We start from the raw sequence: 105,479 nt of genomic DNA, 5'->3' as shown, positions 1-105,479 counted from the left end.
GTTTCCACTCTCAGCACCCCAGTTTTGACTCAGGCCCCTGACACTTTACCTCAGTTGGAATGTGGCCCTCAGAGGAAAACGTCCCCCTTCCCTGGTGTTAAAAGGGCCACTGGTTCTGGCAGGAGGAAGGCACCTCAAACCAATTTGCACGAGTCAAATTCCCCCCAACCCATAACTGACTCTGTGAGTTTGTCCGACCCCACAAGTCTGTGGCGTTATAAAATATTACTAGAAATGGAGGGTCAAGAAGATCAATTAAAAGGGGTGTGGGGAAAGCAGATGGATAGTCACAGCTGGGGGAAATTATGGGAGAAACGTACGTTGAAAATGTTGCCTGTAAGAATAAAAGAACAGTATTATAATTTAGTTTGAAGATTGTATTTAACACCAGTCAGATTAAATCAAATAAACAAGGAATATTCGGCGGTATGTTGGAGGGGATGCCAGGAAACAGGGAATTATGTTCACGTGTGTTGGGGGTGTAAATACGTACAATTTTTCTGGCAAAGGGTGTTTAAGGGGATAACAGAAATCACCGGGTTAAAGCTGACCGAAAGTTCAGAGGTAGCCTTATTATTGATTTACGATGGGGTGGATAGTTCACGGCTAGGACGGACTTGCTCACAAATTGAAATTAAAAAAAATCCTTCCAGTAGCACCTTAGAGACCAACTAAGTTAGTCATAGGTATGAGCTTTCGTGTCATACCTATGACAAACTTAGTTGGTATATCTTGTCATACCTATGACAAACTTAGTTGGTCTCTAAGGTGCTACTGGAAGGATTTTTTAATTTTGTTTTGACTACGTCAGACCAACACGGCTACCTACCTGTAACTTGCTCACAAATTGATTGACAGCTGCATGAATTATGATAGCTAGGAAGGGGAATGCACAAGCAGAATATAAAATGGAAGAATGTGGGTGTGTGATTTGGCTATTAACGATAAATAAATTAATATGTGCCATTAAGGCAAGACAGAGAATATGCAGAAGAAATGATTCTGAGGAAAGGGGTCGTCAAACCACCGCAAGAGGTGTTGAAATTTTGGGAGGCTGGAAAGTTACAATGGAATGGTCTTGGTGGGGGGTGCACATTTTTATTCTTATTTATTTATCATTATAACTTTGTCGGGGACGCAGGTGGCGCTGTGGGTTAAACCACAGAGCCTAGGGCTTGCTGATCTGAAGGTCGCCGGTTCGAATCCCTGCAACGGGGTGAGCTCCCGTTGCTCGGTCCCAGCTCCTGCCAACCTAGCAGTTCGAAAGCATGTCAAAGTGCAAGTGGATAAATAGGGACCGCTACAGCGGGAAGGTAAACAGCGTTTCTGTGTGCTGCTCTGGTTCGCCAAAAAAGCAGCTTTGTCATGGTGGCCACATGACCTGGAAGCTGTACGCCAGCTCCCTCGGCCAATAATGCGAGATGAGCGCGCAACCCCAGAGTCGGTCACGAGTGGACCTAATGGTCAGGGGTCCCTTTACCTTACCTATTACTTTGTCAAACAAACAAACCAAAAAAAACAACAAAACAAGTCTGTAGCCACAACAGGAGTGGATTCCGTGCTCTTAATTGTGGGCCATTAGCTAATCTCCTGCCCCTCAGCTCCATGGAGGCAACCCAAGTTCTAGTCTTACGAAAGTCGGAGAAAATTGCTCTCTCCTGTTTATCCACCCCAAGCAGCATTTTATAAACCTCTTCCCAAAGTCATATTTCTCCTAACCTCCCTGGGCTCTTCCATGTAGGGCAGCTGCAACAAACCATCGATCATATTGGCTGCCCCACCTCCTGTGCAATTTTCCACCTCCTTCACCCCTTCTTCTCCCCAAAGTGTCTTCCACGAGCCAGACTCTCCAGACATCGCCTTCCAAGATGGCCATTGCCAATCTCTAGCTTCCCTCCCCCTCCCCCCCCCCCGCCCACCAAAAGCCCCTCTTGTTGTTAATGCTGTGGCCGACCTGGCGGCACTTTCCTGTTTTAAGAAAATAAGATTTATGAGACTCCGAAGATGCTTAATAAAATATTTACAGAGTGTGGCTTTGGATGTGGGAGAGAGGGCCTGGCTCCCCTTCTGCTCCTGCCGCTGTCAGAAATCTGGGTGGCACAAGGCGCGGTAATATAAACGGAACATTTTTCCATTCCCCTAAACTCTATAAATCTTCAGGGCTGTCTAAAGGCACTTTGTTTTCTGGAGAGGGGGAGGGAGGGAGGGAGGGAGGGAGGGAGGGAGGGAGGGAGGGAGGGAGGGAGGGAGGAAGGAAGGAAGGAAGGAAGGAAGGAAGGAAGGAAGGAAGGAAGGAAGGAAGGAAGGAAGGAAGGAAGGAAGGAAGGAAGGAAGGAAGGAAGGAAAAACACCTTCACATCTTTTCCAGGGGGTCCACTTCCCTGGCCCTCTGACATGCACAATTAATATTGGAAGCCAAGCGTCTAGTCCTTAAGGTTTGAAAATCTTTGCGGTTTTGTAGCTCACTGAGTGACTTGAGCTGTTGCCAGTTCTGAATGCTGCCTGCAGTTCATGCAGTTTGCCTGAATGAAGTTCCCCGAATTAGTTCAAAAAAAACCCTCTGAACTACACCTGGAAGTAATTCCCAGGACTGACCGAATTGAGTTTGTTTGGGGGCAGAAGTTCGAACCATTTCTACTTAATCCAGATCAAGGGAAGTCATAGTCCCGCTCTATTCTGCCTTGGTCAGGCCACACCTGGAATACTGTGTCCAGTCCTGGGCCCCACAATTTAAGAAGGATGTTGACAAGCTGGAAGGTGTGCAGAGGAGGGCAACCGAGATGATCAAGGGTCTGGAAAGCAAGCCTGATGAGGAACGGTTGAAGGAGCTGGGGATGTTTAGCCTGGAAAAAGGGACTTATAGGAGGTGTGAGAACCATCTGAAGGGTGCTCACCTGGGGGATGGAGCAAGCTTGATTCCTCTTACTCTGGAGGGTAGAACTCGAACCCATGGCTTCGAGTTACAAGGGATTCCGACCATAGCTGCCAAGTTTTCCCTTTTCTCGCGAGGAAGCCCATTCAGCATAAGGGAAAATCCCTGTAAAAAAGGGATAACTTGGCAGCTATGATTCCGACTCAATACCAGGAAAAACTTTCTGACAGTAAGAGCTGTTCGACTGTGAAACAGTCTACCTCAGGAGGCTGTGGACTCACCATCCTTTTTTATGCAGAGGCTGGATGGCCATCTGTCATGGATGCTTTAGCTGGGATTCCTGCATTGCAGGGGTTGGACTAGATGACCGCTGGGGGTCCCTTCCACCTCTACGATTGTGTAATTCTATGATCCCACCCTCTTTTGGTCTCTTTGGATCTTAAAGATCATAATTGTTTGGGGGGGATTAATTAAGCTATTTGCATTCTGCTATCCCTGTGTGTGTGTGTGTGCAGATGTTTTCTTAGTCTTCTTTAAGCTTTTCTCATCCTTCAGCACATAACTTGGAAAATTCTGAACGCTGAAACAGCCGAGGATGTTTTGTACGAACTTGAACCAAACTAGGAGCTGAACGCAGGGCTGGATTTTGGTTTGATGAGGCCCTCAGCTCCTGGAGGTAATGGGGCCCTTCATAATGTCCAGCTGTCCTTTGTCAACAACAAGTTGTCGCTGTTTTTTGTGTTGAATATATGCTATATGGTCATTTATGGACCTAATAGGTATCCAAAGCCATTGGCACATGCAGAATGTAGGCACCCTGCATTTAGAAAGGAGCAAACCAGTGATGTTTTAGGGAGCAGGCTAGCAGGCAGGGCCCATGACTTACATCACAGGAGCCTTCACAACACAAAACACTGTTGCTGTATGTGGGTTTTATTTTATTCATTTTTTAATCTTATTTTTGGAAATGTACATCCAGTTTTTTCCTTTATTTTTGGGGGGACCCCAAGAGAGTGGGGCCGTAAGCCATAGCTTGTTTAGCTTGCACGTAAATCCGGCACTGGCCAAACATGAGCTGGAATTAGTTCCTTTGCAGGCATGTTGAACTGGAACCAGTTCTTCTTAAAAGGGTTCCCCCCCCCCAAGCTCTCCATTTGTGCACCTAACCAATGGGAGGGGTGGAGTCTTACCTTAGCAGCAGGCAAATTGCCCCAGAGAAGGCTGATGGGCTCCGGCATCTCACCCTCTTTAGTTGTTGAGCTCCAATTCTGGCTCACGTTTCGTAAGCAGGAAAGGGGAAAGCAATGTGATGGAGGGAAAGGATGAGTTGATTTCGGGAAAGGGTCCTTGAGCTTGCTGGGTGTAGTCGACATCACTCTGAGTGGCGCAGCAATGAAACTGCAGCCACATTGGCAGAGCTAAGCAGGGTCCGGTATGGTTTCGAATTGGATGGGGTACCACATGTTGAGATTCCTGCATTGCAGGGCGTTGGACTAGTTGACTATGATTCTATGCCCTTTGGGGTCCTTTCCAAATCTACAATTGTCTGTCCCTGGAGTCTGGTGTTTCCATTGTCCTGCTTGGAAGCAGCAGGGAGAGAAAAGTGTTGTTTTTTTCCCCCTTCACTAGGTTGGCATGCAAAAGGAAGCTTTGGAGATCGTGGGGCTCCCTCCGTTGGATCTGCTCTGGCAGGCCAGCTCCATCGGGTGTCCTCGCCCCACAATTGTCACCTGGGGGTGGGCCATTCCCTGTGTGGGAAACATGGGAAGCAGCAGAGCTCACACTCCACCAGCTTTGCTGGACGTCCAGCTCCTGCCCCTGAATCTCTGGGTCGTGGGTTCGAGCCCCAGCTTGGGCACAAACAACAACAATACTGTATTGCATGGGGTTGGACTAGAAGACTCAAACGGTCCTTTCCAACTCTACCATTCTATGGTTCTATAACTGTGCCACCTGGTCAACTGTTGAGAAATTGAGTTTGATGCTCCTCATCCCTCCCTGTCCCTTTTTCCTTGTGTGTTGTGTGATGATCATACCTGCCAAGTTGCTGTCAGAGAAATAAGGGACCGGGCCGGAAATAGCAGACCGGAAGTAGTGCTGCCGCCATTTTGGAACTGGGCGCAGCATGCTCAGAAGTGACTTTTGATGCTGCTCTGCCCAGTTCCAAAATGGCTGCCGCATCAGAAGTCGCACTGCAGCCATTTTGGAACTGGGCAGAGCAGCATCAAAAGTCGCTTCTGAGCATGCTCCGCCCAGTTCCAAAATGGCCACCGCGCCAGAATAAACCGGGGAAAAACAAAAACATCTGTTTTTTCAGCTAGGAACAGCTGGAAAAACGGGGATTTCCCGGGGAAAACGGGAGACTTGGCAGCTATGGTGATGATGATGGTGATTTGAATTTTTCCCCAGACTGTAAGCCTATGGGTAGACTGTCTTGTTTTGTATGTAAGCGACTCTGGGAGCCTTTTGGAGAGCAGGGGTACAAATGCTCTAAATAAATAGATAGATAAATGTGTGTCAAAGGAAGGGTGGGGATGAGAAGTCCTCTTCTGCATGATGCATTTACTCTCTCGCTCCAGGAACACTTAATATTTGGATGGGGCAAACAGTTGCTGCATCGTCATTGAGGACAGGACTTTAGGACAGTTATTAGCTGGCTGATCAGAGCCACACACCCCAAAAACACTGGGGCTCACTCTCCACGTTTTAAAGTAAGTGAAGCCGAGCACATTACTGGCTAAATTAAATCCTTAGTCTTTACTGAATAATCCCTGCAGATGACTTTCCTCACACCTTGTTTAAATGGCGTTTCCTCTGCAATCTCACCGGTTGCGTTTCTTTTCCTAAACTGCATAAGAAATTTCAAAGCGGGAGGAATAAATGCAGTACTTGGCAGAAACCGAATTGCAGTGGGAGGGAAACAGCGCTGATTGCGATGAAGCCAGATCGGGAGGGAAATCGCCGCATTCCTTCATCCCTAGCTGCAACTCATACATCTTTAACTATGTGCTGAAAGGAGCATGACTGGGTTATGGTCAACTATGCCCTACTCAAAGTAGACCCACTGAAATTAACGAACCTCAGTTCTTATCTATGAACTTCAATGACTCTACCCTTATAGAATGCCACCCATTGTATCTCCATCCTGATGCAGAATCAACACACCACACCAATTGCTTTTGTTCAGTTATTCATCTCTTTTTTAATCATTTCCCCCCATGCCAACATCGCGTTCAGTTTTTAAGGCGTTTGCTTCTTCCTGCAAGAACTCGTATGCTTTCCGCTGAGAAATAAATGGTAAAAGAAAAACTGTACCTGAAAGGCAAGCAAAGGTTGGCATCGTTTTGCACAATAAATTAGGAGAGGGAGGGGAATAAGATGCCCTCAGCGCAATAGGTAGAATATATTTTAGGGTACCTAAATAAATATCATAAGTTACTTTGAATAAATAGAGCTCAGCATAATATACAATGGAATTGCATCAAATTCTCAAGATAAATCAATGGGCGGTGTTGACACCAGGTTTGGGAGACCCTCAAAGCTCCCCAGGAACCCAGACTGTTGGCTTACTGTTGGTCCATCTAGCTCAATATTGTCTACACTGGCCGGCAGCAGCTCTCCAGAGTTTCGCTTTTCCCAACACTAAGTGGAGACCACGTGCTCTACCACTGAACCCTGGTCCTTCCCCCAGCACATCTTTAGATCGCAGGGAAATAATACATTGCGACAGCAGCCCTTTCTTTCTTAATGAGCACAAGTAGTCATCGATGGCTTTTGATGGCTGGTGGCGGCTAGCTATGACACAGTTGAAGTCTGGGTCTGAAAGGAAATGTTTTGGGAGTTGGAATGTCACCGGCAGGGCTGCCAAGCTGAACAATATATATATATATATATATAAAAGGGAAGATAGGGTGCAGCAATAATATTGTCTAAAAAAAAAACCACGGAAAATGGAATGAGAAGATGATAGAACAAACAAAAATAAATTATTATGGATTGAAATTTATGTGAAATTTGTGGGAATTTAATAAAACTTGAATGGCAATGCCCATCAACTGAGGGGCTCAAGTATTTTATGGCAGACAGGAAGAAATCATCATCATCATCATCATCATCATCATTTATACCCCACCCATCAGGCTGAGTTTCCCCAGCCACTCTGGGTGGCTCCCAACAGAATATTAAGAACCACAATAAAACATCAAACATTAAAAGTTTCCCTAAACAGGGCTGCCTTCTAAAAGATGTCTTCTAAAAGTCAGATAGTTGTTTATTTCCTTAACATCTGATGGGAGGGCATTCCATAGGGCAGGCGCCACCACCGAGAAGGCCCTCTGCCTGGTTCCCTGTAACCACACTTCTCACAGGGAGGGAACCGCCAGAAGGCCCTCGCCGCTGGACCTCAGTGTCCGGACAGAATGATGGGGTTGGAGACGCTCCTTCAGCTATACTGGACCAAGGCTGTTTAGGGCTTTAAAGGTCAGCACCAACACTTTGAATTGTGCTCGGAAACGTACTGGGAGCCAATGTAGGTCTTTCAGGACCGATGTTATATCGTCCCAGCGGCCGCTCCCAGTCACCAGTCTAGCTGCTGCATTCTGGATTAGTTGCGGTTTCGGGTCACCTTTGAAGGTAGCCCCACGTAGAACACATTGCAGTAGTCCAAGAGGGAGATAACTAGTGGTGTAATCCCCAAGATAAGGGGATCCAGAGGGGAGAAGAATCTTTGATAGTGCTTTGATACCATCTCCAGAACCAGGTGGGGAAGGGATGGATGGGGAAAGAAGCTGTTGGGGAAGTGGAGAGGCAAAACATTCCATTCCCCCCCCCCCAAAAAAAATTTTCTCCAAATATTGGCCCTTCTCAGGAACATTTTTCTGGAGAGTCAGCCCATTCATGGACGCAATCCTGGCCTGTGGTTTGGACCTCTTGTTGCCCAACAATGGAAGTGCTCTGTGTGTTGATGTCATCTGGACGCCTCTGGGGCAGCCGAGCCAAGGAAAAGACAGGAACCTGGAAAGGGGCCTTTATGACACGGCTACTCTCTCCCAAACATCCGTGCCGGGGCTCTTATTGAATGAAGGCCTTTCCTGGACGATGATTAGCAAAACAAAGCAGGATAGAATGGAAAGAAAGACGGCAAGAATAAAGGGGAGCGTTTTCACATACAAATGTTTTTTTTTTCTACCTGCCTCGCATCTCCCTCCCGCCAACGCTTTGGAAATTTTACACGGTGGGAAACGGTCCGTTTTCACGTTGAAGCAAGGTCCTGGGAAAGGAAGATATTGCGAGAAAGGAGCATCTTTAAGAAAAACTGCTGTCGACCGGGAAATGTCCTCCTGGCAGGCTGAATGGAGAGACGGATGCAGAGGAACTCAGGGAGAGGGAGAGAGAAAGAAAGAGAGGCCCCTGGGCTAAGCTGGTGCAGAAAGAATGGAGGAGGAGGAGGAGGAGGAGGAGGAGGAGGAGGAGGAGGAGGAGGAGGAGGAGTTGCCTAGAAAACAGCTACAGGGAGGGTCGAAGCACACTGGGCGAGCAATTGCAAAAACTCCCAGATTCACGACCCAACAACCACGGACAGAATCTGAGCTAGATGAACTGGTTATTTGGTTTGGTAGCTATGTCTTTTAGGGGAAAGACTGCAGCCCAGTGAGTTTGCATGCAAAAGGTCCCAGGATCAATCGCCAGCACTTGCAGGAAGGGCGGAGAGCAACCCCTTTTTGAAATCTTGCACAGCTGCTGCCTGTACCAACACTGTGCAGGTTTGCATCAGAATGCGCCAGTGCTCAGGGATAACATTCCACCTTGCATTTGATGGCTGTTCAGCAGCGGACACCGTGCATAGGGTTGCCAGACTCAATAGAGGACAGGACTTCTGTGCCTTTAATTGCCCTGCTCTCTTTTGAGTCTGGAAACCTTAAAGAGAAACCAGCATGCAGACCCTTTGTTTAATTTCCAAGCAAAGGGTCTGCTGGTTTCTCTTTAAGGTTTCCAGACTCAAAAGAGAGCAGGGCAATTAAAGGCACAGAACTCCTGTCCTCTATTGAGTCTGGAAACCCCAATCGTGCAAAGCTTTTCAATGCACGCGACATGTTCTCATGCAGGGCCGTCTTAAGCATATCCAGCGCCGTGGTGCAAAGCTCCCTCCAGCGCCCCGCCCCATTTCCCAGAGTTGTCCACCTTTTTTTAGGGAGGGTGGCGCTGCCGGCGGGGCTGGAGGAGGCGGGCAGCAGCTGGAGGGTGGCTCCTCCGGCGGGCAAGAGGTGGAGGTTGGACGCGGCGCCTCCCGGCTCAGCTGGCCGCTTCGTGCCGCGGTGGCCACGGCAGACAGAGGCTCTGGGCGCGGTGCTGCTTTGGTGAGACATGGCAGAGGCGGGCGAGGGCAGCGAGCTGATGCCGGGAGGTGCCGCGTCCAGCCTCCGCCTCTTCCCTGGTGCCCTCCAGAACTTGGTGCCCTGGCGCCCTGCGCCATTAACCTCTGTGGGTAAGACGCCCCTGTTCTCGTGTGCTCTTTGCACTTATATGCGCTTTTGCATGCCTATGCATTGGCACACGCATTGCTTGTGTCCCGGAGAGCTGCGCTGCAAAACCGTGGGAAGTGCAAATGTCAAAAGGGCGGCTGTGTTTCAGTTCTCGTGAAAGTGCAAATTGGCTAAAGGGTGCTTTCAAAATGCAGACCTAATCAAATCTCTCCCCTGCCCCCCAGACTGAGGAAGTTTCCACCACCCGGCCACCGCATCCACAGATGCCATGAGATTCGGCTGCAATTCACGGACCTCATAGCTTTGAGGAAGGACTCTCTTATTTCCAAACTGGTTTTCAGAGCAGCAATGTCACCGTTGTTTACTCTGGAAGGAGATAAATGAGCCCTCGGACTTCTGCCTTGGCCAAGCCAACTTCATTTATCTCCCGAAAGAGCATTTCTCTCTCCCCCCCACCCCTCTCTTTCTTGGCCGCCTTCCCGGGCCAAGGAAATGCTAAACAGAAGGACTGGCCGTAAAGTTCTGTTGCCCTTCGCAGGCATGAGCAAAGAACGTGGAATGCAAGCAAACCCTACGGATCAGGACAGCTGCCCGTCGTCCAGCCAGGGCGGACAACTAGGGCAAAACACACGCCATGAAGCAGAACAATGGTTCCCATTTGTGACGAGAGGGGCACTGCCTTGCACACAAGCAACAATTCCTCACTGACCTGCATATGAATCTGGCCCAAGTGTCTAGGGCAGGAGTAGGCAACCTAAGGTCTGGGGGCTGGATGCGGCCCAATCGCCTTCTCAATCCAGCCCGCGGACAGTCTGGGAATCAGCATGTTTTTACATGAGTAGAATGTGTCCTTTTAATTAAAATGCATCTCTGGGTTATTTGTGGGGCCTGCCTGGTGTTTTTACATGAGTAGAATGTGTCCTTCTATTTAAAATGCATCTCTGGGTTATTTGTGGGGCCTGCCTGGTGTTTTTACATGAGTGGTATGTGTGCCTTTATTTAAAATGCATCTCTGGGTTCTTTGTGGGGCATAGGAATCCTATATAATAAAGTGCAAGTGTCTCTGCATCCAGATTCCCTGTGTCCCGTTTTCCGCGCTACTGAGCATGTGCCCCAGGGACACAGGGATTGGACGCAGAGACTGCACGTGCACACACACACGCTCTCCTCACCCCGCCCCCCACCCCTCTGCCCTGCACTGGCTCACTAAGCAGTTAAAACAGAGGCCACCAGGTGGAAGGCAGGAGCAGGCAGCAAGGCCCCTAAGCAGGACAGGCCCTCTCTCAACGTGCCCAAGGGCCTGAGGAGGAAGCCGGGACGACCAAAAAATCAAGGCCCCGGCTTCTCCTCACTAACAGGCCCGAAATTGAGGCCCAAACAGCGCAAGCAACCGGGAGACCCCCGCTGGGCCGGAACAGCCAGTAAAGGCGCGGGGAGGCCACCGAATGCTCAGCGCCAACCGCAGGACCCTCAGAAAGCACTGGGGCAGGCGCAAGCCCCCCGGACGGCAAAGCTCCCTCCCGGACGCAGCAGGCAACTGAAAAACAGCCGCGGAGGCCAACAAAAGTAGCGGGAGCCACCCCCACCCCCCGAAAAACTGGGCGTACACCCCGGAGCAGCCGCCCGGGCCGTCCAGGAGCCAGAATTCGGCCACTGGGCCCTGGCAGCAGCAGCGCTATTGATGGGGAAAAATTAGGAACCAAACGGCAGGCGCAAAAAGCGCGCGAAAACAGGGTGGGGAGGGATCCGCACTCCAAACACAATCTTTGGAGGGGGTAAAGGAAGAAATACCCCCCCACACACCCCAGCCGAGCCCGGGCTGTAAAGGTAAAAAAGGGGGGGGACTTTGGCTTGGGGTTTGGGAACGTGGGGGAGAAAATTAGGGATAAATTAAGGATCAAAGGGAGGGGAGAGGAACAATAAATTAGACAAGGAATAAAAAAACCCCACGCGCCGCTGCCACCGAAAAAGGCCGAATGTTCTAGCGCCCATTTATTAAATGGGCTGAATGGCACTAGTTCATTCATATTTCCCCCCAAATTATAGTCCGGCCCCCCACAAGGTCTGAGGGACAGTGGAGCAGCCCACAGCTGAAAAAGGTTGCTGACTCCTGGTCTAGTGCTAATGAAACAACCCCCGTGTTGCAGACTTGAGTCAAAATACCAAAAAAAGAGGCAACACGTTGACCAATTCCAACGGGTGAAATGTATCTGTTTTTATCTTTATAAACTATAACGACATGCGAGACAGTGATCCAAGGCTTACCTTCCAAGTCCCGGACTGCAGAATCCGGGACCGGCAGCCGTGTGACACTGGAAGTTGCATCGACGTAACTTCCGGTGTCGCTTTGCCCTTCTATGGGCACCAAAAATGACCACCGCCGGCTTCAAAAGTCGCATCTGCGCATGTCCGGAAGTGCGTAGATGCAACTTCCGGTGTCGCTCCGCCCATCTATGGGCACCAAAAATGGCCTCCGCCGACACCGGAAGTCGCGTCTACGCACTTCCGGACATGCGTAGATTCGACCTTTGAAGCCGCCGCCGGCCATTTTTGGTGCCCATAGAAGGGCAAATCAGAAAGAAAAAAATGGCCGCTGGCAGGAGAAAATAACGGAGAAAAACGGGAGACGAAGTGATACGGGGGACCACCGGGAAAAGGTAAGTAAAAACGGGGGTTTCCCGGGGAAAACAGGGTACTTGGCAGCTATGATCCAAGGTAATCATACTGTTTTGGTTTGGTCTTCTTCAGTTTTTTAACTTAGTGTTTGTATACAATCTGTGGAACAGGGGTCATACACATATGTGAGCAGGGGTTACCAAACCAAAACAGTATGATTACCTTGGATCACTGTCTCGCATGTCGTTATAGTTTATAAAGATAAAAACAGATACATTTCACCCGTTGGAATTGGTCGACGAGTTGCCTCTTTTTTTGGTATTTTGACTCCTGGTCTAGGGCTGCTGCAAGTGGCTCAATCCCAGCCTTGCCAGCAAAGGTGAGGCTGGGATCAAAGGGTGCATGGCTGCTGTATCCTTCTCATGCCACCCTCCGCGGGCGGCTTTGCAAATTTGGGATCTGATCTTCTCCCCTACGCTATGCCCCTTTCCCGAAGCGTTGCAGCCTCCAGCTGCAGAGGTAGCGCCATGCTTAGCAGCTACTGAGAGTCCCCTTCCCCCGTGATTTTGTCTTATCTTCTTTTAAAGCCATCCAAGCTGGTGCTGGAGGGGGCAATTAGCAGGTGTCGCAGATACGGGGAGCTGTTTTCCTGCCATACCTGCCAAGTTGCTGTCAGAGAAATAAGGGACTGGGCCGGAAATAGCAGACCGGAAGTAGCGCTGCCGCCATTTTGGAACTGGGCGGAGCATGCTCAGAAGTGACTTTTGATGCTGCTGTGCCCAGTTCCAAAATGGCCGCCGCGCCAGAAGTTGCACTGCAGCCATTTTGGAGCTGGGCAGAGCAGCACCAAAAGTCGCTTCTGAGCATGCTCCGCCCAGTTCCAAAATGGCCGCCACGCCAGAATAAACCGGGGAAAAACAAAAAAAATCCGTTTTTTCAGCTAGGAACAGCTGGAAAAACGGGGATTTCCTGGGGAAAACGGGAGACTTGGCAGCTATGTTTCCTGCCTCTTGGCCCCCCAAACCCTCTTCTCCCTGCAGCCACTCCCCCCCCCTTATTGGGTTTGAATCTGGTCTTTGAGACAACACTGGAGGGGAATGTAGCCAGAGAAAGAATGGGGGGGAAGTACTCTCACGAAAAGGTTTTGGGTGCAAGAGGGTTATGCTCCTCCCACCTGCCAATTTGGTTCCCGCTGTGCCAGAAGTATGGATGGGCATCTATGTCCCGGTTTCTGATCATCCCCCCCCCCCCCAATCTTATGTTTGGTTCCATCACATTTCCGCATTAGTTTGCAATTTTTCTTCGGGAAAAGTCCTCATGAAAATTCATGAGCATTTGATTGCGAATTTGATGCTCCCCCACCCCCAATATATGCACCTCGTGTAATGGATTTTTGTACGTCATATGCATTTGTATGCACATTTAACCCTAGGATATGTATATTCATTTTCAGTTTACTTGGCTGGAGAATTGCATTGCAAAATTCGGAAAAGTGCAAATGTCAAAGGACAGCTGCCTTGGCTCCCATATTGTTTCGGGGACGTGTGAATCCAGTATACCAGAAGGAGCGTCTCCACCCCCATCATCCAGCTCTGAGGGCCTTCTGGTGATTCCCTCCCTACGAGAAGGGAGGTTGCAGGGAACCAGGCAGAGGGCCTTCTCGGTGGTGGCGCCCGCCCTGTGGAACACCCTCCCATCAGATATCAAGGAAATAAACAACTATCTGACTTTTAGAAGGCATCTGAAGGCAGCCCTGTTTAGGGAAGTTTTTAATGTTTGATGTTTTATCATGTTTTTAATATTCTGTTGGGTGCCACCTAGAATGGCTGGGGGAACCCAGCCAGATGGGTGGGGTATAAATAATAAGCTGTTGTTGTTGTTGTTGTTGTTGTTGTTGTTGTTGTTGTTGTTGTTGTTAATTTGCCATTAAATGGTAACTGAATCAAATTTATCTCCCTCCTCACTGGTCAGAAGCAAAGGCCTCTTGCGCCTGAATATCTAGTTCCTTCTTACGTAGAGAAGCCATCAGCCTCGCTTTGGGAAGCACAGCAACTTGTTTTGACTGTCACAATTTCCATTATTTGACAGAACAGAGAGAGTTGCCTAAATGCCAAGTCAGGTCATTGATTCATCGAATGCAGGCATCCCCAAACTTCGGCCCTCCAGATGTTTTGGACTACAATTCCTATCCTCCCTGACCACTGGTCCTGTTAGCTAGGGATGATGGGAGTTGTAGTCCCAAAACATCTGGAGGGCCACCGTTTGGGGGTGCCTGGTCTAATGGGTTATTGTGTACTGTAACCTTCTCCAGATGTTACAGGACTGCAAAGCCCATCATCCCAGACCCCTGGCTAAGCTGGCGGGGACAGATGGGAGTTGTAGTTCTGTGATATCTGGAGGGCACCAGTTTGGGGAAGGCTGCTCTCCTCTGATTGGCTGTGGCTTCTGCAGTTCTCAAGCAAAGATGGAACCTGGAAGCTGATTCCTTTGGAAAGAAGGCAATTCCAGAGATTTGAACTCAGGACGTTCTGCTTCCAAAATTATGGTCCCTCACAAAGTGTATACCAGTCTGGAGACAACTAGGAAGTTACCTTGGCCAGAGCTTTAGGAGCTCACACATTGCCTCGTCCAGGATTTCCCAAACTTGGGTCTCTTTCCAGCTGTTTTTGGACTACAGTTCCCATCATACCTGACCACTGGTTCTGCTAGCTAGGGATGATGGGAGTTGTAGTCCAAAAGCAGCTGGAGGGCCAAGTTTGGGAAACACTGGCCTGCTCCATTTCTCAGGAGTAGGAAGATCTGAGGATTGCGTCCTAATAAAACAGCTAGCACAGGGTCCTTTCCTGTGCTTTCAAACGGGATGGGGGGGACTGCGTGTTGAGGTTCCTGCATTGCAGGGGGTTGGACTAGATGACCCCTGGGATCCCTTCCAACTCAACCATTCTATTATTCTCTCTACACTAAACCATCAACAGTTCTCCACAGGCAGGGGCGCCCTTCCCTGAATTACCTCGAAATGCCAGAGATTGAACTTTGGCCCGCCTGCATGCAACTATGCCTCTTTCCCATAAAATTAATTTTAGCACCTAGTCCTCATGGTTCTGAGCAGATTTAAACAACCGTGCAGGCGCCTTAAACTGAGTCGGGTCCACAGAGCTCCATGTTGGCCCAACCGGCTGGCAGAGGCTCTCCAGGATTTCAGACATAACTGGAGGTGCCAGGAATTGAAACCTGCAAAACTCTGCCACCAAACTGTAGTCTTCTCCAATGTCCCTCCAATGTTTAATGTGGAAACATTTGAGCTCTTCGATTTCAGAAGCCCCCGACAACGCCGATTCCAATCGACTCCGTTAAGAATTTGATGCAATTCCTGGAAAGGAATGGCAGCCTTTTTGTACACATTTGTTGATACTTTAAACCTATGTCTACATGTATATATACAAACATACATTTCACACAGCACTGTTATAACTGTGTGTGTACTTTAAGATGGTGGCACGGTGGCACTCCTGTAGTATAGGAGGAGCACACCTCAATCTCTTGACCCTCCTTCGCCCGCAGGATTCAGAAGGCGCAGCATGGGCAGCAACGGCCCCTGGCATCCGGGCCCCACGTGGAACCATTCCTGTAAAGATCTCCAGCTTGGGCAAAGTGGGCATCGCCCATGGGGCTGCTCCAAGGCGCGGTGGCCCCTGCAGAAGACCACCAAGCAAGAGTTCTCTCTTGTTTTTGATTCGCTGCGAAGCTTGGAACGACGTTCCTCCAGCCGGCTGCGTTGAGAGTGCACCGGCTTCTCCATCATGGCAGCGCGACGGGCTGTTCCGGTGAGGCCTTTGACAGGATTCCTTGTGCTGCCGCACCAAGAGGCCAAGGCCACAGGGGCTCCCTGACTCCCCCACCCGTTGAGGAGCCCCCCAACCAGACGCTGGTTTCCCTTGGCCTCCATTGACAGCCCTGAGGTAGACTTAAAATCCAGTTGTCTCCTTGGCTGCTCCAGGCGGGGATGCCCTGGCGGTCTTCTCCTCGCGTCCTCTTCCACCTTTGGACAACCACCCACACGCCAGCAGCCTCTGGGCACTTCTGGGTGCGCAGCCGGGCTCCCCCTCCTCCTCCTCCTTCCTTTGCTCCATCACACGCAGCCGCACTCTTTGGCCGACACCTCGTTCACCGTGTAGTAGCGGTTCCCCGCGTCCAAGAAGGAGACGTCGTCGTCATACGACAGGGGGCGGCAGCACGGGCGGGCTCTCACCTTCTCCTTCTTTATCTTCCGCATGCTCCTCACGTTCTTCAGGGACAGGTCGTAGTTGCGCACAGCCGAGTCGCAGGTGCCGCTGCAATAGCGGAAGAGGACAGTCTCGTCCGACTTGTAGCCGAGGCCTAGCTCGCTGACAGTCACCTCCAGCTCCTTGAGGGAGCAGGGCTTGTGGCGGGCCTTGGCGCGCTTCATCCGGTTGCCGGCTTTGGCGAAGAGCGGCAGTTCGTGGCCCCCCGAGTTCATGGACTGGCTGTACCTCTCGATCAGCGTGGAGATAAGGTGGCGGATTTCTCCCTCCGTGTAGCTCTCGAACAACGTGCTGTCTGGAAATTTTAAAGAAACGACAGAAAATTAGAATAATGATAGAAAGTTTTGGCTGAGTGGGCATAGCTGCCAAGTCTCCCGTATTCCCCGGGAAATTCCCGTTTTTCCAGCCATTCCCAGCTGGAAAAACGGATTTTTTTGTTTTCCCCCGGTTTACTTACCGGCCGGGGGAGGCTCCTTCTGCGCATGTCTGGAGTCTCTGGACATGCGCAGAAGCGATTTCTGGCGCGGCGGCCATTTTGGAACTGGGCGGAGCATGCTCAGAAGCGACTTCCGATGCTGCTCTACCCAGCTCCAAAATGGCGGCAGCGCTACTTCCGGTCTGCCGATCCCTTATTTTTCCGGATGGAACTTGGCAGGTATGCAAGTGGGGCATGTGGCGTGAGGAGCAGGAAGCTTACTAGGGCTGGGGATGTTTGTCCTCAGAAAGAGGAGACTGAGAGGAAGGATGTTGATGAGCTGAAAGGTGTGCAGAGGATTAAGACCAAGATTATCAAGGGTCTAGAAGCCATGCCTTATGAGGGATGGTTGAAGGAGCTGGGGATGGTTATCCTGGAGAAGAGGAGAGGAGATAGGATAGCCATCTTCAAGTATCTACAGGGCTCTCACATGGAAGGTGGGGGCAAGCTTGTTTCCTCCTGCTCTGGAAGAAGAAGAGGAGGAGTTTGGATTTGATATCCCGCTTTATCACTACCCGAAGGAGTCTCAAAGCGGCTAACATGCTCCTTTCCCTTCCTCCGCCACAACAAACACTCTGTGAGGTGGGTGGGGCTGAGAGACTTCAGAGAAGTGTGACTAAGGTCATCCAGCAGCTGCATGTGGAGGAGCGGAGACGCGAACCCGGTTCCCCAGATTAGGAGTCTACCGCTCTCAACCACTACACCACACTGGCTCTCTGGAGGGTAGGGCTCAAACCCATGGCTTCAAGTGACGAGAAAGGAGATTCTGACTCAACATTGGTAAGACGGTTATGACAGTAAGAGCTGTTTGACAGAAGATGGGGGACTCCTCCTTCACTGGAGGTTTTTAAGCAGGGAATTGCTTTTGTTGTTGTTTACAATATAAAAACGTTTGTTTTGTTTGTTTTGTTTACAATATAAAAACATAAAAATACATATCATAGTATCAAACACACACCAATTTAAAATGCTATATATTGCTTAATTAGCCAAAGAGAACTGTTTACACCTGATGCCTAAAGGTGTGTAATGAAGGTGCCAGGCAAGCCTCCCTGGGGAGAGCATCCCACAAGCAGGGAGCCACTGCAGAAAAGGCCCCGTTTTCACATTGCCACCCTCCAGACCTCTTGTGGAGGAAGCACACAAAGAAAGGACCCAGGGAATGATGTGAGGGTCTGGGTAGGTTCATTTGGAGAGAAAGTAGTCCTGTGCCGGTTATGACTTCATAGGTCAAAACCAGTACTTGGGTCCAGAAACTGACTGGCAGCCAGCGCAGTTGGGTCAGGATCGGTGCAATATGCTCAAACCGTCCTGACCCGTTGATCAAGCTGGACGCTGTGAAAATGCTGTGTTAGATTCTTCTGTTTCGCAACATTAAAACTCTTCCATTTACTATTTCCAGTTGCCTCTGTACTAGCAGGCAGAGAACCCATGGCTTTGCATCTAAGCCATGCTTGGGAAAAGCTGAACTCGAACCCATTGATTTCAGTGGAGCTACTCTGAGCATGGCAGGGGCAACGCATCCTGTTTTGCAGCTCAGGTGAAACAGGAAACAGGAGACCACGACGATTCCTGGCAAGATCTCACCGAAATCACGCACGATCTCACACCCTCCGCAAAGACGTCACGCGATCTCGGCCAGATCTTGACGGAAATGGGCACAATCTCACCGAGAACTGGCACCCATCCCAGCGCCATTTCACTGCCCATGGGGTGGGTGTGAGCATTTTCACCCCTCCCATTCTGAAAATCTGGTGATATCTGCTGTTGGGAGGGAACAGTTAGGAATTGTTACTTTGTTGTTTTTCATTCCTGACTCTGCTCTCTGCAGTGTGCTGTGTGCAGTTTAATATCTTCTGTAGATAAGATGGCTAAGTGAGAGGCTGTAACACTCACAAAGCCAGATCTGTAAATATGCAGTAGTTAATAGAAATAAATTAGGAATGTTTTGAAACCTCTACAAATGCTTCTGCTGTTTACTGCTGATTTGGTGCTCATAAAGCCCAGTTATGAGTCCATGATTCCCGGGTGTATGCTGAAGGTGTTCCAGACGTCCTGCCCAGGCATAGGGGCCTAAGAAGACCTGGACAGATCCACATCCTGTTTTGCAGCTCAGGTGAAACAGGAAACAGGAGACCACGACGATTCCTGGCAAGATCTCACCGAAATCACGCACGATCTCACACCCTCCGCAAAGACGTCATGCAATCTCGGCCAGATCTTGCCGGAAATGGGCACAATCTCACCGAGAACTGGCACCCATCCCAGCGCCATTTCACTGCCCATGGGGTGGGTACCCACCAAGCAACCACTTCATGGCCTTCTGCCACCTCACCCACCCAAATGGCTGAAACTTGCATCCTGAAGAAAAAGCAGCCACAGGCCGTATTCTGACATGGCTTCTGTTGCATTCGATTTCTCCGTTGCATTCAAACTCTCCTGTCCGCCACTATATACAAATGGCAGATTGGGAGAGGCTATGGAGAACAGATTTGAAATTCACAGCATGTTGTACGCTGAAAGAAAATTGCATGAAAATGATATACCGGTGGTATCTGACTCCTACTAAGTTATCCAAAAGGTATAGAACAAGCTCAAGTATTTGTTGGAAGTATAAATAAAAGGAGGGTGCTTTTTATCATATGTGGTGGTCATGGAAGATAACAAAGTCTTTTTGGGAATTAATATACCGTATTTTTCCGTGTATCACATGACCCCGTGTATAAGATGACCCCTATTTTTGGGGTCCGCGCATCCAGGGTTTTTCCACGAAGGGAGCTTGGCCTCCGCTCGCAACCTGGATTTAACAGCCTCCATGAAGCCTCCGAGGGCCTTTAAAGGAACCAGCGGCTGGAGGCTTCTATTCCGTTCCCAGCCCAGGGAGGAAAGAACAAAAGAACAGGGAGGGTAGCAAGCATCTGATTCCAATGACCATTCGCCGCCAGTAATTCGCTGGCGCCAATTTGAGAATGGGCCCAGAAGGCTCAGTTTGAAATAGTCGGGGTTTGCTTGCTTGGCGCGTTGTCCTGTTTGTTCGTTGGGGTCTCGTTAGGGAAGGCAAAGTTAGCACTGCCCCTCCAAGTTCAGCCAGCCAGCCCCCCCCCACCTGCTCACCTTCTTACTTACAAGCAGCCCCTCTCCTGTCAGCTTCCTTCTCCTCCTTACATACCCTCCAACACTCCTCAGATAAAAATAGGGACATTTCTCACTCGCCAACTGACCCTCCTTGACCTCCCTTTTTTTCCCCTACCCCCGCCCCCTGAAGCTCATGCAGCCAATCGGAAGCCGCATCGGACATTCGGGTTCCAAAAGTAGTTCGCAAACCGGAACACTCACTTCTGGGTTTGCGGCATTTAGGAGCCAAAACATTCGACCCGCAATGCGTTCGGGATCTAAGGCACAACTGTATTATTATTATTATTATTATTATTATTATTATTATTATTATTATTCCCCACCCATCTGACTGGGTTGCCTCAGTGACTCTGGGCAGCTTCCAACACATATAAAAATTCCTGAAGGGTGATGGGGATGGAGGGGGGAGCACTTCACTCGTGTCCCGGTGTGTGCATTCAGTAGCTTTCAGGAATGCCTAGAATAAAGGTAAAGGTAAAGGGACCCCTGACCATTGGGTCCAGTTGTGGATGACTCTGGGGTTGTGGCGCTCATCTCGCTTTACTGACCGAGGGAGCCGGCGTACAGCATGTGGCCAGCATAACTAAGCCGCTTCTGGCAAACCAGAGCAGCACACGGAAAAGCCGTTTACCTTCCCGCCGGAGTGGTACCTATTTATCTACTTGCACTTTGACGTGCTTTCGAACTGCTAGGTTGGCAGGAGCTGGGACCGAGCAACAGGAGCTCACCCCGTCGCGGGGATTCAAACTGCCGACCTTCTGATCGGCAAGCTCTATGGTTTAACCCACAGCTCCACCCGCGCCCCGAAATGCCTAGAATAGAGCTAGATCAATCCCCTTTTCACCCATCCCTAAGCAGGAGTGCCTTGCAGCCTGAAATTTGGTTTCTTCCTCCCACATGCCCATGCCCTTCTTAAAAGGAGGCACCCAGAACTGGGCTGCCAGAACTCCATCTCGCCTTACTATCGTGCTTCTGATGGAAATTGGCCTAGTGCCCCCCATCAAAGTGGCCCTCTTTCCTTTGCTCCCCAGCAACTGGAATTTGGAGGCACCCGATAACCGCAAAAAGCCTGATCTAATCGTATACACAAATCCACCCCAATCAACGGCCTTTGAAAGAATTCTCATCCATAGACAAACATGCAATTAAATCCATTTTTTCAGTGGGGGTGGGGAGCCAAATGTAACCAATCTCAGAAGCAACCATTTCCCCATCAAACAGTCCCCAAATTAATCTAATCTCCCCATCCCATCCCAGCTGGGTAGGAACGGGTCTGGCTTTAATTGTATGCTGTCACAGGAAATCTCATGCTACCATATACTGTACAGTTTTCTAAGCGGGGATTTGCAGATGCAATTACATAAATTTTGAGTGCATGGGTGCAATTACATAAATTTTGTGTGCATGTGTGATTAGTTGATTTAGTATCTCTGTTCGGGAGAATTTTACACCAGGATATGCTGCTTGGAAGCCCAAGTTTATAATGATCAAGAGTGGCTGCTAATTCTATCCATTCTGAACTTCTCTAATATCCCCTGTTCAACAGCGGCACAGATTCCCACAAGAGGTGGTGGACTCTCCTTCCTTGGAGGTTTCAAAGCAGAGGTTGGATGGCCACCTGTCATGGATGCTCTAGCTGAGATTCCCCCATTGCAGGGGTCTGTTCCATTGTCAAACAGCTCTTACTGTCAGAAACTTCAGTCGGAATCGCCTTTTTTGTAACTTGAAGCCATTGGTTCGAGTCCGACGCAGGAGAAAACTTGCTCGCTCCATCCTCCGTAGAACAGCACTTTGGACCTTGGGAGACGGCTATCACATCGCTTCTTTTTCAGGCCAAACATCCTCAACTCCCTCGACCGTTCCTCATAGGGCTTGGTTTTCCAGAACCTTGGCCTCCTCTGCGAATGTTCCAGCTTGTCAATATCCTTCTTAAATTGTGGCGAACCAGAACTGGACGCAGTACTCCAGGTGGGGTCTGACCAAGGTGGGGCTATGACCTACTCCCTTTGATCAATACACTACAGTGGTACCTCTACTTACGAATAACTCTACTTACGAATGTTTCTACTTACGAATGGAGCTCCGTCCGCCATCTTGGATGCGGTTTAGATAGGATTTTTTCTACTTACGAATTTTTAGATAGGGTTGCTTCTACTTACGAATTTTTTCTCCCAATGCATTCCTATGGGATTCGACTTACACATTTTTTCGACTTACGAATGTGCGTTCGGAACGCATTAAATTCGTAAGTAGAGGTACCACTGGAGGCAGGACATAGCTGAACATGGAAGGTTTGTTTAGCTATAACACCTAACAGCCACAGATGATAACTTGTCCGTGAATCTCTCTTTCAGAAAGAGTCCATCTAGCCTAGCACCTGTTTCCAGCCATCAGTAGATAGATGCTTCCAATGTGAGAGCCAGTGTGGTGTAGTGGTTAAGAGTGGCAGACTTGTAATCTGGGGAACCGGGTTCGCTTCCCTGCTCCTCCACATGCAGCTGCTGGGTGACCTTGGGCTAGTCACACTTCTCTGAAGTCTCTTAGTCCCACCCACCTCACAGAGTGTTTGTTGTGGGGGAGGAAGGGAAAGGAGATTGTTAGCCGCTTTGAGACTCCTTCGGGTAGAGATAAAGCGGGATATCAAATCCAAACTCTTCTTCTTCTTCCAGGAAACTTGAAACCTCTAAACTATTGCTGCTTAAGTTGTTGAGTTTGAGGCTCAATTGTGGCCAGTAGACTGGCTTCCCATCAGCTGTCGCCACATATTGTGGCAGGCAGTTCCGTAAGTCGACACTTATTATTATTATTATTATTATTTATATTATTATTATTATATTATTATTGGAATTTATATACCACCCTATACATGGGGGTCTCAATATAAAATCAAGATATAAAACCACAAAATACATAATAAAAATGACAACAACAACCCAATAGAGACCCCCCCCCAAAAAACCACACATTTTAAAAGGGCATAGGATGTCAATCAGATAAACCAAAGCTTTGGTTAAAAAGGAACGTTTTTGCCTGGCGACTAAATGTGTGTAATGAAGGTGCCAGGTGAACTTCCCTGGGGAGCCACTGCAGAAAAGGCCCCGTTCTTGTGCTGCCACCCTCCGGACCTCTCAAGGAGGAGGCACACGAAGGAGGGCCTCAGAATATGATCTCAGGGTCCAGGTAGGTTTAAGGCTTTATAGGTCAGAACCAAAACGTTGAATTGGGCCCGGAAACCAATTGGTAGCCAATGCAGCTGGACCAGGATCGGGGTAATATGCTCAAACCGTCTTGTTCCGGTGAGCAACCTGGCCGCTGAATTCTGCGCTGGCTGAAGTTTCCGAACCGTCTTCAGAGGAAGCCCTATGTATAATGCATTGCAGTAATCTAACCTTGAGGAACCACTTAAAGAGGCCTGGGTGGGGCCACTTTGAGACCACCTTAGGTTCACACCCAGCTCTATCTCATAGGCACTAGCGCACCCTCCCAAACTAGCCTACTCATTTCCCATCAGGAGAAGGAAGGGCTGAGCACGCAAGCTTACACTGGGAGATCAGCGACCCGCGGCGTCCCAGAGCCCTTGGGTGCCTCCTGTGGCCTTCGGCAAGCGAGGAAGACGGCGAGCTTCTCGAAAACAGCGGCGAGGAGAAGAGGGTGTGCTCCTGGCTCCTGGTGAACAAGTCTCTACAAACCAAAACGGACAACATGGAACTGAAGAGCATCGAGGCTATAGCTGCAAGCTTCCATACCTTCATCTTAGACCAAGTCAGAACATTGAAACTCTGCAAAACAGGCAAAAACGACAGTCTTTATTACACCGGCCTGGGCCCTGGTATCCCTGCCCCACCCAGACCCCCTGCTATAGCATTCGAAAGAGGGGCTTCTCCTCCTCCGAAAAAAATGCACCTCCCCTCCCAATCCATTGGTCAAGGCGGGGTGGGTTACAACCAATCAGGGAGCCTGGGGACCGGGGCTTCCCCGGGACATTTGGCCATTCCAGAAGAAACTAGAAAGGTCATTCTCTGCACCTCTTCCACCTTCCCCACCCAGGTGGGCCCATAGCCAAACTCTGGAACTCTCTAGCCCATGAGTGATGGCCACCGACTTGGATGGTTTTAAAGGAGGGTTAGACAAATTCATGGAGAAGAGGACTATCCATGGCTACTAGCCAGGGTGGCTATGCCCTGCCTCCACAGTCTTTAATCTTCTCACCCATTTGTGTTTTGCATTACTTCTGAATCTCATTTTAAAAGAACCACAGACAGTCAGCCAAGTGCTGGCATAGGCAAACTCGGCCCTCCAGGTGTTTTGGGACTACAACTCCCATCATCCCTGACCACTTGTCCTGTTAGCTAGGGATGATGGGAGTTGTAGTCCCAAAACAGCTGGAGGACCGAGTTTGCCTATGCCTGATCAAGTGTCTTGCTCTTTTTCTCTGATCTGCGAATGACCGGCTCTGCTTGTCGACTCTCTGACAGCTCCCTGGTTTCCCACGGGCCTCCGGTTGACCGCTGCGAGAACAGGATGCTCGGCTAGATGGGACATTGGCCGGATCCAGCAGGCTCTTCTGATGTCCTAAGGCAGGGGTCGGCAACCTTTTCCAGCAGGGGGCCAGTCCACCGTCCCTCAGACCATGTGGGGGCCCCGAACTATATATTTGGGGGGGGGATGAACGAATTCCTATGGCCAACAAATAACCCAGAGATGCATTTTAAATAAAATGACATATTCTACTCATGTAAAAACACCAGGCAGGCCCCACAAATAACCCAGAGATGCATTTGAAATAAAATGACACATTCTACTCATGTAAAAACATGCTGATTCCTGGACTGTCTGCGGGGCGGATTGAGAAGGCGATTGGGCCTGATCCGGCCCCCCGGGCCTTAGGTTGCCTACCCCAGCACTTCATGGCTGGGGACTCAAGCCTGCCAAGTAGCTTATGAAGGCTGCCAGCTATTGTGGGAAAGGTCTTATTAAAGGCGCCCAGAGCTGGGAAAGTTCACTCTTGCTCTTTTTTAAAGTTTTTATTCATACTTTTCAAATTTATACATTTCATTAATTTTACAATCATTTTAACATTTCAAGGTTGAACTACCTTCCCTCTCTTTCTGCCGTTCCCTAAATTTATTTTTATAACAGCTTTTGCATATCCAAATTCATTTAATTTGCTCATTTTAATTATCTACTTTAAATATAAACTCTTATGAAACTGCGGGTTATTACAATAATCCTGCCAGTGTTTTTATCTGTTTGCAATTTATCTGTAAATATTCAATAAAGCTACTTAAAGCTATAGTTAAAGATATGGTTTTACCAGTCGTGGTGTATGGAAGTGAGAGTTGGACCATAAAGAAGGCTGGTCGCTGAAGAATTGCTGCTTTTGAATTATGGTGCTGGAGGAGACTCTTGAGAGTCCCATGGACTGCAAGAAGATCAAACCTATCCATTCTGAAGGAAATCAGCCCTAAGTGCTCACTGGAAGGGCAGATCCTGAAGCTGAGGCTCCAATATTTTGGCCACCTCAAGAGAAGAGAAGACTCCCTGGAAAAGTCCCTGATGTTGGGAAAGATGGATGACACAAGGAGAAGCAGACAAAAGAGGACGAGATGGTTGGACAGTGTTCTCGAATCTACAAACATGAGTCTGACCAAACTGCGGGAGGCAGTGGAAGACAGGAGTGCCTGGTGTGCTATGGTCCATGGGGTCACGAAGAGTCGGACACGACTAAACGACTAAACAACAACAACATTCAATAAACAATTTCCATTCTTTTATATAAAGTTTATCTTGATTTCTTATTCTTCTGGTGAGTTTTGCCATTTCTGCAATTTCCATCCTTCTTTTGCTGGGACTTCTTCTTCCTGTTAGTATCCAACACCGAGTAAACTGGCAAAAATGTATAAATCTAAATCAAGCAAGTGTTGGAAATGTAAAGAGAAATAAGGTTCTTTTTATCCTATGTGATGGTCTTGTATTAAAGCTTACTGGGAGATATGTAATGAATTGAAAAGGATGTTCAAAATAACCTTTGTAAAAAAAACAACAACCAGAAGCTTTTTCTGTTGAGAATTATAGGATGGAACTACCTAAATTGTATTGAAATTGATTTATGTATGTTATTACAGCAGTGAGAATGCCACTCGCCCAAAACTGGAAACAAGCAGAAGTCCCAGCAAATGAAGAATGGGAAAATTCACTCTCAGCACAAACCTGTTCAGGTTTGACATGTCCAGAAAGTTCAAATACGTCCCTCTACATAACGTTTGCTTCCCCTTCAGTTGCCAAGTTCAGATCAAGCACATCCAAAATCATAGAATCATAGAGCTGGAAGAGACCACAAGGGCCATCCAGTCCAACCCCCTGCCAAGCAGGAAACACCATCAAAGAATTCTTGACATATGCCTCTCTGCTTAAAGACCTCCTAAGAAGGAGACTCCACCACACTCCTTGGCAGCAAATTCCACTGCCGAACAGCTCTTACTGTCAGGAAGTTCTTCCTAATGTTTAGGTGGAATCTTCTTTCTTGTAGTTTGAATCCATTGCTCCATGTCCGCTTCTCTGGAGCAGCAGAAAACAACCTTTCTCCCTCCTCTATATGACATCCTTTCATATATTTGAGCATGGCTATCATATCATCCCTTAACCTTCTCTTAACCTGAGTGCTCACTGGAAGGACAGATCGTGAAGCTGAGGCTCCAATACTTTGGCCACCTCATGAGAAGAGAAGACTCCCTGGAAAAGACCCTGATGTTGGGAAAGATGGAGGGCACTAGGAGAAGGGGACGACAGAGGACGAGATGATTGGACAGTGTTCTCGAAGCTACGAACATGAGTTTGACCAAACTGCGGGAGGCAGTGGAAGACAGGAGTGCCTGGCATGCTCTGGTCCATGGGGTCACGAAGAGTCGGACACGACTAAACGACTAAACAACAACAACAACAACCTTCTCTTCTCCAGGCTAAACATACCCAGCTCCCTAAGCTGTTCCTCATAAGGCATCATTTCCAGGCCTTTGACCATTTTGATCCCCAGAAATTCCACCCCACCCATCATTGGAAATGTCACAAACTGCTGTGCTGAAGTCTAAAATGTATTTAAGGAGACGAAGAAAAGGTCAAAACACATGCACAGGGGTCTGTGTGAATGGTTTGCTTATTTTCCAGAGCCAATGATGATATTTAAGCCTCAGGGGCTTGAGAGCCAAAAACTGCATGTGAGGGAATGGACCCAAAGATGGAGCTGAAATCATTGACCATTCCTGCCACAAACTAACTTAATTCATGTTCGTTTCACCTAGCAATTCTGGGAATTACTTAAACTGAGCTATCTCACCGGATAGCTCCGTTGGTTAGAGCAGTGTTTCCCAACCTTGTGCCTCCAGATGTTTTGGGACTACAACTCCCATCATCCCTAGCTAGCAAGACCAGTGGTCAGGTATGATGGGAATTGTAGTCTGAAAACAGCTGGAGGCACAAGGTTGGGAAACACTGGGTTAGAGCATGGTGCTGATAATGCCAGGGTTGCAGGTTCGATCCACGTATGGGACAGCTGCACATTCCTGCAGGATGTGGAGGGTGGGAGCACTGTGGTCTAAACCGCTGAGCCTCTTGGGCTTGCCAATCAGAAGGTCAGCGGTTCGAATCCCCGCTAGGGGCGAGCTCCAGTTGCTCTGTCCCAGCTCCTGCCAACCTAGCAGTTCGAAAGCACGCCAGGGCAAGTAATAGGTACCGTTCCGGTGGGAAGGTAAACAGTGTCTCCGTGTGCTCTGGTTTCCATCACAGTGTCCCGTTGCGCCAGAAGCGGTTTAGTCCTGCTGGCCACATGACCCGGAAAGCTGTCTGCGGACAAACGCCGGCTCCCTCAGCCTGAAAGCGAGATGAGCGCCACAACCCCATAGTCGCCTTTGACTGGACTGAACCATTCAGGGGTCCTCTACCTTTATTGTTTTTTACATTCCTGCAGTGCAGGGAGTTGGATGAGATGATCCTCAGAGTCCCTTCCAACTTGATTCTATGTTTTATCAGCGACTGACGGACTTCTATTATACTTTATTGGTTTCTATTGAGCATTGTAGAAATGTTGTAAATAACACAACAAGGAAGGACAGATGAAACAGCCTTTCTCCGTAACTGCTGAACCTTAATGTAACAAATTTGGCCACAACGTTCCATGCCCATCATGGAGGGATCTGGCATATTTCCCCCCCCCCCAAAAAAACACCTTTCACACCTAAAATAATGATTAAACACAAAAAGTGGTGCCCAAATTAGACGTCACCACCACTGGAAGGACAGATCATGAAGCTGAGGCTCCAAGACTTTGGCCACCTCATGAGAAGAGAAGACTCCCTGGAAAAGACCCTGATGTTGGGAAAGATTGAGGGCACTAGGAGAAGGGGATGACAGAGGACAAGATGGTTGGACAGTGTTCTCGAAGCTACGAACATGAGTTTGACCAAACTGCGGGAATCAGTGCAAGACAGGAGTGCCTGGCGTGCTATGGTCCATGGGGTCACGAAGAGTCGGACACGACTAAACGACTAAACAACAACAACACAACAAATATGTCAGAATTGAGGGGCAGATGTTGTTGGATTCCAGATCCCAGCATCCCCAAGCATTAAGATGGCCAAGTCTCAGGGATGATGTGATCTGTAGTCCCGCAACATCTGGAATTTTAAGTAAATTTTCTGTTTTACCATTTAAAATACTCATTTAAACATCCTATAAAATATCAATGACTCCCCTTCTTCCCTTCCCATGGTTCATTTTGCATATCATAAATCGCTACATATTTTACAAAAACTAAACCATTCAGTATTCCAGCACGTCCAACTCACAGTATAAAAAGACCGGCTGCGATCTACCCATTGTCATTGCCAGGAGTTGTGAGCTTTTCTTTTGGGAGGGGTGGCTAAAGTTGTTGAGTTTTTGTAGGGGGGAGGGTTGGCCAAAGGCGATCACTAAACTTCATACCGCGATCTACCTGGGACACCCCCCATGATCACCAGTAGATCGTGATCTACCTGTTGGACATGCCTACATTATTGCATCCATCAAAACTTGTTAACACCGTTGACTTTATCTTAATGTTGCCAATGTTTTCAGGTGTGCACAATTCCCCCCCCCATATATTCAATAAACATTTTCCAATCTTCTCCAAACGTATGTTCTTCTTGTTCTCTTCTACATATATAAAAATGTAGGCATTGCACACGCAGATGAAACAGCCTTTCTCCGTAACTGCTGAACCTTAATGTAACAAATTTGGCCACAACGTTCCATGCCCATCAAGGAGGGATCTGGCATAATTTCCCCCCCAAAAAACCCACACCTTTCACACCTAAAATTATGATTAAACACAAAAAGTGGCGCCCAAATTAGACGTCACCACCAGAAGCTCTGAAGACTCCAGCAGTTGCGCTGCCGGATGACATCACAAAATTCCACAGCAACCAACTGAAAACAGTTTTGCAGCAACAAGGCCCAACTTTTTCAATAGGCCGCAGCATTGCCAAGCAGGGAAAAACAAACAGAATAGGGCCTTTCACAACGGGGGGGGGGGCACAGGGATGAGGCACAACAAAGGGAGGGGGAAACACATAGCCATGGGGGGGGAGGACCCTGAGTCAGCCAAAGCAGGGGGGTGGGTGGGTTGGGACAGGGGAAACTGAGTAGGCCAACCGCCAAAACGGCCATTCCACCTCCAATGCCAAAGCCCAAAGCCTCTCCCGGCGGCTGCATTAATGAATGCCTGGCAGCATTAGGCAGTCGTTTATCATTTCCCCTAACACACACTTGGGGGCACAGCGAGGGGTTTTTGCTTTTTAATTTAGTGGGTGCTGTGTCACATGCGAGGCTATGGCGGCCATTTTAAGTAAGGGCAGTCGTGCCCCTTTTAACCTAGGCTTTATACTATGACTGATTGCCAGCCTCTGTGTCTTTAAAACAACAACAACAACCATGCACTTTCTCTCCCCAGTATAAGTCCCCAAACCAACACCACATCCTACATTCAAAACAACTACTGTACTCCAAAATTAAAAAATCCAAATAACCAAAGCAAACAAACAAACAAACCACAAAACACACAACACCCAAATCATACCGGTACAATACCCACCAAAATAAATGACAACCCCAAAAATAAAATTAAACAATACTAACTTCTGCTTCTCATGTTCTTATTTTTTTAAAAAAAATAATCTGTATATATATAAATGTTCACGATGCTTGCGCAGTAGTCAATGTATGGTGATACAGGGGGGAGGGGATAACACTCCCCGGGGACAACAGAGGGCTCAGACAAAAGTAAATACTGGGAAATAGAACCCAGAAACTGACAGTTCCTTCTCCAATGGTGGGGGCCAAGGTATGGAGAAAGGGGGAGGGGCCAATACTCCCCGGAGACAACAGAGGGCTCAGACAGGGGGTGGGGGAAGGAGGGGGCCAGTCACAAGAATGTGCCAGAGGGGTGGGGGGAGGAGGGGACCTGATAGCTCATGGGTCGGGACAGAGTGGGGCCAGTCACATGGATGTGCCGTGGGGGTGGGGGAGGGGGCTCGATAGCTCATGGGTCAGGACAGGGTGGGGGCAGTCACAGGGATGAACCAGGGGATGGTGGGAGGAGGGGGCAGGATAAGTGGGGGGAATCACAGGAAAGAAGCACAGCAACGCGTGGCCGGGCCTGCTAGTATTCTATATGTTAAGTCTATTCCATCAGTTTAAGTTGCCATTCTTCTTTCATTGGGACCTCTCTCGTTTTCCATTTGGGGGCTAACAAAACCAGGGCCGCAGATGTAGCATACATAAATAACCTTCTTTTTTTGACACCTGGGAATTTCAGTCTGAATTATCACCAACAGAAATGACTCTGTTTTTTTGGGGGGGGGTTAATATGTTTTTGTTCTTATTGATCTTACATAAGCAACTCTGGGAGTCTCATCTGCTGGCGAACAAGGTAAGAAAAACGCATAAAATCGACAAAATGTAATAGATACTTTCCAAAACCGCAAGTAGGGAGTGTGTGATCTAAATCCCCAGCTAACTCTCCATTTCACCAGCTAGTAAGTAACCACCGAAGAGTCGACAGGAAGTTTCTCCCCAGAGTGGGCAGCTGTTAGTCCGTTGTAACAAAAACATCCCAAAATCCTCCAGCACCTGAACAGTCTGAAAACACTTGTGATGACATAAGGTTTCATGAAGCTACGTCCACTTTCTCAGATCAGATCAGGTTTCGCTCATCCTGAGATGCTATTTCAAATTTCTTTTCCTCAGGCATAGATTTTCTCAGGGCCCTTGTTGAAGCTCTCGACCTCTGTCTTCCTCATCTGTATAATGGGTTGTGTGATGAACTGCCGCACAGGCTTGCCACACACATAAAAAGGAATGGGGATGAGATGCGTAAAGCACATTGCAAAACTGAACATCGAAAACCGCTCCCTGTCAAAAAGCCACTACCCAGACTTCCACACATACAGTGGTACCTTGGTTCTCAAACGCCTTGGTACTCAAATGCCTTGGTTCCCAAATGCCGAAAACACGGAAGTAAGTGTTCCGGTTTTCGAATGATTTTCGGAAAACGAATGTCGGATGCAGTTGTCGGCTATTGTTTCCGGAGCGCCTGCACCAATCAGAAGCTGCGCCTTGGTTTCCGAACATTTCAGAAGTCAAACGGACTTCTGGAACAGATTAAATTTGGCGCTTTTGGTTTTGCTATTTATTTTGTGTTTTTGTTTTTGAGGCTTTTTCGGTTCATTTGTTTTTGTGACCGTGTGGAACCCAGTTCAGCTACTGATTGATTGTGTGACTGCGGAAATGGATAAAAAAAAACCCATCAAAACAATGACTATCATCAATGCAGGTAAGAATTTTTTTTAAAAAAATCATCTACAATACTGTCTTATTTATTTTATAGTACAGTACATTGGTACCTCCAGTTGAGAACAGGATCCGTTCCGGAGGCCTGGCCGTATCCCGAAAACTTTGTAACCAGAGGCGCCCTTCTGTGCATGCGCGCACGGTGAAATCCGGAAGTATACACCTCCGGGTTTGCTGCGCCCGTAACCTGAAGATTCCGTAACCCAGAGGTTACGACCACTGTACATTGATTATTGCTTTCCTTTTATGGATCAATGGTCTTGTTAGATAGTAAAATTAATGTTAAATTGCTGTTTTAGGGGTTGTTTTTAAAAGTCTGGAACGGATTAATCTGTTTTGCATTATTTTCTATGGGAAAGCACGCCTTGGTTTTGGAACGGACTCCCAGAACGGATTAAGTTTGAGAACCAAGGCACCACTGTAGTGACACAAACAAGACAAAGTACCACATGTTTAACACACATTTAAAGCAACGAACTATTCATAATTACCTTCCCTCCACTCTTTCCAGACACGGTACGCACTTTAAACCTCCGTTTCCAAGCTCCACCCCACCCCACCCCGTTTTTTTTGTTTCGTAGCTTTCCCTGCAAAAACCCACTCCTTAAAGCTGAATCAGAGTAAACATCAATCCACTGAAAACCCAGGTTGCCATTTGCTCTGATGGAGCACTAAAGCCCAGAATTGCATTGGCTGTTTTAGCTGCTGCATCGCACTGTTGACTCATGTCAAGTTTGTGGTCTACCAAGACTCCTAGATCCTTTTCACATGTACTGCTCTCAAGCCAGGTGTCTCCCATCCTGTATTTGTGCCTTTCTTTTTTTTCTTTTTTGCCCAAGTGTAGTACTTTACATTTCTCCTTGTTAAAATTCATCTTGTTTGCTTTGGCCCAGTTCTCTAATCTGTTAAGGTCATTTTGAAGTGTGATCCTGTCCTCTGGGGTATTAGCCACCCCTCCCAATTTGGTGTCATCTGCAAACTTGCTCAGGATGCCCTCAAGCCCATCATCCAAATCATTTATAAAGATGTTGAATAAGACTGGGCCCAAGACAGTCTTGCTTCTCAATATTTTCTGGTTGGCCGCTGTTATTTTCTCCTACAAATAGAAAACCTACATAATGACTCTATACGGGCTCTTGGGTAACCCCATAAGGGAAAAGAGCAGTTTTTTCTTATAACAAGCCCCATCCCCAGTTTTGCACAGTCTTGCAAGGGTCTTTGCTTTTCATCTGACAACTCGGTTCTCGCAAGGCTTCTTTCGATTTGATTTCATACTTCTACAGTATTCCACTTTTGCAACAGCAAACACTGAGCTCACAATAAGCACAAAAGTATTAGAAGCAAACAAACGTTGCAATCGCTATAACTATCAAACGCAGGAACGTTGTAAATAGAGAAAGCAACAAAAAATTAGCTGATCCTAGCAGCCAACCCATCAATGCTGCAGAAATTTCTGAAAACGGTAGCTGCCCAAATGGTGTCCCACAATAAACTAGTCAGTTAAAAACAATGAATGGATCTTGTGTGAGCTCTAAGCTACGGAGAATGCTGACCGTTGTTTCTCTGTGTGATTCACTGTCTTAGGCTTGCTGCCAGGCTCCAGATCAGTAACTCATAACCATGCTTGCTCTCGGTTAAAATTCGCTAATAAAAATGTCAACACAACAGATCCCTCGTTACATTCGCTTGGACTCGAAAAGCAACTCCTGATGTTAAGCAGAGACTCTGAGACCAAAAGTTTCAAAAATGGTTCGTTTTGGCAAGCAGAGTTTGCTTACCACCAAATATCACCACCTAAAGCCGGTTGTCACCCTACCAGGAAACTACATAACATTAATCATTCCTCATTTAAGAAAGGGGCAAAAATTATTTCCAGTTCGCATTTAAAGGTGTTTCTACCTAATTCACACTTCCTGGATCCAAATGCAGCCCTCCATCAAAACACAAACTTCTTCAAATTTTCCAGTGTGCTTTGTGTGGCAATACCCGAGTCCTCCCCGCAAGAATAAAGACACAAGACACATGGTATAGGGTTAATGGGCATAAAAGGCCACAACTTTATTGATTACGGATGAAGAGAGGTATTGGCATAGGCATTGGATCTAACCGACTATATCTGACTCCAGCCCGCTCTGCTGGCAGTCTGTGAAGGGTTAACCACCAATGGATGAGTCCTGCGATGCACATCAACTAGGACCCATCCTGGGGCCACCATTAAGTGCGTGCCCACTGGCCCTCACCTTCCACGGTTTCGGACTTGGCAACGCCCCGGACTCCTTAAGGGAGTACCCTTCCGCATATGGGGGAGGTGATGGCAGCAACCTCCCCCCCCCGCACCTGTACCTTCAAGAGAATCCAATGCCTACCGCCAAAACCCCAAGTTGTGACGATTTGCATACGCGGCAGGCAAAAAACCCCCAAGGCCAGAGCCAATTTGCCAAGTGGGGAAAAATCCTACCAGGCCACAGCTGGTGACCAATAAATGTGCGCAGCAACGTCAAGAGAAAACCTGCCTGAAAAGAGGGTGGGTGGGTGGGAGAAGCAGGAGCCGGGTCGACGAAAGAGGATGATTCCCCGCCGTGGGCCTGCTTAAATGCACAGGCCGCGCCCCCGCAAGGATCAGGATTGGATGCCCAGGGGCGCGTCACGGCGGGGAGGCAGCCAATGGGCAAGGGGGAATGCTAGCCATTCCCCCTCCACGGAGAGTCCTCGCGTGCCCACAACATCTCCTCCCCCCGAGCGGGAAGAGATTTTGTGTGGCAATACCCGAGTCCTCCCCGCAAGAATAAAGACACAAGACACATGGTATAGGGTTAATGGGCATAAAAGGCCACAACTTTATTGATTACGGATGAAGAGAGGTATTGGCATAGGCATTGGATCTAACCGACTATATCTGACTCCAGCCCGCTCTGCTGGCAGTCTGTGAAGGGTTAACCACCAATGGATGAGTCCTGCGATGCACATCAACTAGGACCCATCCTGGGGCCACCATTAAGTGCGTGCCCACTGGCCCTCACCTTCCACGGTTTCGGACTTGGCAACGCCCCGGACTCCTTAAGGGAGTACCCTTCCGCATATGGGGGAGGTGATGGCAGCAACCTCCCCCCCCGCACCTGTACCTTCAAGAGAATCCAATGCCTACCGCCAAAACCCCAAGTTGTGACGATTTGCATACGCGGCAGGCAAAAAAACCCCAAGGCCAGAGCCAATTTGCCAAGTGGGGAAAAATCCTACCAGGCCACAGCTGGTGACCAATAAATGTGCGCAGCAACGTCAAGAGAAAACCTGCCTGAAAAGAGGGTGGGTGGGTGGGAGAAGCAGGAGCCGGGTCGACGAAAGAGGATGATTCCCCGCCGTGGGCCTGCTTAAATGCACAGGCCGCGCCCCCGCAAGGATCAGGATTGGATGCCCAGGGGCGCGTCACGGCGGGGAGGCAGCCAATGGGCAAGGGGGAATGCTAGCCATTCCCCCTCCACGGAGAGTCCTCGCGTGCCCACAACATCTCCTCCCCCCGAGCGGGAAGAGATTTTGTGTGGCAATACCCGAGTCCTCCCCGCAAGAATAAAGACACAAGACACATGGTATAGGGTTAATGGGCATAAAAGGCCACAACTTTATTGATTACGGATGAAGAGAGGTATTGGCATAGGCATTGGATCTAACCGACTATATCTGACTCCAGCCCGCTCTGCTGGCAGTCTGTGAAGGGTTAACCACCAATGGATGAGTCCTGCGATGCACATCAACTAGGACCCATCCTGGGGCCACCATTAAGTGCGTGCCCACTGGCCCTCACCTTCCACGGTTTCGGACTTGGCAACGCCCCGGACTCCTTAAGGGAGTACCCTTCCGCATATGGGGGAGGTGATGGCAGCAACCTCCCCCCCCGCACCTGTACCTTCAAGAGAATCCAATGCCTACCGCCAATCGAGCCCCCGAGGGGGGCTCGCCGCCAATACCCTCACAGCCGTAACCAATACCTAAGAGCGCCTAGGATGTCAGAAAGCCACACGTCATTTCCAGCCTTCGAAAGATGCACGCCATCATCACGGTATAAGGTTGCTTCGGTAAACTTAATGGCAGGGTGCGGTATAACATGTCCATTCAGGGCCAGGACCTTCTTGGCCACTGAAATATCCAGAAACTTCCTTGCTTTGTTCACAGCGGCCGGCGAAAAGCAGTCGCGCCACACACGTCTTTCCAGTAGCGAGGACCAAAAGATGGTCATTCTGGGAAAGGCGGCCAATAGGTCATCAAAGTCCTTGAATATAGTCCATTTCAAGTCCTGGCCGTTTCGATAAGCCAAATCATTCTCGCCAAGCTGCACCACCAAAACATCTGGAGGGCCTTGCAAGGCTGCCCTAGCCTTCACCGCTGCCGGGAATTCGCTCCAACGCATTCCCCTCCTCGTAATCCAAGACACTCTGACCCAATCTGGCAACCCCAAGTGGGGGCCCAACTTCTGTTCATAGGCGCGCGCCCTGGCCCAGTGCACGATGCTGTGTCCAACCAACCAGATGTTAACAAGTTTTCCTGGAATCAAAGCAGAAGGAAACATAAGATGACAGTGACCAAGTGTGTGGGGGGGTGCTATTTCGAGGAGCGGAGGTATCCCATGTAAGCTTTGGACTTCCAACGGCCTAAGTTTTTTATTCTCTCCGCTGACAAACCCAAGTGTGCTGCGGTTGTAGCGGCTCCAATGCGAAACGAATGAGCTGCGAAATCTGAAGGGGGGAGACCGCATGCGTCAAGCGCTTTACGCATGACACGTGTGAATTGATGTCGGGCTAAACAAGACCCGTCTTGGTGAATGAGGAGTGGGCCCGGTGATGGGGGTCTCAATTGCAAGAAGCGCCTAGTGTCTTTTACGGGACATGGGCCGCGCTGGCAAGTAGCGGGAAGATGCATTAAAGCGCCTTTGCCTTGCTGATCGGTTTTCGATTGCCGAATGTGCAATACCAGTTCATTCTCGGATAAAGATAAATCTGACAACATTAGGCCCCTGGTAGCCTGCACAGGGGAGGCCTCGCAAACCACTTCCCCAACCCTGAGGGCGCCAAAAAAGGCTATCGAGTATGCCGCTGAGAACAATCTAGCCTCGTATGTGGACCAACAAAGCTTCCTGAGTTGCCTATGAATCTGATATAATATGTCAAAAGTTATGGGTTTGCGCTTATCCTTACGAGGTGGCTCCAACCTGCGCCAGCCTTCGAGCGCTTTACGCACCAGGAAATCTGAACAAGGATCGGTTGCGTGGGTGGCTTTGCAGAAAAAGGAAATAGCGGATGTTTGAATATGTAGAGTTCTGGGTGCCCTACCCAACCTCCTTAGGCTAGCGAGGTACATCAAAACCTCTTGCGTACTGGGTGGGGTTTTTACTCCCAAACCCGAGTTTTTAGCCCTAAAGATCGTAAAGTCAGACCAAGCCTTCTTGTAGGTATTAAGAGTGGAGGGGGCAACCGACGCCAATACTCCCTCTAAGACGTCTCGTTCCCAAGACTCCACAGGTGTTCCGGGAACGCCTCCGGCAATTGCTGAGCCTCTGGTGCAAGAGAGCGGAAGCGGTCCATCTGGAAACGAGATAAGGCGTCCGCAATATCGTTATTAACACCAGGTACAAATTTAGCAGAGAAATAAATGTTTAACTGCAAGCACAACAGCACAAAGGTGCGCAGCAAGGCAGACACTCTGGGTGATCGAGATGATTGCCTGGAAAGAACGCTAACCACGGCTTGGTTATCGGTCCAAAAGCAAACCCGCCGGTCCTTGAAATCGTCCGCCCATAAGTGCACCGCTACAACTATGGGAAAGAATTCCAAAAATGTTAGATCGCGAATGAGGGGCTTGTTTCGCCATTGGGAGGGCCACCGCTGGGCACACCATCTGCCCTTAAAATACACTCCGAAGCCGAGGGAACCTGCTGCATCCGATTGCACCTGAAAATCCACTCTAAGCCTCAAGTTATCCTGCCACAGAGAAACACCGTTAAATTTGTCCAGGAATTCCAACCAGACTTCCAAATCAGACTTAACACCTTTGTTGAGACGCACACGATGGTGGGGAGCACGCAAACCTGCCGACAGCCTAGCTAATCTTGCGCAAAAGGGGCGCCCAGGGGATATCACTCTGCAAGCGAAATTAAGATGACCTAACAGGGACTGAATTTGTTTCAAAGTCACTTTCTTTAAAGGAAGAAGCTCAAGTATGATCTGTTTTAGGGCTGACAACTTGTCCTGGGGCAACCGAGACGTCTGTGCAACAGTGTCCAATTCAATACCTAGGAAAGTGATGATTGGTACTGGGCCCTCCGTCTTATCCGCTGCTAAAGGTACACCCAGCTCGGCGGCCAGGGCTCCAAAAGCTTCCAAAAGGTGGGCACAATCAGAATTAAGGGCACTCCCACAGAAAAGGAAATCATCTAGGTAATGGGTCACGCCCTCAAGGCCTGTCCTAAAACGCAAGGCCCAGTCCAAGAAAGTGCTGAAGGATTCGAATGCAGAGCACGCAACAGAACAACCCATGGGCATGGCCTTGTCCACGAAGTAAGCACCTTCAAATTTAAAACCCAACCACCTGTAATCATGAGGGTGGACCGGCAGAAGGCGAAAGGCTGATTCAATATCGCACTTTGCTAATAAGGCGCCTTTGCCGAATTTCCTAATTAGTTTGATTGCTTGGTCGAAAGAGGCATACCTAACAGTACAAAGTTCTTGCGGTATGCCGTCATTCACCGAGGAGCCCCTAGGATGCGATAAGTTGTGAATCAACCTGAATTCACCGGGGCTCTTTTTGGGCACTATTCCTAATGGTGAAACATGAAGATCCTGCACTGGGGGCTCTAAGAAGGGGCCCGCGATTCTATTTAGGCCTATTTCTTTATTGATTTTCTTTCTAGCAACCTCGGGCATTTCCCTCACAGACTTTTGATTGGGCGGTTCGCCTGAAATTGGGGGTATGCTTACAGGAATTCTAAAGCCCATGGAGAAGCCTTCCCATAGATATTTTGCTGCCTGCCTATTGGGATAGAATTGAAGTAATGACCTTAAAGACTGAAGTTTTATGGGAGAAGAAGCCAGAGACAGGGACCAATTAATGACGGTTGGCCGCGGGACCCTGTCTGCCTGCTGCTCCATTACGGGGCCCCTGTTGGAAGTTGCCCCTTCCACCACGAAAGGGCTGCCTACCTTTAAAGCATGCGGTCGCGGGGTGGGCACCCTGGCACTTCTCGCACTCATGGCTATATTTGCAGTAGGACCTAGCACAAGTGCCTTTATTGAATTCCCAGCAAACTAGGCGGTGGTTTGGCTTTTTGAATTCAAATTTACCTGAGCGTGATCCTTCCATATTCTTCTTTTCAATGTAAGGGTTCACATGCTCTCCCCAGAAATTCTGGTCACGCAAATCCCACCGTGTGGAGGACAGCAGGGACGCATTCCTGCGAAAATCCTCATCATAAAGAAGGGCCGGGCCTTCCCCTGCTAATGCATAGGCCTTCCGGACATGCGCCATGTAAGCCAGAAGGTGCATTGCCCTTTTAGGATAGCACGCCACTATAGTACCCATGTATACCTGAAACCCGTCCAGCCAGTTTTCAAAAGTGCGCTCCGCCCTGGGCTCCTTGTACCTGCGCTTTCCGTAAGTACGCTTCTTTTCACCTTTCCCGATTAACTTTGAGGGTGGCAAAAGAGTAAAAATATCCACATAATCACCGTTAAGAATTTTAGATCTCTTTTTACTAGTCAAGTGATTTCCAAGTATGAAATCTGAAGACTCAAATGTGGAGGTTTTTACGTCTTCCACCAGAGCGCCATTTCTCCACTCCAATGTCCCATTAAATGTCTTGCGGTGCGAATTTGCCCGCCTCTCATGTGCCCAAACTGGTAAACCAACAAGCTCCTCCCCCTCTCCCCAGTACCCGTCCAGAGTTGAATCCTCATCGGAGCTAGAAGATGAAGTACCTGACTCGTCATCCGGATCAACGTGTTTGGTCTTCTTCTTCCTCTTTTGGCCCGCCTTCTTCGAATTCTGCTTGTCCTGATGGTTAGATCCCTGCCGTGAAGGCGTAGCCCCCACCTGGTCCTGATTGTCGCTATCGGATGTAACCGACAGCCGTCCAGACCCGGTATCAGACGGCTGACTTCTCAAGCAATTAGGGGTACCTGGGGACAACTGGGAAACAGGAGCATTACGCTCAGAGGAAGATGCTCCAAGATCGGCCAAGCCAGCAGAGGAGGTAGCTACGAGGCTTGATTGAGACCTGGTTGCCATGCGGACGGCCTGCCCTGTTGTGAAGGAAGATGAGGTCCCAGGGCGCACCCCTTGAGCCGGGGGTGTTTCAGCAATAAACGTTTGAGACCCTTCAGAAGCTATGTCCTGAATTGCAACTCCAGGTCTTGATATCTGCTGAAAGAAAGTTTGGAAGCCAGAGAAAAGGTTGGCTACCGCCTCGGGAGGGACGGAAATAGGAGAAACCAATGGGGTGCTGGGATTGTTGCTGGTTCCCGGCCTCTTCCTTGGAGGAGCAGCCGAGGAGGCACCCTGCTTCCGCTTAGAAGGCATTGTAAGAGAAGACGATGCTGCCCAAGAATTACCTCCAATGAAAACTTAGACTACTCTAATTGTCAGACCAAAGCACAAGAATGACTTGAGTTAACTGAAATAAAGTGTAACTGAAAAACTTTGCCCACCACGCAACAAAAGGCAGAACTAGTGGTAGCTTTCAGAAAACAGCAAAATGCAAGGAGGTAAACTTATAGCTCAGAATAACTACCTAAGTGAATAACCAAGCACTGGCGTGAACCCAAACAAGGCCGTGGATCACTGCAAAAGGTTTAATACCAGGCTGAATACGCACCCCAAAAACAAGTAAAACCTAACAGAAAAGCAGATAAAGCAAATATAACGTGGCTATGCAGCAAAATTTTCAGCAGGCTTAGCAGAATAAAATAGAAAGCAGTGCACGCTGCAGGACTGATGCAAGCTTTTGGGATGCTGCCGCAGCGAAAGCAGGGCCAAGATTAACCGGAAGGACTAGAGGACCTTTGAAAAGGTACCCAGCCCAACAATATCAGTAAGCCCCCGGTAGGAGCCAAAGCAAAAGAAATCCCAATATTTATGGCAAAGTAAACCGTTTTTTAAATTTGTCCTGTATCAACCTAAAACCCTTTATTAAATGAACCTTTAAATGCAGCAGCTAGCACTGTAAGGAAATGGTTAGCCGTCACCCGAAAGGTAGCCCACACTAATGTATAAAATCTACACGCTGCTTGTAATATGGGGAAAAGGTCAAAAGGCTGGAGGTAAATCCACTTTTCCTGAGCTAGGCAAAAGATCAATTTGGATAGAAAATTGGGAAGCAAACAATGTATGGGAGGCTAACAGCACTCGATGGGAGGGGGGAGTTAAAGACCGGATGGAGCGTTGGCCCGTCGCTAAGCGCTGAGTGTTGCCCGAGCAACGCTCCAAACAAAATGGCGACTGGCAAGGACGTGAGGAACAAAGAAGAACGCTGTCCTGAAAAGACCAACAAACCCCCAGCAACCCAAAACTCAAACCCACAGATCAAAAATTGGGGGGGGGGGTAATGAAAAGGAGGGGAGACTGCCTTAAGTGTTCCTCTGTCCGCGGGATCCTGGCGCTAGGACAGGCGACGGTTGAGCACCCCCCACCAGCCCGTCCCCAGTACCGTTCTGATGAGATGGGCGACACACAGCGTTTCCCAGCAGCCTGGTCTCGAGGTGATCCGCTTCGGAAAAGCCGGGATCGGAATGCAAGGCGGTGAGATGGCGTCACAACCACGTGGTCCGGGTCTGCGCCAAGTAAAGGAAGCCCTTTGAATGGTCGCGGCACGCTAAGAGGCCCGGGTGTTGCTGCCTCGCCGCCGTGGGCTTCCGACACCGCCGGGGCCCCAGTAGATGCCGCAGCGCGCTCCTCCGCGCTCTAAGGCCGATCAAATGGTCGCGGCACGCTACGAGACCTGAGTATTGGTGCCTCGCTGCCGGGGCTTCCGAAGCCGCCGGGGCCCAAGGAGATGCCGCAGCGCGCCCCGCCGCGCTCCAATGCCCGATTTGATCCGGAGCCGAAGGAGAGTCGCCCCCCGCTTTAAACCTCAGGTGGGGAGGAAGGGAGGGAAAGGAGGGGAGGGGATGGATATCGGGGGGAAAAGGAAGGGAAGGTGGGAAGGCTAGCGGAAAGGAACGGCTGTAGCGGCGCAGCGAGCGGGATGGCTGATGTTGGCGCGTCGGCGGGCGGTAGCGGCGAGCGTGCAGGAGCCGAGAACAAAAACAAAACCTAGAGAGGAGGAAGGCGGCGTTGAAAAACGCCTTTTTTGTGATTCAGCTTTCGAGGATCCTTCGACGATCAGAAGCAGGAACCGAGAAGCAGGAGCCGGGTCGACGAAAGAGGATGATTCCCCGCCGTGGGCCTGCTTAAATGCACAGGCCGCGCCCCCGCAAGGATCAGGATTGGATGCCCAGGGGCGCGTCACGGCGGGGAGGCAGCCAATGGGCAAGGGGGAATGCTAGCCATTCCCCCTCCACGGAGAGTCCTCGCGTGCCCACAACATCTCCTCCCCCCGAGCGGGAAGAGATTTTATAGAAAGTGGAATCGTTGGATGCTATATTGGAGTGGATGTTCTAGAGAGAGAAAAATCTCTATATAGCTGGCAGATGAAGAGTCAGAAGTTCTCTCTCTCTCTTAATCCCTTTGCTTCCTTTTCTCCACTCCTTTGGGTTTGTTTTTTTATTTAGATTAGTTTCTATTATCTCCAGTAAAAAATATTGGGTATTTAATATTAACCTTTATTTCAAACTTTATTAAACTATATGGGGGGATTTTTACAATGCAGTTTTCCAGCCAAATAATATTTACAAAATTGCATACACCACGTGAAGAGGGCATAGAAAAGCATGTGTTGGTGAATATAAGATACAGTGGTACCTTGGTTCTCAAACTTAATCCATTCTGGAAGTCTGTTTCAAAACCAAAGCATTCCAAAACCGAGGCGCACTTTCCCATAGAAAGTAATGCAAAATGGATTGATCCGTTCCAGACATTTAAAAACAACCCCTAAAACAGCAATTTAACATGAATTTTACTATCTCACTGGACCATTGATCCATAAAGGGAAAGCAATAATCAATGTACTGTACTATAAAATAAACAAGACAGTATTGTAGATGATAAAAATTAAAATTAAAAATTTTCTTTTCTTACCTGAACTGATGATAGCCATTGTTTGGATGGGGGGCTTTTATCCATTTCCGCAGTCACACAATCAATCAGTCAGTAGCTGAACTGGGTTCCACACAGTCACAAAAACAAATGAACCGATAAAGCCCCCAAAACAAAAACGCAAAATAAATAGCAAAACCAAAAGTGCCAAACTTAATCCATTCCAGAAGGCTGTTTGACTTCCGAAATGTTCGAAAACCAACACACACCTTCTGGTTGGTGCAGGCGCCCCAGAAACAATAGCCGACAGCTGCATAGGATGTTCGGCTTCCAAAAAATGTTTGAAAACCGGAACACTTACTTCCGGGTTTTCGGTATTTGGGAACCAAAGTACCATTGTCTTTGGGGGAAAGATATGCATTACATAAAAGCAACTCAGCACATCCAGATACACCAGGACAGAATTATAACCAATCCATGTGTCCCTCCATCTATCACAATTACGATTAAATCAGTCTAGCTGTCCATCTGCAGACGTGTTTTCCACCATTACCATCCCTGAACAGTGGCCGAGGGTGAATGCAGAGAAGGGATGGGAGGTAGGGAACGTTCTTTCACATGTGGTGGACTTGTAAAAGGGTAAAAGAGTATTGGGAAATGATATATAATGAATTGGGGAAAATGTTTAAAAGTACATTCCCCCCCCCCATAAAGAAAAACACCAGAGTACTTTCTGTTGGGGATAATTCAGACTGAAACTCCCAAGCGTCCCCAAAGGCCTGTGTTTTGCCCCAAAAATGGAAAGCGAGCAAGGTCCCAACCAAAGAAGAACTTTGGCAACTTAAACTGATGGAATATGCACAGTTTGCAGACCTAACATATAGAATGAGAGAACAAGAAGAACATACGTTTGGAGAATATTGGGAAACGTTTATTGAATATATGGGAAATAACTGTGCACACCTGAAAACATTGGCAGCATTAAGATAAACTCACATGTTTTGATGGATGCAATATTGGAAAACTGAATGGTTTAGTTTTTGTAAAATATGTAGGGATTTATGATATGCAAAATGAACCATGGAAAGAGAAGAAGGGAAGTCATTGATATTTTAAGGATGTTTAAATGAGTCCCATGGACTGCAAGAAGATCAAACCTATCCATTCTTAAGGAAATCATCCCTGAGTGCTCACTGGAAGGACAGATCGTGAAGCTGAGGCTCCAATACTTTGGCCACCTCATGAGAAGAGAAGAATCCTTGGAAAAGACCCTGATGTTGGGAAAGATGGAGGGGTCTAGGAGAAGGGGACGACAGAGGACAAGATGGTTGGACAGTGTTATAGAAGCGACCAACATGAGTCTGACCAAACTGCGGGAGGCAGTGCAAGACAGGAGTGCCTGGCGTGCTATGGTCCATGGGGTCACAAAGAGTCGGACACGACTAAACGACTAAACAACAACAACAAAATGAGTATATATAGAGGAGGTGGTGTTGGAAGCTGAAGAGGCAACAGGGTTTAGTGAGCAGGGAGATTCTGTGCCAGAGAACAGTGCTGATTCAGAGGCTGGAGAGAAGGGAGGCCAAGAGACAGAGGCGGAATGTACACACGTATAATAAATGCTGCGAAAATGCTTTTTAAAAAAAAGTTTTGAAAAATACGCTCAATTCTGCGTAGCTCATTGTCGCCATCTGGTGTCACATTTGTATATTGCGCCTTTCAACACATTTAAAACATTTTATTTGCAGCTGAGTCCAGAGAGGAGGCTGGCTGCTGAAGAAGCCAGGGAATCTCGCCTTCCTGCTGCAACCTGCTCCCTCCGCCCTGGTCTCATGCAGTGGTACAAAGAGGTCGGCGCAGAGACAGACGAGGCGTCAGAATCTCAGATTGCTTGGGAAGGACCTGGCAGAGGAAGAGAGTCAGGGAGCCGTGGGAAGGCCTCCAGTCCTTGCAACTGCCTCACTTGGGCAAGACCCACTGGGAAGAGTTGGCGTGGTCGCTAGGCCTGCTCAGTTTTTGTTTCAGTGAATAGTTAACTTCACTGGCACCTTGTGAGTTATTGCTGCCCTGCCCTGACAACAGGCTAGCTGAGATTGATGGGAGGTGAATTTCACCAACACCTGGAGGATCAACAGGTTCCCAGACCCTGCCCCACAGAGACAAGGAAACGGGCAGTGCTTATTGCCTTTAGACACAGTCTAAAGGTAAATGATATTGAGCAAAACAACCAGAGGTTTAGGGAGCAACTGGCAAAAGCAGTGGAGGGAAGCTGCTTTCTCTGCTGGGGAGATATCCTTGCCAGAAATTAACGTTCTTGTTGCCGACGTTGTTGATGGCAGCTTCCTGTTGCCAACCAAACATTGCGTGCACGCGCGCACACACACACAAACACATGCACACACGCCATTTGCCCGAAGCCCGTCAATCTCTGCCATCAAATGATAAGCAGCGATTATTCTGATGATTAAAATATGCCCCAAAGACAAGGCGGGCGAGAATCTCCATGTGCCAGCTTAATTACTGCCCTGGAGGGGAAAAAATAAAATGAAAGACATGGAGGCATTAAGGAACTGAAAGGAGAAAGGAAGCAGTGTTTCTCGTGCCTCTGACACACACCACTCCCCAAGTGACGTCATTTCCCCCCACCCCATGGTGAGCCCGTTCGGTGTGGCACGCCCAGCTTGCACCCTATGGCAGGATCTTGTGACTCCAAATTAAACCGGCACCCAGCCCTTGTGCTGACTTGCTGGATAAGGCAACTCTGTTTCTGCTCCTTCCAGGGCTTCCTAGATTTGGGGTGGGGGTGGGGGGCAGGGAGTTCTCCACCAGCAGCCTGGAAAATTGGTGGAGCCATCTCAAAGGCTTGAGTAGCTGAGGATGAATCTGTTTCTTATTTTCTACATATCCACCAGCATTAAAGGTAAAGGTAAAGGGACTGCTGACCATTAGGTCCAGTCGTGGACGACTCTGGCTTTACTGGCCGAGGGAAGTTGGCGTACAGCTTCCGGGTCATGTGGCCAGCATGGCTAAGCCGCTTCTGGTGAACCAGAGCAGTGCACGGAAATGCCGTTTACCTTCCCGCCAGAGCAGTACCTATTAATCTACTTGCACTTGATGTGCTTTTGAACTGCTAGGTTGGCGGGGGCAGGGACCAAGCAATGGGAGCTCACCCCGTCGCGGGGATTCGAACCGCCGACCTTCTGATCAGCAAGCCCTAGGCTCAGTGGTTTAGAACCACAGCGGTACCTGCGCCCCTTATAATGCTGGTGGACAGTAATTACTCGGAGGAAAATAGGGACGTCCTACTCCACACCCTCCAACATTTCTCCAAGGAAAATAGGGACATCCTAAGTCAGTGATGGTGAACCTATGACACGCGTGTCAGACATGACATGCAGAGCCCTCACTGCTGGCACGTGCCCCATTGGCCCATTCGTGCTGCTATTGTTGTTGTCCGCCCCCCCCATTTGTTCTCCCGCTCCTCCTCATGCTACAGCTATACAGCTTGTCTCCACTGTTAAAACCCGGATCCTTTTTTTGTTGTTGTTGCTGGTAGCCAGAGATTGGTTTTTTAACCCTTTCTGTGCTGTTTTTTCTGGTGCTTTGGCAGACTATGATTGGGTGTAACAGCGTTCGTTTTTTTAACCCGTTCTGTGCTGGGGTTTATTGGCGCTTCGGCAGACTATGTCGGTGCTGCGTGTCAGTTCCAGCGAAGGTATTATTCATTATTTATTTCTGTTCTCTCCCCCCCAAAAAAGCAAAGCAACTTTTGCACCCCCCCAAAAAACCCTCCAAAACTTTGGTCAGCAGCTCCCCCAAAAAGCTCAACAACTCTGGGCACTTTGTGATAAATAAGGGTTTTTTGGTTTGGTTAAATAATTAGTTTTTGGTTTATTAAATACAGTTACATATTACAATTATACATTTTTATTATTTAAACTATAAATATCACGAAATTATGGTTTTTTCCGCAAAGTGACACACCACACAAGCTATGCTTGGTTTTTTGGCAAATTTTGATACACCAAGCTCAAAAGGTTGCCCATCACTGTCCTAAGTATTCCATCCCCCCCAACATTTCTCCCATGAAAATAGGGACGTCCTATTCTCCATCAGGAAGCTTCTCTCCCCCCATAGACATCATCTTTCCCCCCATAGACATAATCTACACATCAGCATCGGTCCCCTTGAGCCAATTGCAACCTCTCTGCCTCACCTACCTTGCAGGATCGTTGTAAAGAAAAAAAATGTGTGAGGGGAGGGATCTTGTACAAAACCTTCGGCAGATAAAAGGAATGAATGAAAATTGTAGCTCTAGTGTGCCTTGAGTCCCTGTCAGGGGGAAATGCCTGGAAATAATCATCAGGGTCCCACAAACTTGTGGAGAAAGGAGGAAGAGAAGGAGGCAAGGTCTCTCAATGACTAAAAGAGTGGTTTATCTTATATTAAAAAGTCTGTATTTTTTTTTAAAAGTGGTTTATCTTTGAACACCATTTGCTGGGTGAGGGGGAAGCAAGCAAGCTGAATGCCATTAGATGTACCCATTTTAATCTGTCCCTGCTGGGCTCTCCTTATAGATTTGAGGAGGGCAAAAGGAAGCCACAAAACTTTTGCCAAACTGTCTCACGGAATCCAAAGCAGACATTTCTTACAGCAGCCGCTGATGGATATTTGCGAACTTAGAGAGGCACCCTTCTTCCTTCATGTCTAGAAGCAGACTAAATCATCCGTCCCCAACTGTTGAAATTGTGACGTCGCTGTGGGCGACGGGAGGGTAGATCTGCCAACAGCTCGCAAGGATGGAGACATCAACAGTTGGGAGGAACAGAATTGGTGCCCAAAGATCCAAGGGCTGTTGTGCGATGATTCATTGCCTTTGAACCATGAGTGCTCAGTTCACAGACACTCCTCCCTTGGAGGTTTTTCAGCAAAGATTGGGTGGCCATCTGTCATGGATGCTTTAGCTGAAATTCCTGCACTGCAGGGGGTTGGACTAGATGACCCTTGGGGATCCCTTCCGGCTCCAGAATTCTTTGATTCTATGAAATCTCTCTCCTGAGTTCTAGAGTTCAGAATGCCTTGCTCTCGCTTCCAAAATGCGACTCTGTTTCCTCCATTTCCAGGTTGGAGAATGTTCATGTGCAGGATAGCTGGATTTTGGCTCACATTTGAGTTCAGGAAATGCGAATTAAGCCAGTTTATATTAAAATTGTGGCTTGCATGAATTCCCACCCCCAGCCATCCCTCCTGCCCTGCTTAGGAACTTCACAATGGAGCATCACTGTGGAAGACCGGTTGCAGGTATGAACCAGCACAGGAATCTTGTGATGTGACATGCAAAATAGATGTACACTGGTACCTCTAGTTGCGGACGTAATCCGTTTCGGGGTGCCGTTCACACCCCAAAAAGTCCTCAACTATAGCGCCTCTTCACGCATGTGCGCAGCGTGATCGAGTGCTTCTGCGCATGCGCAAAGTGCGCAGATTGCTTCTGCGCATGCGTGCATGGAGATCCTGGAAGCAAACACTTCCAGGTTTGCCGCTTTCATAAGCAAGAGCAGAACAAAGTCCGTAACAAGAGCAGAACACAACGGGAGGTACCACTGAACTGCTTAGGGATGTCATATCACTCAGTCACAAATGGAATTGGGAGCAGAAATTTGCTCGGATTCACCTGCTCATCCAGTGTCAGGAATGAAAATCAGGCAAGCAAATGCGAGCGGCATTTGTTGTTGTCCACAAATATTATGTAAATGATTACATTATTTTCTGCATTGCTTTTGACATTTCACTTTCAGCGAAATGCACCATGATTCATTGCATCCGTTTCGGCAATAGCGGATAGCGAGACAGAGTAAGTCTTAGAGGAACACGAACTGCAGTGGAAAGGAAGAAGCACAGATTGTGGGGAACGCCAAGAAATTCATTGCCTCCTTTCATCCTTAAATGAAACCTATCACAAACAGAGCTTTAAACTCAGCAATTTGTTTTGCAGGGTCTGTTTGCAATTTGGTGGAATGAACCGGACAGAACAGGAGAGCGGGTCCAAATCAAGCTTTTTCTGGCAGAAACAGACACTTCTAGGAAATCCAGTCCTTTTTTTTTTTAATGGCCTTTTACAACATGTTAGGCATTTTGTGACTCTCCCAGCACTGCCGCAAGACGCAGTGCCCGCCTAGCAAACCGTCGGTGCCAAAACACGACGAAGCTGAGTTTGTTATTGTGCAAAATCTCCCGAGAGGTGACAGGAATTGGGGACAGAGCGAAACAGCCAAATATGGGCTCCTTCAACTTTGAGCCTTTTCGCGAGGCGATTCTGGGGCTGATAAGCGCTACCCAATTTGGTCAAGGCAGCTCTTTGAGTGTGCAAAGGCTAATCTTGCAAAGGGTTGGAAGATTCAGGGTGGATAAAATGCAGCACGTAGTTAAGTGATGGAATTTGCTCCCCCAAGAGGCAGTGATAGCCAGCGGTTAGATGGATTTGAAAGAGGATTAGAGCTGGGTATGTTTAGCCTGGAAAAGAGGAGACTGAGAGGAGATAGGAGAGCCATCTTCAAGTATCTCAAGGGTTGGAGGATAATAATAATAATAATAATAATAATAATAATAATAATAATAATAATTTAATAATTTATTATTTATACCCCGCCCATGTGGCTGGGTTTCCCCAGCCACTCTGGGCGGCTTCCAACAGAAAAATAAAACACAACAATCTATTAAACATTAAAAGCCTCCCTGAACAGGGCTGCCTTCAGATGTCTTCTAAAAGTCTAGTAGTTGTTTTTCTTTTTGACATCTGTTGGGAGGGCGTTCCACAGGGTAGGCGCCACCACCGAGAAGGCCCTCTGCCTAGTTCCCTGCAACTTGGCTTCTCGCAACGAGGGAACCGCCAGAAGGCCCTCGGTGCTGGACCTCAGTGTCTGGGCAGAATGATGGAGGTGGAGACGCTCCTTCAGGTATACTGGACCGAGGCCATTTAGGGCTTTAAAGGTCAGCACCAACACTTTGAATTGTGCTCGGAAACGTACTGGGAGCCAATGTAGATCTTAAAGGACCGGTGTTATGTGGTCTCGGCGGCCGCTCCCAGTCACCAGTCTAGCTGCCGCATTCTGGATTGTAGTTTCCGAGTCACCTTCAAAGGTAGCCCCACGTAGAGCGCATTGCAGTAGTCCAAGCGGGAGATAACTAGAGCATGCACCACTCTGGCTAGACAGTCTGCAGGCAGGTAGGGTCTCAGCCTGCGTACCAGATGGAGCTGATAGACAGCTGTCCTGGACACAGAATTGACCTGCGCCTCCATGGACAGCTGTGAGTCCAAAATGACTCCCAGGCTGCGCACCTGGTCTTTCAGGGGCACAGTGACCCCATTCAGGACCAGGGAGTCCCCCACACCTGCCCGCCTCCTGTCCCCCACGAACAGTACTTCTGTCTTGTCAGGATTCAACCTCAATCTGTTAGCCGCCACCCATCCTCCAACCGCCAGCTTGTTTTCTGCAGCTCTGTTGGAAAGCAGATTACCTGCGAAATCACCTTAACCCATACGTGCCACGCGACGGCTTCAGCCTATGGAACTGGCCCTGTTACGGGTGCCATGTAATAATACTTGGGGGAAGCGTGGAACTTCCTGCCTATTGACAGCAGGCCGGCCCTTTCCCTGTATCCTTTTCAGCGCTTGCTAAAAACATTATTGCTCGGGAAAGTCTATCCAGACATGTGTTCGAATGTCGGATGTTGTCATGTGTTTAGTCTTTAGCTTACAGTCGATTTTAATTGGTTTTTTTTAAAAGGTTTTGGTTTCTTTTTTTACTGATAATGTTATCGTTCTGTTATCATAATGTTATCATTTTAGTCTTGCAAACTGCTTTGAAGTTTTATTGCAACCATGTGGTATGTGAATCTTACAAAATAAAAACAACCTCTGAATCAGATGTCACCCTGAATTTTATGGCGGGACAGAGGCTTGGGGGGGCGGGAAGCATTTTCCTGGTCCAGGAAACTGGCCAGCCAATTTTTCTGTGTCGGGGAGCACACTCCTTTCTGACAGAGCAAGTGCATGGCTTGGGAATACCGTATAAGACAGGCACCCCCAAACTTCGGCCCTCCAGATGTTTTGGACTACAATTCCCATCTTTCCCGACCACTGGTCCTGCTAGCTATGAATCATGGGAGTTGTAGGCCAAAACATCTGGAGGGCCGCAGTTTGGGGGTGCCTGGTATAAGACGACGCAGCGTATAAGACGACCTCCCAACTTTTCCAGTTAAAATATAGAGTTTGGGATATACTCGCCGTATAAATAAGACGACCCGGCATATAAGACGACCCCCAACTTTTGAGAAGATTTTCTTGGGTTAAAAAATAGTCTTATATGCAGAAAAATACAGTACTTCCAGATCCATCTTTGTCCCCCAAGGCCCAAGCATCTTCAGAGGCTAGGAGCATTTCTGCACCAGCCGTTGCAACAGCTACAGCCGCTCCTCAGTTGACTAGGCTGCTGCAATCCTCTCTATGAGGGACTTCCCCTGTAGGCTGACCCAGAAACTGCATTTTTTAAAATTTTGTTTGCAGGTCTGCCTAATGTACGCAGGTTTTCAAAGCAATTTCCCCCAATGTTTGCCTGTTACTTAAACTAACATGTGCCTATATATGCCTATTTTGTGTTCTTTTATATATACAGTGGTACTTTGGTTCTCAAACTTAATCCGTTCCGGATTAAACCAAAGCGTTCCAAAACCAAGGCGTGCTTTCCCAGGGAAAGGAATGCAAAACGGATTAATCCGTTCCAGACTTTTAAAAACAACCTCTAAAACAGCAATTTAACATGAATTTTACTACCTAACGAGCCCGTTGATCCATAAAATGAAAGCAATAAACAATGGACTGCAGTCACACAATTAATGAATCAGTAGCTGAACTGGGTTCCACACAGTCCCGAAAACGAAACAAAAAGGAGCCACAAAAACTAAAACGCAAAATAAACAGCAAAAGCAGACAGACCTCAGCGTAACACTCAATACAGAGCACGTTCAGCTTCCAAAAAAAGTTACTTACTCCGGGTTTGCGGTATTTGGGTTCCAAGTTGTTTGAGTACCAAGGCGTTTGAGAACCAAGGTACCACTTTATTGTATTTTTATGTTGTGAACCGCCCTGAGATCTACGGGCGAAGGTCGATATCTGAAGGCAACCCTGTATCAGGAATTTTTTGTAATGTCTAATGTTTTACCATTTGTAATGTACTATGAGCTGCCCAGGGCGGCTGGGGAAACCCAGCCATATGGGCGGAGTATAAATACTGTACAGTTGTACCTTGGTTGATGAACGACTTGCGAGTTGCGCGTTTTGGCTCCCGAACGCCGCAAACCTGGAAATGAGCGTTCCGGTTTGCAAGCGTTCTTTGGAACCCGATGGGGCTTCCGCGGCTTCCAATTAGCTGCAGGGGCTTCTTGCAGCCAATCAGAAGCCACACTTTGGTTTCCAAACGTTTTGGAGGTTGAATGGACTTCCAGAACGGATTCCGTTCGACTTGTGGTGTACGACTGTAATAAAATTGTTGTTGTTGTTATATAAATTTAATAAATATTATTATTAACAATACTAACAATATTTACAGCGATCACTTGGGCAGCGAACGGCATTGCAAGAAAGCAGATTCCGACTTTCTGACAGTAAGAGCTGTTTGTCAGTGCAACAGACTACTCTCAAGAGAAGTGGGGGCCTCTCCTTCCTTGGAGGTTTTTAAACCAGAGGTTGGATGGCCGTCTGTCTTGGATACTTTAGCTGAGATCCCTGCATTGCAGGGGGTTGGACTAGATGCCCCTCGGGGTACCTTCCAACTCTACAATTCTACAATTCGGAGAATGGCTGTTATTCCCACTTGCGTGCTGTTTAGACAAGGTTACATCAGCCTTTGAACACATAGGGGATCAGATTCTACACACCCCAGCCCTATCAGATAGAGCAGGCATGTCCAACAGGTAGATCATGATCTACCGGTAGATCACTGGATGTCTGTGGTAGATCACTGGTAGATGATTGGCCCCCCCCAAAGAAGTTGAACAACTGTGGCTCCCCTAAAAAAAGCTCAACATTTTACCTCCACCCTGAAAAAAACTCAACAATTTTGACCAACCCGACCCCCCCCCCCAAATGGGTATTTCTCCTTCCAAAAAAAGCTCAACAACTTTGACCTGAAACACACACACCCCAAAAAAGGGGGTAGATCACTGCCAGTTTTTAACTCTGTGATTAGATCGCAGTCTCTTGGGAGTTGGCCACCCCTGAGATAGAGCAGGCATCCCCCCCCCAAACTTCGGCCCTCCAGATGTTTTGGACTACAATTCCCATCATCCCTGACCACTGGTCCTGTTAGCTAGGGATCATGAGAGTTGTAGGCCAAAACATCTGGAGGGCCGCAGTTTGGGGATGCCTGAGATAGAGAGATGTGTGCTCTGACAGCCCTTGCAATGAAGGGCTGCTCTCTGCAAAGGCGGCGCCTGCCTAGGAGCTGAAGGAATCCATGCAGCAGAAGTATTGCACCTTGCCGCTACTAGATCCATGCCATTTTTGCCCCACGTGGGGTGGAGATGTCAAATCCCAAAGGGGTTCCTCCTCCGCAGTAGTTCGCTTGCATGTGCAACGATGCAGCCGTACAGAGACGGCATAGGTTGCGGTGGCGGGGGGGTGCTTAGCCGCCCCCCTCTCCCACCCACCCCCGAAACACTTTTTTATTTAAAACCCATAAAACTTTAGGAGGGCTATTCCAGCCAAACAGCAGCCTGCCTTTGGCGGTGGAGGCTGGCGGAAGGAGCGAGGGAGGCGAGGGAGTCTGTTTTTGCAATTTACCCCCTCCGACATAGCGCTGGGCTGCCTGTTAAAGAGACATTGTCAAGATGTTTAGGGAAGGCCTGGATTAGGAGGCTTAAAGAAGGTTTTGCAAAAACAAGCCGTTCTCTTTGGGGGGGGGCGGGAGAATCTCTTGCATGAAAGCAAAACAAACTTATTATTTCAATTTTAACACACAGACAGAATGAGCATGTAAGTGGAACCAGTTGTTATTGGAGGGATTTCAGAGCCGCCACCCCACCCCACCCCACCCCCGTGACAGTTCTCAGGATCATTGTGGGGGGTGGGGGAAGAGATACTACATTCCTCCGAAAAGAAAAGACCCGATGCAGAAGCCACATTGTCTGATCTAGAATTCTGCAGCGCCCCTTACCCCCTTCAGAGCAACAGAATTTCCCCTGATCAGAGAAAAGCAAGGCCCTCTGTACATGCTCAGAGGGCCTCCAGTGGGACTAACCTGCCCTACTGTTTACAGGTAGGTAGCCATGTTGGTCTGAGTCGAAGCAAAATAAAAAAATTCCTTCAGTAGCACCTTAAAGACCAACTGAGTTTTTATTTTGGTATGAGCTTTCGTGTGCATGCACACTTCTTCAGATACACTTGAAACAGAAGTCAGTCCCTTATGTATATACAGAAGGTGGGGGGGGAATGGGTGATGGGCTGATGGGAGTGGTAAACCTGTGGATGGCTGTTAACGACTGCTGATGACTGCAATTGGTCCTGCGGGGGAAAAGCAAGGGCTGAGGCACTAAAGAAAGCTTGATCATGCATAATGAGATAAGAATCCAATGCCTTTGTTCATCCCAGGTGGCTCCATGGTTTTAAGCTTGGTAATGAGTTCCAATTCAGCAACTTCTCTTTCCACTGGCTGCCCTACTGTTGGCAGCCAGTGAGGGTGGGCGGGTGTTGGTTTGGCCCCACCCACTTATTTGGCCCTGCCCACCATTGACATGCGGCCCCCAGAAGGTTCCCAGGGAGCAGTGTCCCGTTGCACCTGAAGCGGTTTAGTCCTGCTGGCCACATGACCCGGAAAAACTGTCTGCAGACAAAGGCTGGCTCCCTTGGCCTGAAAGCAAGATGAGGGCTGCAACCCCAGAGTCGCCTTTGACTGGACTTAACCATCCAAGGGTCCTTTACCCTTTTTTAAAACTTAACTTAGGGATGGGCGAATCAGACAGTATTCATATCAATCTGCATGGATATACCCCTCTTTTTGGTACAAAAAGTACCTGGGGAACTTCACCATGGAATCTGCAGAAGTGTGAATTTTGAAGAATGGGTTGGGTTTCAGTTTGCGATGTGTTTTGGAAAGCACGAAGGTAAGTTCTCCTTTGAAGGCAAACTGGACTGGATTTCGCTCCCGTGCCTAGTTCAACTACGACAGCCTTGTTGTCTAAAAATAATCTGCCTCTCAATACCAGAAGCTGGGGGATCAACAAGGACTTATAAACATGAGTGGATCACACTTGCAATTTTCCTAGAGGCATGTGGTGGAGGCAGGACGATGGGACAAACCAGCCTTTGCTTTGATCCGGTGAAGCAATTCTGAGACTCTTAAGAAGACCAGAATTTCTGTCCCCGGCCCCAACACGCCTTGGGCTCAACTTCCACTGTGTACACTGTCGAAAGAGACACTCGCATCTTTGTGCAACTTAGAAAACACATGCTGGTCTTTGTCCCGACACAGAGATTATTATGGCTGTTTTTCCCCTCTTTCCCCCGGTGCTGTTCTGAATCATATCCAGCTCTCAAAAAACAAGGGAAAAAGCGCCACTTGTTTTGTTGGCGGGTCATTTGGTGGCATTCCTCCCCGTCGACAAACTTGGGTTGGGGACAAACGTAGAGAGGATGAATCTCCAAAGTGACCCAGTTGGGGGCCGGGGAGGGGGGGAGTCGGAGAGAGTGAAAGATCCCCACTCCCAAGTTTGTCTTGGCAAAGCAGAGGGGATGGAAGCCATCAGGAAATGAAGATTTATCTTCAATCTGCCGGCCAATAATTGGTGAAGTGTTCTTGGCGGCCCTTGTGAAAAGGAGGAGGGTGTCATTGCCAAAAACGCTTCCGTGTTTACCTCCACCCTTCTCTTATCACCGCTGCTGTTACTACGAGGTGCAAAAGCTTCTGGAGTACAAAGTAAGAGATCTGACTGGAATCCTAGAGCTGGAAGGGACCCCCAAGAGTAATCTAGTCCAACCCCCTGCAATGCAGGAATCACAGCTAAAGCGGACAGCCACACAACCTCTGCTTAAAAACCTCCAAGGAAAGAGAGTCCACCACCTCCCGAGGGAGACCGTTCCACAGACGAACAGCTCTTACTGTCAAAAAGTTCTTCCTTATGTGTAGTCGGAATCTCCTTTCTTGCAACTTAAGTCCCGACCAAGATTCAAGTGCTGCATTTGGGACACCCAGAGGCATCTGGCTAAATGGGTTCTTCATTTGTTCTCAGGGTGACCGAAGTAAGGAGTAGGGAAATAAATCCAGATCCATTTGCATTTAAGGGCAAATCTCCCCAATTTACACTTCCCAGAACAATAGGAGGAATGCGACACAGCCATGACTTAAGAATCACACTTCTCCAAATTCTGCAAGGGTCAGTTCTCCAGCCAAGCAATTCCAGCAAAGGGTGCATACATTAGAGAAGAGTGCCCGTGCATAGAATCATAGAGTTGGAAGAGACCACAAGGGCCATCCAGTCCAACACCCTGCCAAGCAGGAAACACCATCAAAGCATTCTTGATATATGCCTGTCAAGCCTCTGCTTAAAGACCTCCAAAGAAGGATCATAGAATCATAGAATCATAGAATCATAGAGTTGGAAGAGACCACAAGGGCCATCCAGTCCAACCCCCTGCCAAGCAGGAAACACCATCAAAGCATTCCTGACAGATGGCTGTCAAGCTTCTGCTTAAAGACCTCCAAAGAAGGAGACTCCACCACACTCCTTGGCAGCAAATTCCACTGCCGAACAGCTCTTACTGTCAGGAAGATCTTCCTAATGTTTAGGTGGAATCTTCTTTCTTGTAGTTTGAATCCGTTGCTCCGTGTCCGCTTCTCTGGAGCAGCAGAAAACAACCTTTCTCCCTCCTTTATATGACATCCTTTTATATATTTGAACATGGTTATCATATCACCCCTTAACCTTCTCTTCTCCAGGCTAAACATACCCAGCTCCCTAAGCCGTTCCTCATAAGGCATCGTTTCCAGGCCTTTGACCATTTTGGTTGCCCTCTTCTGGACACGTTCCAGCTTATCAGTATCCTTCTTGAACTGTGGTGCCCAGAACTGGACACAATACTCCAGGTGAGGTCTGACCAGAGCAGAATACAGTGGTACTATTACTTCCCTTGATCTAGATGCTATACTCCTATTGATGCAGCCCAGAATTGCATTGGCTTTTTTAGCTGCTGCATCACACTGCTGACTCATGTCAAGTTTGTGGTCAACCAAAACTCCTAGATCCTTTTCACATGTACTGCTCTCAAGCCAGGTGTCTCCCATCCTGTATTTGTGCCTTTCATTTTTTTTGCCCAAATGTAGTACTTTACATTTCTCCTTGTTAAAATTCATCTTGTTTGCTTTGGCCCAGTTGTCTAATCTGTTAAGGTCATTCTGAAGTGTGATCCTGTCCTCTGGGGTGTTAGCCACCCCTCCCAACTTGGTGTCATCTGCAAACTTGCTCAGGATTCCCTCAAGCCCATCATCCAAGTCATTGATAAAGATGTTGAACAAGACTGGGCCCAAGACAGAACCCTGTGGCACCCCACTAGTCACTACTCTCCAGGATGAGGAGGAGCCATTGATGAGCACCCTTTGGGTTCGGTCAGTAATCCAGCTACAAATCCACTGAATGGTAGCATTGTCTAGCCCACATTTTACCAGCTTCTTTACAAGAATATCATGGGGCACCTTGTCAAAGGCCTTGCTGAAATCAAGATAGGCTACATCCACAGCGTTCCCTTCATCTACCAGGCTTGTAATTCTGTCAAAAAATGAGATCAGATTAGTCTGACATGACTTATTTTTCAGGAACCCATGCTGACTTTTAGTGATCACAGAGTTTCTTTCTAGGTGCTCACAGACTGTTTGCTTAATGATCTGCTCTAGAATCTTTCCTGGTATTGATGTCAGGCTGACTGGGCGGTAATTGTTTGGGTCCTCTCTTTTCCCCTTTTTGAAAATAGGGACAACATTTGCCCTCCTCCAGTCTGCTGGAACTTCGCCTGTTCTCCAGGAATTTTCAAAGATTATTGCCAGTGGTTCTGAAATCACCTCTGCCAGTTCTTTTAATACTCTTGGATGTAGTTCATCTGGCCCTGGAGACTTGAATACATCTAAACTAGCCAAGTATTCTTGTACTACCTCCTTACTTATTCTGGGCTGTGTTTCCCCTGCTGAATCATCTGCTCCATATTCTTCAGGTCGGGCGTTGTTTTCTTTCTTGGAGAAGACAGAGGCAAAGAAGGCATTGAGGAGTTCTGCCCTTTCTCTGTCCCCTGTTTGCATTTCACCATCTTCTCCTCTGAGTGACCCCACTGTTTCCTTGTTTTTCCTTTTGCTACGGACATACCCATAAAAGCCCTTTTTGTTGCTTTTAACCTCTCTGGCGAGCCTGAGTTCATTCTGTGCTTTAGCTTTTCTGACTTTGTCTCTACACGTGCTGGCTATATGTTTGAATTCCTCTCTGGAGATTTCCCCCCTTTTCCATTTTTTGTACATATCCCTTTTAAATCTTAACTCAGTCAAAAGTTCTTTAGATAGCCAGCCTGGCTTCTTTAGGCACCTTCCATGTTTCCGTCTCATTGGTATTGCCTGAAGTTGTGCTTTTAATATCTCCCTTTTAACAAACTCCCAACCATCATGAACTCCCTTCCCTTTTAGTATTACTGTCCATGGGATTTCACCCAGCGTTTCCCTAAGTTTTCTGAAGTCGGCTTTCTTAAAGTCTAGAATTTGGACCTTAGTATGCTTGGTTGCTCCTTTCCGCTGGATAATAAACTCCAGAAGAGCATGGTCACTCCCACCTAATGATCCTGCCACTTCTACCCCACTAACCAAGTCATCACTATTGGTTAGGACCAGATCTAAAATGGCTGATCCTCTTGTTGCTTCTCCCACTTTCTGGACAATGAAGTTGTCTGCAAGGCCAGTGAGGAATCTGTTCGACCTTATGCTCTTGGCTGAGTTTGACATCCAACAAATATCAGGATAGTTGAAATCCCCCATTACTACTATCTCACTTCCTTTGGAATGCTTGGCCATCTGTTCCAGGAAGGCATCATCTGTGTCCTCAGTTTGGCTTGGGGATCTATAGTAAACTCCCACAATGAGATCACTGTTGTTTTTCTCTCCCTTAATTTTGACCCAGATACTCTCAATTTGGCTTTGAAGTTTTAAATCCTGGATCTCTTCACAGGTATACATATCCCTAACATATAAAGCTACTCCTCCTCCTTTCCTGTTTGGTCTATTTCTCTTAAATAGATTGTATCCCTCTATTACTACATTCCAGTCATGAGACTCATCCCACCAGGTTTCAGTGATGCCTATTATGTCATATTTAGTTTGCTGTACCAAGAGCTCAAGTTCATCTTGTTTATTTCCCATGCTCTGTGCATTAGTATACAGACATTGAAGACCGTTGATCATTCCCCCATGTCTCTTATTTAAGGATATTTTCGTCCCACCACTAGGTCTGCATGCTGCTTGCTCCATTTGGTCCTTGACATTTGGATGATCATCTTCAGCATTTGATAGACTCCTACCTTCAGGACCACTGTCTCCCTCCCCCACATAAGTCAGTTTAAAGCCCTCCTGATGAGGTTTTTGAGTTTTGTGGCAAAAACATTCCTCCCAACTTTTGTGAGGTGCAGTCCATCACTTGCCAGAAGTCCATCTTCAAGAAACTGCAGACCGTGATCTAGGAATCCAAACCGTTCCTGTTTGCACCATTTGCGAAGCCAGTTGTTCACTTCCCCTATTTTTCCCTCTCTCCCTGGGCCATGTCGTTCAACTGGGAGGACAGAAGAGATGACAATTTGTGCATCTAATTGCTTCAACTTCCTGCCCAGAGCCTCATAATCATTTTTGATCTTCTGTAAGCTATGGCTTGCAGTGTCATTGGTTCCCACATGCACCAAAAGGAAGGGGTATTTGTCGGTGGGTTTTATGATTCCTTGCAGCCGTTCTGTTACATCTTTGATCTTGGCCCCAGGTAGACAGCACACCTCTCGAGACATCTTGTCAGGCCCACAGATCACTGCTTCTGTACCCCTCAGTAGGGAATCCCCAATCACCACTACACGCCTCTTCATAGGCTTGGTTGGGATTCTTCTATGTGCTGTCCCTTCCAAGGTTACCTGCATATTTCCAGAGGACTGACTTGGTTGCTCGTCTTCATATTCCTCATCAACTGTGATGAGGGAGAGATCCTCAGGTGGAGTCTGTTCCTCGTCTTCCATGAGCACTTCAAAACGGTTGTGTAATTCTAAGCACTCAGAGCGATCCCTGGGCCTTCTACTTCTATGAGTCACGTTCCTCCATACATCTGGCTGCTGTGTTGGGGAACTGACCTCCTCCTCAGGGAGATCCCCTGTCTCCTCCTTGGTGCAGACAGTGTGCTCTGCTGCATCCAAGAAAAGCTCCAGCTCTTTAATTCTCTGGAGCGTAGATACACGCCCCTGAAGCTGCTGCACCTTCTCTTCCAAAAGGGCAACCTTGTTTTCCAGTAGGGCAACCAACTTGCAATTGTTGCAGGTGTAGCTACCCACATCCTTTGGCAAGAAAACAAACATTGCACAGGAATTGCAGGTGACAATGGTTGTTCCCTCCACCTCCATCTTGAAAACCTTGAGGTCAAGGGGGAAAGAGGAAGAGGCCTAGGTCCCCCCTAACAAACGTATGAGATTTGCTGCCCTAGGTCAAAAAGATGGGTCACCCAGATCCAAGAGGCAGATCCAAGAGGCAGCAGCCCTTCTGCTCCTTCCTCAGTTGCTGCACTCCAAGCTCTGACTAGCTCCGCCCACAGCTAATCACCTGAACTTCCTGACTCACACTCCTTGGCAGCAAATTCCACTGCCGAACAGCTCTTACTGTCAGGAAGTTCTTCCTAATGTTTAGGTGGAATCTTCTTTCTTGTAGCTTGAATCCATTGCTCCGTGCCCGCTTCTCTGGAGCAGCAGAAAACAACCTTTCTCCCTCCTCTATATGACATCCTTTCATATATTTGAACATGGGTATCATATCACCCCTTAACCTTCTCTTCTCCAGGCTAAACATACCCAGCTCCCTAAGCCGTTCCTCATAAGGCATTGTTTCCAGGCCTTTGACCATTTTGGTTGCCCTCTTCTGGACACGTTCCAGCTTGTCAGTATCCTTCTTGAACTGTGGTGCCCAGAACTGGAAACAGTACTCCAGGTGAGGTCTGACCAGGGCAGAATACAGTGTGAAAATAGCACACACAAAAGACCCTATTAGGGAAAACCACTTGCAGAAACGTGTGTGTTAGTCACGTACAAAAAATGTAGTTATTAGAAGAAATTCACATTAAAACGCTGATGAATTTTCAGATTTTGCAGATTGCTGTCTTAATGTGAAGAACCGAACTGGACCATCCTCTGTTTGAAAGCAACCTCTCTCTGAACAGGCGAGAGTGCATGGCACCTACAACTCTGCTATCAAACTGCCACTCCCTGCCTGTCTACACGCGAGTAGCTGCTGCCCGAGAGGGTCACTCTCACCAACGATGGGGCTAAATGCCAATCTGTGCCAGCATCCTTTTCTCTCTCTTTTTTGCAGCCGAGACCATCCTCGTGCTCCAAAGGTACACCAACAAGCAGGACATTAATACAACAGCCCTCTCTTGCTGGTTTGCCCGCAATATCTTGCATTCAGTGGTAAAAGGTGTGTGTGTGTGTGTGTGTGTGTGTGTGTGTGTGTGTGTGTGTATATATATGGTAAAGGACCCCTCTTTCTCTTGGGAGAAAAGCAATGACAAACCTAGACAGCATCTTAAAAAGCAGAGACATCACCTTGCCGACAAAGGTCCGTATAGTTAAAGCTATGGTTTTCCCAGTAGTGATGTATGGAAGTGAGAGCTGGACCATAAAGAAGGCTGATCGCCGAAGAATTGATGCTTTTGAATTATGGTGCTGGAGGAGACTCTTGAGAGTCCCATGGACTGCAAGAAGATCAAACCTCTCCATTCTGAAGGAAATCAGCCCTGAGTGCTCACTGGAAGGACAGATCCTGAAGCTGAGGCTCCAATACTTTGGCCACCTCATGAGAAGAGAAGACTCCCTGGAAAAGACCCTGATGTTGGGAAAGATGGAGGGCACAAGGAGAAGGGGACGACAGAGGACGAGATGGCTGGACAGTGTTCTCGAAGCTACGAACATGAGTTTGACCAAACTGAGGGAGGCAGTGGAAGACAGGAGTGCCTGGCGTGCTCTGGTCCATGGGGTCACGAAGAGTCGGACACGACTAAATGACTAAACAACAACAACAACAAGGGACCCCTGGATGGTTAAGTCCAGTCAAAGGCGACTATGGGGTTGCAGTGCTCATCTCGCTTTCAGGCCGAGGGAGCCGGCGTTTGTCCACAGACAGCTTTCCAGGTTATGTGGCCAGCAGGACTAAATGCGGCTTAGGACCCTTGTACCTACGGGACCGCCTCTCCCGGTATGCCCCGCAGAGGACATTAAGGTCCACAAATAATAACATACTGGAGATCCCGAGTCAGAAGGCGGTTAGGCTGGCCTCGACCAGGACCAGGGCCTTCTCAGTACTGGCCCCGACCTGGTGGAACGCTCTGTCTCAGGAGACTAGGGCCCTGCGGAATTTGTCATCTTTTCGTAGGGCCTGCAAGACAGAGCTGTTCCGTTTGGCCTTTGGACTGATGCAATCTGACCCCAGGGTTACCCTCCCCTAAGGTTTTATCTTATAATGGTTTTATCTTACTTGTAGATTTTTAATTTTAAAATTGAATTTTAACATTGTATTAACCTGCATTTTAATTGAATTGTTTCTTTTATATTTGCGTTGATATTTTTGTTGTTAGCCGCCCTGAGCCCGGTCTTGATTGGGAAGGGCGGGGTATAATTATTATTATTATTATTATTATTATTATTATTAAACTGCTTCTGGTGCAACAGGACACCGTGACGGAAACCAGAGAGCACGGAAACACCGTTTACCTTCCTGCCGCAGTGGTATCTATTTATCTACTTGCACTGGCATGCTTTCGAACTGCTTGGTTGGCAGGAGCTGGGACGGAGCAACGGGAGCTCACCCCGTCACGGGGATTCAAACCACCAACCCTCCGACTGGCAAGCCCAAGAGGCTCGGTGGTTTAGACCACAGCGCCACCCGTGTCCTTTTACTATTCAGTGGTAGACTGCTAGCAGCTAACATTGGTGGGCCTGTTCTCCCTGAGGAAGGAAGAAGAGCCTTGCGGCTATGGGAGGCCTACAATTAAGAGATGAAGTACGCACGCATTCATGCGATTGGCCACCCAGTAACACAAAATAGGTTTTGCGAGGTGGCTCAAAAGTAGGTAGCCTGCTGTGGAATCCACTTTCTTTGTTCTTGACTCAAGCTCGCTGTCATCATTCGCAATTAATCCTTTCATCTGACTCCACTGTCCGCCCAAAATCTGACTGCCACTTAGTGGTGTGTCAGTTATGTGTACCCACATAATCTGTTGCTATCAATTTCATTGATTCAACTGCATGCCTACTTTTGGGGCCACCCTATAGACTGCCTCGGAGTAAGCAAGTTCAATCCCAAGGTTAATAGCCATTGATGGACTTGAACCTCTGCGACTCTGTTGAATTGGCCATTTCGCCGGGCAATTCTCCAGTGCGATCTGACAACCAGACACACTGAACCGGGTGCCAGAGTCCAACTCTACACACTTCTCCTCGCCAGTACACTTTCGGCTTTATAAACCAGATCCGTGCTCTGCAAAGCTGTCAACCCACATCCTTTCTTTTCCAGGCATAACAAACACACACAGGAAGGACCCGACATTTGCAAAGCTTCCTTCTCAGATCACCAGAAGATTTCTCTAATGGCCCAAAAGAGCCAGCGACTCTTTGCCAGGAGACAAGATTTTCTGGACATCATTGGCGCAGCATCCAATTAACATTATTATTATTAACAGGCTGCTTCTGTTTCTTATTTTCCTTCTCATGCACCTCCATCCAAGCCGTAAGCAAAACCAGAGCTATCCTCTTTGCCTCCAGATGGTTCTGCTTTGCTGTAAAAAAAAAAAAAATCCTCATGCATAACCCAATTCCCACCAGGACACAGGTCCACTTTTCCCTAGCGCTCTTCAGTTTCACAGACAAAGAAACACACAAACACAAACAAACAAACAAACAAACAAACATAAACACACTTTTCCTTCTTCAGTTCCTCAGGAGGGGTGGGGAATCACTCATTCTAATGACAAACTCAGGTAGTGAGGGCCAACAGGAATTAAACCAAATAGCAATAAATTAGAAAAGCTAATGAGAAGATTGTAGCAGCATCTATAAAGGAACCCAAAGATTTTTTAAAAGTTTAAATGGGGGGGGAGAGAGAGAGAGAGAGAGAGAGAGCGCACCCATGGAGAATTAAGTATGGTTAGTATCCAGAGAGTTAGGAATGGAAGAAGGCAAACGTTTCTGTTCTGATCCCTTTCCCCTCCCACGCAGCAATGTTTCCATTCTGCTGCAGTTGGGCTTCTGTCAAATGCTGTATTTGCCTGTCTGCTGCGATAGAATTTTACATAATTAATTACACCATTCCATCATTTGTTCAATGCAATGCAAGTTGGAGTGGGGTAGGGAATAATAAATTGTGTGTCATTTGCAAATGCAATGCAAATTGGGGTGGGGTGGGGTAGGGAGTAATAAATTGCATGCCATTTGCGAATCGAAAGCAACAAATGCAATAATCAATCGCTGGGTTGATTTCCGTTCTGGGTATAAGCAATTGTCGGCAACTTTTCTCTGGCATCTTTACACAGAATGTTGTGAGTCCGTTGGAGGAGAAAAAAGGGGAACGGGTGTCGGGAAAAGAGGAATCGGAACGGCCGGCCAGAGCAGAGTCCGTCTGGCTGGCTGTTTCAGGTACCACTTGAGTTTATGGACAAACTCCCTACATGTTTGGGGGGCGGAGGAACCACAGCTATGCAAGCAGATTTCTGGCATTCCAAGCGGGATGGGAACGCCATTAAGGGAAGCCCGCGAACAAAGGCGGAAGAGCACAGCTGCCACAAAATTTCACATGTGCTGGAGATCACAGTAGGTCTGGTTTACAGCTTCGGAGGAGGAAAGGCCACCCCCAGCCCCCTCCACCCCAGCAAAAGCAAAGGGGAGAGTGCCCTGTTGGGATTATCGCTGCTTGAGACGGGGCAGATATGGCAAGGAAAGTGACACAGAGCAAACAGCTGCGTCTGGGTTTTGAAGCTAGATGTGCTTTGCTCCCAGCCTGCTCGTATCCCTCCTGCTCGGTCCTGAAATTGGTTTTATTCAAGTGCAAGCTCATTACCAGCAAAGGGTCGGGAGTGGGAGAGGAAGGGGAAGCCGTGGATGCATTGCAAACATGGAAGGATGCAAAGCACGAACAGGATTCTGTTTTTATCTGTATGTTCTTTGGAGTACGTTGGAAGTACATACAGTGGCACCTTGGTTCTCAAACTTAATCTGTTCCGGAAGTCCGTTCCAAAACCAAAGCGCTCCAAAACCAAGGCGTGCTTTCCCATAGAAAGTCATGCAAAACAGAATAATCCGTTCCAGACTTTTAAAAACAGCAGTTTAACATGAATTTTACTATCCAATGAGACCACTGATCCATAAAATGAAAGCAATAAACAATGTACTGCAGTCACACAATCAATCCATCGGTAGCTGAAATGGGTTCCACACAGTCACAAAAACAAAACAAAAATAAGGCCGCGAAAACAAAAACGCAAAAATAAATAGCAAAAACAGACAGACCTCAGAGTAATACTCAAATCGGAAGCGTTAACACTCAAAACAGAGCATGTTTGGCTTCCGAAAAAAGTTCGCAAACCGGAACAGTTACTTCTGGGTTTGCAGTGTTAGGGTTCCAAGTTGTTTGAGTACCAAGGCATTTGAGAACCAAGGTACCACTGTATCAGGGCCTGCTCAAGACATTTTGCTGCCTGAGGCAAAGGGCAAGATGGTGCAATCTCCCAGTTATCATTATTATTATTGCCCTAGACCTGTAGATCTCAGAAGAAGAGGAGGAAGAAGAGGAGGAGTTTGGATTTGATATCCCGCTTTATCACTACCCAAAGGAGTCTCAAAGCGGCTAACATTCTCCTTTCCCTTCCTCTCCCACAACAAACGCTCTGTGAGGTGGGTGGGGCTGAGAGACTTCAGAGAAGTGTGACTAGCCCAAGGTCACCCAGCAGCTGCATGTGGAGGAGCGGGGAAGCGAACCTGGTTCACCAGATTACGAGTCTACTGCTCTTAACCACTACACCACACTGGCTCTCAGCGTGCTGCTACAAAATCACAACATAAAGAACACAAAATACGTAATAAAAATAGAAACAAAGACAACCCAATAATCCCCGACCCTCCTACAACACATTTTAAAAGGGCATTGAATGTTAATCAGCCAAAGGCCTGGCTAAAGAGGAACGTTTTTGCCTAGTGCCTATGAAGGTGCCAAGCGAGCCTCCCTGGGGCGAGTATTCCCCCCAAAGGGGAGCCACTGCAGAAAAGGCCCTGTTCTCATGTTGCCTCCAGACCTCTCATGGAGGAGGCACACGAAGAAGGGTCTCAGAAGATGATCTCAGGGTCCAGGTAGGTTCATATGGAGAGAGGCAGTCCTTCATTATGTATTTTGTGTTCTCTTTGTGCACTTTCAAGTTGTGAGCCACCCTGTGATCTTCAGGCGAAGGGCAGTATACAGATTTAATTCCTGACAATACAGTTCTTCCTTTCACCATGACCCATGCAAACCCGAAACTCAAAACTGAGCCAGCAAACAGATGTACTTGTTATAGCAGAGTCTGTTTACTACTGAACTGTTTCTAACTTCACAAACTATTATCCTCATCTTTAATAATATCCCAGCCTGTGACTAATATGTCAGGTATTTTGCCCTTCACATGCCAACCGGTTGTCGAAATTCATTGCAGAAATTCATCCTTTACTTTTCCAGTGAAGATTAAGGAAAATTAGTTGATCTAGGAACAGAACAGAGTATAAAAAAACATGTTTATAAGCCAAATGGACTGGTAGTTGAATCTTACTCCAATTCTGGCGAAAGGGTAGCAACTTATTTGATGATGATGATGATGGCTGAGGGCAATGGGCTAGCTTAACAGGTAAAAAGGTAAAGGGCCCCTGGACGGTTAAATCCAATCAAAGGCAACTATGGGGTTGCAGCGCTCATCTCGCTTTCAGGCCAAGGGAGCCGGCGTTTGTCTGCAGACAGCTTTCCGGGTCATGTAGCCAGTATGACTCAACCACTTCTGGAGCAATGGGACGGAAACCAGAGCGCACGGAAACACCGTTTACCTTCCCACGGCAGTGGTACCTATTTATCTACTTGCCCTGGCATGCTTTCGAACTGCTAGGTTGGCAGAGCTGGGACAGAGCAACGGGAGCTCACCCCATCGCGAGGATTTGAACTGCCGACCTTCTGATCGCCAAGCCCAAGAGGCTCAGCGGTTTAGACCACAGCACCCCCACCCCCTGCATCCTGCAGGAATGTGCAGCTGTCCCATACGTGGATCGAACCTGCAACCTTGGCATTATCAGCACCATGCTCTAACCAACTGACCACAGTGCCACCTGCGTTGCTTTAGCTTAGCAGGTATAGGGCAGGTCACATGGCAATCAAACACTGGACACTCCCCCCACATCAGAACCGGCTGCCTGAGGCTGCCTCCTCACTTGGCCTTGCCCTAGGGCCAGGCCAGGATACAGTGACATATTTGTAGGTTTGTTCAGTCACTGTGTGAAACAGAATCCCAGGCAGGATGGATCCTTGGTGGGAGGCTCCTATCTGGACATCGGGCCAGCCCCTCCTAGCGCCGATGAAATGCTGCGTCCGATGGCTGGCACCCCATTGCTTCCCATCGCCTGATGCGATTGTGATAACTGTCCAGAAGAGCGGCGAAGGCCGGAGCAGGCAATCCAAGGTCCGCTGAGGCAGAGCCGCCTGTTGTGAGGAGCTGGGAGCCTGTCACTCAGCATCTTTCCCAAATGTGCAGTTGTCAGGAGAGATCAGGGATTGAGCGCTGCTCTCTTAGAAGAGGCCTTTTTACCTCCTCTCTTCTGCTCCTTCCTCGGGGGTTCGGAACTGTTTCTTATTTCGCTAATGAGGCAGAAATATGCAGGCGCTGGGGACTCGAGAGTCACCCCCTCCCGGCTCAGCAGCTGTTTTTCTGCCGTCAGAGCCTCTGCTACTAAATCTCCCCTGCGGAGGCACAAAGTCCTTCTCTTGGGGGGGGGGAGGACCGAGGCGCTCAGCACAGCTCTGGGGCAAGAGGATGTGACCCACAGCCCTCTGGCCTATCTTGGGCTCTGCTGCTTTTGCCCAGAGGGGGGCCGTGAGTCTGTGGGCTACCCTGCTTGGGCTACCAAAGGAACGTAAGGAGTCTATCTAGCTCTGGGTTGTCAATACCTGCAGCCTGGATCTGCCACTTAAATGATCCGTGGGAAAGAGGGGCTGTGAGGGATGAGCTAGCAAGGGGGGGGGAGAGATCCTGTTGTTTGCTGGGGATCAAGCAGGTGGAGCAAACCCCTCTGAGGAAAGGCTGAAACATTTGGGGCTTTTCAATTAATTTATATTTCATTTTATTTGTACCCCGCTACTCTGGGCGGCTTCCAAACTACAAAAGCATAATAAAACACTACACATTAAAAAGCTTCCCCTAAAAAGGGCTGCCTTCAGATGTCTTCCAAAAATCAGATTGTTTATTTCCTGGACATCTGACAGGAGGGCGTGCCATGGGGAGGGTGCCACCACCGAGAAGGCCTTCTTCCTGGTTCCCTGTAGCCTCACTTCTGGCAGGAAGGAAACCGCCAGAAGGCCCTCGGAGCTGGACCTTCGTGTCCGGGCTGAACAATGGGGGCGGAGACGCTCCTTCAGGAATACAGGGAGGTCAGCACCAACACTGTGAATTGTGCCCAGAATTTGGAGGAAAAGTGAGTAAATAGACATATGACAGAGGTGCTCAAAATTACGTTTTTCTCAGTGGAACGGTCTCCCTTGGGGGGTTGTGGACTCTCCTTCCTTGGAGGTTTTAAAGCAGAGGTTGGGTGGCCATCTGTCATGGATGTTTGAGCTGAGATTCCTGCATTGCAAAGGGTTGGACTAGATGACCCCCGGGGTCCCTTCCAACTCTACAATTCTATGATTCTCTGTGTCCTAACACTACAACCCATGGAAATCCAGTGAAGCTGGACGCCGGAAGATTCAGGACAGATAAAAGAAAGTCCTTCTTCACAGAGCATGCAAGTATAAGAAAACATGTAAGACTACAAGTATGTAAGAATAAGATGTACAAAATAAAGCTGATTGATCTGAGTGTGCAGTCTGGATTATGTTCACAGCAGTGGCATAGCGTGGGGGGACAGAGGGGGGTGGCCCTGGGCGCAAAATTCTGAGAGGGGTACAACCAGGCGCCCTCCACAACTGGCTCCTTTATTGAGACTGCATGGCTGAGCTCCTGCCCATAGCTGCCAAGTCTCCCATATTCCCCGGGAAACCCCCGTTTTTCCAGCTGTTCCCAGCCGAAAAACGGATTTTTTTTAGTTTTTCCCCGGTTTATTCTGGCGCGGCGGCCATTTTGGAACTGGGCGGAGCAGCATCAAAAGTCACTTCTGAGCATGCTCCACCCAGTTCCAAAATGGCGGCAGCGCTACTTCCGGTCTGCTACTTCTGGTCCAATCCCTTATTTTTCAGGCAGGAACATGGCAGGTATGCTCCTGCAATCTTCTTAAGCTGCAAAGAGGCAAGCTGTGCCCAGGCTGGGACACGCAGGCCTCCAACCCAACTGCCCAGTCTACCAGGAGGGAACAACCCGGGCACCAGCAACTCATGCTATGTCACTGGTCACAGAAAGCCTTTCAACACACACACACAACGCCAGCCAAATGAACGAGCGCCTCTCAAATCTGCAGAAATGTCATTTTGAAGGAGGAAAATTTAATTAAACCAAGGGAAGGGCACAACTGTAAAAAATTAGAATGACATTACTCTCAGCACTTCAAATGCCCAAGGGGACATGAGTCTGGAGTTTGGCAAAAGCCCCGATCGCAACAGAAGTATCCTTTGTGAGTATATATGTGTGGAAAGTCATGCAAACCCAACTTCCACTCCGTTCCAAGGCCTCGCTCTAGCCCAAGAGAACAAGTCAACATCCTTTGGGTACCACAAAGTGCTCTGTGAAACGACAACCACCTGCCAGTTTTTCACTGGTGCACTGCGTGGCGATACCCAGATCCCTCCAGGAGTAAATAAAGACACAGAACACGTTGAATAAGGTTAATGGGCATTAAAAGGCCACAGCTTTATTGATTACGGATGTAGAGAGGTATTGGTTTAGGCTTTGGATCGACTGACTATATCTGACTCCAGCCCATTGTGCTGGCAGTCTGTGAAGGGTTAACACCGTTGGGTGAGCCTTGCGATGCAGATCAACTAGGAACTCACCCTTGGGCCACCGATAGGGGGCGTGCCTTGGGCCCTCACTTACCACGGCTTCGGACATGGCCACGCCCCCAGCCTCCTTATGGGAGTACCCTTGAGCATTATCATATAGCATACATTCAACACACACACACACAAAAGCGACAATGTGTTGTTGACAAAGGACATATAAAGGGCCCCATTACCTTCAGTGGCTTAGGGCCTCATCAAACCTAAATCCGGCCCAGAGGCATTCCTGGAAATTTATAGGATGGCATTCCAAAGGGTTCTGCTCTGTCCTCCATGCAATTTAACTCCAAGACAAACCCATTGGCAGAGATGGCCGGCAAGGGTGACTATTTGAGGTATAACTGGTGAAGCGTTCCCAAGAAGAGATAAAAGACGTTTTACGTATGCAACAACGGCAGCGAGAATGCTACTAGCCCAGAGATGGAAGGAAGAAGAAGAACCACCAACAAAAGAAGAATGGCAGACGAAACGGATGGGAAAGTTCCGAAACCAGGAAGATCAAGTACCATATTTTTCCATGTATAATAATTTATTTATTATATTTAATTTTTATATACCTATTAAGCCTTTTATTGTTATAAATTCTAAATCAAATTTGTGTGTGCATTTGTTCTTGTTTTTGTCTGTCTATGAGCTTAAAGCTGAAATAAAGTGATTGGATTCCGTGTATAATATGCCCCAATGTATAATGTTGTTGTTGTTTAGTCGTTTAGTCGTGTCCGACTCTTCGTGACCCCATAGACCAGAGCACGCCAGGCACTCCTGTCTTGCACTGGTTCCCGCAGTTTGGTCAAACTCATGTTGGTAGCTTCGAGAACACTGTCCAACCATCTCGTCCTCTGTCGTCCCCTTCTCCTAGTGCCCTCCATCTTTCCCAACATCAGGGTCTTTCCCAAGGATTCTTCTCTTCTCATGAGGTGGCCAAAGTATTGGAGCCTCAGCTTCAGGATCTGTCCTTCCAGTGAGCACTCAGGGCTGATTTCCTTCAGAATGGATAGGTCTGATCTTCTTGCAGTCCATGGGACTCTCAAGAGTCTCCTCCAGCACCATAATTCAAAAGCATCAATTTTTTAATTGATAATTCAAAAGCCCCCTATTTTGGAGGACTCCAAATTAAGAAAACACCCCTCAGCACTATCCATGTATAAGACAAGCCTCAATTTTAAACCTAATTTTTTGGTTTTGGTTTTTTTTTAAAAAAAAAATTCCTAGTCTTATACATGGAAAAATACAGCATTTACTAAAAACTGGAGTAAATTTGTAATTTGCTTAAAAGGCCGCTATAAACAGTTACAATCTTTGGCAGGGATGTAAGGACACTTGTAATGTGGAATTATTTATGATGGTGGAATTATTTATGATGGTAAAACGCGGGTGGCGCTGTGGGTTAAACCACAGAGCCTAGGGGTTGCCGATCAGAAGGTCGGCGGTTCGAATCCCCGCAATGGGGTGAGCTCCCGTTGCTCAGTCCCAGCTCCTGCCAACCTAGCAGTTCGAAAGCACATCAAATAGATAAATAGGTAACACCACAGTGGGAAGGTAAACAGCATTTCCGTGTGCTGCTCTGGTTCACCAGAAACAGCTTTGCCATGCTGGCCACGTGACCTGGAAGCTATACGCCGGCTCCCTCGGCCAATAACACAAGATGAGCGCCGTAACCCCAGAGTTGGTCACGACTGGACCTAATGGTCAGGGGTCCCTTTACCTTTACCTAACGGTAAAAGATGCAGCAAACTTAAATTTAAATATGGAATCCATGGAGGGAGGGAAGGAGGGCCGAAGGTTCAAAAGAACCTCGTATTTGAATGTTTGAAAAGGTTGTAGTTACAGGTAGGTAGCCGTGTTGGTCTGGCGTAGTCAAAACAAAATAAAAAAAATTCCTTCCAGTAGCACCTTAGAGGCCAACTAAGTTTGTCATTGGTATGAGCTTTCGTGTGCATGCACACTTCTTCAGAAAAGGTTGTGTTTTATATGTACAAAACTATTAAAAACCTAATAAAAAATTGTAAGTAAACGAAAAAGCAAGGGGGAATCTTTGGTCCTGCAAGTCCGGCTGGGACTCCATTTCCCATCATCTCCAGCCAGCAACAGGATGGTCTGAAGGTCTGCAAGGTACACACACACACACACACACACACACACACACACCTCTTTCATTTAGACAGAAAGGGTTTAGGTGTTACTAGGGACAAGGGCAAAAACCCGGTCCAGTTTGCACTGATGGGCAAACCTACCTAATTCAGATTTTCCCAAAATAATACACCAGGCACGTCCAACTTCCAGTAGGCTGAGATCCACTATCCAATTTAAAAAAACTGGCAGTGATCTATCTACCACATTCTCCCATTGTCATTTTTCGATTTAAACATATAATATTTGGCTGGGGATACCCAGCCAGATGGGCAGGGTATAAACAATAAATGATGGTGACGATGAGAAAAATAATAACAAATTATTGCCCCCACACCAGCCCCCTCCCAGGGCCCTCGGCCTGCGTAAAGCTTGCCATCAGCCCCCCACCCCCGTCACCTCCCTGCCTCGGGGCTGCGGCTTGCAGGGGGCAGCCAGCTGGCTGGACGTCAGGCAAAGCCGGTGGCTGGAGCAGGGAGGGTGAGGCGGCCATGAGGCGGAGGCAATGCCAGGGCTCTTGCTGCGGCAGCAGTAGCAAGCCTGGCTAAGCGGAGCCTTTACCGGCCATGCCGCCTGCAGAGCCACTCTGGCCGTAGCCAAGGGCGTGCTGAGTGCCCCCGGAGGCCATGGGAGAGGGTGGCGGGCGGAAGCACCCCAGGCCTTGGTTGTGATCGACTGGAATCCATTGCGCGATCGACGCTTCGATCGCGACCAACGGATCAGACATGTCAGCGATACACAGACTGAAACATGGCCATCCTTTGAAATCTGCACTTCAAAATTTGCAGAGATGGGTTCCTTCAGAGACATTTGCAATACAGTGGTGCCTCGACTTACGAATTTAATCCGTTCCGAAGGCACCTTCGTAGGTCAAAAAAAAATTAAGTCGCAAAATGCCATTGGAAACATGATTTCCCATAGGAATGCATTGGAAAGGGAAAAATTCGTAAGTTGAAGCAACCCTATCTAAAAATTCGTAAGTCAAAAAATCCCTATCTAAAACCGCCGCGGTTTGCTTTTGGATGTCGAGACATTCGTAAGCGTGCGGCCATTACCCCCATTTGTAAGTCGAAAAATTTGGTTGTCGAGTCGTTCGTAAGTCGAGGTACCACTGTACAATTTTCAGGAGGACTTTTAAAACTAGATAAAGTGTGTGCGTGTGTGTGTGTATGTGTGTGCATTTTGCAAAGCAGTTTTCACAAATAATGCATTTTTTGTATTTTGTTTTTACTAATGTATTTCTGTGCGTGCTTGACCCTGAAAGGTGCCTATTTCTCTACACGTTGCATGGCTGTAAATTTCGGAGAAGCATGCATTTCGAAAGATGGTTCTGTGTTTCGGTTCCCCTGCTATTTTGGAAAGGGCAGATTTGGCAGGTTTTCCTGTAGCTGCAAACCAAATTTGATCTCTCCCCCACCGCTGGGTATAAATAAAAATAAAATGAGCATTAGCGAGATAGTAATGACTATGTCAATGGTTCAGAGAATTATTCCTCCAGGCTCTTTGGCAGAAAGGGAGATGGCACAATCAAAGTACATTATTCAGTTAACCTGAGGGAGCGAAACACCTCAGTTCCCTTTGCTGCAAAAGAGGAGAGTCTCGGATGCTTTCAAAACTATTCCAAAGGGCCCTCGGCTACCTTTTTATCCACCTCGGTTTCCAAGACACGGTTGTTTGTAAATCCAGTTTCACATCCACCTTCCTTGCACGTTGATGGAGATGTTAAAAAGGGCGAGGGTTCATCTTAATTAACGCCAGCTCATTATCTTTCTGGCAAGTTTCCACATTCATGAAAAGCTTGCCGGAGAGATGTGCAAGCAGGGGCCTGCAAGGAGAGGCCTGAGATGGGTGCCCTTTGGGAGATTATACAACCCAGTCGAGGAGAAGCCACGCCAAGCATTGGAAATTGCCTGATCGGAATAGCTCCCCAAGATCTCAGGCAGAGAGAGAAAGGGAGAACACGGACAGGCGAGGTCCTCTACACAAACCCCCTCCAAGTGTCCTGTTTTTCCAGGGACACTTGGATGACAAAAACCATCCCGGCTTTGGGTTTGATCCCAGAATGTCCCTATTTCCCCCACCAGAACCAAGCTCAGGGAGGAGGCGTTTGGATTTGATATCCCACTTTATCACTACCCTAAGGAGTCTCAGGGGACCCAGGTGGCACTGTGGGTTAAACCACAGAGTCTAGGGCTTGCTGATCAGGTCGTCGGTGGTTCGAATCCCTGCAACGGGGTGAGCTCCATAGCTGCCAAGTTTTCACTTTTCTCGCGAGGAAGCCTATTCAGCATAAGGGAAAATCCCTTTAAAAAAGGGATAACTTGGCAGCTATCGTGAGCTCCCGCTGCTTGGTCCCAGCTCCTGCCCACCTAGCAGTTCGAAAGCACGTCAAAGTGCAAGTAGATAAATAGGGACCGCTACAGCGGGAAGGCAAACGGCATTTCCGTGTGCTGCTCTGGTTAACCAGAAGCGGCTTTGTCATGCTGGCCACATGAACCGGAAGGTGTCTGGGGACAAACGCTGGCTCCCTCGGCCTATAGAGCGAAATGAGCGCCGCAACCCCAGAGTCGGACACGACTGGACGTGATGGTCAGGGGCCCCTTTACCTTTAAGGAATCTCAAAGCGGCTAACATTCTTCTTTCCCTTCCTCCCTCACAACAAACACTCTGTGAGGTACGTGAGGCTGAGAGACTTCAGAGAAGGGTGACTAGCCCAAGGTCACCCAGCAGCTGCATGTGGAGGTGTGGAGGCGTGAACCCGGTTCCCCAGATTACGAGTCTACCACTCTTAACCACTACACCACAGCTGGCCCTTGTCCTGAGTGGTGGCGGCAGCATCTCATTGCCTCTCCCTGGTTGCTGCTGCTGGCCTCGTCCCTTGGGCAGCTCAGAGCAGTTGCTGGAGAACGGGCAAGGCTGCGGCCACCGAGGCTCAGCCCTGTCTGATGTGCCATCTTTGCAGGGCAGGCAGAGTGCAGGGCCATCCTGGGCGAAAAGAATGGGGGAGCAGAGAGTAGCATAAGGAGTCTTGACTTTTTTATATATCCTCTCCTCCTTCCAGAGGGGAAGGGCATGACTACCCAGAAAGTGGACCTTTTCTCCCAGAAGCATGGGCAGATGCAAGAGAGAGCAGCGATGGGCTTCAGTTCCTCCCTCTGTTTTCAAACGACTTCCCTCATTTATAGGACTGGGTCAGAAGTCAACAAGAGTTTGCAATAAATACTCCAAGAGTCCTCCTAGGATCCCATGCCAAAAACAACATCGTTAAAAGGCCAGTGAAGCCACCAAGCTTTGCACAGAAGCTTGCTTTGGGAGTGGGAACTCAATGGTCCCACAGGTTGCAAGAGAAAGGTATGGGGGCTCAGCTTCGCTTGGGAACTTTCTGTCTCATGGGTGGGGAGCTTCTTTGGCTCCGCAAACCAGATCTTTATCAGGACCAGCCTCGTGGACCAAATTTAATAGGTGTGTGGGGCTGGAAGCGACAATGTCATTAGGTGTTTTGGCACTTTGACGTCCCAAAGTCGGGACGTCAAAGCACCTTGCAAAAGCAAGAGCCCTCATTTTTTTATCAGGTATTTTCAACGTGACCCCCTTCCGGATTGCACCGAACCCTGCCAAACTGAGCAGGATTTAACCTCCTGCCCATTAGCTGATGCAGAACTGGCATGCACAGCCAATGCAGAAGTAATTACATCGCTTTCTGAGGTTTTACAATCTCACTAAATGAAAGAACAAACAAAAAACCCAACCAACTTGATAGCAATCACATAACACACTGACAAATCCAGCTCCAGTACATAACATCAATAGCTGATTCCTACTGTGACCTGATTGGCTCATTGCCAAAACAAGATGACAAGACGGAAACCTTTTGGGGAAAGTGCATTTCCGAGGTTTGATGGCTCATAACACCTGATTGGCACTCTAAACACTCGTACTCATTGGCTACATTCAAATGAAGGAAAGCTACTGCATATCAACCTAAATAAGTTGTGCTTCCCTTTTCTGGTTATTTGGCTATAACTTTTGATAGAAGACAGATAATTGAGCAAACTTCATTGCATTACATTCTTCATTAAATTATCTTTCCAATGATAATGTAATTTTACGGCATTGCTCCAAAAAAAAGTGGTGTTATGCCTTCCGAACTTGAAGCATGGGAAGTCCTAATTTTTTATTTTTATTTTACAATTTGGCAGAATATTTGGATTATTTGATGCATATGTATAATTTGGAATATTTAATGTGATTGTTGAAGTGGAAAATTTAATAAAAATGATTTATTTAAAAAGTGGCGTTGTCAGCCATCAAACCTCAGAAACACACCTTTCCCAAAAGGTTTCCAAAAATTTTTCCACTAGTGTACCTCTCGAGCAGTTGGGTAACCCCCTGATGTGAGGACCCAAAACAGCCTCCCCAGAACAAATGGGAAGCGAAAGAGAGGAGGGAAACAAAGGAGAAGGGCGTTCAAGAAAGAAGCATCACGGGACATGTTTGGATGTTTTCGACAAGCCAACCCTCTGTCTGCTCTCTTGTCCTCTGACCCGTTCTTTTTTTTTGACAAATGAGTCAGCGAGAGCAGGGCGGCTGGTTCATTAACCAACCCTGCTGGGCAAATTCTCTTTTCACCTACTTTTGCACACTCCCTGGATCCTGCCCACTGTGCAGGTGGTCTGAGGAGCAAAGACCAGTGAGTCACAGGTGAGGCCGGTTCTTCTCCGGGGTGGGTTGCCCAAAGCAAGCAGCTGCTTTGTCCTCCGCTCCAGATCACCAGAGAGATTTGAGCTCAGGCACTCAGCAATGGAACTTGCTGGCTGCTGGCCGAGGAAGCCACTTCTGCCATAAGGAGGAGGTGGGGTTGCGGGCTCTCACGACCCCTCCATGTGTGCAGGGTGTGTGTGTGGTCAGTCCTGTGCAATTGGGGGGTTCCTGGCTGCGTCGCTGGCCAGGCTGACCAATCCGGTTGGTCTGGAGGTGTGGGCTGCTTGGTTTAAGCAAGACACGGCCAGGAGCTCTCCCCTTTCCATGCTTCCAGCTGCTCCGGTTTTCCCACCCTCCCGCCCTTTAGGTTTTCCTCTCTACTGACCTTGCTACGGACTTCGGTCGGTCCCTGTCAAGGGGCCTGATAGGACTTTTTCCACTTGGCAAACTGGCACCAGCCACTTGGTTTTCGCCTACCTCGTAGCAAATTGTCACAACTTTGTAAGGCTTGGCGGTTAGGCATTGGAATATGTCTGGAGAAGAGAAGAGGGCAGGTAGTGCTATAACCTGCCCCACACATTGAAGGGTAATCCGTTAAAGGATTCCGGGGGGCGTGGCCCTGTCTGAAGCCTAGGGAGGTTAGGGCTAAGGCACGACCCCTATCAGTGACCCCCAGGGGAACTCCTAGTAGTTGATGTGGCTTACCCTTCCCGGACTTCCTGCAGACAGGCAGGAGTCAGGTATAGTCACTTAGGTCCAATGCCCGGCCCTAAGCCAATACGTCACTCACAATCTGTAACCAATAAAGTTGAGGCCATTTTTTAGGCCATTAACCTTAAATACTGGTGTCAAGTGTCTTTATTCAACTATTGGGGGGGGGGTTGGGACCTTGCCATGCAACAGCGCTTGACTTTACGCCTGCGGGTCGTGGCTGTTGCTCAACAGGAGCAGAGAGGAAGCCCCGCTGGACACGTCAAGTTGAGTCACCCAGTTGAGGGAGCAGAGCCAGCCAGCAGCTGCTCGGGGGACGTCCCTTTGCCTCCAACCCAAGGCGTGTCTATGCAACGAACCTGTCTCTCAAGCCCGTCGTCTCAATCATAATAAAAACCAAAGAAGGTCTCAACGAAAGAAGAATGGCAACTCAAACTGACGGACTACGCACAGCTTGCAGATTTAACTTATAGAATAAGAGAACAAGGAGAATGTACGTTTAAAGAAGACTGGTAAATGTTTACTGAATATATGGGCGGAAATTGTGTTCATCTAAAAACGTTGGTGGCATTCAGATAAATTCAACAGTGTAGATGAGTTTTGATGGCTGTAACAACGGATTACCGAATGGTTTAGTTCATGTGAAATATGCAGGGATATATGGTATGCAAGGGACCCAGGTGGTGCTGTGGGTTAAACCACAGAGTCTAGGGCTTGCTGATCAGAAGGTCGGCAGTTCAAATCCCTGCAACAGGGTGAGCTCCCGTTGCTCGGTCCCAGCTCCTGCCCAGAGTCGGACATGACTGGACCTGATGGTCAGGGGCCCTTTTATGTATGCAAAATGAACCACGGAAAGAGAAGATGAGGTCATTGATTTAAGGTTGTTTAAATGAACATTTTGAAATGTAAATTAGAAAATTTAATTTAAAAATTACACACGCACGCGCGCGCGCACACACACACACACACACACACACACAGTGGTACCTTGGTTCTGAAACTTAATCCATTCCGGAAGTCCGTTCCAAAACCAAAGCGTTCCAAAACCAAGGCGCGCTTCCCCATAGAAAGCAATGCAAAATGGATTAATCCGCTCCAGACTTTCAAAAACAACCCCTAAAGCAGCAATTTGACATGAAATTTACTATCTGACGAGACCATTGATCCATAAAAATGAAAGCAATAAACAATGTACTGCAGTCACACAATCAATCAATCAGTAGCTGAACTGGGTTCCACACAGTCACAGTCACAAAACAAAAAAAAGAGCCACAAAAACAAAAATGCAAAATAAATAGCAAAAACAAACAGACCTCAGTAGCACTCAGAATGGAAGTGTGGCACTCAAATCAGAAGAGTAACACTCAAAACGGAGCATGTTCAGCTTCCGAAAAAAGTTTGCAAACTGGAACACTTATTTCCGGGTTTGCAGTGTTCGGGTTCCAAGTTGTTCGACTACTAAGCCATTCAAGAACCATACATAAAACAAATAAAAACACCTGTGCTCAGAGATCTGCTCTGGTTCTTGATCCGCTACTGGGCCAGATTCAAGGTGTTGTTCTTAGTATTGCTATAGATCAGGCATGTCCGACGGGTAGATCGTGATCTACAGGTAGATCACTGGATGTCTGTGGTAGATCACTGGTAGATGATTGGCTCCCCCCAAAGAAGCTGAACAACTGTGGCTCCCCTTAAAAAAGCTCCACATTTTACCTCCACCCTGAAAAAAACTCAACAACTTTGACCAACCCGAACCCCCCCCCCAAAAAATGGGCCTTCCTCCTTCCGAAAAAAGCTCAACAACTTTGACCTGAACCCCCCAAAAGGGGGTAGATCACTGCCCGTTTTTAACTCCGTGATTAGATCGCAGTCTCTTGGGAGTTGGCCACCCCTGCTATAGATTTAAGGGGAGGGGAACCCCTTAAACCCTAGAAATTCATAAACGCCAGGATTTTGATTAATTGGGGTATGGATTAAAGCACAAGCTGCAGAGATGTGCCAGACAGGGAATTCGGGGAATTCCTGGGCTGGCTTAGTGCAAAGAAAATCTGTTAACAGGACAAAAAGGTGTTTAGGGGCCGCTGAGATGTTACCAAGGTGTATGTTTGAGGAGACAGGAAAAGGGAGTTTTCAAGCAAGGGTTTGTGGGAGGAAGAGGCAGGAGGGGGTGCTGAGGTCCATCTTGGGCAGGCTGCGTGGCACATGGGCTCCCTCCATGCAGACCTAAGGTGTAAATTGGCGAGTAAACCATATTTAGTAAAGCCATGACAGCCTCCGCCGCGTCTTCAACTCTCCAAAGGAACACAGAGCCTGTGTGAGTGCCTGGGATCCCACGGCCTCTTGATACCACCCGGCAGAGAGAGGGCAGGCTCCCAGCTTTTGAAACAGTATGCAAAACCCTTGCTGGCTTGGGGACAGTCTATCTTTCCCCATATATGCCCCCTTGGCAGCTACGAAAAGGCTACCACTGCAGGCGTGACGGAATATCCATTTCGCATTTGTAACAAATCAATCTTTCCACCTGGAGTCGCCTTAAACTTCGGAACTCCCCGCCAGTTGACTCCAGTCATTTCTCTCCCTTTCTTTTCTTTTCTCAGGGACGATTCACAGCCCGGGCAGCAGTTCTTTAATCTTCTACCCTCAGGCAGGAGATATAGAAGTATAATCAGTTGTACCAACAGGCTAAAAAACAGTTTCTATCTGTGGGCTCTCCAATACTTTGGCCACCTCATGAGAAGAGAAGAATCCTTGGAAAAGACCCTGATGTTGGGAAAGATGGAGGGCACAAGGAGAAGGGGACAACAGAGGACGAGATGGTTGGACAGTGTTCTCGAAGCTACGAACATGAGTTTGACCAAACTGCGGGAGGCAGTGGAAGACAGGAGTGCCTGGCGTGCTATGGTCCATGGGGTCACGAAGAGTCGGACACGACTAAACGACTAAACAACAACAACAACAATCTGTGGGCTAGTTACAGGTATGTAGCCGTGTTGGTCTAACGCAGTCAAAACAAAATAAATAAAAAATCCTTCCAGTAGCACCTTAGAGACCAACTAAGTTTGTCATCGGTATGAGCTTTCGTGTGCATCTGAAGAATATGGAGGAGGAGGAGAAGGAATATGGAGGAGGAGGAGGAGGAGGAGGAGGAGGAGGAGGAGGAGGAGGAGGAGGAGGAGGAGGAGGAGGAGGAATATGGAGGAGGAGGAGGAGGAGGAGGAATATGGAGGAGGGAGAAAGATTGTTTTCTGCTGCTCCAGAGAAGCGGACACGGAGCAATGGATTCAAACTTCAAGAAAGAAGATTCCACCTAAACATTAGGAAGAACCTCCTGACTGTAAGAGCTGTTCGGCAGTGGAATTTGCTACCAAGGAGTGTGGTGGAGTCTCCTTCTTTGGAGGTCTTTAAGCAGAGGCTTGACAGTCATATGTCAAGAATGCTTTGATGGTGTTTCCTGCTTGGCAGGGGGTTGGACTGGATGGCCCTTGTGGTCTCTTCCAACTCTATGATTCTATGACAAACTTAGTTGGTCTCTAAGGTGCTACTGGAAGGATTCTTTAATTTGTTTTATCTGTGGGCTGTTAGGCTGCTGAACAGAAAATAATGTAGTACAACTGACTTTCGGGGTTGGTGTTGTTGTGCGACAAGCACACGGAGTGCAATGAGACTGAGTGTTGGAATCGGGGTGGGGGTGGGGAAGCTTGATTAATTTAATTGTACACAGGTTGTACATTGACAATCTTCAAAGCAGTTCCCGGTTTTTGCTGAAGACAGGGTGTGCTCCTTCCTCTTTCCCTCTTCCTTCCAAGCTACCATATATGTACAAAACATGGAACATTTAACAAGCTTTGTGCCCTCGCCCCTACAATGGAGGCAGAGCTGCCCCCCGCCGCCCCACAGCCCCCCGACTTTTCCTCCTCCTCTTTCTGCAGGAATGGTACCGCCTGCACAGCAGAACGAAACACTTCATAAAAGTCACAAGAACACAACAGGGCGGCGGGTGTGTGTGTGTTCTTTTTCTAAAGAAGAAAATGCAAGGGGGAGAAGAAAATAACTCTTCTCGCTTCCCAAACGCAGAGGTGAAACAAAACACATTTCCTTGCTCTTTCTCTCTCTCCGGCGCTGAAAACAGCCGTGAAAGGGAACGGAGACGCTTTAAACCCAGCCGGCTGCCCCAGCTGGAGCTAGTCAGAGAAAGGGAGAAGGGATGCTTCACATAGTTTCATTTATCCCGTGGAAGATTCTACTGCTCTGGACTGGGTCCAGTTCTGAAGCAGCAGGACGCAGGCTTCAAGCGGAGGGCCTCTCGCTCCGGATGCCCGCAATCGCAGGCACAGCACGGGACAGTTGCAAATAAGGGCGTAAGGACGATGGCCTGTCCAGTCCAGCATCCTGTTCTCACAGTGGCCAACCAGATGCTCGTGGCACAAGAGCCACTCTCCCCTCCTGCGGTTTCCAGAAACTGGGTTCAGAAGCATTGCTGCCTCCAACTTTGGAGGCAAAGACAAGCCATCGATGTCCCTGTATTGCTGCCCTTATTTTGGAAGAGAGAGAGCTGGGAGGACAGGCAGGCAGCTAGAGCAGTAAGCACGCAGGCCTCACTATGATACCGGATAGCTCAAACTGAAATTAATGCATCTTAAGAGGAATGTTGGATTTACCCTGTCATCATACGGTTGCCAATACAGTGGTACCTCTACTTACGAATTTAATGCGTTCCGAACACACATTTGTAAGTCGAAAAAAATTGTAAGTCGAATCCCATAGGAATGCATTGGGAGAAAAAATTCGTAAGTCGAAGCAACCCTATCTAAAAATTCGTAAGTAGAATCCATTGCTCTGTGTCCACTTCTCTGGAGCAGCAGAAAACAACCTTTCTCTCTCCTCTATGACATCCTTTAATATATTTGAACATGGCTATCATATCATGATATACCGGATAGCTCGGTTGGCTACAACTTGTTGCCGATAATAATAATGTATTATTAATAATAATTTATTATTTGTACCCCGCCCATCTGGCTGGGTTTCCCCAGCCACTCTGGGCAGCTTCCAACCGAATATTAAAAACACGATAAAACATCAAACATTAGGAACTTCCCTAAACAGGGCTGCCTTCAGATGTCTTCTAAAAGTCAGGTAGTTGTTTATTTCCTTGACATCTGATGTTCCACAGGGCAGGAGGGTGTTCCACAGGGCAGGAGCCACCACCAAGAGGGCCCTCTTCCTGGTTCCCTGCAACCTCACTTCTCGCAGGGAGGGAACCGCCAGAAGGCCCTTGGAGTTGGACCTCGGTGTCCGGGATGGACGATGGGGGTGGAGACGTTCCTTCAGGTCTACTGGGCCGAGGCTGTTTAGGGCTTTCAAGGTCAGCACCAACCCTTTGAATTGTGCACAGAAACATACTGGGAGCCAATGTAGGTCTTTCAGGACTGGTGTTAGGTGGTCTCAGCAGCCACTCCCAGTCACCAGTCTAGCGGCCGCATTCTGGATTAATTGTAGTTTGCGGGTCACCTTCAAAGGTTGCAGGATTGATCCTCATATGGGACAGCTGCATATTCCTACACTGCTGGCGGTTGGACTAGATGATCCGCAGGATCCCTTCCAAATGTACAATTCTATGATTCTACTGTATAATCCAAATGCTCATTGCAAGAAAAAGAAAAAGAAGAGTTTGGATTTGATATCCCACTTTATCACTACCCGAAGGAGTCTCAAAGCGGCTAACATTCTCCTTTCCCTTCCTCCCCCACAACAAACACTCTGTGAGGTGAGTGGGGCTGAGAGACTTCAGAGAAGTGTGACTAGCCCAAGGTCACCCAGCAGCTGCATGTGGAGGAGCGGAGACGCGAACCCGCTTCCCCAGATTACGAGTCTACCGCTCTTAACCACTACACCACCCTGGCTCTCTCATTGCAAGAAAATTCACTTATCCAAACACGAGGAATTGGTACCCAAGCCTCACAATACACACTGCAGATTCAGGTATCCAAACAGCCACAATTGCATGTAGTGCTGTAAATAAATAAGCAGCCCTTAAACAAGTCTTACTTTGTTGCTTTGGGGGTTTTTTGCTCGTCTGCGGAAGCCGTTTCCCCAGAAACCATGGATGGCGGGGGCAGGGAGGGGGGAGAAATTGGACAAATAAGAGAGCATTGCCTTATGCAAGGTTTCAGAGGGTTTCCCTATCATTTTTTTTGGGGGGGGGGTGTCAAAATTCCATGGCTGGGAACGCATTAGGAAATTTCCCCATAGGAATCAATGGAAATCGTCAACTTGTTATGTAAACACTCGCCTGACAAACGATTCCTGAGAACACCTTGCGTTCAGGTACAACTCTCTGATGTCGCCCAGAGCCCCCGCTTTGCCTGCATATGGTCCCGGGTGCAATTCCTGACGACTCAAGGTACGGCTGGGACAGACTTTCCTGCCTGGAATCCTGGAGAGCCGCCGCTGCTGCTGCAAGTCCGTGCCATATAAGGAGCTCTCTGGGTTCCTAAGGGCTGTAGCAGCACTTATCTGAGGATATCTCCCCATTCAGAGAAGTGCTTGTAACAATATACTGACAACCATCCCTTTTTCAAGGCAGTGCTCTTTGAATAAATAAATCCTTCTGCCACTGTTTGTTTTAGTTGGTTGTATTAAGTGGTTTAAGAAACCAAACAAGCCCTAAAGCTGTATTATTATTATTATTATTATTATTATTATTATTATTTAAAAACCACATGAATGTTAGCCATAGAGATGACCTATTGAAATCAATGGAGTTAAGCCCATTAAATTCGGTATGACTTAGTTTGCTGTCTCCCTGTGAATTGTTATTTTATTACAGTATGACACTTCAGGGGTTATTTTTGGACAGGAGGTAGGTGCAGATTTGGAAGGGTTGGTGGAACCAAATTTATCCCCAATCGCTACTTACTAGACTAGAGAATAGGCCTTATTAGACCCAACAGAGCTTGCTTTAGAGTAACCTTGCATGGGATTGCCCTGCTATGAATTTGCGTTTACCTGTATTTCACATCCTACGCATAGATCAGGGGTCAGCAAACTTTTTCAGCAGGGGGCCGGTCCACTGTCCCTCAGACCTTGTGGGGGGCCGGAAATATATTTTGGAAAAAAATATGAACGAATTCCTATGCCCCACAAATAACCCAGAGATGCATTTTAAATAAAAGGACACATTCTACTCATGTAAAAACATGCTGATTCCCGGACCGTCCGCGGGCCAGATTTAGAAGGCGATTGGGCCGCATCTGGCCCCTGGGCCTTAGTTTGGGGGACCCCTGGCATAGATGGAGCTGGGGTGGTGGAGATTTATCATAGAATCATAAAAGTGAAAGGGATCTCCTTAGACTGAGGGGGGAATCTGACAATTTCGGTTTCTCTCAGTTTCTCATCCCCCCCCCAAAAAAATTAATTTCAATCCTCCACATTTCTGCAGCAATATGCAGTATCGTAAAGTAGTTAAAATTAATCAACGTTTCAGTGCAAAATTCTCCCAGTCTACACATTGGACCATAAAGAAGGCTGATCGCCGAAGAACTGATGCTTTTGAATTATGGTGCTGGAGGAGACTCTTGAGCAGGCAGCCCCAAACTGTGACCCTCCAGATGTTTTGGCCTACAACTCCCACGATCCCTAGCTAACAGGACCAGTGGTCAGGGAAGATGGGAATTGTAGTCCAAAACATCTGGAGGGCCGGAGTTTGGGAATGCCTGCTCTTGAGAGTCCCATGGACTGCAAGAAGATCAAACCTATCCATTCTGAAGGAAATCAGCCCTGAGTGCTCACTGGAAGGACAGATCCTGAAGCTGAGGCTCCAATACTTTGGCCACCTCATGAGAAAAGAAGACTCCCTGGAAAAGACCCTGATGTTGGGAAAGATTGAGGGCAGAAGGAGAAGGGGACGACAGAGGACGAGATGGCTGGACAGTGTTCTCAAAGCTACGAACATGAGTTTGACCAAACTGCGGGAGGCAGTGCAAGACAGGAGTGCCTGGCGTGCTCTGGTCCATGGGGTCACGAAGAGTCGGACACGACTAAACAACAACACATTATTTACAAAGCCGTTTCCCCCCAATGCAATGCACTGTTGGTCCTCTTTCATATATATATTCATTTCTATGTACACTTCCCCTTAGTACGTGCCATTTTTGTACACGGCTCCTGGCTGTATTACAAAATTCAGGGACGGGCGAGAGTTCAAAAGGACGGCTGCGTTCCACTTTGGGTATTGTTTCAGAAGTTGTGAATCAGGTGGGTTTGCATTAGAATATCACCCGAACCATATTCCTCCCCCCGACAGGTAGGCGCCCAGCCTAGTTTTAAAAGTCTCTGAGAAAGTCAAGCACAGTCTGGATAGCTCAGTCGGTTAGAGCGTGGTGCCGAAGACACCAAGGTTGCAGGTTCAATCCCCGCATGCAACAGCTGCATACTTTTCCTGTGTTGCAGGGGGTTGGGCTAGATGACCCCTGGGTCCCTTCCAACTCTATGATTCTATGATTCTAAGGAGAGTCCGTCCACATGGTCAAACACCTCATGTCATCAGTAAGTTCTTCCTAATAGCTTAGTTGGGAGGAAGAAATAAAACATTCCCGAAACGAAGTGAAAAGCAAAATGCAAAGTGTGACCGCCCCTCGAAAATCCTCTTCCAACTTGAATATGGAGAGAGAGACGAAGAGAAAGAGAAAAAGAGAGAGAGAGAGTATCGTGAAGTCTTTATGAGCACTGGGAGGGCAGTAAAATAGAAGTGTGAGGGAGAACCCAAAGGAAGCAGGTTATTTCAGGAACGGAGAACGATGACCTCTTTCCATTCACCGCCAGCCTCCCGAGTTCCACCTTACTTCACAGAGCAGGAAATGGGTCTAATTCAGGGCTGCGTTTAGATGCTGCAATTCTCCAGGAGCACCGTAAAAATCACAGAAGGCAGCTTTGACCCCAGAACTCAACTTCCTGAGAATCTCAGCTTGCTTTACTTAGAGAGAGGGGGGGGGGAGAGTAGGTTCTGGGAAATATTCAGGCCATGTGCGCGAGAGCCATTCAGAGGATGCGAGAAGAAGGCATCCTCAATGGCAACTCATACTGGCTTGTCGCTAGACTGGGATTTCCAGAAGCAGGAGAGAGGTTCAGTAGCTGTTTTAAGAGCAGGTGTAAAAATCAGCTGCAGATTTCCAGCAACTGCCTCACCTAGGAAAACCAGAATTATGCAGGTAGGTAGCCGTGTTGGTCTGAGTCGAAACAAAGTAAAAAAATTCCTTCAGTAGCACCTTAAAGACCAACTAAGTTTTAATTTTGGTATGAGCTTTCGTGTGCATGCACACTTCATCAGATATCTGATGAAGTATCTGATGAAGTGTGCATGCACACAAAAGCTCATACCAAAATTAAAACTTAGTTGGTCTTTAAGGTGCTACTGAAGGAATTTTTTTACAGAATTATGCAAAATAAGAAGCGCTGCGCACATTTCCTCAATTTGCATTACGGGTGAGGGGTGCTTATTTTGGCACAGGTTTAGGATACTAATCCTTGCGCCAGAGAGAGCGCATAAATAGCCTTTGCGTGCTTCGATGCAAGAGGATGTGCGGGCAGTTCAGATGCAGGCTGCAGAAGCCCAAGTGAAAAATGGATTGCCGCCGTGTGTTTCTAAGTGGGTCTGCCCTTGATGCTATTTAGAATCTATTGGACTCCCTTATGTTTCTAGAAGAAAGGACTATCCATTGTAGCCCTTCGCTGGAGGTGTAATATGGGACAATGCTTCTCTGAAACATATGCATTTACTAAGTTTCGGGAGAAAGTGCTGGACTATAGAAACAAGACTCTACGGAGAGAAAAAATAAAGAATTTCAGAGGTGCATAGGCTCTTGAACGATATACCCATTGTATGGAAACTGACAACAGCACAGCGGAAATGGATTCTTCACACCCTAATGGTGGCCAAGAGACCAATATGGATAAATGGGAAGATTAGAGAGACAATTCCCCTTAATCAATGGCTTGACAGCGTGACAACACTGACAGCATATGAACAGACAGCTTATATACAGTGATATTTGGGAGGAGTTTACACAGAATATGCTCGGTTATGTGTATTTGGATAATGGAAATGAAGCAGACTTTTCCTTCCTTTTTTTTATTCATTCTCACTCACTCCCCCCCTTCTTTTCCCCCTCTATCTTTCATTTATCAAAAGAATAGAGGGGGGGGGAGAAAGAAAGAAAGAAAGAAAGAAAGAAAGAAAGAAAGAAAGAAAGAAAGAAAGAAAGAAAGAAAGAAAGAAAGAATCAAAAAAGAAAAAAGTCTGCTCCATTTATAAAAAATGAAATTTGATTATGATGATGATGTTTGTGGAGTTGCAGCTGAAAAATCTGAACAAGCTACCAGCATGTTGCAGGGGCAAGTTTAAGGTCTTGCTGATGGCAGGAAGCCCTAAATGACCAGATCTCTAGAGCAGGCATCCCCAAACTTCGGCCCTCCAGATGTTTTGGACTACAATTCCCATCATCCCTGACAACTTGTCCTGTTAGCTAGGGATCATGGGAGTTGTAGGCCAAAACATCTGGAGGGCCATAGTTTGGGGATGCCTGATCTAGACGCTATACTCCTATTGATGCAGCCTATTGATGCGAGAGGGCATCAGAGGAGGGAGGGAAGGAAAGAGGAACGGAGGCCAGTGTTGCCCCTGGCACCCCTGGCCATCCTTCAAAGCACCCTAGGATGCCACAGCACACTGGTCGAAAACCAGGATCCTAAGGAAAAGTGGGACATTCCAGGATCAAATCAGAAAATGGGACGGCTTGGAAACGTCCCATTTTTGAATTGTGCTTGGAAACATCCTGGGAGCCAATGGAGGTCTTTCAGGACCGGTGTTATATGTATGCCCTCAGCTAGCCACTAGCTCCTTACTTTCAGCCAAACCAGAGGGAGATGCTTCCTCCCAGCTTCCTCCTGCTCCTCAAGTCCCAAGGCTGCTCCTGTGGAACTCAAGAGGGAAGAGGAGGGAGACCAAACTAGAATGGCTTGGCCCTGCCTTGTCCTTGGCTCTGGGTCCAGTCGCAAGGAGCACCAGCCACCACTCAGCGCATGGCTCAGGAACAACCATCCCAGTCAAGGAGAGCATGCACGCTTGGGGGGAAATGCGGCCACAGCATGCAGAACCGGGAGGGGAGGAGCGGGGCCTTGAAATAAACATGCTTCCCCAAACAAAGTTTTCTCGTGAAGCGGCTTGGCAGCGATCCTCCGCTTCTCCAGAAGGCACTTGAGATTGCAATACAGTAAAAATTTATATGACTTAGACACTCCACGGAGCCTGGCAGCTTCTCGAAAGAGCAAGCAGCCAGTGGTATTTGAGGAACCCTAAACAAGAGAGAGAGAGATATATAGAGAGAGATGGAACCTTGAAGCTGAGTTCAGGATCACAGAATCACAGAGCCTGGGTCTTGCCGATCAGAAGGTCGGCGGGTTGGATCCCCGCAACGGGGTGAGCTCCCGTTGCTCAGTCCCAGCTCCTGCCTACCTAGCAGTTCGAAAGCACATCAAAGTTTCCATGCACTACTCTGGTTCGCCAGAAGCGGCTTAGGCATGCAGGCCACATGACCCGGAAGCTGTCCGCCGGCTCCCTCGGCCAGTAAAGCAAGATGAACGCTGCAATCCCAGAGTCATCCACGACTAGATCTAACGGTCAGGGTCCCTTTACCTTTACCTTTTAAACAAGAGATATATATACAGTGGTACCTCTACTTACGAATTTAATGCGTTCCGAACGCACATTTGTAAGTCGAAAAAATTTGTAAGTCGAATCCCATAGGAATGCATTGGGAGAAAAAATTCGTAAGTAGAAGCAACCCTATCTAAAAATTCATAAGTAGAAAAAATCCTATCTAAACCGCATCCAAGATGGTGGACGGAGCTCCGTTGGTAAGTAGAAACATTCGTAAGTAGAGTTATTCGTAAGTAGAGTTATTCGTAAGTAGAGGTACCACTGTATAGAGAGAGAGGTGGAACCTTGAAGCTGAGGGCAGGATCACAGAATCATGGAATTGTTGAGTTAGAAGAAACCCCAAGGTTCCTCTAGCCCACCCCTCCTGCAATGTAGGAATCTCAGCTAAAGCATCCATGACAGGTGACCAGCATCCAACCTCTGCTTCAAAGCCTCCAAGGAAGGTGAGTCCACCACCTCCCAAGGGAGAACATTCCAATGTTGAACAGCTCTTGCTGTCAGAAAGTTCTTCCTGGTGTTCATTCGGAATCTCCTTTCTTGTAACTTGAAGCCATTGGTTTGCATCCTACCCTCCAGAGCAGAAGAAAGCAAGCCTGCTCCATCCCCCAGGTGACAGCGCCGCTGGAGGTATTTGAAGATGGTTATCCTATCTCCTCTCAGTCTCCTGTTTTCCAGGCTAAACAGACCCTGCTCTTCAACAATTCCTCATATGGCTTGGTTTCCAGACCCTTGATCATCTTGATCGCCCTCCTCTGCACACCTTCCAGCTTGTCAACATCCATCCTCTCAGTCTCCTCTTCTCCAGGATAAACATCCCCAGCTCCTTCAACCGTTCCTCATCAAGCATGGCTTCTAGACCCTTGATCATCTTGGTCGGCCTCCTCTGCCACCTTCCAGCTTATCAGCATCCTTCCTGAATTGTGGTACCAACAACTGGACACAGTATTCCAGGTGTGGAATAAGAGGTCCAAATGCAACCCTCGGTTTCCCCTCCCTCCCCCCCCCCACTTCCAGTTTGAGAACGCACTGGACAATTGTAAGCCCCAACCCTCATTTCCCTAAAATGCCCTTTTCAATAGATGCTCCACCTCCAAACCATTCCTGGCTTCTTCACTGGCAGTTAGTACTTCCTTAGTGGGGCAGATTTGGTAGCAGAGCAGTCTAGCTGCTAACTTTTAACCTACAAATACTGTATTTTTCTGTGTATAAGACACCCCCTATTTCTGGGGACTCAAAATTTCAGAAAACACCCCTCCCTTACCACTACCTGTGTATAAGACGAGCCCCAATTTTAAGCCTTTTTTGGGGGTAAAAAACAACCCTAGTCTTATACACGGAAAAATATGGTATCTCCTTCAGCACCCGACTTGCATTTACCAGATTCAGACAGGGGTGGTGGGGCGACCACTAAACTATTCCTTTTTAACACAGGTGGCCCTGCGTTATAATTTGCAAAGGACACCCTTTCATACCCTCCAACGTTTCTCTGAAGAACATAGGAACATTAATAATAATAATAATAATAATAATAATAATAATAATAATAATAATAATACTTTTATTTATCTCCAGCCCATCTGACTGGAACATCAAGAAGAGGAAGAGGAAGAGGAAGAGGAAGAGGAAGAGGAGGAGGAGGAGGAGGAAGAAGAAGAAGAAGAAGAAGAAGAAGAAGAAGAAGAAGAAGAAGAAGAAGAAGAACAACAACAACAACACTTTTGTTATTTATGCCCCGCCCATCTGACTGGGTTGCCCCAGCCACTCTGGGCAGCTTCCAACACATATAAAAACATAATAAAACATAGAACATTAAGAAACCTCCCTATCCAGGGCTGCCTTCAGATGTCTGCTAAAGGTTGTATTGTGACTTATTTCCTTGGCTTGGGGGGTGGCATAACTCCATACCTTCCAACATTTTCCCGATGAAAATAGGGCTACCCTAAGGAAAAGCTTCTTGTCCCACATATAGATTTCTCAGGAAATCTGAAATAACTGATTGGTTCAAAATTGGGAAAGGAGTACGACAAGGCTGTATATTGTCTCCCTGCTTATTTAACTTATATGCAGAATTCATCATGCGAAAGGCTGAACTGGATGAATCCCAAGCCGGAATTAAGATTGCCGGAAGAAATATCAACAGCCTCAGATATGCAGATGACACAACCTTGATGGCAGAAAGTGAGGAGGAATTAAAGAACCTTTTAATGAGGGTGAAAGAGGAGAGCGCAAAATGTGGTCTGAAGCTCAACATCAAAAAAACTAAGATCATGGCCACTGGTCCCATCACCTCCTGGCAAATAGAAGGGGAAGAAATGGAGGCAGTGAGAGATTTTACTTTCTTGGCTTCCATGATCACTGCAGATGGTGACAGCAGTCACGAAATTAAAAGATGCCTGCTTCTTGGGAGAAAAGCAATGACGAACCTAGACAGCATCTTAAAAAGCAGAGACATCACCTTGCCTACAAATGTCCGTATAGTTAAAGCTATGCTTTTTCCAGTAGTGATGTATGGAAGTGAGAGCTGGACCATAAAGAAGGCTGGTCGCCGAAGAATTGATGCTTTTGAATTATGGTGCTGGAGGAGACTCTTGAGAGTCCCATGGACTGCAAGAAGATCAAATCTATCCATTCTTAAGGAAATCAGCCCTGAGTGCTCACTGGAAGGACAGATCGTGAAGCTGAGGCTCCAATACTTTGGCCACCTCAGGAGAAGAGAAGACTCCCTGGAAAAGACCCTGATGTTGGGAAAGATGGAGGGCACAAGGAGAAGGGGACGACAGAGGACGAGATGGTTGGACAGTGTTCTTGAAGCCAACCAACATAAGTCTGACCAAAGTGCGGGAGGCAATGGAAGACAGGAGTGCCTGGCGTGCTCTGGTCTATGGGGTCTCAAAGAGTCAGACACGACTAAATGACTAAACAACAGCAGCAGCAGCAGCAACAACAACAACAACAAGGAAAAGCAGGACGTTCTGGGATCAGATCAGAAACCAGGACGGCTTCTATAAATCCGGGACTGTCCCTGGAAAATAGAGAAGCTTGGAGGGTCTGCTCTCTGTTTGGGGGGTTCTCCAGCCCAAGCCTAGTTTAAAGACAAAGGATGCATACACACATAACTCACATGACCCCCCCCAAGGAATCCTGGGGACTGTTGTTTGCTATGGGTGCTGGGAAATGTAGCTCTGTAGTGGGCAAACTTCAGTAACCAATTGTGTGCATTTTAATGTATAGCCTAAACCAGGGCCAGTATTAGGGTGGATGAGGCCCTAAGCCAGGCATCCCCAAACTTCGGCCCTCCAGATGTTTTGGACTACAATTCCCATCTTCCCCGACCACTGGTCCTGTTAGCTAGGGATCATGGGAGTTGTAGGCCAAAACATCTGGAGGGCCGCAGTTTGGGGATGCCTGCCCTAAGCTACTGAAGGTAATGGAGCCCTTTATATGTCCAGCTGTCCTTTGTCAACAACAAATTGTCTCTGTTTTGTTGTGCTGAATACAGTGGAACCTCGGTTTATGAACACCGCGGACCCATCTGGAACGGATTAATTCACTTTCCATTACTTTTAATGGGAAAGTTCACTTCAGTTTATGAACGCTTCAGTTTATGAACAGACTTCCGGAACCAATTACACCCATGTTTCAGTTTATGAACGCTTCAGTTTAAGTACTTCGCGGACCCGTCTGGAACGGATTAATCCACTTTCCATTACTTTCAATGGAAAAGTTCGCTTCAGTTTATGAACGCTTCAGTTTATGAACAGACTTCCGGAACCAATTGTGTTCATAAACCGAGGTACCACTGTATATGCTATATGGTCATTTATGGACCTAACAGGGATCTAAAGCCATTTGCACAAAACAAAATATGCAGAATGTAGGCACCCTATATATAGAAAGGAGCAAACCAGTGATATTTTAGGGAGCAGGCTAGCAGGCAGGGCCCATGACTTACATCCTAGGAGCCTACACAACACAAAACACTGTTGCTGTATGTAAGTTTTATTTTATTTGTTTTTTATCTTATATTTTGTAAATGTACACCCAGTGTTTTTTTCTTTAATTTTTTGGGGTAGGTGGGGGGGGGGGCTAAGCTATAGCCTGTTTAGCTTATACATAAATCCGGCACTGGTCTGAACACTGCCAAGGAACGCCAAGAAAACAGATCTGAAAATACTTCCATGCTTCCCATCCACAATGAGCACATCATCAACAGACTGTGATATTGAGGATGATGATAAATTTATATTATACCTTACAGATGCAGCACAAAAGTCACTTTGTCAGTGTTCCCCATTCCCAGGAGATAGAACGCATCTCTATGTAAACCTTAGCAATTATTTCTAAATGTGCACCTAGGCATATCAATTACAATGTGCAAACTCCGTGCTCTTTTGTCGCCAGCGAGTGAGGGAATCACCGTTTCCCAGACCGCGAGAAAACTCATTTCTCATCTGCGTCGCCTGCTATCAAAGCTATCAAATGAAACTCTGGGCATCCAAAGCTAGATTTCACTAAAAAAAATACATTTCGAGTTTGCTATAGCCAGCTATGCAGTTTTGCTCCCATAATTAGAAGTTGGACAGTTCTGGAAACGTGTTCGTAGTTGATGCGAGCGGCTGATCTGATACTCATTTATGTATTCGTGAAAACGGAAGAATATGTCCTGCCCTCATTTCCCCACTAACTCTACAGGGAGAAAGCAGAGTTAGTCTTGAGTCGCTGGTTTACGCACTGTTGAAACATGTGCGTTGAGCCATTATTTCACGTGCAAAATTCTTCCCTGGGGATTTTAACTGTGCACATCCCTGTCAACACTGGGAAGACGTGCTATTCATTAATTGGTGAATGAAGCAGTTGAAACAGTTGATATATCAGTGTGCTTTCTATTCTCCTGACCACCTTAAAAAAATTTAAATCTAGGGAGCAATTCTTAGTCCAAATTAGCTGAGCACTTGGCAATGCCCTTCCCCTCTAACAAGAGATATGGAAACTATTCTCTATCCAGGATCTGAGAGCCATCCAAATTTGTAAAGTTCATTCACCGTAGGCTACATTAAGCTGCCCAGAAATAAATTCCCGACTCCGGTCCTGTGTTCTAGAAGTAGAATTTCCACTTTGCCCAAACGCATGGTCCCGAGGAGGAAGAGCGTAGTGGACTGTGCTGCTTTCAAGGTTGCAAGCGGAGGGGAAATGCTCAAATGCTTCCTGCCATGTAAAATGAAAAAAAAGGGGGGGGAGAAGCTCCTTGCTTGACCGCAAGGAGAAAAACCTCGCCCTCTGTGTGCTGTGCTAGATTTCTGCTTGCGGGGCATTTTGCTTTGCTTTCATTTTAATATGGGGGGATGTTCAAAACTGTGGCAGGGAAAGGGACGAAGCCCAGTGGTAGGGCAACTGTTTCATATGCCAGGGTTCAATCCTTGGCATCTCTAGGGGGGACTTCAAATGACTCCTTGTGTGCAACACTAGAGAGTAGATAAACCGATGTATAATTTCCTATGTCCCCCGCCACTCCATGCAGCCTGAAGGGGTATAAATCCATTCTACTTCCTCAGGATCCGACCACCTCATTCTGCTGCAGGGATAGATCTGATTTCAGATGGCACTGGGGGGAAAGAAGGAAATTTACACATCTTTCGTCACCCTCCCATATTTAAGACACTTCTCCTCTTGATCTAGTTTCTTTCTGGTTGTTAAAAGTGATCTCAGCAAGTTGTCCTAAAACTCTGCCTGTCCTCAAACTTCCACCTCCCCTGCAAACCAGGATTTCGCCCTTCCTTAACAGCCCGGAAAACAATGGGAAGAGCTCGTCCTCTTACCTTCGCAGTCCAGTCTCTCCAAAAGTCATCCGTCAAAAAGTGTTCCCGGAAAAGCAGAGATCTCCGAAAGAATCAAAACCCGCAAGGCCAGTCATCCTTGCAAAAAACAAACAAAAAAAAAACAACCCACAAAAACACAAGGAGGGGGGTGGGTGGGAACACAAAAAAATCACCTCAAAGGGCCCATCTCATCCAGGAAAGTCCAAAAATGATAATAGCCCCCACCCCCAAATTCAGCAGCAACCCCAGAAAACCACCACACCCGGGTTGGTGTCAATCCTGCTTCCGACTACCAACCGCCCTGCAGGACCTCATTCTGCTTTCTGCATTCTGCCAAACCAGGGAAGCTCTGCTACCAAGGCCCATCTCGTTGGTCCCTGGGGATCCAGACTTCGAGGGACATCGGAAACGGTCCGGGGAGGACACCCAGATGCAGATTCCAGAAGTTTTTGTGGCTCTCGGCGGCGGAGGACGTTCCCTCTGCTGACCTCGGCCTCTCTCGTTCGCCTCGCCCTGAGGGAGAAGAGGTCCTTTGGGGGCCCAAGCAGGTGGACTCTCACGCGTGGCTGCTGCCACCCGCCTCTTTCCCCTGGGCCAGGTGCGATCCTCGTGAGCAGCAGAGCCTCCCTGTCGCACCTGGCGAACCGGTCGCCCCCCAGCTGGCTAATTTCCTGCCGCTTCTTGCTGCCTCCCTCTGCGAGGAAGGTGGCCAGAGGGTCGTCTTCAGGCCTCCAGAGGTCACGCGGATGCCCTCTTCGAGGCGCTTCTCCCAGCCACTAGAAGCCGCAGCTGGAGTCTCTTTGCGCTGGTGCGTCTGGTGTGCATAAAGGCTGACTTTTTCTCCTCTTCCTATCCAGCTGCCAGCCTCAACTCAGCAATCCTTTGGAGAGGGAAGAGCAGAGTTGTTGCGGGGGGTGGGGGGAGAAAGAAAGCAAGAAACACACATGCCAAACAAAAAACAAAAAACCACACACCCAAAAAACACACCAAGGCTTCTGGATTTGTCACTTTTCAAGAAGTTATTTCCTTCCACAGCAGCTATTTTCCTTCTCCTCTGCTTTGTATGAAAAAATCTCTCACACACACATTCACCTTGGAGCTTCTGCTTTAAGGGGAACAGCGAAAGGGTTTGCAAGTGTTTAGTGGATCTGTTCCTGCCTTCCAACTCTTTTTTTGGGGGGGGGTGAAAGGAGGGGGGCGGAGAAGGTACAGTCCATGGAGCTGGATGCACGAGGGGAGGGGTTTGGGCAAGCCCCACCCTCCACCACCAAGGCTGAGGGTGTCAAATTTCCCCCCAGTGCCCAAAAGATTAAGCGTGTCTTTCCTGAGACGATCGGAGCTGCTTCTCCAAAACCATGGGAAGAGAGAAGGATGAGAGGGCTGCAAAATCTAGATGTCGGGGGGGGGGGGTTGAGGAAAGACTAGAGGAGTGATTTTATTTTAAGTACCAGGTGAGGACATTTTATTTGAAATAGCTTAGCGAGGATGTCATCTGGGCGTTTGCCGTTTAAGAGGCACTTTTTGTATACATCATCGATTCGCATGCTATCTTCCTCGTGGAGGCAAAAATATGGAAGACAGCTCTCCGCCTCCTAGGAGCTTACAAAGTAAAATTAACAAATGAGACTGGGGGAGAGGGCAGGGGGGAAACTGGGGAGTGGGTGGATACAGACGAAGGCAGTCAAAATTGGGAAGGGTAATTTTCAGAAAGGAACTAGTTACAGGTAGGTAGCCGTGTTGGTCCGCCGTAGTCGAAACAAAATAAAAAAATCCATTCCAGTAGCACCTTAGAGACCAACTTAGTTTGTCATTGGTATGAGCTTTCGTGTGCATGCACACTTCTTAAGTGCATGAACACAAAAGCTCATACCAATGCAAACGAAAGCTCATACCAATGACAAAATTAGCCAGTCTCCAAGGTGCTACTGGAAGGAATTTTATTATTTTGTTTCAGAAAGGAAGTCAAAGGCCACACAGGGAAGTCTGCAAACTGAAGAGTGATTTGAAGGAAGGCAGAAAGGAGAAAGTGTTGTACAGGGCCTGCTCCACCTTTCTTTCATAGACTCAGAATTGTAGAGTTGGAAGGGACCCCAAGGGTCATCCAGTCCAACCCCCTACGATGCAGGAATCTTTTGCCCAATGTGGGGCTCGAACCCACGGCCCTGAGATTAAGAGTTTCGCGGCTCTGCCAGCTGAGCTATCCCAGGAAGCCACAAGTGATTTAACCCCAGCATTCTCATGCAGCCAACATTTGGAAAGGCAACATTACGTAGTAGTAAAAAAGAGAGAGAAAGGGCAATATTCCGGGACGTGTGCAGAGTGCCTTTCCTTCACGCCTGAGCGATTCTCGCAAAGGAAATGGTGATAGTTGTGTGAGATTTCGTGAGTCTAGTTGGAGGGGGCTCCATGGCAATGTCTGGGATAAGAGAGGGTCTTCTCTCACACTGACTGTGTTGCAGCATTTAAAGCATGAAAAGCAGAATTTTCCGGGCAGTAGAGAGGCTAAGAAACCAAGGAAGGAGATAATTCCAGCATGGGCATGAAAATGCATGTGTGATTTAGGGAGAACTCAATGCTCTGCTGGAATTTCCCCCCATGAAAAGTAAATTTCATTTGAAAACTAGCAGGGAACATTTTGGTGAAATGTCGGGGTCAGGGGCGTCTTGCCCATAGAGGGAAGTGGCGCGGGGCACCAGGGCGCCAAGTTTGCACCGAGTTCTGGAGGGTGCCTGGGAAGAGGCGGAGGCTGGACGCGGTGCCTCCCAGCATCAGCTCACTGCCCTCGCCCGCAGCGCCGAAGCAGCACCGCGCCCGGAGCCTCTGCCTGCCATGGCCACCAAGGCATGGGAGCCAGGGAAGAGGCAGGGACTGGACGCAGCGCCCTTGCCCACCGCACTGAAGCAGCGCCACGCCCGGGGCCTCCGCCTCTTCCCCGCCGGAGGAGCTGCCCTCCAGCCGCTGCCTGCCTCCTCCAGCCCCACAAAGCTGCCGGCAGCGCTGTAGAAGGGTCAGCAACTCTGGGAAAGGGGGGAGGGCACCGGAGGGATCTTTGAACCACACCGCTGGATAGGCTTAAGACGGCTCTGGTCGGGGTTTTTACTGAGCTTACCTTCCAAGGTGTTGTGTGCTTGTGTGTAAAGGAGTTCAGAAGGTGCGCTGATCTCAAATACTTCAGTAGTCGGTCTCCTTGGCTTCCCATTCTTTGCATTTCCAAGGGAACGTGACGTTTCCAAGAGGAAGATTGATTGATTGATATTTATTACGGCCATTGGCCCATCACACAACAATTTCCCATACCAACATATATGTACTTAAACCTCCAAATTTAAAACAGCCAAAAACTACAAAAAACAAACAAAACAAAAACAAAAACAAAAAACCAACAACATACAATACAATAAATTTGCAACATAAACATCGCCCTCTGCTCATAAATTAATAAAAGACATCAATGTTGATATCACCTAATTACATCCTAAAACATAAATCATGGTTTAAAAGGGTTATCCGAGCCGCACAGGAGTCCGTTTTTCTTCTTTAGGGATAGGACGCTGATCAAGAATCTGGCAATCGTGAGTGATCTTAAGGGGTCTTCATCATTTAGTAGATATCTCAGTTTGGCTTCATTCAAATCATCCAAGAGGAAGCAATACCGTGGTACCTCGCAAGACGAATTTAATTCGTTCCGCGAGTCAATTCGTTTTGCGAAAAATTCATCTTGCAAATCACGGTTTCCCATAGGAATGCATTGAAATTTCTTTTTTTGCCCATAGGAATGCATTAATTAAATTTCAATGCATTGCTATGGGAATCCGCGATTCGCAGGACGAATTTTTTGCAAAATGAATTCGTCTTGCGAGTCACCATCAGATCGCAAGACGCATTCGTCTCGCGAAAAATTTGTTTTGCAGGGCATTCGTCTTGCGAGGCACTACTGTATCAGGGGACTTCTCCAATGGCGTGGGGGTTTCGGATCAGAAAGCGCGGGCAAGTGGGGGGGCTAGAGAAGTGTTTAACGGAAAGATTACAAGCACAACACCCTCAGCTTAGGGATGCAGGAGAATTTCAAATCAGTTTGCATTCATCCTCGCAATACATGGATTGAAAAACAACCATCTTTTGACATTCACACTTCTCTGAATTTTGCAATAAGGTTCTTCGAGAGAACTGTGGAGAAATGCAGCAGGGGAAGACTTCTTATTTTGAAATGTAAATTAGAAAATTTAATTAAAAAATTACACAGAGAGAGAGAGAGAGAGAGAGAGAGAGAGAGAGAGAGAGAGAGAGAGAGAGAGTGGTACCTTGGTTCTCAAACTTAATCCATTCTGGAAGTCCATTCCCAAACCAAAGCATTCCAAAACCAAGGCGTGCTTTCCCATAGAAAGCAATGCAAAATGGATTAATCTGTTCCAGACTTTTAAAAACAACCCCTAAAAGAGCAATTTAACATTAATTTTATTATGAATTTTTAAAAAATTCTTACCTGCACTAATGATAGCATTGTTTGGATGGGGGGCTTTTATCCATTTCCGCAGTCACACAACCAATCAGTCAGTAGATGAACTGGGTTCCACACAGTCACGAAAACAAATGAACTAAAAAAGCCTCAAAAACAAAAATGCAAAATAAATAGCAAAAACAAAAGCGCCAAACTTAATCCGTTCCAGAAGTCCATTTGACTTCCAAAATGTTCAGAAACCAAGGCGCAGCTTCTGATTGGTGCAGGCGCCCCAGAAACAATAGCTGACAGCCACATTGGATGCTCGGCTTACGAAAAACGTTTGAAAACCGGAACACTTACTTCTAGGTTTTGGGCATTTGAGAATCGAGGCATTTGAGAACAAAGGCGTTTGAGAACCAAGGTACCACTGTATATTAGGCAAAATTGCATGAAAGGTGCTTATCAAGAGAAATTTTCACTGTAATGTTGATGGATTTCCATATATATATATACACAAATTTATACACACAAATTTATGTGGAAATATGAATTTAAATATGTATTTAAGATTGGGAGAAAGAGAAACCGACATTGACAGATTTTGCCCACCACAAACAATGCGGTAAGCAACATTGTAACCTGCCAACATGGCAAAGAAATTTGAATTGACACACAAAACCAAAAATCTATTTTGCAAGGGAAGAGGACCTCTTAAGAAACCTATTTATCTACTTGCAACTGCTGTGCTTTCAAACTGCTAGGTTGGCAGGAGCTGGGACAGAGCAACGGGAGCTCACTCCATCACGTGGATTCGAACCGTCGACTTTCCGATTGGCAAGCCCAAGAGGCTCAGTGGTTTAGACCACAGCAAGACCCACATCCGTATCTGCAGCAGCCCCATGTCTCTCTGGAGCACTGGACCAGCCCAAGAGCTCCCCATCCATTCAGGTGTTTCGGCATTCAGGGTTCCTCCGCTTTAGTCTGAATTGTTCCCAAGCTGTGTCTTTCTCGTGCTGCTGAAAGGTTGGATCGTAGTCACGTAACCCGTTCGGCACACCCACACCAGACAGTTAAAGCCGATCTAAAACACGTGGCTTTGCTCCTACGGCCATAGGAACTGTTGTTTGCCAAGGGTGCTGGGATGATAGCTCTGTGAAGAAGAAGAAAACTACAGTTCCCAGGATCCTTTAGGGGCAAGCCATGTGCATTCAATGTGCTTTACATATATCGTGTGGGCGCGCCGTAGGAGGGAGTGGGGCTGGATGTTAACATCATATTTTTTTAATGTCTGGCTGTTATTAGGGGTTTTATGGTTGTAATTGTGTTTTATGACATTTTAGCTGGAGAGCTTTTTAACCTTAACGGAGGCCCGTTTCACATAAATTTAGACAAGAAGCCACGACTACAAAACGAAATGGCAGGGAACACAGTGGATAGCAGGCTCCCATGCCAGAAAGTCGCAAGGCTGACTGTGGAAGAGGGACCTACCACTTTTGGCTTTTATCCATTTCTCTTTTTCCAAACTTCTTTTTCATTTTTTAAAATCATGGGCTTTGAAGAACCGTGAACTCAGGTCAAAAGAGGAAGGCACGCTTGGCAAACCCTCACCAGGATCAACTCCCGCCAACTTCCACTGTGGAAGGACGTGTGGATCCAGAACTGGCCTCCGCAGTCACTTACGGACTCACTGTTAAGACCACATTCATGGAAGACAATCTTACTCAGCTACGAGGGATCGCCAAAAGAGAAAGAAAGAGATATAACAAACAAGAACTGCTACAAATATATTGATTGCCTTGGCATGATTCACCCCCCCATCCCCCCCAAAAAAGCATTCGGGATATTATGAATGCAAGAAAAATGCAAGGAATGCAAAAAAATACCCTCCAACATAAAGCTTAAAATTGAGACATTCCTCACTTCCCCAAAATTGACCCTCATCAGGCCCCCATTTTTTGTGTCCTCCCCGGCAGAGGCTTTCCTATCAGAAGAAGGGAAAACATACCCCCCAACATTTCTCTGATGAAAATAGGGACAGCCTATTCAAATACAACAACAACTTTATTATTTATACCCCGCCCATCTGACTGGGTTGCCCCAGCCACTCTGGGCAGCTTCCAACATAGATAAAAACATAATAAAACATAGAACATTTTTTAAAAAAACTTCCCTACATAGGGCTGCCTTCAGATTTCTTCTAAAGGTTGTATAGTTCCTTATCTCCTTGGCATGGGGTTCGCATAACTCCACCCCCTCCAACATTTCTCCAATGAGAATGGGGATGCCCTAGGAAAAGCGGGACATTCTGGGATCAAATCAGAAACTGGGACAGCTTCTGTAAATCTGGGACGGCCCCTGGAAAATAGGGACACTTGGAGGGTCTGAAATACAGTCGTACCTTGGATCCTGAACGCCTTGGTACGTTTTGGCTCCCGAATGCCACGAACCCAAAAGTGGGTGTTCCGGTTTGCGAACGTTCTTTGGAACCCGAACGTCCAGCGTGGGTTCCGCGGCTTCCGATTGGCTGAAGGAGCTTCCTGCAGCCAATTGGAAGCCGTGCTTTGGTTTCCGAACATTTTGGAAGCCAAACGGTAGCACTGTATACTCTTATCAAGGACATCTTTCCAAAGTCTGTTCCTCCTGTCTCATGTAAGATATAAACAGTTGGCATGCCATGTAAAAAAAAGGAGGGGGGACTTGCTCTTCCTTTTGGCATGTTAGTTTTTCTGCCAGTGCTGCTGACCAGAGCCTTTGGTACCACACTTTAAGAGTTAGGCCTTCAGCTATTCACCAGCATCTTACAATTTCCAGGCGGGCTGCCAGAGATGACGGGAAGTCCTTATAGACAGTGTAAAAGATAATGTCATTCATTATCCCTGCTACTGCTAAAGCCATAGACAGTTTGATGTTTCTCCTTTTCCAGCCTTAAGCTCTGCTCTCCACACTTTTGCCTCTGCAACAAAAATAATATAGATTCAGTCCTCGTGAATCTTCGGTGGGATTTCAGCGCAAAATTCTCCCGAAATACATTATTCGTCTGCCCTTTCGCCCGAGATGCTTTCCCACAACATTATGTCATGTTCACTTTACCCCAGAGGGTGCCTTTATGTGTGTACAGCAGTGCCTCGCAAGACAAATTTAATTCATTCCGCGAGTCAACTCGTTTTGCGAAAAATTCGTCTTGCGAATCGCGGTTTCCCATAGGAATGCATTGAAATTTCTTTTTTTGCCCATAGGAACGCATTAATTAAATTTCAATGCATTCCTATGGGAAACCGCAATTCGCAAGACAATTTTTTCGCAAAACGAATTCACCATCAGATCGCAAAACGCATTCGTCTTGCGAATAATTCGTCTTGCAGGGCATTCGTCTTGCGAGGTACCACTGTATTCTTTGGCCGATAGAACAGCTTAGCAAAATTCAGGGAAAATGTGAATTTCTGGTTAAAACGGAAAGGGGTTGAACCGTCGCAAGAGGTGTTGAAATTTTGGGAGGTTGGATAGCTGTAATGGAATGGTCCCAGTCGTGGGTTGCACATTTATTATTCTTATTTATTTATGATTATTACTGTAAAAAAAGAATGTGTAAAATGTAAATAAATGTATAAAATATAAACCAATGAATTAAAAATGGAAAAAAATGTTAAAGCCACCTAAGGTCAAAGACAACTATGGGGTTGCGTTGCTTGTTTTGCTTTCAGCCTAAGGGAGCCGGCGTTTGTCCGCAGACAGCTTTCTGGGTCATATGGCCAGCAGGACTAAACAGCTTCTGACTCATCGGGACACCATGATGGAAGCCAGAGCGCACAGAAACACCATTTACCTTCCTGCCGCAGTGGTACCTATTTATCTACATGCACTAGTGTGATTTCAAACTGCTGGGTTGGCAGGAAAAAGGAAAAGTCACCTAACCCAGCATAAAAAAACCTTTATGTATTTCTAATAATTTTGTGAAGAAATAAGAATGTTATAGGAATCCATTGCTTCTTCCCTTTATGTAACAAACTAGTGTCAAAAGTGCCCTGCACAGCAACAAAAAAGACAAGAAGAAGAAGAAGAAGAAGAAGAAGAAGAAGAAGAAGAAGAAGAAGAAGAAGAAGAAGAAGAAGAAGAAGAAGAAGAAGAAGAAGAGTGAATTTCAAAGTATGGCCACGTCCTGTTTCAGAAAGTGTAAAGTAGGAGGATTCTCCTTTAGATCAGTGCTGGATTCACTTATAAGCTAAACAAGCTATAGCTTAGGGCCCCACTCTCTTGGGGGCTCCCCAAAAATTAAAGAAAAAACACCTGGATGTACATTTCCAAAATATAAGATAAAAAACAAATAAAATAAAACCTACATACAGCAACAGTGTTTTGTGTTGTGTAGGCTCCTAGGATGTAAGTCATGGGGCCCGCCTGCTAGCCTGCTCCCTAAAATATCCCTGGTTTGCTCCTTTCTATATATAGGGTGCCTACATTCTGCATGTGCAAATGGCTTGAGATCCCTATTAGGTTCATAAATTACCATATAGCATATATTCAACCAAAGAAAACCAGCGACAATTTGTTGTTGACAAAGGACAGCTGGACATAGAAAGGGCCCCGTTACCTTCAGTAGCTTAGGGCCTCATCAAAACTAAATCGAGTCCTGCTTTAGATGCAAACGGAACTAAAAAAATCTCCCTCCGTTCCTACTGTGGAAGGACTCCAGATCATTTAATCCACTTCATAAATCCAGTGCTTTGCTCAAAGCAACGGAGCTCTGGTGCAGCCTTCCCTTCTGCAACAGGAAGGTGGAGGGGTTGGGTGGGGGGAATAGCACGACAGCAGATTCCGAACCAGCAAGCTGTGTCTGGTTATCTCCCCGCTGCCCTCGCATCCTGTCAGCCTCCTCTCGGAGGAGGGTTTTTGGATCATCCCGGCTTTTCCGCGGCTTCTACCTAAGGCCCCTTTAATACCTCTGCATCACCTCGGGGACGCCCAGCCCGAGCCCTGAGTCATCAGCAGTAAAACAAATTCCGGCTTGCAAACCAGATGTCAGGGAAAGAGGAGAAGCCATCCATCAGACATCAGCCCCCAAGGCAAAGGTGGGGACCCAAGGGCGGGGGGCGGGGGGTTGCGAGGCGCATAGAGGTCAGGGTGTGACTCACATGCCAATGCCTGGTGGAGTCATGCCCATCAGGGCCCAGATTTAGGTTTGAGGAGGCCCTAAGCTACTGAAGGCAATGGGGTCCTTCATACCGTATGTCCAGCTGTCCTTTGTCAACAACAAACTGCCGCTGTTTTGTTTTGTTTTTGTTGAATATATGCTATATGGTGAGGGACCCGGGTGGCGCTGTGGGTTAAACCACTGAGCCTAGGGCTTGCTGATCAGAAGGTCGGCGGTTCGAATCCCTGCAACGGGGTGAGCTCCCGTTGCTCGGTCCCAGCTCCTGCCCACCTAGCAGTTCGAAAGCACATCAAAGTGCAAGTACAGTAGTACCTATATTTACGAATAACTCTACTTACGAATATTTCTACTTACGAATGGAGCTCCGTCC

The 105,479-nt window shown here is 47.7% G+C and overlaps 1 protein-coding gene across 2 annotated transcripts; it reads right to left on the bottom strand.

Annotated features, from left to right (window-relative positions):
* Positions 1 to 13,689: 13,689 nt before the first annotated feature.
* Positions 13,690 to 96,670, bottom strand: NRTN (neurturin). Of its 2 annotated transcripts, XM_035121087.2 has the most exons (3): positions 95,520 to 96,670; positions 23,405 to 23,642; positions 13,690 to 16,548 (listed from the first exon to the last, which is right to left on the bottom strand). In XM_035121087.2, the coding sequence occupies exons 2-3, from the start codon at positions 23,613 to 23,615 to the stop codon at positions 16,100 to 16,102; spliced, it is 660 nt and encodes a 219-aa protein (XP_034976978.1). In that variant the 5' UTR covers positions 23,616 to 23,642; positions 95,520 to 96,670; the 3' UTR covers positions 13,690 to 16,099. The 2 variants fall into 2 exon arrangements, with proteins under 2 accessions (XP_034976978.1, XP_060131346.1); XM_060275363.1 differs by lacking the exon at positions 95,520 to 96,670 and having other exon boundaries at positions 23,405 to 24,113.
* Positions 96,671 to 105,479: the final 8,809 nt, after the last annotated feature.

This window comes from Zootoca vivipara, chromosome 6 (assembly GCF_963506605.1).
Source record: "Zootoca vivipara chromosome 6, rZooViv1.1, whole genome shotgun sequence".
NCBI classification, from domain to species: domain Eukaryota; kingdom Metazoa; phylum Chordata; class Lepidosauria; order Squamata; family Lacertidae; genus Zootoca; species Zootoca vivipara.
The sequence above is the reverse complement of the archived record's forward strand: the minus strand, read 5'-3'. Positions and strand labels throughout refer to the sequence as shown.

Bases quoted from the DNA above. Each gene is read 5' to 3' on its own strand.
- NRTN (XM_035121087.2), bottom strand. From the start codon at position 23,615: ATGAAGGTATGGAAGCTTGCAGCTATAGCCTCGATGCTCTTCAGTTCC. The intron at 16,549-23,404 runs GTAAGCTTGCGT...TAAAATTTCCAG, and splicing joins CGGGTCGCTGATCTCCCAGT to ACAGCACGTTGTTCGAGAGC.